The sequence below is a fragment of the Lissotriton helveticus genome, chromosome 2_1 (assembly GCF_964261635.1).
Source record: "Lissotriton helveticus chromosome 2_1, aLisHel1.1, whole genome shotgun sequence".
In the NCBI taxonomy this organism is placed as follows: domain Eukaryota; kingdom Metazoa; phylum Chordata; class Amphibia; order Caudata; family Salamandridae; genus Lissotriton; species Lissotriton helveticus.
The window spans coordinates 542,491,153-542,635,331 of NC_136059.1; the positions used below are offsets into that span (position 1 = coordinate 542,491,153).

General features: G+C 47.7%; 1 protein-coding gene across 1 annotated transcript; it reads right to left on the reverse strand.

The window, feature by feature from the left end:
* Nucleotides 1–54,952: 54,952 nt before the first annotated feature.
* On the reverse strand, nucleotides 54,953–101,502 carry LOC144818122 (betaine--homocysteine S-methyltransferase 1). Its single transcript, XM_078675208.1, has 8 exons — nucleotides 101,352–101,502; nucleotides 90,257–90,389; nucleotides 61,120–61,238; nucleotides 57,828–58,019; nucleotides 57,590–57,737; nucleotides 56,934–57,116; nucleotides 55,471–55,699; nucleotides 54,953–55,230 (listed from the first exon to the last, which is right to left on the reverse strand). Exons 1-8 carry the CDS (start codon nucleotides 101,364–101,366, stop codon nucleotides 55,056–55,058), a joined length of 1,194 nt encoding a protein of 397 aa, XP_078531334.1. The 5' UTR covers nucleotides 101,367–101,502; the 3' UTR covers nucleotides 54,953–55,055.
* Between the last annotated feature and the right edge of the window lie 42,677 nt (nucleotides 101,503–144,179).

The following is a 144,179-nucleotide window of genomic DNA, read 5'->3' on the forward strand; positions in this document are numbered from 1 at the left end:
TACTATCGTTCCAGGAGAGCTTTTGCAATCTCGCTGGTGGATGGTCCGTCCATTGCGAAGCAGGTAAACGACAATCAGGATTCCAGCATTAGCTAGCAGGATCAGAGATAGACCCCCAAAAATGCTTCTAAATATGGAGTGTATAAACTTAGGAATAACTCCGAGGATGGTCTGGAAGGTGTTAAGAAATCCTGACCCTATGGTTTTAAATAGGTGTACAGCACCACTCGTATCTGACATATTTATGATATGACCCATTATTTCAGCGATATGTCGGCGGCAGTTTGTACGGATTAGCGCCTGTATCTCTGTTTAGGTCCTTGCAACTTGAAGTTCAAAGGTTTCTGTGCAGAGGTCAATGGCACGGTTTGCTGTAAAAGCATGGCTTTCAATCTGCTCAAAGCATCAAACTGTATAAAAGAAACCTTCAGTGAAGGCCATACTGGCGCCTCCCTGACTGTATTTGTCAGAGGAAACAATACTTACATACAGCAAGTAACCCTGGTGTTCACGGTGACCAGATATGCAATGCCCGGGAGCATCCCACAACAACTTTGATCGTTCAGCATCAAGTAACTCCCATTCATTGAGGTTTCTAGCCATTCTAGGCACAACTTCCCAACACTGTAGGATGTCACTACCCCTGGATGTTCTCTCTGTACATATCGTGGATCTGGCCTATGCATACTGAGTCCCTTGATGATGTGTAGCAACCTTCGGAGTGTTCAGGTCCTTTATCTTAGCTATTCCAAGATAGGATATCTGTTGCACAGTATCATTTAAAAAGATCATCTGCTGTGGAATGAGGCATGCTCTAAATAGTGCCTCTGTTGGTACAAACTAATAATAACATTAGGCTGGGTCTGTGGTGTTAAACTCTGAAAAGTATGCAAATTTCAGTGCAAACATTTGTGAACTACTTTTTCGATTGTGTAGGGCAATGTTCCCACTGATAGTACTCAAATACATTCCCAGGTGAAATGGATTTGTGCAGGAAATGATGAGCAAAATTTTGGTAACAGTAAAATTTGTCATAGTCTGATGAACCCTCTAATATTTCATTATTAGAAAATGCAGCAGTTTTCTCTAAATCAGACAACATGTTATTTACTGTTTCAGTGTCCCAATCATCAGAAAATGTACTGGAGGCAATTAAATCAGTTAATAAGATTTTAAATACATGATTGATTTTTTTAAGTTCGGTCGATCCGAATATATTGACATCAACCTTGTCCCATACTATAACATCGGGTGTAGGAACAGCTGTAATGTCACTGATTTTTTTTTGCTAATATTTTTTTATTGCAGCAAAATCAGGGAAGCATACAGTATATTCAAACCTCTCTCCTTGGTTCTCAGTTGATGTGCCGCCCCCTCATCCCAGTATCACACAGCCATTCAGCTCACACCCCGGAGGTTGAGCGGCAATATCACGGTGGGAATAGAAATTGCGCTGGAGCATTCTGCATATGTCCATAGCCACCAATCGGGTGAGGAATGGCCGGGCTGCTTTTGGTCCTAACATTCCCTTCTCCCTGTCCCAAGTCCAGGTAAACCAGGATTCACTTTTCACCCATCTTGAACAAACCCCCCCCCTCCCCCGCAACACCCTCATCCCCATCTACCCCTCCACCCTCGTCCAGGACCACCCCTATCCGCCCTCCCGCCCCAGCCCAGGCCCCCCACCCCCCCAGGCGTGCCAGAGTATCACCTAATCAAATTCTCAACCCCACCAACAAGACCAGATCCGGAACATAGCACCAGGATTTACCAGCGACCATTCGTAAGTCCTCACATTGGAACGCAAAGGTAGGGAAGCAGCAAATCGGGTCTAAGCCGTCCCCCCGTCAGGTGGGCGCTCCGCCGGAGCCGGACTATGTACCGGGGAGTCTTCCTCTTCCATGTCCAGGAGCGTGAGACCTAGGACCATCCCCTCCCACACCCTGGCTCTCTCCAGTGCTGTGTCGTTGCCTATCCTGAGCGCGGCCCGCAGGCGAAGCTCACCCTCACATCTAGCCCATTTATGCAGCTCAGCCCCCCAGCGCCCTACCACGGGGCCCCGGGACGCCTTCCATTGGGACGTGATGGCCCGCTTCGCCAGGATGAGCCCCAAGTCCAGAAACTTGCTAGTGACTTTGTTTTTTGATGTGTGTGGGAACCAGTGTAATATGCAATGCGCCATGGTGAGTTGCAGGTCCCTCTCCGTCACCTCCCTTAGAACCTCCACTACTTCCTCCCAAAAGGGCCCCAGCTCAGGACAGGACCAGAACATGTGTTGGAAGTCGGCGGGATCTGCCGGGCAACGCGGACAGGACGCCGGGTGGGCCGGGAAGTACTTATCCAATTTGTCAGGGGTCAGGTAGGCCCTATGCAGGACATAAAAGTGCACCAGCTGGAACCTCGCGTTGCGCGTGCCATTCCGGGTCCCCTCCAGTATGCCCTTCCATGCCTCCTCGGGGATCTCAGTCGCCAAATCAGCCTCCCATTTCGCCTTCAAGGCCATCAGTGGAGCGACGGATTCCGAGACCATGCGACGAGACAGGCACGTGACAGCCCTGACCGTCCCCGTCATCATCACGATGTACTGGCAGCCCAGGGACAATGGTGGCTCCGACATGCCCGTTCCCCAATGTTTGCGGATCGCCGCCGTTAGAGCCGCATGAAGGAGGAAGTCCCCGCCCGCCAGCTCAAAGCGGTCCTGGAGGAGATCGAAGGGCAACATCGCCCCGTTTTCGTACAGATCACCCATGGATGACAGCCCCTGCTGATCCCATCCGTCCAGCCCGCGCCACGAGCCCCCGTGCGGAAGTGCCCCGCAGAGTCTAAGAGGGATCTCAGGTGCGTACGGAATCGCAATACCGCATCTCCGGCGATATCTGTTCCAGCATTTTCGGGCCGTCGCAAACTCCTGAGTGAGGTGGAAATCCCCCATCGGTAGTCCCAGGACGATCCGGGACAACACCTGGACCGGACCCGCCGGTTCTCCCGATCCGTCCGCCCCTCTCCTGGCCCGTGCTATCCACTGCGTCAGCCACTGCAGCTGCGCCGCCAAGTAGTAGAGCTCGTAGTCCGGCACTGCCAGTCCGCCGTCCGCTCTAGGGCGGAGAAGTGTGGCATGGGCCACTCTGCGCCTGCCCGCCCCCCACAGAAAGCCGATGACCATCGATTGCAGCCGCCGAAAGTAGCTCGCCGGGATCCAGATCGGGAGGGTCCCGAAGAAGTAAAGCAGTCGCGGTAGGGTCACCATCTTGAGTAGCGCCACCCTCCCCATGAGTGATAACGGGAGCGTGCCCCAAAAGTCGAAGTTCCCTTTAGTATGCCTGATCGCCGACCCGATATTCCCCTCAAGGATATCGGCCCTGTCATGGAAGATCGAGGTGCCAAGGTATCGTAGGCTTCTCTCTTCCCAAGTCACGCCCTCCGTAGCTTGCGGGCATGCTCTCCGCGGGCGGGCCGGGAATAGGTGGGACTTCGCCCAGTTCACACGGAGGCCCGAGATACTGCTCAGCGCTTGCAGGAGAGTCTTAGCACCATGCAGGGAGTCCGCCGAGTCCGCCAGGAACATCAGCAGATCATCCGCGTATAATGCGATGTGGTGTACTTGGCCATAGACGTCCAGTCCCTGATACGCCCGGCCCATCCGGGCTCGTGCTGCAAGGGGTTCGACAGCCAAGGCAAACAGCAAGGGGGAAAGAGGGCATCCCTGACGGGTGCCCCTGCCCACCCTGCACATCTCAGAGATCACCCTCCCTGTCCTGACTCTCACCGTCGCGTTCTGGTAGAGCAGCCTCGTCCAGTCTACGAAGCCATCACCAAGGCCCATCGTTCGTAAAACATGGAAGAGATAAGGCCATTCCAGGCTGTCAAATGCCTTCTCCATATCGACAGCAAACACCACCGCTTCGTCACCGTCATAGGTGTCGGCCTCCAGAATATGCAAGAGTCGTCGCACATTAAGCGCCGTATTGCGGGCCGGGATGAAACCCGACTGGTCCGCATGTACCAGCATGGGCATGTGAGGGAGCAATCGCGTCACCAAGATCTTGCTCAGAATCTTGTAGTCCAGGTTAAGCATGGACAGTGGGCGGTACGCCGATCTGTCCCATGGTTGCTTGCCCGGCTTCAGTAGGGGGACAATCAGCGCCTCCCTCGTGGTCTCGGGGAGACAGCCCAATCGCTTCGACTCGTTGTACAGCCACGTCAGCCGGGGCGCAAGGAGATCTACGTAGGTGAGATAGAATTCCATAGGGAATCCGTCAGTGCCCGTTGCTTATTCCTTGCCATGCTCTTGATGGCGACCCGCACCTCTCTCTCCGCGATCTTGTCCCCGAGTCGTTTCGCGTCCTCCTCTCACAGTTCCGGCAGGTCAAGATCCTCCATAAAGGTCTGGAATTCCACCAACGAAGGGAGGACCCTGCTGCGGTAGAGTTCCGTGTAGTAGTCGTAGAACAACGCGTTGATCCCCTGCTGATCGAATCTCGCCGCCCCCGCGTGGTCCCTGAGCTCAAGGATGACCGAGCTCCGACGGGCCGGGTTGGCCAGCCAGGCCAGGAGGGCCCCCGATTTATCGCGTTCCGAGTGCGCTCCCGTGAGGTAGGCTTTGTAGTCAAAGCACCGGAGGCGCTCCACCGATGCCGCCACCGCCTCTCGCGCCCCCAGCAGGGCCTCGTGAGTGTCCGGCCGCTCAGGCCTCGCCCTCTCCAGTCTCCGCAGGGTCTCGTCCTCTTTCCCAATTTCTTCCAGTAACGTTCTCCGCACTCCCGATGACGTCGCAATGCACTGGCCTCGTAACACCGATTTGAATGCGTCCCATTCCGTCGCAGCCGAACTCGCCGTGCCCGCATTCACCCGGAAATACTCATCGATGCCCGATGCAATTGTGGTCCGGAAGAGCTGATCGTCCAGTGCCTCAGGGCGTAGTTTCCAAGCCGGAATCCTCGGGCGGATTTGCGACCAGCGCAGCCGCACGAGAAGCGGATTGTGGTCAGAGATCGAGCGCGTGAGATACTCACTGTGGCTCACTTCCGCGTGCACGTCCTGTGAGCACAGGAAGGCGTCAATGCGGACGTGTAACTCGTGGAGAGCGGAGAAGAATGAGTAGTCCCTGTCCGATGGGTGGTTAGCCCTCCAGGAGTCGACCAGTCCCCACTGGCGTTGCCAGGCGGAGCGCGCAAGTGCAAGTCTACCAGCTGGTGCATGCTGTAGGGGGGGGTGGGATCTGTCCAGGGCAACGTCGGCCACACTGTTAAAGTCGCCGCCCAGGAGCAAGGGCTCCACTAAGAACTGGGCTAGTTTTTTGGACAGAAGTGAGAGGAAAGCAGGTTGGTCCACATTCGGAGCGTACAAGCAACCCAGGTTAAGGTCCCTCCCGTCCAGCTTGCCTCGCACCATTATGAATCTCCCCTCTGGGTCAATTACCTGTTGTGTACACTGGAAGGGTACCCCCGCCCGTACCCAGATGGCCACCCCCCTAGCATAGGCAGAGTAGCCAGTGTGAAAGACCTGCCCCCTCCAGCGCCGCTGCAGTGCCCTCCCCTCTTTATCCAGCAGATGCGTTTCCTGAAGGAAGGCGATGTGAATGCCCCGCCTGACCAGATAGGAGTGGATCTTATGACGCCTATGCATCGAGTGCATCCCCCTTACGTTCCATGTGAGACAATTGTAGCCTAAGTCGGATCCCATGGTAGAGTCCACCATACCCTAATCACCCTCTCAGCAACCCCTCCAGCACGCCTAGGCCCCACCCTCGTCCCCCCCCCAACTTGTATGATCAACCTACCCCAACTCCCACACCCCCGGACAGACAACCAACATGGAAACCCCATCCAAACTCAAGTATCAAAAAGCATATCGCTACAAAATAGGGCTGGAGTGGCAGCGATGCCAGCTCCAGACAGGCCCGAAGCCCCCCGCCCCCGCCCCACCTCCCCCAGCAACAAACAGGAGAGGTCCCCCGACTCTCCCCGTCCCCAAGGTCTCAGTAAGAAGTCCCGGGGGGCATCCGCACTCCACCGCATAGCGTCCTGAAGCGGCCCCCCTCCGCCCGCGTATCCCAGTACCTTACTTATGTGATCAGTGTCCCACGAACCATCTCAGCCCAGGATACCATCCGCAGTCTGGGGAGTCACATCCGGCAGGTCTGTCTCTGATAACTCGTGCCCACTGCTGGAGCCAGGGCTGGGAGCGCTGGCCTTCGACTGCTCCGATGCGCTACTGGAGGGGCTGGCGTCTCCCTGGCTGATGGCCGCCACTGCCTGCACCGCCTTGGCTCGTTCCTGTTGCCAGCCCGATGGGGAGCCAGATCGTCTCGTCGGCGGCGTCTCCGTGGAGTGTCTCCTGGGAGGGGTCTGTGGCGCGTGGTCCGTGCCCAACTCCCCTCTTGCATCCAGCCAGCTCCAAGCCTCCTGTGGTGTCAGGAAAAAGTGGGTGCGCTCTCCAGCGACCACCCGCAGCCGCGCCGGGAACATCATAGCGTAGGGCAGTTGTAACGATCTCAGTTTCCTCTTGACCGCCAGGAAGGAGGCCCGTTGCTTTTGCACATCTCTGGTGAAGTCCGGAAAGACCATGATCCTACTGTTGTCGATTCTCAGGTCCGGGATGTCTCTCACCCTCCGCAGGATATGGTCTCTGTCTCTGAAGTGTAGGAGACGCAGTACAATCGGTCGCGGAGGCGCCCCCGGTTTGGGGGGACGCGCCGGGACCCTGTGTGCACGTTCAATGGCAAAGAACGTCGAAAGTCCCTCCGGGGCAACCTCAGATCGCAGCCAGCCCTCCAGGTAGGCGACCGCGTCCCGCCCCTCTGCTTTTTCGGGGACCCCCACGAGGCGGAGGTTATTGCGCCGAGAGCGCCCTTCACTGTCCTCAGCTCGGAGCTCTAGCACCCGTACCTTCTGCGCCATTTCCGCCAGCGATGTCTTTAGCTCCGCCACGTCCCCTGGTAAACTTTTCAGGGTACCCTCGGAAGTCGCCACCCGCTCCTTCAGCTTCCTGTGGTCATCCTTCAGCAGGGTCAGGTCCGACCCAATGGTGTCCATGCGTTTCTCAAGAGCCTCCCGCGACGCCACAATCGCCTGCATTATGTCCCCCAGGGAGGGGTCCCGCGGGTGGGACGGACTCCCGGCCCCCGCCCCCGGCGGGACGTCGTCAACAGGGTGCCCCGGGTCGTCCAGGCTCAGGGCCTCGAAGCCCTTCTTCCTGCTGCCACGTGTCATTCTGGCGGGCAGCTAGTGTCGCGTGCCCCTGCGGCGGACGCCGATGTTCCCGCTCTCTGCCCCTGGTCCGCCTCAAGCCCGTCGCCCACTCCGATCTCTGGGCCTGCGCCTCGTGGGGACCAGTCCGTGAAGTTGTCCAAGTGCCAGGGCTCGCTCCACCAGGGTCGTGGGGCACAAGAGTCCCGGGTCTGGGCACCTGGCGAGGCTCCCGCGTCCAGAAGGCTCAGGCAGGGTGTGCGCCTATGAGCCCCAGTCCCAATGCGGCACGCTGGTCTCGGGCGTCTCCGGGCAGTTAGGAGCTCCCTCCCGCCTGCAGAGTCAGTGCCTCGTGGGGGCGGGCAGCCAGCCCCTCCTCCCCTGCTCTCCTCGTTGTCTTCGCTCGTGCGTCGCCCACCCACCTGTGGCGCAGGCTCCCCGACAGTTCCACCACCAGGAAGGCGGGTCAGGTGCTCCGCGCAGACCCAGAGCTCCACGCGGTCCCAGCGGCTCCGCAATTAGTCGCCAAGGCGGTCACAGTGTCCCAGCCGGCGCCATTTTAAGGTCAGGCAGGGTGGCCGTCTCCCGTCCTTCAGCTCCGTTTGCGAGGGTGCCAGCCAGTACCCCTCACTTCTGCCTGTTCTCCGGGGTCTCCGTCGGCAAGCGGTCAGTCACCACAGCGTCAGGGGGCTCCTCTTCGCCTCCCGAGCTCCGTCGCCAGGCGCGTCAGGGCAGGACGGCGGCCGCCATTTTGGGCGCTCTCTTCCCCGGGTGCCGCGCTCGCCGCTCAAAGTACGGCGGGGGCAGTTACAGGGGCCCCCAGTCTTCCAGAGTCTCCCTGCGTGTCCCCGATGCCCTCTTGAGCACCCTTGGGGGGTCGGAGTGCGAGCCGGGGCACAGGATATGTGGTGGTGTGAGGCGGGCACGGAGGAGCTCCGGAGTCCCGCTTCCACCTACATCGGCGCCTTAACCACGCCCCCAGCTGTAATGTCACTGATGACAAGTCTCTTTGTTCACGATGTGATGATGGATGTGGCTTCAGTAGGATGTTGACCTTTTTGGATGTGGAACCTTGTTGAAGAAAGTGTCCATTGATAAGCATACTAAAAGTCAATACTAAGCCTAGCCAGAAAAGAAGAAACAATATCCCAGAAATTTCCCGGAGTTCAATCCAAGGAATACCAGGCATGTCTTTTGAAGAAAGAGAAAAAAGTTATTTATTTCTTGTTTGAATGGTGGTTTGGCTGGCGTCGTTTCCGGCTCGCTTGGATCCAGAGAAAACGTATCAAAGTTAATGAAATAGCCAGAAGCTGTTCGATCAATTGTAGGATTTGCATCGGGATTAGTTGAAATGTCATTTTCCTCTCAACAAGGCATGTTGATGTAGACGTCTGTATTCGGTCTAATTGCAACTTGTGAATTATTCTGATTTTCATTTTGAACTTGAATGTCTGGTTCAAGTGGAACAAGTTCAATAGCATTGTTGCTTAGGCCTTCATTCCTTACAGGTGGCTCTTCAAATGTGATGAGGCTTTCTGTTTGAACTTCTTGGATTGTAGCTAGAGAGGGCGTCTGCTACCGTGGAGTCCACTAGGCCTATTGTTTCGTATCGGCTACATAGTGTTGTTTGATTAAGTCGATTGAGACAAATCTTTTCTCCTTTTTTCCGGCAAGAGGCGGGAGCAGCACAGTTCTTGTTCCGTGTACTGCAAGGACTGGTACAGGTTTTCTGTAAGAAGATCCAAAATTCTTTTTTGTCCACAATTTTCTCTCTGACCAGATCCCCGACTTTTGGGATCCAGAGAGGTCTTGCAGTGACTACCTTGACTGCCTCAGTGGCAGTCTGCTTTAGATGGACATTGCTTTGTTTTGTCCTGGATTCATTTAGATCCTGTAAAACAGCTAAACGATCACGGATATCAAATGGTTTTTCATCCCCCACTGCGCCTTCACAATCAAGATCATGTACCCACATTCGTGTCCCAAAGAGGACCTCATATGGAGTGACACCCGCTAGAGAGCTTCTTGGCTGGTTGTTTAATGCCTGCTGTGCCCCATAAAGGTGTGTGTCCCAACTACCGCCCTTGCCTAATACCCTAGCTGTTAAAGATTGCTTTAAGCACTGTTTTCTTTTCTCCACAACCGAATTTGCCTCAGGATGGTACGGCGATGAGAACTGCAATGCTACACCCATTCCTTCCATGGCCTCTTTGTAAGCCCGAGAGCTAAACGCAGGGCCGTGGTCAGAGTGTAACGTGCTAACTGCGTATGTACCGATAAAGACTAGCAAATCTTTTATAACAGTTGGAGCGTCAGCAGAACGCTGAGGCCATACCCATAGGAATCTCAAGCATGAATCCACTGCTACCATGACATACCTGTAAACCCCGTCCGTTTGTAAGGGGCCGCAGTGGTCCAAGTACACACATGCAAGAGGTTTGTCAGATTTCAGGAATGGCGTCTGTGCCGGGCGTGCAAAGGTGGAGCCTTTCATCTGCTGGCAGATGTCGCATTTCAAGACATAGGGCTAGATGTAGGTAATGAAAATTTACCGATTCTAAAATACCGAATTTCACCGATTCGGTATTTTAGAATCGGTAAATGCAATTTAGATCAAAATTCGGTAAGTATTACCGAATCGGTACTCCCATTCAATCCTATGGGCCAATGTGAATTACTGAATCGGTAAATACCGATTCGGTAAAATAGGGAAACATTCAAGGGTGGCAGGGTGTCAAATTGACACCCTGTTGCACCCCTGAAAAGTGGTTGTGTGCACATGTGGCACACATACATGCCCTAAGGGCATGTATGTCTGCCATATGGCACTGTTGAAAATGCACAGATTTGCATTTTCAAAGGTATTCATTATTTACCACCAACTGATAGTTGGTGGTAAATAACGAATCCTTAAATGTAAAAAGCACTCACTTGAATGCTCTCTACGTTAAGGATTCGGTAATTTACTGAATCGGTATGTTAAGAATTCGGTAATTTACCGATTCCATAAATTACCGATTCGGTAATTTATCGTATCCTACAATTTGGCCACCTACATCTGAAAAGCCTAATTCCGGTCGGTAACGGCCGTAATTCGGTAGTTTCGGCCGTTACCGACCGGACTTTGGCTCCCTACATCTGGCCCATAGTCTTTAGTTTGCTTAGTTAACCCTGGCCACCAATAGCGCTGTTTCAGTAAAGAAATAGTCGCTGTAACGCCTCTGTGCGCAGAGCCCAAACCCTCGTTTGCAGCTAGCATTAAACCTTGCCTACGATCCATATTTGGTATTACTCCATCCCCCACTCCAGGAATCTGAGCATATGGAATGTTTTGTGCACCTAACTTGTAGGAGTATTTGAGTGGAAACTTTTTAGGTACTGCTGTGCTGCCTTTACGTGATGCGATGACAGCTATAATTATATCTCCGTCTATTCTCATTTTTGAACAAGTCAGCGCAGCTACTGGAAGCCGTGCAGACAGCCCCCTTTGCGGCTTCATCAGCCAATGAACTCCCTTCAACGTGAACCCCATCGCGTGATGACTCAGTGTATGGATCACGAGAGTCCTCGGTAGCTCGAATTTCAATTCCGCTACCTGTTCCCATAGAATTTTGTGTTTAATTGTGCCACCTTTTGCGTCTTTAAACCCGTTTTGTTCCCAAATCTGTAAGTACTCATTGTACAACTGTACACAGTAAAAGGAATCGAACACGATTAGTGTGGGGAATTCTCAATCAGTATTTACAAGTGCCAGTATAAGTGATTTTAATTATGCCAACTGAGCTGTGCAGTCTCCTAGAGATTGCGTTTTTGTGTTATGAGGATGGAACTTGCCATCACGCATGCGACCTTTAACGATAGCACACGCCGAAAAATATTGCTGCTTACTTCCTATGGCCGGTTGCGCAGATCCGTCAGTATAAATAATATATTCATACAGATCCAGAGGCGAGACTTCATTTGGTAGAGGATACTACGCAGACTTATATGCGGGCGCGCCCCCTTCGGCACAAGCCGAGGCTGACTATTTGGACTCGGTCGACCTCCCCTCCCTTGCCCCGGAACAGGCAGAGCACTTGGAACGGGATATTCAGATCGAGAAGGTGATCACGGCTATCTCCCGACTCAAACACGGGAAGGCGCCGGGACCCGATGGATACACCCCACTTTTCTATAAAACGTTTTGCCCAGAATTGGCGCCGCTCCTGACGCGCCTTTTTAACTCGTTCTCTGAGCCGGGAGCTATTCCCCCGGACTTACTCCAAGCTACGGTGTCGGTTATCCCCAAACCGGGAAAGGACCGGACTCAGTGCGGCTCCTACTGGCCGATTTCCCTTTTGAATGTGGATCTCAAGCTGTACACCGGGATTCTAGCGGCTCGCCTAGCACCTCACCTGCCGGGACTGGTGGATCCGGATCAGGCGGGGTTCATCCCCGGTAGACAAACAGTAGACAACACCAAGAGGGTGGTCCATATCCTGGAAAAGGCCTCCCGGATTCCTGGGGAGCGAATGCTTCTTTCGATTGACGCGGAGAAGGCTTTCAACCGGGTACACTGGCCCTACCTGGAGAGGGTTCTGTCCAAAATAGGCATAGGGGAGAAATTTTGCACTCTGGAATTCAACTGCTATAGATTTCCGTCCGCGGTGGTGTGGGTGAATGGTTGTAGCTCCCAAAAATTTGCGATAGAGCGGGGCACCAGACAAAGGTGCCCGTTGTCACCGCTGCTCTTCGCTCTCTATATGGAGCCATTTGCCCAGAGGATTCGCCGGAATCCGGATGCGACTGGCGTTCGGATGGGGAGGTATATCTACACCGTTAGCCTCTACGCGGATGACGTGATCCTGACTCTTGAAGACCCGAGAAAGGCGCTCCCTGCTTGCGTCGCCGAACTGGAGAACTTCGCTGCAGTGGCGGGTTTTAAGATGAATATGGGGAAATCGGCGGCCCTTGACATCTCGCTGACCACCGCCACGAGAACCGAATTGCAGGGCCTCTTCCCCATGCGCTGGTCCAGAGACCTGGTGCCCTACCAGGGCATTCTACTGGCGCCCTCTTTATCTGCCATGGTGACAGCTAATTATGCAGCCTTAGGCAGGAAAATTAAGGAGGAATTGACCCGCTGGAACAAGGGAACACTGTCTTCGCTGGGCAGAATAGCCGCGGTGAAGATGACTCTTTTGCCGCAGGTACTATATCTATTTCGAGCCCTACCACTTCAACCCCCGAAAGGGTGGCTCCGGCAGGCTAAAGCGGATATCGCGCGCTTCGTCTGGCAGGGCCGCAAACCCAGACTCAAGAGAGCCTTGTCCACACTGGCACCTGAGTCCGGGGGACTCGGCATACCGGATCTTCACAAATACTTTCAGGCGGCGCAACTACGGTATCTGGTGGAGTGGAGCAGGTGGGAATCTGATAAACACTGGCTGTTCCAGGACCAGGCAGTGGCAGGCAGAACCCTACAGGAGGTGCCCTTCCTGCGCACAGCTCACCGCCCTCCCAACCTCTACGCGTCCTTCATCACGCGAGTCCCGATGCGAGTCTGGGATGCCGCGAATGCTAAGCATGAGCTCACTACCTTCCCGTCACCGTTTACGCCGCTGGTAGAGAACCCGGACTTTCATCCTGGGATGGAATCCGGAGCCTTCGCGCACTGGCGGATGGCTAGATGCAGTGCGCTGTTTCACATGTACGGCCCGGATGGTGTCATTTCGTTTCAGGATCTCAGGCGGGAATACCACCTGCCTGAGACCGAACGGATGCGGTATATGCAGGTGCGTCACTGGGCGCTTCAGCCGCAGGTACGTGACTCAGCAGACAGGAAGCTCACGCCTTATGAGAAGTGGCTCGCGACGCGCACCTCGGACTCCAAACTTATCTCGGATCTTTATAAGCTCCTGCAGCCCCCCCCCTTTCCACATCTACAATCCCGGACGGGAGCGCTGGGAACGGGAGCTGGGGAGAGCTTTGAGCCACACAGATTGGGACCACATTTCCTACCGGGCACGCCACTCCGCGTTCCATGCCGGGCTCACGGAAACGTTCACTAAGATATCCACCTACTGGTACTACACACCGGAGAGACTACATGAAATGAATCATAACATTGTGAACACCTGTTGGCGAGAGTGTGGGCGGATAGGCACGCTTACGCATGTTCTGTGGGATTGCCCTCTATTGAGTCCCTATTGGAAGGAGGTCTTGGATGAGATTGATCTGTGCTTTGACATTGAACTGCCTCGCTTCCCCGCTTATGTCTTGCTGGGTTTGCCCAACGGACTGATGTATCCTCTGAGGTCTCGGAGGGGTAGGCAGATAGCGATTGCCTTGGGCTCGGCGATCCAGAACATACTCATCTACTGGCGCACCACCACGCTCCCCACCACTACCGGTTGGTTGCATAGGTTGTGGCATGTCCTGGGAATGGAGAAGTTGTCCCTTATGGTGGCGGGGGAGGTGGATAAGTTTGAAGAGCTGTGGCTGCCATTCCATACCTTACTAAAGACGGAATTCAAAGAAATTACCTGTCCCCGATATCTTCGGTTGCTACGACTAACATCCCTGGCGACCCCATCTAACTAATTTGCCTGGGGGGATTGACGGGCGGGAGGGGTGGACACATTGCGGGTGTGGTACGGGAGGGCGTCTTTGGCACAGTACAGGGGGAGGGAGGAAGGGGACCCGGAGGGTGGGATGGGAGGGGGGGAGTTGGGAAAGGAGTTGTTGGTTCTTGAAGTTGTCGTCACCGCATACGCACCCGGCACCGTGCTCTGATGGACGTTATAATTGCAGAGCCTCGCACGCTGGTTGCGCTTCTGTAGCGGAAGCTTTGCACTACCTTTTTCGAGACAACTGTATTCATTTGTTTGTATTGTTTACAATGATGCAATAAAATACTTTAAACCTAAAACCAACGGGCACCAAATTTAGATTATGAAAATTACTCGTGCGGGGATATTATAAAGCAGTTGAAGGGAATAAAAAATGCATATTAGAATAATCAGATAAAGAAAGGCACTTCCTGCTTGAAGAACATATGCAAAGGTTTTCTTGGCTGATTTGAATGTGAATGACATTTTTACTTCCGGCTATTAGGCTGCCTATGTTTTTCCCACCTGGGACCTCAGCCTCAGGGAACTGGATTTTCAGGCCCCTGGTGGCATTATGAACTCTGCATGCACTCTAGCGACTGCTTGTGTTGCCCATAGGTGGCATGGAGCCTTGCAGTGCAAGCGGGCCACGGGAGCCAGCCACCTATGCCATCTGACTTCCATCGGGTAAGAAGACCGTGATGCTGCAGCACAACCCCCACATGGGGAAGGAGTGTTCATCATCCTTGCAGGCGCTGATCATGATAAGAGTTTACTCCGCCTCCACTTGAGATATCTAAGCAGTCTGCAGTCCCCGCTCGGCCTCCTCCTCCAACAGTCTAGGACCAGACTATCCTACAAGCCATTTAGGCATCCCAAAAATCCCCTAGAACCAAAATTAGCAAGTTAGATGTAGCGCTACTGCAACAGGACCCGCGGAAGTTGTGTATTGAGTGTCGAAAGCAGAGGGACAGATCTACACACTTAAAGATACTGTTGCAGAACGATAGTCTGTGGTTCTCTGCCTCTCCATGTGCTCCATGCTCCTGAAAGCAAGTGCCATGGGAACTGAAAACAGGGTGCGGAGGAACAACTTGAGATTTGCGGGCTTTCCAGAGGGAGTGGAAGGACCATCCCCGGAGAAGTTCTTGGAATCCTAGATCATGTCCTAGATACCCACGGATCAACTTTCCTCCTGCTTTGTCCTGGGAAAACGTCACAGTGCTATAGCACAAAAAACCTTCTTCCTGAACCCTCATTTCTAAGAACCTCAATGTACAAAGACAGAGATTCAATTCTTTGGGGGGCTGAGGAATGAAGGCCTCTTCCCTTTCAGTCCAGCTGCATCATTATATTGGTTATCATTATATATCAAGATTATATCGACCAGGTCAAAAAGAGTGGAAGGCCTTCAACGTCATTAAGAAAAACTCACAGTAATGAACCTTACCTACATGCTGATGTTCCCCAGGGTATGGATGATGAAGGAAAGGGAACTCCAACAACCCTTCCCATCTGCTATCTGAGCAGTCGACACATCCCATCTGCCTAGCGGCAAAGGTAAAACAGCCAGTTGCAAAGTCTATTGACTGCTATGTCCTGGAGATCGTGGCCTACTCTGATGCGGAGGTCAGTTGCACCCATGGGAGGTTGAGCAGGGAATGTTCGCCCCCAGTGAGACTTGGCTGCCTCCAGAAACCTTCACCCGGAGGTCACCTCTGTCCTTGCATTGACTGTATGCCCTTTGTGTGCTACTTGTTCCCTTGGACCAAATGTCCTACATGCTCTGTTTTCTAATTCAAAACTACCTTGACAACTCTTTTTAGCCAGCAGCATAGTATCCTTTAACGATAAGTGGGGTTTGGCATGTGTAGTCCCCATTTCATTTTTCCCCCCCATGTTTATGGGATTGGATCAGGCAACAGATGCTTCAGGGGTGGAAGAGAGGAAAGGGCCTGCTGGGGGCTTTGCCAGTTTGTACGTTGTTTGACCAGTTTGTTCATTTTTAGTACACAGTAACTTCTCGTAGCAGGCCACAAGCACTACATTTTCCCTACTCACAAAACACCTGGAAGTCTGCTTGACTTGATGACGGTAATGCACCTCATGCATACACACTCACATCTTTACCATTGCCCAGATGGTTGTGTTTACGGTGATGACGTGAAGCGCCCATGGTCTTAATGACCGCATTCAGAGAGGGGACTGTATTTTGATTTATGAAGCATACAACGTACCTATGGACGAACAGAAGATGAAAAACTCCTCAGCGAGAGATAGACCGAACCTCCGTGCACCAGCTTTGTTTGGAGAAATCCAGGTAATGTTAGGTCACCTCCACAAGATGCGTCTACGAGCATAAATCTGGGAAGCTGCTTTTTTGGCTGGCAACCCAATTATGATTTTGAGATGGATCCCAGAGATTCAGGGTCCATCAGGGGAGGAGCTCCACACCTCCTCCAAGATTGTGTCCGCTTTTGCTTCCTTTTACAAGAATCTGTATGCTCAGCGCCAACCAGCCCAAAATGAATACACTCACCCCCTTATTGCTGAGCTCCCCTTAGCCGTCCTCATTGCAGCAGATAGAGACTCCCTAGATCAATACCTTACTCTGGAGGAGGTCAAGGAGGCCATCAAAAGTATGCAGTAGTATAATACACCTGGACTGGATGGATTAATAACTGAATTCTATTCCAAGTTTAAATCTCCACTCCCTCCCCATATCCCAAACTGTTACCAGGTGGCCATAAACACTGGGCATTTACCAGAAAGCTGGTTATGGCCACTATCATAGTCCTTCACAAAACTAGCAGCCCGCAGAGTATTGTTCATCCTATCGCCTGATCTTGCGCTCATAAATTTAGAGATTAAGATCTACACTAAAATCCTAGCTAACAGGCTGCTGCAAGTGATTGTCTCCCTCGTCCTTCCTGACCAATGTGGCTTTATGCCCACCCGTAGTCACTGCATACAGAGTCAATATCGCTTTAGCACATCATCTTAAACTCAAAGACCCCCTCTGCACTTATGCTTTTAGATTTTGAAAAAGCATTTGAATCTCATCAGTGGATTATTATGTTCCAAGTACTCTCTCAGATAGGGTTTGGTCCTCAATGCCTTTCTTTTATTAGAGCACTTTATGCTCAGCCCTAAGCACAGGTGAGAATGAACACCTTCTCATCACTGTTTCAGCTGGGGCACTAAGCATGGCTGCCCTGTCTCACCACTATTTGCTCTGGCGATAGAGCCCCTGGCAGTCTGGGTTTGGTGTAACGGGGGATCCAATAGAGCAACAGCCTTGAGGACCAGATTGCGCTCTAAGCTGATGACATTACTCTTTATGTACCAACCAAACATCAGTGGCTCCAAATGAGTCATCTCTGTGGCGAAGCATCAGGGCTACGGGTTAATTAGTTTAAGTCACTCTTGGTCCCACTCACAGGAGATAGGGAGACTGTACTCTGGCAGTCATGTCTGTAAACTCAGTTTCCAGTACCTGGGGATTCATTATTTTGACCTGGAGCCTCAATCTCGCCCAGCTACTGGCTAAGGTAGGATGTGCCATGAATAAAGGGGGGGGGGGCTTAATATGCCGGGCAGGGTGGTGTAAATTAAAATTGATTTTTACTCTATCACGCAAACTTGATTTGAGGCTTTAACTGTGAGGGTGCAAGCCTTTCTTTGGGGGGGGATAAAACTCTACAAATGCATACAATCCACCGATTAGGGAGGGATGGATATGGCCAACCAATGCTTCTATTACTGGGCTTCTCAAATTCAAGTGATAAAGAATTAGCTGTTTGGGGCTCATGTAGACCCTGCATTCTACCTGGAGGTGTCCCTCATTGGATGGCAGCATATTATGGGCCTACAATATGGCAACCCCCCCAACCCCAAAGGTTGCTCCCAGTAGTCACAAGGATGCCTCTCGTGTTGGCAGTTAGCCTTTCGATGGATCTAGTGGGACCAGAAACATTATTTTCCATACTGCCCATTAAGAGGAATTTGACCATCGGAACCTTATTGGTTTCAAGGATGGGTGATGTCTGGAGTGACTCACAGATTTAATCATTTCAGGAGCTTCAGATGGAATTCGAACTCCATATAACCTAGTTATATCACATTCTACAACTATGCCAGGCCTGGATAGTATATCAGCCAGCTCTGGTTGACCTACAGAAATACAACTTATTGGAACCCAAAGTTACCCTGAGCAAGGGCTCCATATCAATCCTCTATAGGTCCCCTTGTGATAAATACTTTGGATCGCTTTGATGCTTTACGAGAGAAGTGGGTGCACTTGATGGGCTAAACGGATGAGAGCAACTGGAGGGAGACAAGGATGGCCCACATGAACTGGTCATAGCCTCCCGTCTGGGCCTCATACAGCTGGAATACATATATACATCTCCTTTCTCACTCCTCAGCACCTGTGGAGGATGGGTGCGCTTCCCATGCTAGTCTGCCTCAGATGTGCTAGTGATGACAAACGTCTTTGATAGGGGAGTTTCCCAGTGTAGGATTTTATGTTCTAAGATTTATTTCTACTCTTTCCGGAGTACTAGAGAAGCTGCTTGAGTGCTTTCCGTATCACTCTGCTGGGTATCCTGGAAAACATGGGCAGCCTTCGAGGGGAGCAGACCAAATTGGGCAACAGTACAATTAATGACAAGCGTAATATTGCCAGGCATTAGACGTCTGCTAAGCCACCGCCCTTTGCTGCCTTGAAGTCAGCAATGGATTGGTGTCCTAAGTTGTAGGAACAAAGCTCAGGATTGCAAACAGACGCACACACCTCCCCTACCCCCTGAGAGTTCAGGGGACCTGTCAGTAAACAATAGCAAATTGTAATCCAGGGAGCATGTCAGAGTTAAGGCAAGGTGTTCAGTGAACTCAGAAGGGAAACAAAAGTGAGGAGTGCAATAAAGGTGAATGAGCAGAAGTAATAGCAAAGGAGTCAATAAAATATGGAAAGTTGCCAGACACCATCCTAAGCGAAGTGGGCTGCTAATAAAGCCCAACCACCACTTATGACCTGGATTTCCCACCCCTTGACCTTCACCAGGGATGATCCAGACTCCCCTGCCTCCAAAAAACAGTGATCCATAACCTTCCAGGCTATTCTATGGTGACAAGTCCCAAAGGCATATTAAGTCCACATAGCTCCCTTATTCCTTAAAGCTGTCTACACTGAAGTCATGAGCAGAGCATATACCCACCAGTGTGCAGAGACTCATATCTTGAATTGGAGGTAAACATTCCCATTTTCCAAAAGCAGGTTCAAGACAACAGGCCAGTTCCTTCCACATTCCTCTGGTGGTAACCACAGTTAAACAATACAAAAGACTGCATCTAACAAGAGACTGTCCTGATCTTGCAAACCCCTGTTACAGAGAAACATAAAGAAAAGGAGAATGTTATGTTAAAAGTGCACAAGGTAGAAAAGCATTAACTGCTTCTTTAAGAAGCTAGCAGCTGTCTGATGGAGATATGCAGAATTTTAAAGCAATAGAAAGGTCATTTGAGGCTTGATAATTAACAACCAAGAAGGAGGGATGGCTGTTTATGGCTTCAGTGAAAATGCCTATGATGCAAAAATAAGATTACAAGTAACATTTCCTTCTGCACCTTCGGATCTTCACCAATAGTCAAACGTAGATCAGAATAGCAAGAGTTTCACAAAAACATGCAACTGTCAAACAGAACTTGGAAGTTAACTAACAAAAACCTTTTCTGAAGAGATTCAAAGTAACTTGGCCAATGAAAGTGACAGGTCTGGAGTCCACAACCGAACAGCAGGATTTTTCAAAGTGTATAGACTTCTTGAACTTACAAATCTGCTTTTGGGACATTGAAGGTTTGCCAAGAAGAGGGTTGTGGGCTAACTGATAAAAGGGTAATGCACAATATATTCATCTGGCAATGGACCGTTTGTAGGAAGCCATGCCAGTAGAGAGGAAACCTTAAATCACAGAGTTGGTTAGTTTTACCAATGACTTGGGGCCGGTCTACATACAATCTCAAGAATGACATCAAGAGAGTGAAGGGACCTCTGCCAGGAGAAGACTGATTCCTGAAGAAAACCAGTAGAGATAGTTTTACTGACATGAAAGCCGGAATAAACTTTCGCAAGGAAAGTAAGATGGGTCTTTAAACCACTCTGTGTGAAGAAATGGGTTATTGTATCTCAGAATGAGATTAAAGCCCCCAAACCTTACTGGGCAATGTAATAGCCACTAAGAAAAGAACCTTCCAAATAACCTGCTGTAATGAAGCCTTGGGTATGGTTTCAGAAGGGGAAGCCATCAATTTAGAAAGTATCAAGTTAGGCTCCCAAGAGAGGGAAAGGCTTCTATCTGAGTAAATGCCATTTGAGTCTCACCAAAACAACATTCAAAGAAACAGGAATTGTGAAGGATCTTATGGGTAGTCTTTTGATAAATGCCGCAAAGGCAGCCAAAGGAACTTTTATAAATAAAAACTGAAGGTTTGGCTTTGATAAAGGAAAGAGTTAAGGAAGGACTACTGTTGTATTCAAAGATACGCCGATCCAATGGTGTGTAGAAGGATACACTTTATTTCAAGCACAGTTGTCTGCTGGCTGGAGAAGGATCACCAATGCAGTATCTTCTGACTGGTCAGCAATGCACCTATGTCATTCAGCATGACAACGCCAGAACCTAGGTGCTGGAATGGTTCTCTTAAAGGACTAAGCACACACGAAGATACAACACATCTTCTCTCCTTTAACAACAACAAAAAAATATTGCCTGAATTTAGACATTTAGTGTGAAATAGCCAGTAATAACGAATACATGAATTTCACTTCAAGTCGCCACACACAATCTTGAAGGTATCTGGGTGGACACCAGAGTCTTTGAGAAAGCACCCTGTTACTGACTCTCCCAAGACCGTCACCACAGTCTCCTGAAACATCACTTGGCAATCTACCCATTACATCGTCATCACTTATCAACATATAAGGATTGTAAGTACTATTGAACTCACTAAATGGCTGGTTCTCTCCACAACTTGCATTTTTTTTGTACAGAGCAACTCTCCTCATATTTCAGTTTTCAACAATATGCAAGGTAACATACCCATCATCTACACTCTTTACCTTATATGGACCACGAAACTTTGTGAGACCACTGCTTATGTGCCCAGGCTTGACGTTTACCCAATCATACACTTTTATGACACTTCTCTGTACTGACGCCCCATCTTGGTTCCTTTTCTCTTCTTCTAAGTTGGCCTGGCCTAACAGTGCTTTCAGTCAAGCTGGCACCAACTTAGTGCTAGCATTCCGTCCTCTCATCATGTAAAAGGGTATTTATTTTTAGTAACAGTATTTTCCGTGGTTCGGTAAGCCCAAATTAGATCAAACAGGTCTCGTACATTTCTCTTGTTCACAACTATTATCTATATGACACCTTTAACCATGTGGTTTACCCTCTCTACAACACCATTGCCTTGTGGGTTGTACAAAGATGTCCTTGTTTGCAAGATCCCACAAGTTTTTAAGTACCTGGCCATCTCTGCTGATGTAAGTTGTGCACCATTGTCAGTAATTAACTTGACCGGATAGCCTTCTTTAAAAATTTCATCCAACACACAGTTAGTGTTACTCGTGGTAACTTCACACAGGATCCTCTTTCACACCCATTTCGGCCTGGCTCCCAATCTTCAATCTTTTTTCGCTCTCACTACAGTCAATGCAGCTCTCCACCCACTCAGATATTTGTTGGTCCATAGCAGGCCACCAGAAATGTTCACGTACCCTTTTCTTAATAAGGGATTGGCCCAGGTGACATTTATGAGCTAATTTAAACAATGTAAATCTTAACTCTTGTGGCGGAACAAATTTGTCATCTTTCATTATTACATCCCCATTGGATATTGACAGATTGTCTAGAATTTTCCCAATTGGCCTCACAGTGGCAGGAACAGTGCTCTCACACCCACCTCTTTTGACAATCAAACTCATAACTAGTTGTAAAGCTCCATCCTTTGACATACATTCTTACCATAGTTGCTTATTAATTTATCCATTACATACCTCAACCAACTCTTCAACAAAAGCCACAGCATCGTCACACTCAAAGGATTTGACTTGCAATTTGCCCCAACCTTGGTACGAAGTGGACAATCTGGATGGATGCATGACGGTATAACGCATACTGTTACAACGCATGCTTTTACAACGCAACTTTTACAACGCAGGATCCATTACAACGAATACCATTACAACGCATTTTTTTACAACGCATATACCTTTACAACGCATACCATTACAACGTAAGTATAGGTAAGTATATAATTAAAAAAAAAATGTAAGTTACTAAATTTAGTATAATTTAATTTTAATTCTGTAATTTTTTAGTAATTTTAATTTTTTTGTAATTTAATTTAATTTTTAAAAAGTACCCCTTTACCCAAAAACCCAAACCTAGCCCTGAACCCTAAAAATACCCCTTTACCCAAAAACCCATACCTAGCCCTGAACCCTAAAAATACCCCTTTACCCAAAAACCCAAACCTAGCCCTGAACCCTAAAAATACCCCTTTACCCAAAAACCCATACCTAGCCCTGAACCCTAAAAATACCCCTTTACCCAAAAACCCAAACCTAGCCCTGAACCCTAAAAATACCCCTTTACCCAAAAACCCAAACCTAGCCCTGAACCCTAAAAATACCCCTTTACCCAAAAACCCATACCTAGCCCTGAACCCTAAAAATACCCCTTTACCCAAAAACCCAAACCTAGCCCTGAACCCTAAAAATACCCCTTTACCCAAAAACCCATACCTAGCCCTGAACCCTAAAAATACCCCTTTACCCAAAAACCCAAACCTAGCCCTGAACCCTAAAAATACCCCTTTCCCCAAAAACCCAAACCTAGCCCTGAACCCTAAAAATACCCCTTTACCCAAAAACCCATACCTAGCCCTGAACCCTAAAAATACCCCTTTACCCAAAAACCCAAACCTAGCCCTGAACCCTAAAAATACCCCTTTACCCAAAAACCCAAACCTAGCCCTGAACCCTAAAAATATCCCTTTACCCAAAAACCCAAACCTAGCCCTGAACCCTAAAAAAACCCCTTTACCCAAAAACCATACTTACCTATACTTACGTTGTAATGGTATGTGTTGTAAATGTATATGCATTGTAAAAAAATGCGTTGTAATGGTATTCGTTGTAATGGATCATGCGTTGTAAAAATTTCGTTGTAAAAGTCATGCGTTGTAAAAGTTGCGTTGTAATGGGTGTATACCAATCTGGATAAACCATCGGCCTGACAGTTTTTCCATCCAGCAATGTACTCAATTCTATACCAATACTCTTGCCTTGCAAACGAGCTGCTAATCTTGCAGATTCTTTACCCGCACCACCAAGAGACAATATCTTAATTAAGGGCTTCGAATCTGTACGTAAGACAAATTGGATAGATATTATTGGTTATATGTTAACAGAGATTGCTTTCCACAATCGGTGTGTAAAAAGTAAAGTATATGTAGCACGCAGTGGACCATCAATTTTAGGGTGGGCACACCAATACGAGTTACACATTATTATAAACCCAAGAGCATCAAATCAAGTTATGGTGGTTGAAGAAGTCAGTGCTGAAGTTATTGTGGAAAGCATGAATAATTTATTCTCAGAAGGGATTGGTGAATTAAAAGGATATCTGCATAAGATCATGCTCAAACCTGATGCAGTTCCCATGCAACATAAGGTGCAAAAGGTTCCTATAATTGCGAGGCAAGAGATAAAACGCATGTTAGATGAAATGGGAGAGCAAGGCATTATTAATGTTCAAAAGTTTTTTATTGGTTGTTTCCAGAGAAAAAAAAACCTGAAATAAAAGGCTACAGACATTAAAAACATAAAGGAGTAAGGCATATGATTGATACATATAAGCTCAAAATATCGGCTGTAAAAGTGATAATTGAATGGACGATAATGCACATCAAGTAATCCAGAAAATAACAAAAGAAAAGACATAACAATGATCATACATGTCACGTAAGTTGTATCTGTGCCTTGGCCCACATATGATGACAACCGCTGTCAAGGCAAGAAGGTTAACCAGAGAAATAAAGTGGGGAGCTCGTGCAATGCCAAGATGGCCGGGATCTTAGTGTAGTGAAAGGGGTTCAAGGTGGCTTGTGAGCACTAAAATAGTTGTCAAGAGTGTCCCACATTCGTCTGTGGGGAGGACGCCACGGCGAGTGTTGGAGTGATATGTTGTCAGCTCCTCGTAAGTTAGTTACCCAATTTAACCAGCAGGCAAAGGAGGCCTTGCGGGTGTCTTTCCAATTATTGAGGACCACTTAAACTGCAGCCATGAGGAGTAGATCTAGTAAGGCTCTATCTTTGTCAGTAAGGGACACAATATATTATTTCTCGGGGGGGGGAGGGGTAGTATTAGAAAACATTAGTGAGGAAAGCGAATACTTTATCCCAAAAGGGTATCACACATACGCAATGTTCTAGATCTCCGTCCCTATCCTTACAATTCCCACAGAATGCGTAGTCTCTAATGTTGTGGGCGAAAAGACGGGTTGGAGTTCAGAAAGCTCTATGGAGCAGCCACAATTTTGTCTGGGAGAGATTAGGGCTGATTTTGTGTCTCATGGTTGATTCCCAGGTTTTGGCCCAATCCACGTCAGATATTGGGAGAGAGGAGTGTGATTCCTAGAACTGTGTGAGGTGTTTATTGAGGTTGGAGTAAGTAGTTTATAAATCCTGGTGGCCGAGTCTGTTTAGTTTAGAGAGGTAGTTTGGTAGGGAGGGCAGGCTTGAAGAGAGTTTTGCTTCGGTGATCGCCGACTTTACTTTAAAAAAGTTATAGAATTCAAGCGGAGCAAGGCTGTATCTGGTTTGGAGTTCCCTGAAGGAGAGAGGGTAAGAGTCTTGATACAATTGGTGCGGAAAGCAAATACCTTTTTCGACCCATAAGTCGTTGTGTAGTGTTTACCCTTATAAAGTAAGATATGGTTATGCCAGATCGATTCCCATCCAGAGCTTCGTATACTGGTGTCTAGAAATGTGTTGATTTTCAGCAAAGCGATTTTTGTGTTTCGTAAGGAGGATTTTGAACTAGTGACCCTGTTAAGATTCACAGTCAAGGCGGCCGCTGGGGCGAGATTTTTAAAAAGGGCTTTTTCTATGTCTAGCCAAACAGGGGTGTAGTTGGCAGGAGGTGTTAGCCAGTAAGAGCCTTGTTTGGCGAGGAAGGCCGTTTGGTACAGCTTGAAATCCGCTAAGTTGACCCCTCCCAAAGACTTATCCAGGCGGAGTTTCTTTATGCTAATCCTTGCTCTTTTCCCTTTCCAGAGAAATTTAGTAATTAAGGCATCTAATTTGTGATGGAAATCCGGAGTTAAAATGAGGGGCAGCTTTGTGATAAGATAGTTCACCAGAGGAGATACCATCATCTTGATGGTCTCAACCCTCCCCCGCCATGTTATGAAGCAAGGGGACCAACCGTCCAGTTGTGATTTAATTTTTTCTAGGGTGATTTTCTCGTTGCACTGGAGTGTTTCAAGAAGGGTGCTGCCAAATTCAATCCAGAGGTATTTAATGAAGTCGATCTGCCATGAAAGGCGGGAGTTACCTAGCATGTCTCTGGGGCCGTAGATGTTCAGGGGTTTAAACTCTGATTTGTCGCAGTTCAGTTTGTAACTAGAGCGAGCAGAGTATCTTTCAATGGAGGACATGAGAGCCTCGATGGTAGTATCTGGATGTTCAGAAACTACCAGGATATCATCCGCATAGGCGGCCAGTTTCACCCATGTCTCACCGAATTCCACACCCATGATATCTTCATTCTGTTTTATATCTGTGATGAGGTGTTCAAGGGCCAGAAGAAACAGTGCTGGCGAGAGAGGCAGCCTTGTTCTAAGCGAAATGGTTCAGACAGGGAGCCGTTTATGGCTATCCTGGCGGTCAGAGAGGAGTAGAGGGCCATTACCATGTCTATATAACTCTTTCCCAGGTTAAAGAGAAGCATGCATTGTTCCAAAAAGGTCCAAGACACCCTGTTGAACGCTTTTTCCGCGTCCAGGGTGATGGCAACAGAAGAGAGGCTGTTTTTTTGGCCTTTTCCAAGACATGGCACAGCAGCCTTGGACATGCGGTATTTAAGAAACCCCACTTGAGAATTGCTAATGAGTTTTGGGAGGATTGTATTGAGTCTGTTGGCTAAGATTTTTGCATATATTTTGCAATTTAGATTGATGAGCGAGATTGGACGGTAGTTTTTTGTTAAAAGGGGATCTTTACCTTCTTTTGGGATCACAATTATAGTGGCTTCACCCATAGATTTAGAGACGTCCCCCTCTGCAGCAAAAGAGTTAAATAATTTTAGTAAGGAAGGGCTAAGAGGTTTCTCAAACACTTTGCAGAAACCGGCCGAGAAGCCATCTGGGCCTGGTGCTTTGTTACTTTTAAGGGATTTAATAGAGGAAGAGAGTTCTTTGTCGGTGAATGGGGATCCTAATTTAGAGCTATCGTCCTCCGAGAGTCTAGGGAGGTGTAGAGATTGTAGGTAGTTGGAGCATGTCTCTGGGCTAAATGTCATCTTGTTTTTGTAAAGGTCTTCATAGAAAGACTGGAAGGTGTCACGAATTTTATTTTGATTGGTATGGATGTTGTTGTTGGGATCTTTAATCGATGCTATATTGAATTGCTTTTGTCTGTGTTTGAGATAAGACACAAGTAGTCTCCCTGCCTTATTCCCCTCGCATAATTTGAGTGCTTTGAATTTATTTATCCATATCCCAGCGCGCTTGCTCACAATAGTCTTGTACTCGTATTTCTTTTTCATAAGTTGGTCCAGAGCAGAATTATTATCTAAGTTAGCTGAGTGTGCAATTTCTAGTGACTTGATGTCTTTCTCAAGTGCATCAATATCCGAGTTGTTTTGTTGGACTGTGCTCTAATACCTATAATGATGCCCCTAATCATGGCTTTGAGTGCATCCCAAACAACAGAAGTGCTCGTATCTGGGAGATCGTTCAGTGCAATATATTCACGAATAGCGTTCTCTATTCGTTGTTTCTTCTCTGGGTCTGAAAGTATGTCTTCATTAAAGCGCCAGTGCTTCGGGGGTAGGATAGAATGTGAACCTGCGAGTTTAGTGTTGATGCAAGCGTGGTCGGATACAAGTTTGGGTGCTATGTCCGTTTCTTCTATAAGATGTGTGAAAGGGCTAGAGATTAGAATTCTAGACTAAGAATTCTAGAATAAGAGTTATGTGGTACCGAGTAGAATGTATAATCCCTCCCATCAGGGTGTTGTAGACGCCAGGAGTCTCTTAAGTTAAATTTGGAGCAGATACGTTTAAGTGTTTCATGGGAGTGGGAAGATTGGTATGTGGATTTGGATTGGCGATCTAGAAGAGGGTCTAACGGGAGATTGAAGTCTCCACCCACTATCAAGAGTTAATCTTGAGGGTTATCCTCAATGGAGGTTGAGACAGATTCCCAGAAGTCAGGGTCGTCAGCGTTAGGCCCATATGTGTTTACTACATGGATGGGGTCTTCATCTCTCATAAGGGGAGTATCTAATAATCTTCCATCTTTGTCTTGGGAGTGTGAGATTACGGAAATGTTTGATTTTTTTGAAAGTAGAGTGATCACCCCTCTTTTCGTATTGATGGCCGGGGAGCATAGGGTATGTGAGATCCAGTGATGTTTTATAAATCCAATATCATCTTCTGAAAGTTTTGTCTCCTGAAGTAGGATGACGTCACCCTTGGACTTAGCTAAATAATCAAAGACTTTTCTACGTTTTACTGGGTGATTAAGTCCTTTCACGTTTAGAGAAACGATATTAAGGTTTTCTGCCAGGGTTTTAGTCTGAGCCATCTAAAGGCTAATGGTCGCTAGAGAAGTGATCGGCTCTGTGATAAGTGCAGTTGTGGAGGCGGAGTTTGCAACTTAAACCACAGCAGTGACCTCTACAACATGGAATGGGTCCAATTATAAGTTGGGGTCTTCCTCGTGATGGGAAACATGTGATGTCTGGATTTGAGCCTGTGTGTGTGATGTCCGATTATGAGTCTGCAAGTTGAATGGGACCAATGAGCTACTACATGTGTGCTTAGCAGAACAGTTAGTACAAAAAAAATGAACAAAAAGGAAACAGCCAAACTTACGTTTACCCCTATACCCTGCAACCCCCCCCTCCCTACCCCCTCTCCCCTCTCACCCACCCCTCCCAGCCCCCCCCTCCCTGAAAAACTCGAAGACAGGAGCTGCGACGGCAGCACCGTCTAAAGGCAACACAGGGAGACATAATGGAACAGGTGTCTGATCAGGAGAAATGTAAGTTATAGAACTACGCCACACCATAAGTTAAAGCGGGTGGCAATAAAAGTGAAGCAAAAAGGTCATGAGGGCACCCTTAAGAGTAAGGCTCATAGGGGCCCGTGCTTGTGATAACAGTCAACGTAAACTTGGTATGTGTATGAACATATAGATCCAAGGTGCCTATATGAATTAAAGTACAATTATCACACAATGTCCTTAGCCACTCACTGTAGATAATTTGCACCTCACACACAGTGCGCCGACCACGCTGTTTTCTCTCCTTCCACTTGCGTCGCCACTTGCACTATTTATTCACGTTTGTTGTTGCACTAAGTTTCTTGTGGTTGTCAATACATTCAAAGCAGTGCTGTTTCTAACTGTATATTTCTAACTGTATATTTCCAACCATGAAATGAATGCTATTACATAAAGATGAATAACTATCTTTTGACCTAAAAAATGAATAATCTCCTTCTTGTCTACTACAGCAATGCTATGTGCATGCTATACATAACTGTCTACTGACTTTTACCTTTCAGGACATTGTGTGATAATTGTACCTTCCTACCCAGTCCTGACCTGGTCCATGGGTTATACTCCTGTCTTATCTACAAGTATATGAATTAAAGGGCACAACAGTATCTAGTGAGCTACATCATATAGCAGACAATTTGGTCAGGTGGCGACTTGGATGGAAGGTCCAACAATTGTCAACCACAAGGGATAAGCGTTTGTGAGACAACAACTTATACAATAATATTGGGCACCTGATGGTGAATAACAGCGTGATAGTATTAAACAACATGTGAAAGCATTTTGCAGAAGGATGGCGAGAGGACAGAGTTACAGAAGAACCAGCGGGTCATGCAAGACATGCAATTCACGGAACAGTAGCGTAGTTGATATCGGGTTTCCTCTTGTTGGATGAGCCGCTAGATAGGTCCATACACTGTGAGGGAGAGTCTTCCAGATGGCGTATAAGGTCTTGAGGATTAGTAAAGAAATGCGTTTTGCCATTGTCTGTGATCTTGAATTTCGAAGGGCCTGCAAAGGAGGATTGAATGTTTTTCTCTTTCAGTTTGTCTCTCAGCTGGAGGAATCCTTTCCTCACAGACATATTCTTTGGAGTAATCCTGCGTGAGTATTATGCGTTGACCTTCCCAGGTGACGCGGTGATTTTTCCTGGCAAATTGAAAGATCGCATCTGCGTGCTGGTAGCGGAGCGGTTTACATATCATAGGTCTGGGACCTTTCCTCCCTGGAGATTTGAATGTTGGTATTCTGTGCGCCCTGTCCATGTTGGAAATTAATCCCTGTGATTATTGGAATCCACGCCTCAAGAAAGGCTATGCAGGAGCCTGCATCTTTCTCTGAGTCCTCCGGAATGCCAAAGATACATACATTCCCTCTCCTGTGACGATCCTCCAACTCTGCGTTTTGTCTCTTGAGTTCATTTGTGGTGTTCAGGAGGCAATTAATGGCTTTGGAGGATTGGGAGGTCCTGTCTTCTACGTCGCTTATGCGTTGTTCCGCCTCACAAATGCTTTTGTTCATAGTACTCATGTCGGAGCGGATTGCTGTGAGTTCCAGCTGCATGGAGTCAGTGTTATTTTTTGTCGATTTCGCTAAATCATGGACCTCAGCTAGTCTATTCAAGATCAAGTCCATTGTGCTGGTCAGGTCTGAATTGGCCTTAATTGGGGATTCTGATAGTGCTGGTTCCGGACGGACTTTTTTGTTGTTGGTTCTACTGTCTCTGTCCGCTATTGTCGGGCAGGATGGAGTGATTTCAGTGGAGACTGGTAGTAGGTAACCTTCCTTCAGTTTCTTATGATGGCAGCCTCTCAGTGACTGGTAAATAACCGGTAGAATAGCCTCCCGCTTGCCAGAGGGCGAGCGCGACCACTGATGGAAAGGCCTATGCTGAGATGATTCGCTACAAAACGGGTGTTTGAATCGTGGTGAACACAAGAACAATCAGGGATGAAACTGTATTACGCTGCGTGAGGTTTATTACTGCCAGCACTGAAAGAGAGGCTATTGCGGGGCAACTTCCCACAATGTGAAGGCGTTATATGTGGAGCTGTTGAAAACGGTGCAGGTGAGGCAGTTCACCAATACTTGCTGGAGCAGACGCTTGCTGTGCTCAATGGGCGGTTGCAGGCTGGCACAAAAGCCGGCATAGAAGCATTTGCGTCACCCTTCTAACAAACAGCCCTTCACTAGCGGCAAAACAGAACCAGCGCAGGAAAATCTACTCACTCCCTCTCTTGCTCACAAGTAGCATGGACGGTGCAGGCCAGGGCACACTGGAAAGCAGATTTCTGGGCACAGCAAATGTTGCATGGCTAGCACATGATGTGACACGAGTAGGGAGAGATGTTCGGTATGGCTACAGGGCGGTTGCAGGCTGCAGGCTGTCACAAAAGCTGGTGAGAAGCTGGCAGAGAAGCATTCACTGCCAAGAAAAGCTGGCTCAAAAATATGGCATTCACCACACTTTACCTCACGAGCAGCTCTTCATCACCGGTGCGGATCAGTGCACTCTAATTACCGGTCTAATCATCGGTGGGGATCAGTGCACTTCAATTAGCGAGTCGCTGGTTAATAAGCGGTCTCTAATTAGCGGGTCGCTGAGCCCTGCAGGTGGGTGTAGAGACTGAAATCTGTTCCCCGGGCTGAGAATCAAATTAGCATCAATGCCGCCCCTGCTGCCATTACGGAGCACCGCTCTGAAGTGTAGGAGTCATCCTTGCCGCCAATGTCTCCGATGCCGCCATTGCTGAGTTAGGCATCGCGGAGACTATAAATACTTTTCGTAAACCCTGGTGACGGTTGCTGGAGCGCTGGGTTTAGCAGGTAGCATGGGTAGCCATACGCACGCTCAGAGGTTGGGGATGAATGGAGCAGCGCGCACCTCAGGACCTGGCTCAGACTGTATATACCGCCATTGCTGCGTCAGGCGACTCAGTGCGGGGATTGTTAAATGCGATCCGCCGATTTTCCTGAAAGTGGCACATCAACTACTTGAAGTGGAGACAGTGAAGGGCGACATTTGTGTGGAGCACATCGAAGCAGCACTTACTCAGAGAGTGGATCAAACGCAGACAACACCGCCATTTTAGCTCTCCCGAATAGCAGACATGCAGCGGACCATCTGATTGTAAGTTCAGTATGTTGAAGGGTTTCAAGCCAGAATATCTTAGTTTTGACTGCTTCTGCAGGTCCTAACAAGGTGAAGGACTGGCTGAGTGGGCATCATCTTGATGTTTAACTCCCGATTGCGGCATTGAGAGTTCTCCTGTGTGCAGAGTGATGGATTTAGGCAGCCATTTCCGGAGTCGTCCAAGCCACGCCCCCCATAGAACAAGGCATTATTGAACGGATTGAAACATCTAGTTCGATTTCACCAGTTGGGATCACGGGCAAAGCGGATGGCACTTACAGGTTCTGTGTGGAGTTGCGCATGTTTGTTGCAAAGTCATCCTGTGCCCTTGGCACCCCCCAACTTTTTGCTGACTGGAACTGGTGGTAACTGACTTAGATTGACCCCGGGCTCTGTTTAGCCAGGGCCAAGCTAAAAGGAACACATTAGAATACAGTTAAGACACCCAGCATATACTAGGGTACACTATGGTATGGTGGGGTTCCCCTGTAATTGGCATGACCTACCCATAAGCCCCTAGCATATAATAGGGCAGGGGATAGAAACTACCTAGAAGTACCCAGCATCCTGGGGCATGGCATTTTAGAGGCCAGCAGATTTTCTGAGCCAGCATGTGCGCAGTGCTGAAGCCTGAGGTCAGTTTAAAAGCAGCACTGGTTGCCAGGACTGCTTTTAAACCTTAAATTGTGCCCAAACTCGACTTTGGTGGTAGGGACACTTTAAAATGAAAAAAACTACAATGTTTTGGCATATTAAGGCCCCTCAGAGTCTCCCCTCGGTATCCCAGGGGTGGGGGGTCAGTTATCTATAAGGTACACCCTTATAAAATGAGTTTTTATATGCCTGGGTAAAGTAAAATATCACATTTCACATCCAACATTGTTTTAAAGTGCTGCTCAAATTCGACTTTGATGCTAGGATTACTGGGTAAGGAGGATCTGCAATATTTCTGCAGATTCAGAACCCCTTAAGTCTCCCCTAGTTGCACAGGGGGTGGGGGTCCGGTAGAAATTAGATTAGGGACATACTTATAAAATATGTTTTTATAAGCCCTGGTGCTAGAAAACTGGCCCGTCATTTTCCCTATTGCAAACCCCATGGCCCATAGGTTAACATGGTAGGAAGTTCTTGGTTAATAAATATTGATAGGAGAGGACTAGCCAGACCGTTCAAATACTTCCCAGAATGGTAGTATTAAATCCAACAATATTATATTGTTGAATTTCTCCTAAAGTGTACATACAAGAAGTTATAAGACTTTCTTGTTTATGAGTCCAAATTCAGTTTTCCAGTGGTCTGCCCTGATTGGTCAGAGTTAAGTGGATTAGCCAGGCTGCTTTGAAGAGGTGATAAGGAACCCTAGGGTTAAGAACTCTGCTGGGAGGGCAGTATGATGGTCTATAGGATTGCCAGGCCAGGCGGTGGAGTCATAAACCATCCTCTTCAAAGGCAGAGGGGAGGCCTGGGTTTCAGTTTCACTCTTACACTCTTGACCCAGAGTCAGGGCTAGGCTTAAGGAAGGTATGTGCAGATGGTAGGGGGAGAGGTCATGGAAATAAGCCCTCCCAGGTGGTGTGTTTAGTAGCGCAAACCTCCTTTCTGGAAAATCAGCCATTATGGATTTGGAAGAAGGAGGCACTCTGGGACAAAATACTGCCACACTCTACAGGATGTGGTCATAATTATGAGGAGTTGCCCTGTTCTCATTGGTCAGAAGTGACCTGGTGATTGACCCAGAAAATTTTGAATAAGTATCTGAGTGGGGCAGAGCCCTCTAGATCTGCTGCTTGAAACTTACTGAAGCAAGAAGTGCCCTGCTGAGAAGTTTTGCTGTGCAAAGATTTCTAAGGCCTGATCTCTGAAGACTGCACCAAGTGAAACTGCAGCCCTGAGGATTACCTTGCTGCCAAAGGACTCAAAATTGGAACTCCCTGCAAGCTACAGGTTAACAGAGCTCACCTGGACAGCCCCACAAAGAATTCCCAGCCTGGAGTACCAGTGGATTTGTAAGGGTGTTGTTCAGATGGATTGCGGCATTGAAGTTTCACACTTTAAAGGACCCTCTTGGAGATTCCAGAACCTTGGATTCTGTGTTGGATACTTTGGGACCCGCAAGCAGAACTTCAGGAAGGAGTTCTAACAAGACCCACGTGCTGGAGAAGGCAGCACAACACAGAGGTGAGATAGTCGCCAGAACAGTTTCTAAAGGTGTGTCCCTGTCAGAGAACACGAAATGACTAAAAGGGGCACTGTTGGATTCTAAGCACTGGAAAGTGACTAATCTTTAAAAATTCATATCTCTGGTTCCCTACAGTTGATGTTTTTCATTTCGGTGTCATTTAAAAGATAAAAATATTACCTATTTTTTTCAAATTGGTGTCTGATTTTTATTTTGTGTTGTGTCTTAATTATTTATTGAAATGGTGTTTTACATGCTTTACATACCGGTCAAGGGTTGAGCATAGGAATAATTTTCTAAGACCTATGCTGGGTCCTATAATGTGTTAGTGGCCTTATTGCCAGTGGTAGACCTACATTTGCCCCTACCAATAACCCATTTTACAACAACGTTAAATCAAAATATTGTGGTAGATAAGTTCATTTATGTTCGGCAGGGGATAATTGTTTTATCCTTGAAAGGTGGGAGTTTTTTTTCCAAATTAGACCTACGTAGTGCCTACCACCAGATTATATTGCATAAAGAATCCAAACCTTTAACAGCATTTATTACCACAGAATATTAGCCTCCGGAAGCCACCGCCAGCCCGGAGGATGCGGATTAACCGCTGCGGACTGAAAAAAGACCCGCCGCCAGATTAGGATGGCTGGGGGATCTTTTTTCTGTCTGCCGCTTTTCCGCCGCGGTCTCCTTCCGTCCGCGGCGGAAAAGCACTAACATGACTGGCGGTGTCTATCAGACACCGCCAGCCATATTAGGATGCCAGCGGTGCTATGCCTTTACACGGCGGCATTTCCGCCGTGCAAAGGCATACAGACTTTTCTTTGGGGGCCCGTTGCTGGCCCCCAGGGATGAAGGGGGGTGGGGGGTACCTATGGTACCCCCCTGCCTTTGCGTGCACGAAGCGGCAGGCACCACGCGGTGCCTGCAGCTTCATGCCCGCAAAGGAACACATGCTTTTTTAACATTACGGCGTGTGCTGCTTCAAGCAGCACCCGCCGCAATGTTAAAAATACAGGATGTGACCGCCAGGGTGGCGGTCACATCCTAATTAGCACGGAGGGACCGCCGCTGCCCCTGCGGACGGTCCCTCCTCCTCTGGGGTGGCGGACGGACGAAGGTCCGTCCGCCATCCTAATGAGCACCTTAGTCTTGAAGGAGGTTTTGAACAAAATGGCTAACGCAGGATTGACTCTCAAAAAAGAAAAATGCTAATTCTGTGTAGAGGAAGTAGAGTACCTAGGATATACCTGATCCGCTGGTGGTATCAAACCTAACAGGGATCTGTTGGAAGCTACAAGAAAAGCCCCCAGCACCCATAGATAAGGACAAGCTGAGGTCCTTCCTCGGTCTCATAGAATACTACTCCAAATTTGTCAAGAACTTTGCAGAAAAGACTGAGCAAATTAAGAAACTACGTAGCAGAGGCAGTAAATATGTATTGTCTGAAGAACAACAAAAGGCTTTTGAAAGAATCAAAAATGAGATATGTGAAGCGAAAGTGTTAACCCCGTTTGATACTAAGTTAATGTCCATTCTTACCGTGGATGCCAGAGCTGTAGGTGTGGGAGCTGTACTTGCACAAATTCTTAACTCTGATGTGGAAGCAATAGCCTTCGCCTCTAGATCCTTTACATGATTCCAAAAGGAATCAGTCATGGATCTCCAGCTACTCCACGCGGCAGCGCTTGCTCCCTCGTCAACGGCTCCACGCCCTGCCAACAGTCAAAAGTCAACCACTGGGCCCCGTAATTCCAATATTATTACTATTTAACACTTCTCCCTCAGACCGGTACACACATAGCCAGTACCGCCGACAAATCTCTTACTGTGAAGGTTGTTGTCGTTTTGAGTATCACGCACGGGTTCTTCCACCAACGCAGATATTGTGGGTATTCTGTGCGCTGCTGGTCAATCGTCGTCATCTGTTGTATTCAATCCAATGGGGTGTATAAGGATACACTTTATTTCAAGCACAGAAGATACTGCATTGGTGATCACTCTCCAGCCAGCAGAGAACTAACTGGTCAGGAATACACCTGTGTCATTCAGCATGACAATGCTAGAACGTAGGAGCTGGAATGCTTCTCTTAAAGGACTAAGAACACAAGAAGATACAACTACATCCTCTTCACAGGATACTGGGTCATGATTTCAAATGGCACCAGGTCAAACATTTTCTATTTGAAAGCATATGATTTTCTTGTAGATGGTAGTTTTGTTTCCTTGAGAATAGTCATACAATCCTGTGTTGATTCACATCACAGTTTTGACGACCACAGGAGCCACGCTGTCTAACTCAAAAGATACAACATTGGAGTAAGGATGCTTTCAGAGTTGCAGCCTTATTCCTCACCCTTTGCATCTCATCTGTATGAGAACTGAAGAGGACCAGCCCCATGGAGGATATATTCATAAAGGTGTGTTAGGCTTCCAAGAAGTCAATTGCTGAGCTCAAGGACATCTGAGGGAGGGAGGCGACAAAGTGGAACAATTCAGTAATTGATATATCCACAAAATCAATAGAAGCATTGATCACTGAATGAGATACTAGATGTCCCACTTTTACTATTTCCATGAAATTACATCTCCACTGTTAGGAGCTCCTATGCAAAAGTGGCCAAGGGTTCTCATAGGGCTCGGTTAGGCCACCCTTGTAGGGCTGTGGCCCTAACGGCCATGAAAACCATTGCTGCAATTCCACCACAGTTTTGGCCTGCTGCATCAACCGGTTTGCTTCATCAGGCAGCATTGAAGTCTCAGATGCAAGCATCTTCAGGAAAATTGAGCTTCACAGTTTGGTTTAGGTTTTAGTGTAACTGTACTATACCCTGATCAGATGCATTTTAGGACCACTCATTCTGGGTGGGTACAGCAACTTCTCTGCAAGTTCCGTAAAGCAGAGTATCGGGGCCCTTTGATCAAGGCTGCAAGATCTCCATAATTACACTTTGGACGGAGTCACTTCCACCTTTACGTTGAGCATCGCTGCATTCTTTAGGTGCAACTCATGGAAGGTGATGCAGTCTGTAGGTGATGAAGTTGTTGAGCAAGCTAGTGATGTGGTAGTATGAGAACAAACCAGACTAATGAGGAAGGAGCAATATTTGAGACCACCGTTTAGATGAGGATGCAATATTAGCAGGACAGTTAATGGTCCAACTGGGGATAATGGCTGTGCTGGAATATAGGGGATCCTCCATATGGGTACCTCAAGGATTCTTTGCTAGCCTAGGCAGAAGATCCAAGGGAGCATGAGGTACCTGGAGCAGATCTATGTAGGATGTTGCTCATTTGGATAGTTACACCCTCCCCAGCCCCCACTTGTTGCTCCAATGCAGATGGTTAGTACTCTGAAACTGCACTGGAGCCTACTGCCCCTGTATCTCCCTAGAACTCATGTAAATTGGCATCCCCAATTGACAAGGGCTTTTCCCTATTCCACTCCCTATTATATGGTACCCAGGGCATTAGTGGGAAATAGACTCCTAAGGGCTTGCAGCACTGTTTGTGCCACCCCGAGTGACCCCAGTAAACTGACAGCAGGCCTGCATTTGCAGACTGCAGGAATAGTGCAAATTGCTCGAACTAGACCCTGCCCTAACCATGTGTGGCAAAGTCCATGCACTCTCTCTGGTATATATCAGTCACCCCTACGGAAGACCTCCTAAAGACCAAGAGGCAAGGTGCTTTATATTAAAGGTGTTAGCATGTAAGCACAAGCTTATGGCCCTATAGTGCCAATTGCCATTAAAGGACACTAAGTGATATATGGACCATAGGATAACATGGTTGGCACCCAGGCAAACCAGCGGTAGCCAGCTACATTAAGATACTGCCTAAATGGGTCATGTGTTTGGGATTAAACTTGCTTTCTCACCCATGACAAATTTCATGTCAGGAGCAATGTGCCATGCACTGAGGTGGTTACCTTAGAGGTTACCCACCTGGTTGCCTCAGCTTTCCTGTGCTCGGTCTGCCAGGCCCGCACCTGATACCACCAAGAAAGGATTCTGACCGGTCAGGTGGTGTGATCACTACTGGAAGTCAGGTTCAAAGGTTTGGGCAGGAAGGAGGCTATGCCTCCTCCCTCCCAGGCTGGCTACTAAAGTGCCCATCAGCAGTGAGCTTCAAAGACTACACCACCTGATAGGCACCCAGAATGTATCCCTACACCCCAGGCACATTTGTACTGAAACAGTTGGGAAATTTAAAATATTTAGGAGTACAGCCCAAGAAGGGTAGAAACACCTCTACAGTGGGGTGCCTGGTCTGTACAGCCTTGAAAGACTTCTGCAATCTTTGAATGTGGTAGAAATAGGGGGTTGGGTAGAAAAGGGGACCTACACCCCCAGATGTGGTCATCTGGGGGGGGCAGATTAGCTGCTGGGGTTAATAGCACCCAGACCCCCAATAGAACTAAAACTAGGATTTAAGGGATAACCCAGACATCAGAATCACAGTTCTGAACCTGCATCCAAGAGGAAACAATCAGGGAACCATTCTTGCGACAATAGGACTTGCACAAAGCAATAGAGGAATACTGTCCCTGTGGCAACACTCCTGGAACTGGCTGATCGCAACTCTTCCTAGCCGATCGCAGCTCCCCAGACAGAGGGACCCCTGTGGAAGCCTGACGCACCCTCAGACTACCCTGGAATAAATGCAGGTAAAAACATTGGATCCGAAGAATCACTGGCTGCCAACGCTCTGAGGGAATTGCCCAAATCCAGATTGTGTAGTGCATTGTGGGAACTGTAGTCCTGCCTTCCGCAAAGTTACAGGCAGCTGCCACGTTCCCCAGGACCACTGTACATCAAAGTTACTCTGCTACACTTGCGGGTACCAAAGCTTGTTGGTCCGGCAACAAACCCCTGCATTCAACGCTGTGAAGGGAACTTCAGACAGCAGAATCAGCGGCTCAGTTGTGTTTTTGAATTTTTTCCCCTGCAGCACTATTCCAGCAGTAAAAGCAGCATTCCTGCAGCTCCCGTTTAGCACCAGAGACAGCCAGTACAACATTGCTCCACAAGCCAGGTAATATGTAAACTACTTGTGGCTTAGTCCTGCATCACCTTTACCATGCAACTCGAACTGCAAGTGACAGAATGACACTAGTGATTGTTCCACATTGACAATGATTAAGCTTCACTGTATTGTGCACAGAATTTAAATTGCTACTAAAATGTATTACTTCAACTATCTGCAGGCTATTCAATTAGTTTTGGGGTTTAAACTAAGATTCAAATCTGCTTTATTTTTATAAACTGGTGTCTGATTCCTTTTGAGTTGTCAATTACTTATAGATGTTGGTACTCAGAAATGCTTAACACCTGTTTAGTAAAGCCAGACTGCTATTTGCCACACTACCAGGACTGTGCTAAGGATTTATTAGTATGAATCCAAAAACCATCTTTGGGGTTTGTGATAGCATTACATGGTGAAGATGGAGTAGTTTCTGTCCTGTAACTCCAGTTCTGTAGTAGGGGTATCTCTGTTATAGTCATAATCTAGTGAATAGTCCCGCTCATGTGTGTGGACCCCGGCAATCAAAAATAATCTGCAGTTTTTTGACAATTTAAGAGAACTGCAAAGACACTTAAGAGAGAATTTAAAGACAAATAATGCAGCCTATATCCACAGGCTACACTGTCCAGTACTTCAACTAGAAATTCCACCAAAAAACACACAAATAGCACAGCCTGCCCAGTTTCCTCCATAGAGAAACTTGCCTCTACCAGAAAAAGCCTCTGGAAGGATAGAGAGGAAGGCATGGACAGCCAAGCCCCATATGCTGCCATTATGTGGCTTAAATAGGATACTGTGCCTTTAAGAGAACTTTCCAGAACTTCTCCCAGTATCCCAGAATGCACAGCAGGTCCCTCTTACTTTCAGTTCTTTTTGAAGGCGTAAAACGCCAGACCTGTAGCATTCCGTACATGAATATCTCTCTCCACCGGGGAGGCGGGAGGGCGCTTATTACTATAACAGAGATACCCCTACTACAGAACTGGAGTTACAGGACAGAAACTACTCCTTCTGTAGTAGGGGATCTCTGTGTATAGTCATAATCTAGTGAATAGAATGGCAAGCCCATCCCCACACCAAAGCGGCGGTGGAGAGAAGAGAAATAACACCACTACCGTGCGAACAAATTTCGCAGCAAAGCCTGCCCAACCTGAGCGTCTGCCCCTGCATCAGTGTCCAGGCAGTAATGCTTAGCAAAGGTATGGACCGACTTCCAAGTGGCCACCTTGCAGATTTCTGCAATTGGAACATTACGGAACAAAGCTTTCGTGGCAGCTTTGCCCCTGGTGGAATGTAAATGTCATGGTACTTATAGAGCGCACTGTCACCAGACGGCCACCTTGCGGCGTCGCCTATGCGGCTTCCTGGCGCTGATACACATACCGCTGTGGAACCCCTCCTGGCTTTCCCTGTGAAGTGTCTACTCCTGGGCACTCCCAGGGTTTAGCCAGGCATCCTTAGCGCTGTTCGGGCCGGTGTGGAGGCTAAGCAAGCTATTGCCCAGAGTTGCAGCGTGGGGCCCGTGATTAGAAAAGGCACCGAGGCGAGAATTAACAGGTCCGAGGAAATTGAGCCCGAGAACCCGCCGAGGCGGGAATCGAACCCTGGTCCCTGGCCAGAACTCTGCATCAGGGTCTGCCGCTCTAACCATTGAGCCACACTCCTCCACATTCAATCAGAAATAACCTTGGGAAGAAATTTAGGGTGAGTACGCATAACAACCTTAGCAGCATGAAATACAGTATAAGGTTCTTGGCAACACAACGCCTGAATTTCACTCACCCTGCGGGCCGATGTAATGGCCACGAGGAACGCCGCCTTCCAGGACAGGTGCTGCAACGAAGCCTAATGAATAGGTTCAAAAGGCTCCTTCATCAATCTGGACAGCACTACATTCAATTCCCATGAAGGCGAAGGAAGCCTGACAGGAGGGAACACTTTCTTCAAGCCTTCCAGAAAATCTTTGATCACCGGGATCTGAAAGAAGGAAGTCTGTGAAGGGCATCTGTAGGAAGTCAATGCAGCGAGATGAACCTTAATGGAATGGACATTAAGGCCAGACTGCGCCAAATGTAGCACGTAAGGAAGGATGACATCTTCCTTGCACGTCGTCGGATCATAGTTCTTGGACTTGCACCAGATACAGAACCTCTTCCACTTGTAAGCATACGAAGTCAGAGTGGAAGGTCGCTTAGATTCCTTCAGTATGTCCATACAATCTTCGGGCAGATTCAAATGGCCATATTGTACTATCTCAGCAGCCATGCCGCCAAACTCAAAGACGAGAGGTTGGGGTGCAACATCTGTCCCCCGAACTTCGTGAGAAGGTCCGGCCTGCATGGCAGCCGTATGTGAGGAAGGAGAGACCGGTGAAGCAGGTCCGTGAACCACCACTGTCTGGGCCATTCCAGGGCAATCAGGATCATCCGCGTCCTGGACTGGGACAACTTGATGAGCACCGCCGGAATCAGGGGAATGGGTGGAAAAGCGTACAGAAAGCTGTTTGACCAGTTGATCCATAGCGCATTCCCCAGCGTCCCCTGCTGGTAGTACCTGGAGGCGAAGTCTTGGCATTTGCTGTTTTCGGCGGTGGCGAACCGATCTACGTCTGGAGTTCCCCACCTTGCGAAGACCTCTCCTAGTACTTCATCTTTTATGACCCATTCGTCGTTGTCCTGAATCAGTCTGCTCAGTGCGTCCGCCTGAACATTCTGCACACCTGGCAGATGGGTAGCCGTTATCGTCAGTCCTCGGGCCAGAAGCCAATGCCAGATCGCCTGCGACAGAGTGCGCGATCTCGAACCCCCCTGCTTGTTGAGGTAATACATCGTGGTCGTATTGTCCGTCTGTACAAGCAGAGAGCTGGTCTGAAAGGACGGATGAAAGGCCTTCAGTGCCAAGTGAACAGCTCTGAGTTCCAGGAAATTGATGTGGTACGTGGACTCCGTCGGGGACCACGTCCCCTGAATCTGTAGGTCTCCGGAGTGCGCCCCCCCCAGCCCTGGAGAGACGCATCCGTCACTATAGTCTGCTTGGGAATGTCCTTGTGGAAGGGAACCCCTCTGAGGAGGTTCTCCGCTGAACACCACCACTTCAGAGACTGAAGAGCATGCAGAGACAGTCGTATCTTGTCGTCCCAAGATCCTTTCCTCTGATCCCACTGGTCCTCCAAGCACTCTTGCAATGGTCTCATGTGCAGTCGTGCGTGTGGCGTTAGGAAGATACACGAGGCCATCGATCCCAGTAGAGAAGACACCGTCCTCACTGTCGTAGATGGAGTGGTCATTAGAGCCTGAGACTTCCGAAGGAGTGATAATCGTCGCTCCTCCGAAGGAGACACGCTTGCTGACAGCGTATTGATGGAGGCTCCCAAGTACTGTATGCACTGGACCGAAGTCGGGACAGACTTGGACATGTTGATGTGCAACCCCAGCTTGTTCAAGAGAACGCACGTCTTCTGGAAGTGTGCTTGTGCTTCCGAGAAGGAGGCCTTGATCCACCCATCGTCCAGGTACGGGTAGACTAACACCTTGTTCTTTCTCAGGTGTGCTGCTACCACCGCCATGCACTTCGAGAATGTTCTTGGCGCCGACTTCAGTCCGAATGGCAGTACTGCGTATTGATAATGATTGGCACCGACTTGGAATCGCAGGAACTTCCTGTGTTGGTGTGCAATGGGCACATGGAAGTACGCATCCTGTAGGTCTATGGCACACAGCCAGTCTCCCCGTTGCAGCGGAGGATAAATCTGATGCAACAATAGCATGCTAAACTTTTCTCTGCAAATCCACTGGTTTGCCTGTCGCAAATCCAGAATGGGCCTGAACTCGTTCTTGTCCTTTTTGCGAACCAGGAAGAACCGGGAGTACAGACCTCTTCCTCTTTGAGACAGAGGTACGTCTTCTATCGCCCTTTTCCTTAACAGGGTATCGGCCTCCGCCTGGAGCTCGTGCAACTGAAACTGCGAGCTGACCGGAGGGATTGATGGAGGCGGGCTGGTGAACCGAAGACTGTATCCATTGCAAACAATATTCAGCACCCACTTGTCCTGAGTAATTTTTCTCCACTCTGCCAGAAAAAATTGAACGCTTCCCCCCACCGGAGTGGGTAACGGATGTAGGGGAAGTAAGCGCTCAGGGCCTAGACCCGGCCAGGCCTTTAGTCGCTGTTGCCGACTGGTGGCTGCCTCTGCCTTTCTGGCGCTTCTGGAACGGTCTTCGGAACTGCTGCTGTTGCTGCTGCTGTCCTGGAGACTGGCCACGCCCTCTGCCCTGTCCACTGAACCGTTTCTGGAACGGGCGGTACGACTTGTTCTCCTTGGGTTTTTTCAAACCCACAGCCGTGAGCGTTTCGGCCTCCGCCTTCATGCGGGCCATTTCGTCATCCTCATGTTTTCCAAATAGGGTTTCGCCAGAGAATGGTAGATTGGCAACCCTTTGTTGTGCGTCAGGTTTTAGCAACGTGAGGTGGAGCCAGGCGTGTCTTCGCTGGTTAATCCCATGGCAGAAACCATGCGCCGCCAGCAGGGAAGAGTCGGCTGCGGCACTGATGACCTGATTCGCCAGCAACATCCCCTCATTCAACACCTCTTGGAAATCTTCTCTCTTATCACGCGGCAGATGTTCCACAAACTGCTGCAGGGATTCCCAGAGGGCCATGTCATACCGCCTCAACAAGGCCGTGGCACTCGCAGCCTTCATGGAAGTCGCCGACGTCCCACAAACCTTTCTCCCAGACGAATCCAGCCACCTAGATTCCTTATCTGGCAGAACTGTGGATGACAGAGTGGTGGCATGCTGTTTACGAGCTGCCGTCACAATCAGAGTCAGGAGGGGGTTCCACCCTTAGAAAAGCCGGATCAGAGTCAGGAGCCCATTATTTTTTCTGTAGTCTCGAGGGGGCCGCCTTAGTCACCGCCGGGGTGAGAAAAAGGTCCATGGACGGATCTTTCAGGTACCAGCGGTAGCAATGGCCGAGACAGATGTTTCTGGTGCAGCGTCTCAAAGATCACCAATGTCTTGGGCGCGGGCACCGTCAACGAAATGCCCAATTTTGCTGCACCTCGTAAAAGGACATCATGGAAGGACACCAGATCATCAATTGGTGAAACCCTTGTTTCCGGTGAGCCCGACAAAGTCGGAGAATAGTCCCTGGTCCCTGAGGACCTTGTCTGTGAACGAGACCTGTGCATCCTGTGGCGCTGTCTCGACCGTGTGGACGACCTGTTGCGCGATCGTTCCCTCCTCCTGGAACGTGAACGCGATCTCCCACGTGGACGCTCCGTAGGTTTCCGTGGAGCCGTCTTCCGTGGCCTATCCTGAAGTGTAGGTTTTGGGGTCCCCTTAGGCGGTGTAGGGAGCGGAGGTAGGGACACCGACCTCGGCGGAAGGACAGGAGGTATCTCCGACCGAGCGGGCCCATGAGAAGGTACCGGTGGCGGTGGTTGTCCCGCTGGAGGAAGTGGTGGTAGCGGAGGATTGACGGGAGGATCCTCTTTAGGTAGAGGCGACTTAGGCCAAGGTGGTGTATAAACCACCGAGCACACAGAGCCCCGTGACTTCTTCGGGGGAGGGGACTGCAAACCAGCCCCTCCAGTATGTGAGTGCCGCCTCCGGCGTCCTTCACCAGACCCAGCATGACTTCTGGCGCCAGAACTCCTTCTGCGCCACTTAGGAGAGGAGGAAAGTCTCAGAGACGCCAATCTCTTCCTTCTCGACGTCGAGCATCGCTTTCCGGCATCGAACGTCTACCCCGCGACTCCGGCGTCGAACGCAGTCTCCTCGACGTCGAGGGTTTCTTCCTCGACGCCGTACGCCGCCACCGCGACGAACGGTCAGTTCGACGATGAGCGTCGACTTCTCCTTGCCGAACGCTTCTTCGCAGTCCTCGACGTCGAGGATTTCCTCGACGCCGACCGTCTGCTCGACGGCGTCGCTTCAACGGCGAGCGCCTATGCCTGCCAGTCCTTCTTCGACATCTATGGCGACGCGGACGACGACGAAGACGCCGTCAGCGGTGACCTAGACGGCGGCCTACCCAGGCCTTTCGACATCGATCTTCCACGCTGTCTCGACCCGGAGCCCCGTGGAGATAAACACACCTTCGTCATCCCTCTCGACGTCGTCGTCGATGCAATCGACGTCGACGGAGACCGGGACGGTTTGCTGGACTTCCTGCCTCTGGGGAGCCCCCCAGAGGCCTCAGCAGAGGGAGCCTTCCCAGCCTGCCCAGACCCACCTGCAGCCTGCAGTCGTCTCTCCTCCAGGCCCTGAAGCCTAATCTTCAGCCTGTCCCTCAGGGTCCTTGTTGTAAAGGTCTGGCAGATGTCACAGTCTTCAGGGACATGTGCTTCAGGGAGGCAGAGTATGCAGACGTTGTGTGGATCAGACTTGGCCTTTCTTCCACATGCTGGGCTGGGCACTTGTCGAATAGAGCAGGCATTTTAGAGCCCTAAAAAGCCTGAACAAATACACAGGAGAGAAGAGAAACACCAAGTATATCAACTGAGAACACTTTTAAAGCAAAAAGTGCACACAATTCCAATAAACCCTTGAAAAAGGGAGAGCTCAATGCACCAGGGTCCTGTTAGCAGGAGCCGGAAAAAAGAACTGAAAGTAAGAGGGACCTGCTGTGCATTCTGGGAGAAGTTCTGGAAAGTTCTCTTAAAGGCACAGTATCCTATTTAAGCCACATAATGGCAGCCTATGGGGCTTGTCGGTCCATGCCTTCCTCTATCATTCCAGAGGCTTTTTCTGGTAGAGGCAAGTTTTTCTATGGAGAAAACTGGGCAGGCTGTGCTATTTGTGTGTTTTTTGGTGGAATTTCTAGTTGAAGTACTGGACAGTGTAGCCTGTGGATAGGCTGCATTATTTGTCTTTAAATTCTCGCTTAAGTGTCTTTGCAGTTCTGCAATTTTTTGACAATTGAAGAGATTATTTTTGATTGCCGGGGTCCACGCACATGAGCGGGACTATTCACTAGATTATGACTATACACAGAGATCCCCTACTACAGAATAACCAGCATCACCACAATACTCCACCATCCAACAGCAATTACTATCCTGGGTGGTTCAGAAACAGTCAGTACACCGTGGTCTGAACCACACGTTATTACACAAGCTTGCCACGCTTGCTGTAACCACACATGCATGGTTAAGGCAGTGCGCGGTCTAGCTGCTGGAAGACAGAAGCAGGGCAACGCCATGGTGAGGTAAGTGAGGCTGGTGAGTAGTTTTTAGGGCAGGGGGGATTGGCATAGGTTTTAGGACAGTGGAAGGGGTAGTTTAAGGGACAGTGCGGGGGAGGCCACACATACCACTTTATCATTCACTAGCAGCCCATCCCGACATTGTCTGGGTATGAAATAGAATGTGTGTATTTGGCAAGGGCTATTTATTTTAAAATCTCGCGGTAGACAACATTTTTTGTTTCATTAGAATAGGACGGAGAAGGCCCAGCTGCAGCCCTGGTTGATGTTAGCAGGCGCATGTAATTGGTGTAGTGATCCGCCGGCTGAGCCCGGCTACAGCCCTGGTTGATGTTAGCAGGCGCGTGTAATGTCGTTGAAAGAGAGTTCAGCCGCGGGTAAATCAGTTTAATGATAGTTGAGTGACAGAGTAGGAGAGGCTGCAGTAATTGTCTCCGCAGACACGCTCATTTGCATGTTCCCCCGCTTGAGGCCCAGATGCAGGCCTATTTGATATTAGCAGGCACATGTTTCCCCCGCTTGAGGCCCAGCTGCAGCCCTGGTTGATATTATCAGGCGCAAGTAATTAGTGTACTGATCCGCCGCCTGAGCCCGGCTAGAGCCCTGGTTGACGGTAGCAGGCGTGTTTAATTTAGTTGAATGAGAGAGTTCAGTAACAGCGCAGGAGAGGCTGCAGTAACGTTACTTACCAGGCCTCCAGGTGAACAAGTTTGTCACACCCCCAGCACACGGCCACAGCAGACTATCTTCTGATTAATGTACGACCCACATGGCATGAAGGGCGGAACATAGCCCCCCAGCGTGCCCCTTGATGCTGCGCAGCAACGTAATTGGCGTTTCTATGTACGACTCACATGGCATGAAGGGCAGACACGCCCCCAGCATTTGTCACACCCCCAGCACACACCCACGATGTGATGGCCGTACCACACGCCCCCAGCATTAGTTGCACCCCCAGCCCACAACACACATGCCCACAAGGGACTACTTTGCTGGCACGGTTCTTTTACCTTTTAAATGTATAGAGGAGTTGGCCTAACAGCTAAGGCGCTCGACCTCAGACCTGGGGATTACTTAATCTCCCCGTGCCAAACAAAAATGAATGTGTGTCCTCATGTAACGTAACTGGTGCTATGTAAAGCGCTCTGATACCGGATTCAGTTCGGGTCAAGTTCGCACTATATAAAACTGCACAAAAAAATAAAAATAAAAATATGGTGGCAGTCTGCATAGCCTATGTCCTTCTGCTGCAACTGCCCTTTCCAACACTGTATGGGGTGTTGTGATTGGTGCTGTGGTTACTGAGATTACCCGCCTCAAAAGTTTGGGCTCTTTATATTAGTATGGATGCCTGTACCAAAAAATTGTGGAAAAGGAATGCATGGTTAAGACTCATTCGTGGTTTGGGTTGCATGGTAGAGGAACGTGTGGTTTAACCATGCGTGCTTCTATCATACGACCGGTTCAGAATGAAGAAAAAGAAATACTAGGGGGAAGGGGGGAACCAATTACTTTAACAGCTAACAGAAGTTTCATCTTAGGGGCGTGTCAAGGTGGACTGCTTGGATGTCATGATCTTTACATCTAGTGGGCAGAGAAAGGGTGCCTAAAGAGATTGCTTGGACACCAGAAGTACTTTTCGTGGATGTTTCCTTTTGGTGTTCAAGTCATACCTGCAGCAACACTGGTCTTTAACAAACAGCATGTGTCAAGCTATGCACGGACTGGTGATTCCCCTGGTCTCTCTCATTCTGTAGTCCTTTCCTGGAGCATGCATAAGCTTCCCAGCTTACAATGTTTCCTAGTCTCCCCAGAGATCTTTTAGCTACCCTCAGCCAAATCCCCTCCAAAGTACTTTAAACTTCTTGGTCATCTTATGACAAAATGTGCTCTCCTTTTCCAAATGAAAGATTAATCAGACCATAGCATGCATTAGAAGCAGCTTTCTTCCTTCCATAGAACTTAAATTACATGTTGAAGTCAAATAAAGTATACTCAAATTCAATACAGAGGACTGTACCCCAAAAACAGGGGTAAAAACTTGTGTTCCGAGAACCGCTCAGAACAAGCCACAATGTATCATTTGTCAAGCAAACAGATTGTACAGTGCATGAGATTGAAGACACCCAACTGGCATAAAATGGCTAACTTTAGTTCTAGCTTATGCTATTTAGCACTGGAAGGAAAGTAGGATCTACTTCTATGGTTACCCCCACTTTTTGCCTGGTGCCAAGCTGTACGTTTGCTAGTCAGCCTGGGGTCCTGATTAGCAGGATCCCAGTCAATCTTTCTCCCTGAATTATTGTGTCGTACTTCAGTACAATCCAGATTGGATACTTGGGTACCCTTATCAGTCCCTAGTATATGGTACCAAGCTGCCCACAGGATCGGTACCCCAGAGGTCTGCCATGGGCAAAAGCATGCATTATGCCACCCATGCAAAATGGTTTTACAGGCCTGCCATTGCAGCCTGTGTAAGTTGGTTCTTGCACCACTTAAGGGGAGAGGAGTTGGCCTAACGCTAGGGCGCTCGACCTCAGACCTCGGGATCTGGGTTCGAGTCTCGGTAACGACGCCAATACCTCCTGTGATTCTGGGCAAATCACTTAATCTCCCCGTGCCTAAAAGGAATGTGTGTCCGTCCTCATGTAACGTAACTGGTGCTATGTAAATCGCTCTTATACCAGATTCGGTTCAGGTCTAGTTCGCACTATATAAAAACTCTGCAAAAAAAATATGAAGGGTCACTGCACTTAGAACCAAGCACCCTGCCTTCAGGATTGCCATGGCCTGCCTTATAGGTTTTAAGTGAGATGATGCCTCTGCACGAGCAGTACCTCCCTGCAGCCTACAGAGTCCATTCTCCTGGGTTGCCAGTGAAGCAGCCATATACTATATAGAGAGGACTGCATAATCAAGCAATGAGCATCTCGAAAACTGCTGCAACAAATCCTATCATGTGTAGTATCAAACATGTTGGAATCATACCCCCCTCACTGTAAACTGTGTGGGTGGTAGGATTCCAAGCACTGGAATAGCCCTCGGTTAGGCTGTGTGTTCCTAGTACCAGTGTTTGAGACCGACAGCGCAAAATGGTTGCTGCAGATCACACACATTTCTGCCCTCCTGCTGCTGAGCCAAGCTCAAGCAGAGGAAGGTGGAATTGGCATCATGTCACAGGGAGATGCAACCACCTCCCAGACAAGATTTAGGTTATTGGGACCGGCAGTATCAGAAAGTCTGCATGAGGGGCACACTGTGTCCCTGTGCATAGTCAAGTTCAAATCAGTACTGGGAAACGTTGATCGTCACGCTGGTGCAAAACAGTACTAAGGACATGGGAGTACCCTCTCCTGTATCTTCCCAACCCTTTCCCTAGTCTACTTAAGGGCTGAAGGTCCCTAGATTAGTCGTGGGATAAGAGTCAGCTCAGCCACTACTGCAGTTCTAGTCTGGGTACGTTGGACACCGACTTAGTCTTTTCCACAGCTCCAGAGGACTGCCCTCTCACCAAATTGAGGCCAGTATCCCTTGTGGGAGTTGCAATAACTGAACACCTGTGCACTGCATCCAACTTACAGTTGTAAAGGCTTGTTGGCTTCTCTGAAAGATCTCCAGGCTCCAAGTAGCCCCAACCTGAAGCACCTCCAATTGACCAGAACCTTCAGCCACACCATTGCGTCCTGCATCTTTTGGTGATCTGCTGGAGATCCTCTTGCGACACCAGCGCCTGTGGGTCACTTTTACTTTTGGGCTTCCAATTGCTCAGGCATGCCCTGACTCTGGCAAGTCCCCTGGACCTTGCTTGTCCCAATGTTGCTCCTTCAATTACTATGTGGCTTACCTTTGCCAAGGCTTGTTGGTGCTCCTGCCAGACACTAACTCCTCAGCACTCTACATCCTTCACAGTACCCGAGTCCTGGTCTTCCTCAGCATCGACTTGACCTCACAGCTGCATAGTCAAGGTAATCCCCTCCCCTGAAGCATCTGACAGAGCATTCGTCTTCCAAGTCTCCTGGTCACTCCTAAGTGGCCTAGACACGGTCTCCTCTGCTTTCAGGTACTCCTCTTCAAGAACCCACGTTTGGATTCCCACCACGGACACTTTGTACTCTTCCAGCAGCACTTTCCTGAAGTCCTCCATTGGGTTGGACGGTGGTTTCCGACACCACTTCACATATATGCACCCAGCTTCCCTGGTGTAGGTAACTTGGGTATAGGGGTATACACGGGTGGAGTGGCTCTCCAACCTTCTGTCTTCCAAGGGGTTTTTTCCCAGAGTCCATTAGGAAGGGTCCTTCATCAAAAAAGAATCCAACCGCAACTTGCACATAGTTGCAGAGCACGCAGTCATGTTTCCACACTGCACACGCCCTCCGTGGGGTCCCTATTTACTCACCTCAGATGGTTGCTTGGGGTCTCAGCAGTTCTAAGTCCTCAACACGGTCTTGACTCAAGTGGTGTTTCGAATCACTTAATATATGGTTTGGTCTCTCTTCCCCCCCACCCTCTGTATTTGGTGCTATTTACTGTGCATCTTTGCTAAAGTAAAGTGCATTGTGTATCTCCATGTAGGAGATATTTGAACGTATTAGAGAGCATTATATAATAAATACACAGTTTTATAAATACTTGGGGTGGTGCTGTTCCACTTAATCTATAAGATTGCATTCTGGTAAAACAAGCGAGTTTACACTCCTTCTGGACTAAGCCTGAAGGCTGCTCTCCAAATCTACCACTTGCAGAGCTTTATAAGGTTGTCTAAGACCTCTATCACCATAAGGGTTGTCTGGACTGGTGCAAGGTGCCCACTACATTGGTGGACATCACATACCATGCCCACTTCTCACAGCACTATTTAGTACACTAAATGTCACCACCTAAAAGTGACAAAATCGTTAGACACTGAATCGATTTTTTTAAAGCAACAAAGCTGGTCTGTGGGAACCATAGTCTACTTGAAGTCTATGCTAGGAACGGAATGTTAAATGTACTATGGGCTTCCTAATTTCACCCACTGGCTTTGCAGGTTATGGTTTTCATTGATGGTTAATCAGAAAGCAGTAGCTAGTGAAACCTAGGACCTCATATCAGTCAGATCCTTGATAGCCTGTCGGTTGCGGTCCGACTGACATCTGGTACTGCATTCCACCTGCCTCATTAAGATGCGCAGAAGTTGGAGGCAGCATGCTGAGGGACTGTTCAACAATTCGGATAGGCTTTCAATGGCATTCCAACCATCATTGAAAGGCTATTGGAAACAGACTTTGGGTGTCCCCTAGCAGGGCCCCCCATTCCTCCACTATGAGGCACAAGGGGCACTGCAGGTTGCCCCCCCCCCCCCCCAAACATACCCCCACGTGCCAGCCACCACATGGTACCTGGCACAGTGCATGGAGGTTTGACCTTTACTGGCTGCCGCAGTAGAAAAACTGATGTTTCCGACCACTACCTGGGCAGTAGCATACCAATTAGTGAAATGGAACCACTGACTACTAGTCTGCCAGTTTCCATCCAGACATGCCAGCTGGAAGCTCGTCCGACCGGCATCGTAATCAGGGCCTCAGTCTGTAGCAGCATGATTGAGGCAGACTTTGGAGTACGGTCTGAAGAAAACTCAAGTTAGTTGTATCACTGTGGATCATACATAGAACATTGGTAATGCTACAGAGAACGGAGTTTGATGTACAACAGCAACAAACATTACAGTGGCTATCTTGACAGGGTAAAAACTTAACATCCACAGGACCATTAAAACATCCCATTTTAAGAATTCACTCGTTCATTCCCCTACCAAGTAAGATTTTAGAAATATTTCATTTTTGGACCTGGAAAGAAAACAAACTGTTGTAAGTATTATACTGCTCACCAAGTAGAGTGCCATGTCTTTATTCAAGGAAACAAGCAGCATTGATCAAGGGCATTCTCCGCAGACATAAAGGAATCAATATTGTAGGGTATATGGTGGGAGAGTCCAATGCAACAAAAAGGGGAAGTAAGAGCTAGAACTACTTTGAGGGGGGGGTTGGGGAGTGGACAAAACTTCGTACTTTACAACACATCTCCCCTCCGAGAGAGAAAAAAAATCCTTTTTAAAACAATACCTGGAGTATGTCTGAATGAAATTAAGAAACATTACCACCTCCCATGCGGAAAGGATCTGAAAGGCTTACAGGATTACATACAAAGTGATACAAAATCTTAAAACTAACAATGGCTCTCGGTTTGATAGACTTACTGATCCTTGACTTCCATTCAATCTCATTACCACCTCCTCCAAATGGGCAATTGCAATTCTCCTGGTTTGCTTCCAATCAATTTACGGTCCTACCAAGTAAGTGCCAATTTGTTACCCAGGTGCCTTTTTAGGAGATTGGAAAGATGAAACCGAATGAGGGGTTGTGAAATACGCCCACATATCTAACTTATTATGGATATTGCAACGTCACAATTTAGGATTCACTGTCTCAACCAATTGGGTAATATAGGGCAGTTTTAGGGTGAATAGACAATTCATGGAGGAATTTCTTAACGAGAAAAGGGCACTTCACTCCATGATCCGTCCCTTCCTCAAGGAAGGCATTCTTTTGGATTTCCACAAGGAAATTTGTCGGAATAGGATTTTCAATTGGAATGTTAAAATCGAAAAAGAACCTCCTTTCACTGCCACTCTTCACAGATCCTATATCTAATTAAGTTTCTCACTAGCTGTGGAGAAACTGGCAACTGGGCTTAAAGGAATTTTGTTGGTGATCTTAATCTGGACACTAAATGCACCAAAAACACTCATGTACTGGTTGACAACCAGAGTCAAACCCTGGACACCAATAACTACCATGGTTGGTTCCTTCACAACTGGTCCTCGTAGGTCAATCCTGCTATAATCTCCCCAAGTAACATAGGAAAAGGGAGTTTACTAATTTCAGATCTGTTAGTTTGCCCTACAGGACAACTCATCCTTTACTTCGCAGAATGCTTTAAGAGCCTCGCTTAAAACTCTAAAATGCCTCAGAGGCGGTACATCTGGGGTGGCCAAGTAATCAGTGTTCCATTCTATTCATCTTGTTCAATCCCGACGCCGCTACCCCTCCCCCCACCGCCAACATACCCTGCACAGAAGCTTCCAAAACCACTTGTGATCAACTTTAATTGCACTACTGCAGGATAAACAGGCAGCTGCTAGGTTGCTTACCCCCAACGAAGATGCCCCAGGGTGAAATTACATTCCTAAACCCAGCAGCCACCTATTAATTCTGTGGCAGATACATATTGAAACTTTGGTAGTAAAGGCAGCATGAAGTAGGGGCTTCTGATCAGTAAGAAAGGTAAATCCCACAGGTAAAACCTGAAATTATAGCCCACTAATCAGACAATGCTTCTCTTTTAACTATAGAGCACGTTCCCAGGCCCTTCTGAAGATTGAGAAGCAATAAAAGTTTTCCTGGTTGTCAATGGTGTGGGATAATGTAGCCCCAAGTAATGGCAAGCGTAGCGAGACTATTATTCCTTTTCAAATCAAAACACCCTAGGGTAGGCGCTTTGGCAAGCTCACTTTTCCTGGTAAATGGCTCTACAATCAGTTTGATTGTTATTGGGTGAAGAATTTTGTCAAACCCCCTACAAACTTGAATAGTATTCGGCAAGTCCAATAAAATAACTTGATACAACCTTCTACAAAGGAGCGGCATTCTTCACCAAGTGTACTAAATCACTTTTTGGAACCACTCCATCTTTAAATATAAGCCCCAGATAGGCAAGGAGTGCACTCCATTGTACAGTTCTACGTTCTCTTAACGAGTCAAGCATCTGACAATCTATGTAAAACAGTTCAATTGTTAGGTTCGCTACCACCTTGTCCATATATAATCACCTCACCATGAAAGCAGGCTACTACTCCAGTGCCTTTCAGAACGTTGAATCGCTGAAAAGCTGTAGAATGGTCAAAAGGCTTGCAAGAGAATCTTAATGCAGCAAAAGGAGTAAAGGATGTAAGGGGTTTAGAGTCAGAAAGAAGGTCGGTTTACTGGTAAGCAGGAGACAAAATCAATGATGCTGAAACAAAGTCTCCTCCAAAAAACTGAAATCGCTTCAATATTAGCTAGCAATCCCCACAAATGGCAGAATTCAGGTCCCATAGGTCAATGCAAATGAAAACCACAACCCTACCACACGCAAACTTTCATAAAACAAATAAAAATTGTAAAAGGATTTTCACAACATTTATCACGTTTAACAAAATTCTTACAGTAGATTTGCAGTGGCTCATCCCCATCCTTCCACATCTTGGTCAGATTGGTTATACCTTTCCTTGCCCTCTGTGGGTGAATTGTGCAACATATAGCTGTTTCTCAAGTGCATATTGTTCCCCAATAGCAAGCATGCAAACAAACACTGGGGACTACAATCCAATTATGGTTTGACGAGCGAAGATCTCTTGTTGGAATGTACCATTTAAACATGGTTTTTAATTCCATCAGAGGACTGTACAGGGCTTCATGAACGACAGTGTCTTAAACACATTTCACCGGCAGATATTGGAGTTCTCGAAATCCTTTCGAAACTGACATTTAAGGATATCCAGGGTGAGTCTTGCCACAGCATTCTGCACTATTTGCAGCTTTGAGTCGTCTTGTTGGTCTCAAGGTATTGTGCCTTGCACTAGTCAATCATAGAGGAAACCAAGGCTACTTGTTTGCGTGTGGGGAGGGAAATGGATTTTGCGTCAATCAGCTCGAGACTACGGTGCATATCATTAGCTTGTCAGGAGAGATGACAAGCTGGCACAGCAGCTCTTAAGCGGCATATTGGATATGAACTAACAACTGCTTAAGAAATGTTGAGGCACACGAGGTTCTATTTCCGAAGGAGAAACAAACCAGTACTTTTGCGTGTTTCCTGGAATTGGTTCTCCTCTGAAGAGAACAGTAAAGCCTTGGTCTCAAGGCATAAAGGTGCTGCAGCTGCCCCTCCAGCTTGGAGTACTCGTCGCCAATGTGAAGTATTACACTGCATTCCAAGTGAAGGTGCCAAGTATGTCGAGAAAACAAGCCCCACCACATTTTCAACTGACAGCAATCATTTTCTTGCAGTGGAATCGCCCACTTAAGAATATTAAGGGGTGAAGAACGATGCTACATGCCAGAACTATTATATGGGGTAGGGATGGACGACAAGAGCAGTACTGTACACCAGATGGTTTGTGAGGTGATCTGGTATCACTACACAGAAAGTCGCATCAAGAGAACTTTAATAAAAAAAGTAAACACCTTAAGACAGATATTTCAGATGTTTTATTTTTTCAATTACTAACAAACAGGAAAGTCAATTAAGGAACATGTGGAACGTGTGAACCTTCACAGGATAAGTGAGACACTTCACAGTTTCTGTTTTGCGAACAGCTCCTTGAGTTGGTCCTCTGTGGTGGCCTCCTTCTGCTGCATCAGCTCAGCTGCTCCTTTGGTCACTCCCCAGGCATCAGGCATGGACATTGAAGGACAATATGGTCTGCCAGATGCAGGGGCTATTTTCTCCCAGTAATCCCTTCGTGCTCTGTGGGGAGAAACAGAGCGCAAGAGATAAATGCCACACCAAAACAAACTTCCAGGGAAAGACTATTCAATTATATGCAAAGCTCCATACCACCGAGACCCCTATGCCAACAATGCTAAGAAAAGGGAAGCATGAGGTATCTGTGCCATCAATGCTAAGGGAAGGATGAGGTGTGCCTACAAGACATTTAAGCTACGCTACTGGAGGCATAGTAAGGGCGAAAAAAGAATCACACTGTACCTTGCTCTAACCCAGGGTTTCGTGTGCATGTCCAGACCACTGCCCCAGCTACCATGTTTTTCAGATCCTATTGGCAAAAATCCTCTTTCTGGAGCAAGCTCCTCCGCTATTGCTCGGATGTGGTAAGGTTCAAATCCGCAGCAACCGCCGATGTACCGGATGCCAAGATTGTAGGCGTCCCTCGCATACTTCTGAATATCCCACCTGGTGACTATCCTTGGCTCCAAAGCTGCAAGAAAATGATCCCACAAGGGTCATAATGTTAAGCTACTGAATTATGATCACATTTTGTTTTTAAATCAGGTATATCAACGATTTACTGCTTAATCAGATGGTACCTATGCCCGGTTCAGTAAGCAGTATCCAGCTTTGTAGTATGCTTAATGTATAAAAACACTACACAATCTCCCAGGCATTTTAGGTCTGAGTCTGACAGCAGAGGTGTCCGACTGAGTACTTAATGTACAGTGCGCTCATTGGGTTCACCCCTTCCAACCACTGGCTTACTTTGGCCATCCTTTTGTTTGATACGGTCACTCATTGGCTCAGCAAAGTGTTAATCTCATTCTACTGGCTGTTTGACTGCATCCTTCCACCTTCACTCTAATGCTTGCAGTGAACTGTACAAGGGACTATTTTACAATTGTAGCCCCATCCTGATGGATGTTGTGTTTAAATCTCATGGTTCGCACTTAAAACCTACATTTTCCTTCCATCAGTTGGGAGCAGAGTTTGGAATGCCATGCTCCGCGAGGAGAATTGTGTTCAGACCCAAGTCCTAGCTCTCAATTGACCTGCTATCACAGTCCAATGTCATGGAATTAATACGCTGCAGTGTTTATGTACCAGTCATACAACATCTAAAGAATTTGATGTGGCTCAACTTCATGCAAGCTCTGGCAATGTGTTTACCTGCATCTTCACAGAGCAAGTGTAACCCATTGAGGCGGAATAGCTCCTTCCTCTACAGTCGGTTAGGATTCGAATCTGCCAATCCTAGCCTCGTGCACTCAGTCTTGCAGTTTAAATAACCCATGATCCAGCAGACCCCTAGTCATATTTTCCTAGGTATTCGTCCCACCAATCCTTGTCATACTGGCAACATATAGCATTTAACAAGCATATCCTCAGATCATAAAGTGTATACTGTATCCTTTATGGCAACCTGGTACCTATAAATCACAACCTACTCATGCTAGCATTGCCAACTGTCAATTGCAGCCTGGGGTCCAGCCAAAGGCTGGAGACAAATGTTACACATATTCTTCCATATCATAGCTACAAAGCAATGTGATATGCTAAAATAAAGTAGAACTGTAGGCAGCAAAACACCCCGCTAGAGCAATAGCTGTAATTATAATTCGGAAACGCTCAGCAACATAATCAGGTAAACAATTTGGCATGCAAGAAAACCATTTAGTTTTTCCACTAAGTGTTCTGCCTGGCATTTGATCACAACTTACCAAAAGGAAACTCTGGAAGATCAATGAATCCCTGTTTGCCACAGTCGGGGGTGTGGTAGGCGAGTGGTTGGACCATCAGATGTGCTTTGAGGTTTGCGGCTTCCAGGCCCTCTTTCATGAGTTTCATGGTTTTCAGAGAAAACGTTGGGTCAAAATGGCAATTCACGCCGACAATTGCTGCACCTAAAACAACAAAGCCAGACAATACGTGTAAATATGAAACCAATGTAACTGGACTGCTTCAAATAGAAAGGGGTTGTGCCAGATTAAGGGGATACACGGAAGTGTAATCCACACCTGTTCTTCCAAAACCAACACAGAAACTTCACTGGGCAAGAGTTTGGTGCAAAAATATGAAATTAAAAAACACACCAGTCCCCCCCCCCTCATTTTGCCACATTAATTCAGCAGTTTGCTAGATTGAGAAATAAGGCCGAAATACCAAATCCAGATTTTTTTTAAACCAGGGCATTTGTATGGATTAGCACATATACCAATATACAAAGCGCTCAATGAGAAGACAAAAAACCACCCAGACACACTAGTGTTCATCTTCACTTCAAGGGAGCAGGCTCAGAGCCAGGGCTGGCAAGACTGCATAAAGGCAATGGAGGGGCTCAGGAGGGGAACTCCACGCAGAAGCAGATCAAACTCACCAGCCTTGACTAGTCTAACTGCACATTCGCCAGGCGACACCCCATTCATGTCCCCCTCCGGACCGATGCACATGGTAGCAGCAACGGGCAGCCCCGACTCCTTCAGGACCTCGACAGCCCAGGCGGCTTCTTCCACGTGTTCAAAGTACTGAGTGAGGTAAGAAGAACCGCGTATTAAGCGAACTCAAAATTTAAAGACATGGTTTTACTAGTTTGATAATTTAAAGCGTTCGTCTACCTCTGCAATTAAGAAATCCACTTTTTTACAAGTGAAGACTCCCAGCTGCTGTCGGAAGATGCCCTTCACCTCCGTCTCGCTCTTGTTGCTGAGGTAAGAGGGGGTCTGGCTGACCCCGCCGGCCACTAGAGCATCGCCCTCAGCGGCCACCTCTCTCGCAATGTCACAGGCCGCTTCGTTCACCTTCCGCCCCTGCAGACAAAACAAAGGTGATCTGGTTACACTCCTATTCCCAAGAGGTGGGAGAAGGCCGCTGCCTACGAGTGTAGCTGAGAAAATCGATGGCAGTTGTAATCTTCCACATCGTGCACTTCTAGGATAGTTAGTCTTCCTGTCCATTGGTACAGACAACTGTACAGTCATCAATAAATAACCCCCCCCCCCCCAATTTACTAAATTACGCTTCGATTTGTGCAAGGACGTGAATGCTTTAAACGGATTGTGGCAGGACACATTTTCTATAGAGTAACTCATAAGATTGGGCAATTTGGAGCACACCCAATTCAGTGGCTATGTAGGTGCGAGGCAGTGACCTCAAGGAAGGATTCTACTCCCTCTGTATGTCAAGGAAAATAATAATCATGCCACATTCCGCAACACATGCCTAATGGGTTCAGGCAGCATCACTACACTGGTAGATGCAGGGATGCCTTTTACTCTCCACTTTGACCTGAACTGGAAGTTGAGTAGTGTTAATAGTTTCTCCATGAAATGGGCAGCGACTTCTTCCGGTGACAGTTACATTAAACTGGACTATAGCATGGAGTAAAAGGTCTATGTAATTGATGACTACAAAGTAGCTAGTCACAGCAGTGCACCGCTTTAATACCAGGCTAAAGTCTGCAACATTGGTGCCACGTACATGGGGGTGGGCAAAGGTCAAATAGCTTGGAAATCGTTTTGCCATCTGTGCCGCCTATTTTACTTTCCCAAATGGTAACGGACTGGACCAAAAGCCTGGAAACCATCCATCATGCAGCTTCAGAGGATGAAAAGGAACGTCCCAAGTCATAACTCACTCGTCAGACAAGTAAAAAAGGCCAATCAAAATCGATATCCTTATTCCTGTAAACTTGCACACCCCCCAGCGGACATTCGACATCCCAGGTAACTGCTCACTGAAATTTTAACACGTCAAGGAGAGGCAGAGCGACTTGGATACAGGGCTCCAGCCACAGACCAACCCTCAACCGTGTCAAAGTCCTGTTCTATGAGCGGCAAACCGTGGGCAGACAAATTTGTTGGAGGCGTGGTTAGTCAGTCACCAAACAGTGTTTGCACCGAAGGGGTGCATAAACACAACATGCAATCTTAGGCCAAGTATTCAGCATCTTTGAAAACTAGGCCAGGAACTACAGAGAACTTAGCCAGTGGTGGGCCAGCCAATGCTGCACTGTAGAAACCAAATGATGGAAGGAATGCTGAACATGGACAAACATTTACCCCTAGGCAATCTGGGTTGAAACCCTAGTTTTGTGCTAGCCATGCCACCCCAGTTTGTACCCAGACATTGATGCAAATCAGTTTTGACCTTGTTCCCCCATGGGCACTGTCCAGCCCGAAATGCCAGGCCAGGTCCCCCCAGGACCTGAAACAAGCATCTTGGGACCAGTTTTAGGGTATCCCATCAGTCACACTAGCTTGAATCCAGTGGCATAGCGAGTGCAGGGCCCACCCGCTGCACTGTAGCCTGGAAGCAGATGTAGCCAGACATTCGGTCAAGAACACAGTTGTGGCATGTCAAACCAAGTGGAAGCAAAGCTGCAGCCGCCGACATGCAAATTATCCAGCTGCCTGCATGTAGGATCATGAATGATCCGAGGAAAAAAAAAAAAAGGAACACAAAGCAGATGTTACTGTGTTCTGGGAGGCAAAACATCTACTAAAGGCAGCACTGGAAACACCGCTGATCGTGCACGAATGGCCTATTCTGTGATGTGCGCATGAAGAGCACAGAGCAGCTACCCAGAGTCCCGACCTAATGAAAGCAATAGAGCAGCAAGCGCTCGAAATTGATACAGAGAGTGCAGGTACTATACCCAGAGTACCTGGGTGTTGCCGAGATGTGTCAGTACTTGTCCATTAAAAGCTTTGGGCACTGCTGAGACGCGCAGGTACTGAGAAGCTGAAAGTACCTGCTCATTGAAAGCAGAGCGCTGCGCACTGCTACACCTGAACCACAATTTAGAAGCAAACTTGATCAAGTGATGAAAAGTCAAGACTTCAGGGAGGCAGCCTCCACTGAACTTGCAGCAATACAAGTACACCCCACACTATCACGAGAGGGGTCGTAGCAAATTCAGGAACACACTACTCACTTGTTCCATTAATTTGGAACACGCTTTTTTACCCTTCTTACAACAGTTCAGTGCCATGATGCCCGAATGTTGGCATTTGGGCCCTTCTGCTTCATGCAATTTTTTAAGTCTATTTTCTCATTTGGAAGACTTCAGCATCCAGATTGTTCCTTCACCTTCCTAGTCCTGATAAAGACCTGTGTTAGAGGCATTCAGTGGCCCCCTTCACAGGTGTCGGGTCGAAACGTCAAGTCTGGATCATTTGGATATCTGCAGAGTGGCAATGGTAACTGGACCACTTCTAGACACGACATGTTATATAGCAATTTTATACTAGACGACAATATTTGTGAAAGGTCTAAACTAGGGGGGTTCCTTTAGAGTCTAAATGAACCCCCCCTTACTCATTATCCACAAGCACATTCTCCGAGCAATCACCCTTATCGTTTTATGTATTTGTGGAGCTAAGAGTTTGATACAATGCATGAATAAGAATGTTTGCATCGGACTTAAGTGATTTAACTAAACTTTAAGACATGCAATAGTGTATCTTAATCTTCTGTTTTAGAAATCTGGTCTGCTGCCCTAACCTTGTAACTGGATTGAATCTACAGGATTGTTTTCAAAATAGAGGTAGGAGATCTTTTGATACATTTAGTTCCTTTGACTCTTGTTTTTCCGATCTGACCATTGTTTATCACAAAACTTGCTGTGGTGCGTGCTCCTCAGAAAAGCACAGGGTTTTGTGGGGTTACTGGGCTTGGGAGCACGGACATAACTAGCCCCCCCCCCCACAGCTTTATTTTGAGTTGTGTTAGAACAGTGAGGCATGCCCTCAATCACTCCTATACCTTGCAAGAGGTTATTCACACATTCACGCCATAACTCAGTTATTGGGAGCCAGCCCCTGCTTTAAGAAACTTAAATGTAGAATGAAGATCCAACTGACAGGCACCAGTCACAACTTCTGCAATGCTAGCACGGTCTATACTCACAGAAATTTTAGACGCTACGTAGTTGCCTCTGTTTTCCAGCTTGTCCTCGCTCGCATAGAAAGTGAATGTCTGCATGACATTTGATCCAGCACGAAGAAACTCTCGATGAAGCTGTCGGACTGAAACAACATTTGCAATTATTCGAGGGAGGAGCTACGCTCAGATGAAATTAAAAGTAAGTATTTGTACCTTCAAGGCAGATCAGGTTACCAGCAGTGACCAACTATTCTTCCCCATACCCGAATTTAAACCCCACAGTAAACTGCCATAGACAAGCCAGTCTCCATAACTGGTAGAACACACCGTATAACAATTTAGCTTTGAATAAAGCAGAATTGAATATTAAAGCATAGTTTACAAACCTAAATAACTAGAAAACATCTAATATTGGATGGTCTGAAATTCGTAGTTTGCATTAGGAGCGCACAAACGTGGTGTTTTTAACATTTCTTGGACTGTTACTTATGCTTGATCCAACTTAAGTTCCTACTTTAGCCTCTCGAATATCTCACTCCAATTCCTACAGCTAGGGGGGGGATCTGTTACCTGTGGGGCTATTTATCCACAGCTGTTCTTGCTAATCTTAACCTGTGGCTTGATGCCATATAGATTGCATTTCCAATGTTCTACTACTCATGGAAGCCTTCTCAGGATGATTTGAAATCAAGATACCTATAAAGCGCACTACATACCCGTAAGGGTCTCAAGGTGCGGGGGTGGGGGGGGGATGGGTGTAGAAGTTGAGTCATCTGTTGAGGTATGCTGGGCCGGTCTTGTGGAGAGCTTGGTGTGCGTGGATGAGGAGTTTGAAGGTTAACCTCTTGTTGACAGGGACCCAGTGCAGGTCTCAGTTGGGGTGTGACGTGGCTGCGGCAGGGGATGGTGAGGATTAGACACACAGACGCGTTCTGGATACGTTGCAGTCGCCTCAGGAGCTTGGCCGACGTTCCTGCATAGCGGTCATTTCCGTAGTCCAGCCTGCTGGTGACTAGGGCCTTGGTGACAGTTCTTCTCGTCTCAGTGGGGATCCACTTGAAGATCCTGCAGAGCATTAGGAGGGTGTTGAAGCAGGATGAGGAGACAGCGTTGACCTGCTTAGTCATGAGAGGGTGGAGTAGGAGGACCCCTAGGTTGCATGCGTGGTTGGTGTGTGTCAAGGCTGTTCCGAGAGATGTCGGCCACCATGAGTTGTCTCGGGCTGAAGGTGTTGGAGCCAAGGAGGAGGACCTCCGTCTGGTCAGAGTTCAGCTTCAGTCAGCTGTTCCTCATCCATTCGGTGACAGCCTTCATTCCTTCGTGGAGGTTGGTCTTTGCGGTGTGAGGGTCTTTGGTGAAGGAGAGGATTAACTGCGTGTCGTCAGCGTAGGATATTGTTGTGGTTGTGCTGTCAGGCGACATGGGCGAGGGGTGCCATGTAGATGTTGAACAGAGTCAGGCTGAGGGAAGAGCCCTGGGGTATGCTGCAGATGATTTTGGTGGCAGTGGAGCAGAAGGAGGAGAAAAAAAAAGGCGCTAAACAGCAGACCTGGACACAACAGTGCAAAGAACAGTGGAACCAGCACAGATATCGCAGCCTCAGCGAGCAGAGCCTGCGTCTGGTTTAGAACCCTGGTCCCAGTGGCAGTGGCTGGGCTGTGGGAGCTGGCGCAGACGGGTGGTGCTGCGTGGGGAGCGACCAGGCAGGCTGAAGGGAGGGTAAGGTCGCTCAAACACTTTATCTTTTTAACCAACACATAGCGCAGGTTGATAATCCAATGTGATCAGACCACTACCAGACTCTGCTCAACATCCTTCAGAATGGAGTAGAATTGTATACCATTTCAGTTCTTAACCAACTGAAAATTTGTGACCCATACAAGCGCTCTGAAGTAGCAAAATGACAGTCTACACAAAACTCCCACAATAAAATACACAAATATTCTCCCAGTTAGGATGCCATCAGTTAGCCTAGGTCCGGGCTAGTAAGACCATCCTTTGAGCAAAGTGGCTGTGGGGAGGGCTAGGAATCTTGCATGCTCTGGTACTCATTCCTTTTCCGACATTGTTGGCAGCCTTTGTGCTCCTACTCTCTCCCGATTGTGTTCCAGCAGTCCCCGAGACCAGTACAGGATCTCATCCCAATCCTGGCACTGTGCTCAATTGCATGAGAGCTGCACCAGGATTGGTCTGAGCAGCTTGGTTTGCCGCAGACAGTGCCTGGGAGTCTGCAGTTTCTCCAACCCAGCTGTGTTGCACAGCTGGGTTGGAGAAACTGCACATGACTGTTTAACCGGCATCTTAGGCCAGCCAAACAGTCAGTGGTGCAGACACTGATCAGGGCGAGAGAAGCTACCCGCTCCCACCCTGGTCTTCCAGAGAATAATGGCAAAAAAGTAAGCAGCCAAAGGGACCTGTAGGAGAGCGGCTGTGCAAGGCAGCAAACTTTAATGGCCCGGTGATTCCTGGACAAATACTCAGGGAGACTAGCTGATCCCTGTACGCCAGATTGATTTGACGCAGGACCATAGCTTTGGGGGACACTGAGGGCCATGCCAGCCTTTTTTAATCCACCCACAACTCACCCCTCCCCCCCAAAAAAAAAAATTACCGTGGCAGACTTTCAGGGTTAAATACCCATTTCCATGTTAGATGTTCAGCTTCATTTCTTATCGGTTTCTCCTAGCAGCAGAGGATGAATTATACTCACAGGTCTAGTTTGTGTCACATTTGACTAAGGAAAGCAGAAAGGTAAGGGAGCTATAGGTATTGGTACAAATATAGTCTTGACAAATAGATCGGAGTATCTAACAAAAAATAGTAAGATGCATTTTGTGTATAGTTTTGTATTACTACATGCTTTAAGGATACAAGCACGTTGCAGTATTTAGGTTGACTGAGTTGTAACACTAGCTTCTCCATTACACTTCATGGTTTGTTACTCGGTCGAATGTTAATGACCTTTTTCAACATACACAAACGTACATGTTTGTGGGTAGTCCATCCAGTTTCAGCTAATTTTCTATCCTGGGGAGATTTACTCCTGTCAACAGCAGAAAATAATTCCTTACCAGGGTGTGAGGTTAGAATGGTGTTTACACTTGCTAGTTTACTACATGTGAAAGATACAAGACTATATTCATGCATGCAAAACATTAATTCACAAACGTTCTACAAGAGTACTTTCGGAAAGCTGTTTATAAAGTCATAAATCTGTATTAATGTCAGTTGTTAAACCTGAAAACATAGGTTTGCCTTTTAAGTCTCTGCTCATTCAGAGAGAAAGATTAACATGTAGTGCTATTAACATATTGGACTATGTTACTTGATGGCAATCTAAACTGGAGAGGCCAAGTATTGCAAGTTTGTGCTATTTCCACCACCACACCTTCCCCCGTCTTTTCTTCCTTAGTAGATCTTGGCACACGGATAGGCAGCGTGGGATGCTAACTTGACTTCTCAGCAGGACTATTTAGTCTTCAAGGAACAGTACTCGTGCTTCTACACAGGGCTTGAATATTAGTATGTCAGCACATCATAACTTATTTATACTTTCATTGGTACAAAATCCATACTTCTTAGATTGCAGAGTAATGGTAAACTCCTTTCATTTGGTGCTGCAATGCCTTTAATAGCACTTCCTCTGTGCTTTAAATGGGCAGGTACCATAAAGTACTCAGTACCTGCACTTTAACACTTGAGCAGTGCTCAGTAGTGCCAGTACTATCCCTTCAATCATTTTAATGGGAGAATACCTGCACTCCCAAGCAGAAAACGTACTATGGGACAAGGAGGGCCTGCACTTCTAAGTTTTCATTTAAAGCACCGACTTCTCCAGGAAGGTTTGCAGTCCTGTAAGTGTACCAACACTAACTGGCATTTCCAGCTGAAAGGCTTCAAATTGAATTTGCACAGTATTGCCCTCATCTTTCAGATCAAGCATGATAAACACGTGTTTCAGTGTCAGACTATAATACTGTGGGATATTTAGTCCGTGCTAAAAAAAATACACCTTATGACATTTCCAGTGGCATACATACTTTGTGTGGCTTCCATGGTCCGGAGCCTACCATCTTTTAGAGGCCATGTCCAATGAGAACATCTACCTATTGCCTCACTGTTTAATTCCTTTGCTAATCAATTCCAGCCAGCCAGCCAGGAATCGGTCTCATTTGGCTTGCGATGCTCTAGACTACAGCCTTTCCAAAAGTAACCAGACTTGAAATATAGCTGTTAGATTAATATGCCTGCTACCAAATCATTACATGGGGCCTTCATTACGAGTGGCTCACTTAATTAGGATATGTGCATAACCCTTGTTAAGGCAATTAGCACTATTACGAGTTTTGTGATGAATATTAGCAAGTCACAGTGATAATCAGGGGGGGATGCCTGCTTGGTATTTACAGGAACATGCAGAGTTTTGTGCACTTAACACCAAAATCCGCATATTACCATTAACTCAGAACTGAGGTAAATGTTATTAAATGTATATATTGCAATTTAAAGTCTATGAAGTAGGATTATGCATCCACTGCTTTGTAGCCTAAGCCTACCAGACAGTGCAAGCTGTTTAGTTGTGAAAGACATTATGGGCTTACCAGGAACATACAGGGTTAGTCTGTCACTTGCTTACAATTGGGTGGCTTTCCCATCACTCATTTGGCTACTTTAATGTTGGTGCCTTTGATCCATCTTGGGTTTGGCCCGCCCATAAAAAATTGCCTCTTTCCCATTTCTTGGATTGGCTGGCTTCATTTTTAGAGAGACTTTTCCTTTTTGTTTAAGCACTCAATGACAGTATGTATTGTCCATATGTCTGTGTGCTTTTCTCTCCCATGCTTGCAGTCTATGCCCATGTTCTCTCCCAATACTTGTGTTGCTTTCCCACACGTGCTTCGGTCTGTCCACCCTCCACATTGCTATCTTTGGCCTGTGTTCTCTTGCGGCTTCTCCCCTGCCCTCGTATTGCATTGCTTCTCCTTGATCCAACTAGTTGCTTCACCTCCCTTCCCAAACTGCTCATCCATTTGAAGTCTTTTAAAAGTGCTTTAGCTCCATTTTTTAGAACGGTTATCGGGAATCATTTGTATGCGCATGCATGTGTGTTGAACATATTCTATTCAAAAACAAGAAAAGAGAGGTCAGATCAAACACTTGATCAGTCTAAGCGTAAACTATACAGACCACAGTTCAAGGAGTCAACACAAGATTAGATTATCATATCCGATTTGGGTGATAAAGAAAGCCCTCACACACTGACCTAGTCAGTGTCATGCTTCATCATCGGGCCCCACCGACAGAGGCCGAATGCCTCTGCGGTGTGCTACGACGCCAGAAAGACTGCGGAGCAGGTTTGTGTATGGAGGGCGTGCTCTTGTTTACAGTGAAATATTAAAAGTGCCTAACAAAAGGGTATCGAAAAAATATATTTAATAAATGATCCCTGAGGCACAAAATAAAGAGTATTACGTGTCTGTATTTATATGCCAAGGTTCAAGGTTGGTAAAATACAGAATATACTCAATTCCTTCCAGTCAACATGTTTCAGCCATAAGGGTGGTATATTACCGTGGCATTCATCAGGACTATACCCCGGCGGTATGGGCTCTCTAATCACCCACCCTGACCTGGGGACGTGAAAGTGAAAAAATAAGTGAAAAAAGTGCATAAAAATTAGTGGAAGGGGGCGTGGCTTGCCGGGCGATGATGGCGGTCGCAGCGTTGTAGAGCTCCCGCCTGCCCTGACACAATCCTACCATTTATCCTGACCCCCGAGCCCGCTACCTGCCCTACCTGAGTGGCGATTGTCCCTGGCAGCATCTGGACCTGTCCGGTGAGGCGCGCTGTCCCCCCGGCTGCTCTGGTGAGCCGACATCGGATGTGGAGTGGTGCGGCCTGGGGCCGGCAGGTGGAGCCGGGACCTCAATTTTCGAGGCGTCGGCTGGCGGCCGCTGGTCGGACCGGTGGGAAGCCTTCCTGATTGGTGCCTGCGACACCGGAGGTGAAAGGAGCTGCGGCGGTGACCAGTGGAGCGGACTCCCACGCCGGGGTGGCCCCTGGAAGCTCCAGTACCACTGCGGCCTATGCTGACCCAGAGAAGCCGGGGCCTCGATTTTGGAGACGCTGAGCTGACCCGCGCCTGGGAGGTGGTGAGTCGGCGCTGGGTGCCCCTGGGGTTGGTGGACCGAGCTCTTGCCACAGGACGCCATTCGTCGTGAGGAGGGGGTGCCACGGGAGACCCCCCGTGACTGCGGCCCATCTGCACTGTGGGTTGGCCCCCCTTTTGGTGGCGTGGGTCCGGAGGTACAATTCCCTTGCCTGGGACTGAGGCTGCCTGGTTCCCGGGGACGTGACGGAGGGCTCCCCGGACTGCCTTTGCTGTGACGACTGGGGGACCTGGCCCCCGGGGACACCGGAGTGGTGCTGTGCTCTGCTGGGCCTCTGGACGCCGGGACCTTGAGGTTGGCGGTCCCCGCCTGGCGCAACCGTCTTTGGCTCTCTGTCGGGGGAGCCGACGCTGTGGTCAGTGGCGCGTGGGGTCGAGGGCCCCTCTGCGACTGGACTGTTACGGATCCTGCGGCTGTGCTGGCTGGGCAGTGGATCGGTGGCAGGCAGTGTCCAGTGCAACCTATCCCCGCCAGCCTGGGGATTGCGCCTGCTGCCCAGGAGTGGACTGTGGCCTGATCCGACTGCGACACGCAGAGAACTGTGAGTGCCCCCTGATTTGGTGTGTCCACCTGCGGTGTGCAGCTAAGCCCCCGAGTGCATTCTACGTCTACTTTACTGCGGGTGCGGAGGGGTTCGCCCGACTTCCCCTGATCATGACAAGAGGTGGGGGCGGCGCTGGACCCAACAAGCAAGGTCCAATCGACAAGTTTACCGGACCCAGCGGGGGGTCAGGAGCCTCGGGTGGCAGCCAGAACGCGGGACCTGACAACGCGGCCCTGATGGCGGCCATCACGCAATCCAGGGACTCACTGGACGCCAAGATCGGGGCCGTTGGGGCTGATGTCATGCTTCTGCGCCAGGACCTTCGAAACGCGGTTGCTCGCATCACGGAGGCTGAAACCAGGATCACGGGAGTGGAAGATGATGTTGGTGCCCTAAAGAAGAAAGTGGCGGAGATGGACAAGATTCAGAGGGGTCTGGCACTCCGAGTTGAGGATGCAGAAGGGCGAGCGCGCAGGAATAATCTACGCTTCATTGGCTTTCCGGAGGATTGCGAGAAGGGGCCCATAGATGCGTTCTTGACGCGTTGGCTAGAAGGTTGGCTCCCCCCGGATGTCCTCTCGAGCTGTTTTGTGATCGAACGGGCCCACAGAGCCCTGATGCAGAAACCGCCTGTGGGAGAACGACCGCGCCCAATCATCGCAAAAATCCTCAACTTTCACGATAGGGATACCATACTTCGAGAAGCAAGGGCCACGGACGCGTTGCTGTTCGATAATCATAAGATCATGATTTTCCCGGACTATACCAGACAAGTGCAGCAGCAGCGTCGCTCCTTCCAAGATGCGAAAGCCAAGCTCCGGGGTTTGAAGATTCCTTATTCACTGCTCTACCCGGCCCGTCTACGCGTCGTTTTCCAGTCCAAGACTCACTTTTTCGATACTCCAGAGGCAGTGTATGGTTGGACGGATGAGACTATCCGGCTCCGGCCGAACGCCCAACCGGGCCTGAACCCAGGGCCATCACGTGGATCGTCGCAGGAGAGGAGTGACTCCTCCACTAGGGGTAAAAGACGCGGGAAATCTCGGTCGCGGAGACGCTCCCATTCCGGGAGCGCCCCGCGGGATGGTGTACAGTCCGACACTGATCAGTCCGGGAAAGGGCTTTGATGATCATGAGACCTCCATTTCCTAAGTCAGTTCTCTTTTCATCAGTGGACTATCCGAGAGGCCCGGAGCAACTGCCGCGATGGCCGAGGAACTAACGCCAGGGGTGGTGAGACCCAGACATTGGTTTGTCTCAGGTGGGGCGCTGTTGGTGAGGCCTGATTGCCTCGCCCTGACCGTGTTACAGGTCACTAGTGGTTCATTGGGGCTCGGGGTGTTGACATATGGGCAGCCTTGTCCTCTCACGTTGGGAGGCGGCCCCGAAGGGTAGTTCCCGTTAGTTTGGGGGGTGTAGTGGGATCCATTGGTATGGGTGGTTTTGGGTACTATGTTTTGGGCCCGAAGCTCCCCATGCCGCGACAGGTACTTCAAGGTTTCATGAGGTATAGGGGTGGGGGGAGGCGGAGTATTGGGTGTTGGGTGGTTTGTGGGGTTGTGTCAGTTGGGGGAGCTGGGAGGGCTGGGGGGGTGTTGGATGGGATGCACGTGATTTTGGCTACAGTGATTTGCATGCTACAGGGTGCCTGGGCTGGGTCCTGGGGCTTTCTGAGACTTTTTCGTCAGGACAATGGCTGATCCCGCACAATTGACACCTACTAGTGGATCTATGAGAATTTTAAGCTGGAATGTGAGGGGGATGTTGGACAAAATTAAGCGTGGGGCAGTGTTGCGCTGGGGCAAGAGAGACTCAGCTGATGTCATGCTATTGCAGGAGACACATATGTTGGGAACAAAGGTGCTAAGCTTACAGCGCTTTGGCTACACTCAAGTGTTTCATGCGGGATTTTCTAGAGGTTCGAGAGGGGTGGCCATCCTTATACACAGGAGACTGTCCTATACCCACGAGCGTCATTGGCTGGATCCCCAGGGTCGATATGTCTTTGTCAAAGGGGTGATAGGCGCGGAGCCGGTGGTGTTTGGCTGTGTGTATGCCCCTCCTCCTCTACAATGGTCCCTGGCTGAGCGCCTCTTTGCGTTGTGGGCTGAGATTCCGGACTCTTTGGCTGTGATAGGTGGTGACTGGAACGATGTGGTAGATGTGTGCCTGGATCGGCGAAGGCTGCAGGAAACTGCGGTGGCCACCTCCCCTACTCGCTTGAAGGCGATGGTTGATGGGCTGGGCTGGGTGGATGTCTGGAGGCATTTGCATGCCAGGTCGCGTGAGTACACATATGTCTCTGCTGTGCATGGCTCCTTCTCCCGACTAGACTGTGTGTTTGTGCCGGGGGCCTTTCTTGACAGAGTGAAGCAGGCCGTGATTCAGCCTCGTGGGCTGTCGGACCACTCCCCAGTCGTAGTACAGATCACGCTGCACAGGTCGCCCCAGCCGTTTCGGTGGCGGATGTCCTCGTGGCATCTCCAGCAACCAGACTATACTACTCACATGCGCGGAGCGATTGCCCACTACTGGCACGAGAACCTGACTGAGGAGATTGATGGGGTGATGGTCTGGGAGGCCATGAAGCCCACGTTGCGAGGCGTCGACATAGCTTGGTGTGCTGCAGCCCGTCGACGTCGTCGTGAGGCTATAGTGGCGGCGTCAGATAGAGTAGGGGTGTTGGAAGCTCGGTGTCGGACTGACGGTAATGGGGTAGCTCTCAGGCTGCTCCTGCAAGCGCAGCAATCTTACGCCTCAGTTTTACTTGACGAGGCGCGACTGGCCTGGCTGGCTACGAGGAGCAGGGTCTACCAATGGGGCGACAAATCTTGCACCATGCTCCATAGATTGTGCCAACAAACACTGCAGCCGGTTACTGTGCCGGGCCTCGTGGACGAAGACGGGTTGGCCATGACGGATCCGGCTGCCATTGCGGCGAGCTTCGCTCGCTATTATGCGATACAATATGCCCCTCGGGACAGTCTCCCGCCGGAGGCTATTGACAAGTTCATCGCTGACCTTCCCCCTCGCGCGATTACAGACGAAGCCAAGACCGCCCTTGATCTCCCCTTGACGGCGGAGGAACTAGGCGATGCATTGGGTCAACTCAACACTGGCAAGGCGCCCGGACCGAGCGGATTTCCCAGCGAATTTTATAAGAAATTCCACTTGCAGCTGGGGCCGCATTATAGGCGGGCCCTAGAGGCAGCGCGGGAATGTGGTAGCCTGCCGATTGACTGGCGTCAGGCAGAAATTGTGGTTTTTCAGAAACCAGGCAGACCACCCGACAGACACGAGTCATATCGTCCCATATCCTTGATCAACTTTGAGGCCAAATTGTTGGCCAAGGCGTTGGCGAACCGCCTCCTCCCGTATATGGCGGATTTAGTCCACCCGGATCAAGCGGGCTTTATGCCCGGTAGGGCGACGCGTCACAATATCAGGCGCGCGCAGGTGGCCGTCGATGCGATGGGAGCGACGGGAGAACAAGCGGCGCTTCTACTAGCGGACATCGATAGGGCATTCGATTCAGTCAGTTGGACTTATCTCTTCGCTCTTTTGCCGCGACTCAACCTCGGTCCAATTTTTGTCTCGTATGTCCGGCTTCTATACACAGACATCACCGCCTCGGTGCGTGTTTCGGGGGCTGTGTCGGAGAAGTTCCCAGTTGCCAGGGGGACTCGCCAGGGGTGCCCCCTCTCCCCGTACCTTTTTGCCTTGGTCATGGAACCATTGGCCGCGTGGGTGCGCATTGATGCACAACTTCGGGGCTTTGTGTGGGGAGCTGGACTCTCGGACAGGATTGCGTTATACGCAGACGATGTCCTCTTCTTTCTGACAGACCTTCACCGTTCTGGCCCGCGGATCCTAGACATAATGCGTATTTTTGGTGAAGTGTCGGGACTCTTCCTTAACCCGCGTAAATCGACTTTATGGGTGCTGGGCGGGAGATCGGAGGTGTTCCCCTGGGCCTCGGCCTTGCAAGTCGCGGTTGGTGGTCTAAAATACCTGGGAGTTTTCCTGTCTGAATCTGCCGCGGTTGCATGGGAGCGCAATGTGTTGCCGGTGTGGGACAGAGTTCAGTCGGACGTCAAGACCTGGTCTCGCATGCCCCTTAACATCTATGGCAGGTCGGCGATTTTTAAGATGGTCGCCCTCCCTAGACTCCTTTACCAGCTTCAGAACTTCCCATATAGGGTTGACCCACAATGGTTCCGTCGCGTGAATTCGGTACTGGGACGTTTCCTGTGGGCAGGGGGTGCCTCCAGAGTGGCACTGCGGACTTGTTTCCAGTCCACGTACTGTGGCGGTCTCGCTACATCAGACATACTATCCTACTACCAAGCCTCTCATCTGCTGGTTCTGAATGAGTGGTGGTACGGTGGGCGTGATGACCCGGCATACGCCCTGGAACGCTTTCTTATGGGGGATGCCACGCTCCACACGCTGTTATACTCGGCCAGCCGGCGGCGGAAGCTGCCGCAGGCTACTCAGGTGGTTTTCATGCTTTGGAGACAGGTGCTACGTCGTATGGGCTGGTGGGGTCGCCTAACAGCGGAAACGCCACTCTGGAACAATGGCCGGCTCCCTGCACTTGCCTCACTGTCGGGGTTTAGTGGATGGGACTCTATTGGGATCTCGACGCTAGGCCATGTCCTTACTGGGACTACTCTTAAAACCTTTCAAGCCCTTAGCGCCGAATTCGACATGCCCAAGACCCAATTTTTTCAATACTTACAACTGCGTCACGCTCTCGCGCCGAGTCTAGTGGGGTTAGACCAACTCCCAGAATTTAGCCCCGTTGAAGCCAAGCTCTTCATGGGGGATCTGGGGGATAAAAAAGTCTCAAAAATTTATCAAACCTTAATTACTCACTGCTCCTCTTCCCTCTTGTCGTTGAAGGCCTCCTGGGAAGTAGATGTTGGCCCCTTGGATGAGGATGATTGGAGGGAGGCACTGGAGTCCCCCCGTGGGGCAGCCATCGCTGTGAGACTCCGATTTATACAGTTCAAGTACCTGCATCGGGCCTATTACACCAGAGAGAGACTGTGGAAGGCTGGCCTCATTGCCACCCCTGTATGCCTGCGTTGTGGGACGGAGAGCGGTACGCTGCTGCATACTGTGTGGTCGTGTGTGGGTCTGACTCGATTCTGGAGTGGGGTTTGGTCTTGCTTGTCAGAGGTGCTGCAATGGGACCTTCCTCGCACGCCCAGACTAGGTCTTTTACATATCATGGATCAAGTAGGGGGTAACATCTATAAGCGTCACCTCCTTCTGTTGGGCCTGACGGTCGCCAAACGGGATTTGGCAAAGGCGTGGAAGAGTGACCGCGCCCCCCCACTCAGCGCATGGAGGGCGGGACTAGATTTTCTCATGGGACTGGAATTGCCTGTGTTTGAGGCCAGGGGCTGCCCCCGCAAACATTACAAGATCTGGAAGCAGTGGGCAGAATACAGAGACTTGCCATTGGATCCTCCCGTTGACCTGGATGATGGACTGCCTACCGGCAGTGACCTCGGGGCCTAGGTGGCTCCAGGACGCCTATTGTGCTTTACACTATATGCTGCAGCTGATGGTGATCACGTGCACTGGGTTAGGGTGGGATAAGGGGTGGTTAGTCGGGTTTTTTTTTTTTCTTTTTGGGGTTGTTGGCTGGGGGCGGGACGGTGGGTGGGGGGTTAGTTGAATGTCTAGGCTGTTCATGCATTCTATTATGTGTTTTCCACTGGCAGTGTCCTCCTGGCTATGGAGTACTGTATGTATGATTTGCCTGAAACCCTTAATAAACACAGTTGTGAAAAAAAAAAAAAATTAGTGGAAGAGTAAAATACTCGATTCCAAAAAATACTCCGTAAATTTGGAGTGTCACTGCACCTGTAAAGTGAGAAAAACACATAGACAGACAGAAGACAAACATAAACATTATTAATATGAGCCTTACTGAGTAGTCATAGTGCTCCATGAAGTGTGGCTCAAGTGGTATTTCCCAAGATAAACATAGATTTTATGCACCATCCAGATAGCCCCTAGAGGATGATAGCAGATATCTCTGGGAAGTGATGTGCTAGAGGTGTGCTATTTACAAGAAAAACGATTAAAATGGGGGATTTAAAAACGCAATTGCGTGTACTCCTTATGAAGGGATCAATGGACCTAAAAGGTCTGTGCCCCTTCAAATAGGTATTAAATGGTACATGTCTCACTTTCAAAAGGGGCGCTACTAGCACCATGGATCTCGGGAGGGGGTCGGAGCGACCTGGCACATCCTAAGGACAGAAAAAATATGGTACATTGGCAAAGCCTATACAGGTACTTAGCTCTGGTGACAGAAGGAGCAGCAGCAAGCGTGTCGTCGTTACTCACGCCCTCAGCGCTCCCGACCCGCTGGTCAACCTAGTTGTGACCTCCAAACCGGACCCCGAAGATAGAAAAACGGGGCCGGTAGACTTGTTTTTAAGCAGAGCGGTCGCGTGTGCGCCCTGTTTCCGGGTGGGCGTGTCAAGCCGATAGAGAGGCTAGGAACGCACACGCCCACCTCGGATTGCCCCGTCTTGCTCAAAGCGAGGCTTGGGCACTTCAACGCACTCACCAGCATGTTAGTTCGAGGCTTGGGAGTCGGCTTGGTCCCAAAAGACGGGTAGCGCAGTAGCGCTAATGTTGATTAAAATGCATTACAACACGTAGTGCAAAGCATGCTTACCATTATTACTGTGTACATAAATTTAAGTGTGTACCTAAATTACAGGGAAAGTAATATGTGATGGAAGCAATAGGTTGCACATGGGAGCGTAAGTGTTTAATCAACCATTTGCACACGCAGTGCAAATACTACCTATCGATATTACTGTGTAAATGAAATTAAATACATCTATATTGGAGGCAATACATTGTACATGGGAGCATACCCTATAGGTAGGGACTAATCTGTATGTGCAAGGTTAGTCAATGGGGTGAATCATAATGGCTATTTACAAGTAGGCAGAAAAGAACCGGTTTGGTTGTGATAGGTGTATAGGGAATACTCTTTTCAAGATAATACTGAGCTCCATGGAATGTCATCGTTGAGCCCATTGACATGGGTGCCCAGACGATACACCCAACGTTGCTCCTTTTCAAAAAGTCTGCTGGTAATGTTAGTTGTGCCCTTCACTTCCTCGATTACCGTCCACCTCATGTCGTTAGTAGTATGGTTGCTGTCCAAGAAGTGGCGGCTCAGCTTGGTAGTTAGTTTTTTTACATCGGACGTTGCTCCGATGTTCGCAGATGCGTTGTTTTATTCTGCGCGTTGTCATCCCAACATACCGTAGCTGGCACGGGCACGTGATCAAATATACCACATTCATGGTGTTGCAGTTAATATGTTCCCTTTCGGTCCATACCTTGCCCGCTTCAAGTGAAAGGGTTTTGGTTGCCTCTGTCAAATGACAGACACTACAATTGGAACACGGAAAATGCCCTACAACTTTGGGCATCCCCCATGAGCTGGTGACTGTAGGTGTGGGTTCAGAGACTATCTCTTTAGGACGGGTGTGCACCAGAGAGTCCGAGGCTGCGACCCCTTTTAAAAGAAAATAGCGGTTTCTCCCAATTCTCTCTAAAAGAGGTCAGAATACTCCAATGTTTGTTGATGGTTTTCTTCATCATGTTAGACAAACTGTTGTATGTTGTCACACACGTGAGGGGTATTGTATTCTGGTTGTTGACTTTCTCCTCTAGTAGTGCCTCCCTTGGTTGGTTCCTCGCTCTCTTGAAACCTTTGTTCAGGATTGGTGTCGGATACCCTCTGTCTTTTAATTTCTCAGTGAGGCTCAGGGACTGTTCTTTAAAGTCCGAGATGGAGGTGCAATTACGCCTAAGTCTCAGAAATTGCCCATAGGGGAGGTTTTCCTTCAAAGGGCGTGGGTGGAAGCTACTGAACTCGAGGAGGTTGTTTTTTGCGGTAGGCTTGTGATGTGTCTTAGTCACAAGGCCAGTTCCTTGCACAGAAATCTCAACATCCAGGAAGACGATCTCAGACCTACTCTTGGTGTTTGTGAACCGCAAATTCCGGTCTAGGGTGTTGATCCAGTTGAGAAATAGGTCGAGATCAGTGTCATTCCCAGTCCATAGTAACAGAATGTCATCTATGTAGCGCTTCCACAGAAGCATTGAAGATGAAAAGGGTTGGGAGGTGGGTAGGATGTGTCTAGCTTCAAAATCAGCTACATACAACCCCGCCACGCTTGGAGCAAAAATGCTGCCCATGCTGGTACCTGAGCATTGAAGGTAGAGTTTGTCTTTGAAGGAGAAGTAATTCTCTTTCAGGGCAATTGTTGCACATTCAATGATGAAGGTTTTCGGAGTTTGAAAATCCCATTCGGTGGAGTCTAGTGATTCACCCAGGACTCTGATCGTATCGTCCTGGGGGATGCTGGTATACAGACTTTCGACGTCCAGTGTAACGAGAGTGACTGAGTTTTCAGGGAAGGTGACATCAGATAGTAGACGTAGGAGACTTTTTGTATCCTTCAGGTAAGTTGGAGTCGACTGCACCAAGGGTTTTAGGAAGTAGTCACAGAATTCGGATAAGGGCTCAAGGAGGGAACCGATACCAGAGACAATGGGGCGCCCAGGAGGTGGAAGTCTGTTTTTGTGCATTTTTGGTAGTGTGTAAAAATAAGGAATTGCATGTTTAGAATTCGTCAAAAATGCCGCCTCGTTTTTTGACACATGACCCTCCTCCTCTGCACGATGGACAAGGTTTTTGATCCTGCTCGTAAGGGCTGCGGTGGGGTCTATTGTTAGTGGGGTATAGTTCCGGATGTCCCCAAGTAGTTCGTAGCATGTTTTTTCGTAGTCAACTGTGTTTTGGATCACAATACCCCCACCTTTATCAGCTGGCTTAATGGTGATCGTACTGTCATTCTGCAATTGTTGCAACGATTGGTATTCAGCAGTGCTGAAGTTACCGAAAACCACGGGGTTTTCACAGGCCTCAAGGTCTTTAAACACAGCCTGCTCGAAAGTGGTAATCGCTGCGGGTGTGGTATGAGGAGGAGGGGTAAAGGTTGAACTTGGTCTCAAACCTGTATCCCCTTTTCTTATAGCCTCGTTCGGGTCATCCTTGCCTTCGAAAAAAGCTTTGAGTTTCAGTTTTCTGAAAAAACTAGCGAGTTCGCAGTGAAGCTTAAATTTATCAGGTCTGGCTTTTGGAACAAAACCCAGGCCTCTCTCAAGCACCTGTACTTCAGTGGGTGTTAGTACTCTGGTGGAGAGGTTGGTCACTAGGCTTACACCCCGCTTGTTCCTGGTTGTTGGTTGCTGCGGGTGTGACTCGCTACAGGGTCGTCCTCCTCCCAGGTGACTCAGCTGTTGCCTCTCCGCTTCCCTCTCCCTCTCCGGCCGCTCTCTAAAAAAGGCTGCCTTTGTTGTTTCTGGAAGTTAGGTGGGGGCATAAACCCTGGATTCCAGCCCATAAAAGGGAACTGGGTTGGGGGAAGGCAAAAGGGTTATGGCCCATCATCATTTGGGGTGGTTGCCATTGCTGATGTTGGCCCTGGTATCCTTGTCTACCCCTTGCATTTCTATTACCACGATTCCCTCTCCCCTTTGTTTGCTTGAATGAGCTATTACTTGATCCACTACTGTTAGAGGATTCATCGTCAGATTGGTCAGATTTGTTGTTGTTACGAGTAGGAGGAGTAAACGTTGGGGCTGAATAAGGATACACCTTTTCAAATTCAAATTTCGTTTGATCTTTCTGTAATTTGGTTGCTTTCGACTGCATCAAATTATCTCTGTACTCGTTCAGTTCCTTGTTAAGTTCGTCCAACCGTTTCTTAAAACCCGTGATTGTAGTTTTAAAGTTTCTTTCAGTTTCTGTAATCTCCACCATCAGTGCTTCAGAGAGTCTCAGCGCTGTTTTTATGATTAGGACTAGCCAGTCGCGAGTACAGTGCCAAGCGATCATGGCCCAATCTTTACGGAAGGTGGCATCATTGAGGAAGATGCGAGGGGCATTCGTCACTAGCAACCCTTTGGGTGCAGAGTTTGACATCAGGTATTGTTTCAGAATAGTCCCATGGAGAATAGTGCGGATATGCTCTCTTTTTCTCTGTGAGATTTTCCCATTCAGTGGTGTTAGCTATTGCCTGTGATATTTGGGGATCTGCAAATATCGATGTGTCCGACATCAATTCCTCTATCTCAGATTCGGAATATGTCAGGCCCATGTTTGCCGCCACTTCTTGGACAGCAACCATACTACTAACGACATGAGGTGGATGGTAATCGAGGAAGTGAAGGGCACAACGAACATTACCAGCAGACTTTTTGAAAAGGAGCAACGTTGGGTGTATCGTCTGGGCACCCATGTCAATGGGCTCAACGATGACATTCCATGGAGCTCAGTATTATCTTGAAAAGAGTATTCCCTATACACCTATCACAACCAAACCGGTTCTTTTCTGCCTACTTGTAAATAGCCATTATGATTCACCCCATTGACTAACCTTGCACATACAGATTAGTCCCTACCTATAGGGTATGCTCCCATGTACAATGTATTGCCTCCAATATAGATGTATTTAATTTCATTTACACAGTAATATCGATAGGTAGTATTTGCACTGCGTGTGCAAATGGTTGATTAAACACTTACGCTCCCATGTGCAACCTATTGCTTCCATCACATATTACTTTCCCTGAAATTAAGGTACACACTTAAATTTATGTACACAGTAATAATGGTAAGCATGCTTTGCACTACGTGTTGTAATGCATTTTAATCAACATTAGCGCTACTGCGCTACCCGTCTTTTGGGACCAAGCCGACTCCCAAGCCTCGAACTAACATGCTGGTGAGGGCGTTGAAGTGCCCAAGCCTCGCTTTGAGCAAGACGGGGCAATCCGAGGTGGGCGTGTGCGTTCCTAGCCTCTCTATCGGCTTGACACGCCCACCCGGAAACAGGGCGCACACGCGACCGCTCTGCTTAAAAACAAGTCTACCGGCCCCGTTTTTCTATCTTCGGGGTCCGGTTTGGAGGTCACAACTAGGTTGACCAGCGGGTCGGGAGCGCTGAGGGCGTGAGTAACGACGACACGCTTGCTGCTGCTCCTTCTGTCACCAGAGCTAAGTACCTGTATAGGCTTTGCCAATGTACCATATTTTTTCTGTCCTTAGGATGTGCCAGGTCGCTCCGACCCCCTCCCGAGATCCATGGTGCTAGTAGCGCCCCTTTTGAAAGTGAGACATGTACCATTTAATACCTATTTGAAGGGGCACAGACCTTTTAGGTCCATTGATCCCTTCATAAGGAGTACACGCAATCGCGTTTTTAAATCCCCCATTTTAATCGTTTTTCTTGTAAATAGCACACCTCTAGCACATCACTTCCCAGAGATATCTGCTATCATCCTCTAGGGGCTATCTGGATGGTGCATAAAATCTATGTTTATCTTGGGAAATACCACTTGAGCCACACTTCATGGAGCACTATGACTACTCAGTAAGGCTCATATTAATAATGTTTATGTTTGTCTTCTGTCTGTCTATGTTTTTCTCACTTTACAGGTGCAGTGACACTCCAAATTTACGGAGTATTTTTTGGAATCGAGTATTTTACTCTTCCACTAATTTTTATGCACTTTTTTCACTTCTTATTTTTTCACTTTCACGTCCCCAGGTCAGGGTGGGTGATTAGAGAGCCCATACCGCCGGGGTATAGTCCTGATGAATGCCACGGTAATATACCACCCTTATGGCTGAAACATGTTGACTGGAAGGAATTGAGTATATTCTGTATTTTACCAACCTTGAACCTTGGCATATAAATACAGACACGTAATACTCTTTATTTTGTGCCTCAGGGATCATTTATTAAATATATTTTTTCGATACCCTTTTGTTAGGCACTTTTAATATTTCACTGTAAACAAGAGCACGCCCTCCATACACAAAAACCTGCTCCGCAGTCTTTCTGGCGTCGTAGCACACCGCAGAGGCATTCGGCCTCTGTCGGTGGGGCCCGATGATGAAGCATGACACTGACTAGGTCAGTGTGTGAGGGCTTTCTTCATCACCCAAATCGGATATGATAATCTAATCTTGTGTTGACTCCTTGAACTGTGGTCTGTATAGTTTACGCTTAGACTGATCAAGTGTTTGATCTGACCTCTCTTTTCTTGTTTTTGTATAACTAACCGGGGACTAAGAGAGTGCCTCATTCTCCCTACCTCTCCTATTGTTATTGAACATATTCTATTGCCTACCAAAATGACCAAGTAGTTCGCAATAGATAAAATTCCAAACTGGGCATAGGAACTTCTCAAAAGTGCACCAATATCAACACTTCTCAGAGACCACAGAGCTTTTAATTCATTTTTACCAGCACTCAGTAGCATGCCTACTATATTTTTAATTGGATACTATAAACACCTCAACGGGGTTGCTATACCTTCCATTAAATAGTACTGGCATTTCAGCAGGGTTGGCAAATCTCAATTAGGCAATGCAATACTTACCGAAACTGCTACTATATTTTTGTAGTGTCATTACTGGGGGCCTGGCCCCCAAAACATTCCTGGCTACAGGCCCGGTTGGACAAAGACCGAGTCGCCAAGTCCATTTCTGTCTAGACACGTTCCATTGATCAGTGGGGTCCATGATGCTGTGCAAAATGTTGAATATCTGGCCAGTATGATCTCTAAGCTCTGGTATTGCTCTCCTTGAAATGAGAGGTTGCGTGCCCCAGTATCCAAGACTGGCAGTAGAGAATGGAGACACTGGAAGATCCAGTATTCTGTCAGACCACTGGCGAAGACCTGCTGTGAGGAGAGCACAACCATTGCTGAACCACCACTGACCAAGTGGGATGCTTTTAAAAACTATAATCAGAGGGCGCTGCGTTACACAAGTGCGGCACACACTGTTGAGGGAAGTTGCGTACCAGGAGAAGCTGCAGAGGGCTGTTGAAAAGGCTAGACCACAAAACCCAGCTCTGCAGCAATCACTGGAAGCCAAAGAGACCAGCAGCAAATGCAGAAATGCTTAAGGCAACACCAATGTACTACCAGGAGGCCCAGTTTTACACAGTAAGGGGATTCACCCAAAGCTGCATTTAGGGCTCTTATTTCCATTTTATATCAATTCATTAGATGCTTTTTTCAAAGCTAGTTACCCACCAACATTCCAAGTTTGTAACACTTTGGTCCCTGTACTTTACATGGATGATTTAATATGTTATTGCACACCGGAATCTGAAAGCAAATTGTTGGATGAGTTTTAGTCTTTGATGGGAGATTGAAGCTCAATGTTAGCCACAAGAAATCATTCATTCTAACGAGCAGTCTGAAAACCTGTTTTAGGAAGTGCTTTGTAGGAGGCAAATAATGAAAATGTTGACTGTTATTTGGGTATTTTATTTTCGGCGAATTGACTTGGGATAGACTGGCAAACCAGAGGTCACAACTCACTGTGGTAGTATGTGAAGCGCTTTATAGATTTGACCCAAACATTGGGCCGCAAATCCGAAAGAACTAGTGATTCTATATAAAAGTAAGTGTCAGTGGCCATGCATGAGTTGGTGTGGGGCTATGCCCCAGTGACATCTTTACAAACATCACACATTTGTCTAGACCTAGGGCTCCCGAGATCCACTATGAACCTGCACAGTAAAAAAGGGGGCTAGGTTTCCTGGGGCTAGCTCCTATCACGCTACGGGTTAAAATATGGCACTCAGGATTTGAAATCATGCGCAATATTTATGAAGATCGTCTGAAACAAAGTAATGCGCAGGCCATTCCGTGGTTATGGTAGGTTAAGATATCCTTGCAAGATCTGGGATGGGTAGATACAAATGACATTAGCATTTTATGAGCTGATCAAGTTTCAGTTTAGAACCTAAAGAGTCAAGATCGGAAAAAGCTAATGATCAGTCCAACATGACATAGATTTTTAGGTTTCGCCTGGCCGTAGCACGCAGTGCTCCGCCCAGGCGAAAACTTTTGTTAACAGTATGGATGTTCGTCCCGCCTCCGTTTCCCATTGGCTAGATCCATAAATGGACGCTAGCCATTGGCAAACAGAGGCGTCCGTCATCCTGCGAGGCGACTCATGGGCGTTTGAGAATTTTTCTCATCTGGCCCCTTTGGACACGTCAGTGCGGCGGTGGGCGGGGTTTATTTTTGTGTTCGTCGAGGTTTCTTTTCGTCATTCCGCGGCCGACCGCCGCCGGAAGTCCAGGTCCAAGTGAGTGCTTTCCGTGTGCCCGTTCATTCCCGCACCCCCCTCCCGCTGTCAGTCTTCCCGTTCCTGCCCCCCCTCCCGCTGTTCGTGTCTCCGTTCCCGCCCCCCTCCCGCTGTCCGTGTGCCTGTATTGGCGGATTCACACTAAACAAAAACAAAAAGTTAACAGATACTATCTATGAGTACCATTTGCGTATATTCGGCCTACTCTTAAAGTCTGACAATCCGTATTTGTACCTTAGAGTCTGCACTATAGTAAAGAACCCTGAAGCTGAAGCATGCGCTACTGCAAAAATGAATTTAAGAAATATAGGCTCAGTATATCTCCACGGAGATCCCAGCGCATACTCTGACAAAACCTTGTGACACGGCATTTAATAAGAGAAGCACTTCCGACATCCATAGTTCTCCTTCATTAAAAATGCATAGTAAATAGCCTATGAAGAGATCCAGCCTGGCAAGACAGCTCAGAAGGTAGACTGCCTGCTGCCGATATCTGTGCGAGTCCTGAGGGCAACCAACTCAGCGTTTCTTCTTCTAGAGCAGATAAAAGCCTTGAGAATGCCTTGCCTAACAGTAGCCCCCTTCCTAAGAGCACAAATTAATCATTTTGTGTCTTTCGCTTTTATAGTGGGAAACATTTTCTATACACTGAAGACCAGAGGTGACCTGTCCTATAGTATAATATGCATATTATGCCAGGACGATGCATCTGAGAGGCCCACAGACGTGGGGCATACGTGTGGGTGACCGGTCAGAGGCGTAAGGAAACCTTGGAGGCCTCCCTGCAAGGGATGGTGCCCCTGGCAATACCTATACACTCAAGCTGACAAGTTGAGGAGGCCTCCCTCAATGCATAGAAGTCTGCCACCCTTGCCTCGGCTCCGTTACGCCCCCGTCACTGAATGTACCCCACCCCTAACTATTGGCCTTATAAAAGCACCGTCCTATCGCGATACAACTCGATATTTGTTCACGGAGCACAGTCTAGCACTGGTCGTGACCACAGGCGTGCGTCCATCCCTCTGTGGTTTCTTCCCCCCAGTAAAACCCCCCACCTGAATTCTCTGGCCCGGGCCGCGGGCCGTGTTGACACAGCCTGGCTCCTCTCGGTGGGGGCCCTGGGCAGTGCCTGGAGAGGGCCCCGTGCCCGTCTCCCGCCTGAGGCCGAGTGCTCTGGGCTGCAAAACGCATGGACAGGCTTGGCATCTCCTTCCGGCGCTTCGAGACTGGACATGCGACACTGAGCGCTATGCCAGCAAACATGCGTGCTCAACCCTATGGTAGTTAAACTGGGCTTGTTGTAATATTAATCCAGCATACTACTAACAATTCTAAATCACGCTAGTGATTAATTGTTAATATTAACGCCAACAATATTACTGGTTAATAACGAAAAGGATAATGAACTGAAGCTTTGATGAAGTTACATGCGATTTGTGGAGAGCCTTGTTTTTCCCTCACGCACTTCACACACTGTGCCCGTTCGTTCCCGCACCCCCCTCCCGCTGTCAGTGTGCCTGCCCGCCCCTCTCCCGCTGTCCATGTGCCTCCCGCGGTCGTGTGCCTGCCCGCCCCCCTCCCGCTGTCCGTGTGCCTGTAGTACAGAATGAGACAGAAGAGTTTTGTAGCTCTAACTTTTCCAAAGGCGAAACCATTGCATTGTAAATGCTTGTTCAACGTGCACTGGCATGGATGGAGCCCCATCTTTTAGGCATCAAAAGATCTCAGATTTAACATTTCAGTTTCACAGCAATTCCTTCTTTATGGGCCTTCCAAGTCACAGGATCGTGGTTCGCTTCTTTGCCTCCTTGCCACTGTGACGGGACCTCCAGCCAAACTACATAGCTCTTGGTATATTGCCCACTGTATGCAGTCTATAGATCCAAATGTGTTTACCCACTTAAAGATCTTTTAGTTAGCACCAACAGGGCTTGGTTCTCTTTCAGTGCCATGAGTCTCCAGCAATTTGTTTCGTAGTGTTAAACTTTGTTATGCATCATGAATTTAAAGTGCTGATGTTATACTGCATGATTAGTCTTTCTGAAACGTAAATTTCACTCCTTCGGTCTTAATTATACATTGCTGTATATAAACTGGTATCTTATGAGCTTGGATGGTCATACATCTAACCGAAGAAAGATGGATATTGACGGATATGAAAACAGGCTACAAATCATGTAGTCTGTAGCCAGACAAACAGGGTAAAACTAGTCCAAGTAAATAACTTACTGTGCATCAAAAATAGCTCCACATAGTGCATATATGTTATGACAACAAGGTTCATGCTTGTAACTGCAGCGCCCTGAATGGTGTTTAGATTATGGAAATGGGCAATTTCAGCACTTGAGTAATTGCACGACACCCTTGGAAACAGCAAGTTTTGTAAGCTACAATAGCTTCCCAGCTGCTTTTCCCAGCACATTTTTAGAACAGCTCTCCAATTTTGAAACCTATATGTGCTCCAACCATGTATTCCCCAGATTACCATTACATTATTCCATAAGGTATGAACAGTCACTGATTGAAAAAGACGGAGAATGATTAATATTATGAATTGGTGCCGTAGACTAATTTATATAACACCATTAGTGGTCACTGCATGGTCCATTGTAGATACACATTTGTCTCTGGTTGTGCAATCATGCTCGAGCAACCAGCAAATCAATGGCTACAGAGCTATCTGGAATGTAAATAAAATTGATTATGAACTGCCACTTCAAAAGAAGGCTTCCATTTCTTAGATTACCTCCCTCACAGGTAACGTAATGGCCTGGCTATTCTATAAACAGTCCTAAACTATCCTATAGCCAATTTGTTTATTTACATACTTTGCGTTTTATGGTGTCCTTGTTCATTTAACAAAATTAGCCCGATCCAGATCATCCATTGTATTATGAATGTTAGTTCTAGAGGACATCTGTACACTTCCCCTTAGGCTGTTTAAGCCCTCTTGAGCCTAGGAGAGAGTTCATCCAGGCTTGCTTTTGTAGCCATCTTGGAATCTGCGTGTTGTCAGCTTGCCAGTGAGTATTTAAGACCTGCTGCTAATGAATGGTCTCAAAGAAGGGCAGGTTGCTGGACATACTCACAAAGCAGACGTCCATTCCAATGAGTTACATTCAAAATGGACCTTCGGGCAGATGTATAGTCATGCACTTCTAAGTGAAGCGTGATCCAGAAACATTTTTGGAAGGAATTAAGGAACAGGCACAATTGGGAGCAAAGTCTAAAACTGGAAACAGAATTAAATACTTCACTGATCTGTCTATTAAAGAAGGGGGTCATGGGTTCAAGTAATCTTAAAGCAATTTCTGTGGTTAGTTGCTCGAAGACTGGTCTGTAGAAAATAAGTAGCTATGCCACGTGCAGCCTGTAGTACACGCCATGGAAGTGTTACACATACACAGCTTTAAGAGCAGCCAAAAGTAATCAGTGACATGCAAACGAAGCCAACTGAGACAGGCAGCAACTTTATGGTCCTACTGGAGTTGGCTGGCATGTTAATGCACGAGTATCGGGAAAGAGTAACTGAAAAATCAGTGAAGAAGCAATCATTGAATATATTTACCTTGTTGGGAAATGCACAATCTCACAAAAAGGTGGAATGTGAAGCCATCACATTTAACTTGTGCAAGAACATGTTCTGCTTTGAAATGCAGAACAGGATTAGACCTAGAATCAACATCCAACTGCTCCCCTGCCAGTCGAGATCCCCACTTTGAGTGTTTTAGTCTGTCAGATCCAAGAGGCCTTTTCTTGACATCACATCATACATGTAGAATTTAAAGAGCAGCTGAGCCAGAGGCTTAACTGGTAGAGAAAGGAGCCATTCAGGTTACCAGGTGTCAAAAGGTCTAGGTAGAACAGTGGTTCTTAACCTTTTGGCTTCTGTGGACCCTCCCAACACTTTTAATTGTGCAAGATCCCCCCCCACCATTTTACTTTGTAATATGTACATTAACAGGTTTTTACATTTTGCCTCTTTATACAAGTTTAATTCATCCATTTGTTGCCTCTTTATACAAGTTTAATTCATCCATTTAATTTTCTGAGCAGTCATGGACCTACTGAGTAGTCATTACAGACCTCCTGGGGACCCCGGGGCACAGGTAAAGAACTACCAACATAGACAATGCAAAGGCTCCATGAGGGTAGACAACTCTTCACAGGATAAAATTCAGACAGCAGGCAAAAGCAACTAATGCCAGCAAATCAACTCAACTCCCACTAGGGAGCAACCCAATTTCAGGCATCCAAGAATCCAACTACAGCATTCAAGCTTTTGCATCAAGCCACTGAATGATCTGGTTACAGTGACATCACACTGGACCTGCTGGGTTTACAAGTAATATACCACCAGGCACTCAATTAGCCACATAGCTATGGTGATCATTGGGGTGCACAAGTGTGTTAGTGTGACATAGGTGCGCCCACCTGCTTCTGATTTTATTATTTAATCTGGCTTGGAGTCATCTTGACACTCCTCCCAGTAACACTAATAACTCAAGTGAAGTTGTTAAGTTTCCACCTTCAAACACCTTTTAAGTAAAGAGGCTGACTGCGTACACCAGCAGGTCATGCTACATTAAGGAGTCATGCTAGAGAACAGTATGTACACTTTGGTACTCAATGTAGTACTAGTCTTTCCCGGCGCTTTAAAAAAGCTCCTCATGAAGCTCAAAATCTGCCTAGAAGAAGGTTCTAGCACCCCCGAGAGACCAGGAGAGCCAGGGTAAGGCTGGAGGTGGGACTCGTCTGCCCAGATATAATTTGCTATGGGGACATATTAACTTTGTGTGCCTCAGCAACCTCAGTGAAAGCTCAAAACAATCTTTGAATTCGAAATAGAAGCCCAAAACATGCACAACTTTGGTATCCCAGCCATAGCCTGGAAAAAGACAGTGAACACAGGTCAAGAGAATCTTTCGAAAGGGACCTGGAAAGTCTACACTTCCTACCCAATCTCTCCACACTGGACGCCTCCGACATCCTGGGAAAATCTCAGCCATACTTTGAGCAAGCTTTGATAGTCCTGGCTTGGTAGAGAACCACCTACACAAGACTGCTCGCACTGCCCAGTTTTAAAATTTCAATCCATCCTGGGCCCGTCAAGAGACAACTCAATCGCCTGTTGTCTTTGTAGTTACCATTGTGAATCTTTGCTTCATCTGTTGTGTTGCTGCCCAAAGTTGGCAAGAGAGCAGCACTGATTGGTACTCCCAATTTGTAGGTCTCATGGCTTCAGACGATGCAGAGAAGTCTCAGACCTGTGCTTCTTTGCCCAACGGCACAAATTGTGGCCCGACTAGGGAAATTCATAGCTGAAATTAGGGCTGCACTGACACAAACCATTAAAGTCACAAGATGTAACCAGTCGGCCAACAAGCAAGAGTGACTACGATTAATCAGTCATCAAAATAGGAGTCCTGTGTTTACAACGTATACAGAGTCCTGCCTCGGAATACATTCATTATCATACATTCATTATCATACATGCGTACCTGGAGATCAGCTCCCTCGGCAATGCACCTAAAAAATCTGAAGAAAAAGAGAAACGCCTACTTCAGGAAAATAAAACGCTCAAAATCAGACTTCAGCCTCCAGCTCGACCAAGCAAAAAACTGTCCGAGAAAACTGTTTGAGCTAATCAGATCACAATCCAAGGATCAACCCCAACCACTCATCACTGCGCGTGAGGCACCATCATGTGAAGACTTCGCTGCTTTCTTTACCCAAAAAACTGACAACATAAAGAGCGATCTCCTCATTGACGCAAGCCTCTACTCCAAACCCCAGTGCCTAGCAGCCACTGAACCAAAAAACAATGCCACATGGTCAACCTTTGGCACATACTCAGAAGAAGAAATTGGCAAACTGCTCAGCACCCTGAAACCATCCAATCACCTCACGGACCCCCTTCCTGCTGCAGCAGTAAAAGACTTTACCCCTTTCTTATCCCTCTCTGGACTAAAATCATCAACAGCTCTCTCCAACAAGGAAGCATACCTGACTCCCTAAAAGTTGGTCAGGTCACACCTCTCCTAAAGAAACCTACAGCCGACCCCTCTGATCTCAACAATTACCGTCCCATTACCAATATTCCCACGCTCGCCAAACTGCTGGAAAAATGCGCACAACTACAATTGTCTAAACACATTGAACAATTTGATCTCCTCAACCCGCACCAGTCAGGCTTCCGAGCAGGGCACAGTACAGAAACGGCTATGACTCACATAATTGACGACGCACTTCAAATGCTAGACCATAACGACACCTGCCTCCTCATCCTCCTTGATCTCTCCTCAGCATTTGATACCGTTAAACATGAGAATCTACTTGAGCTCCTAAACACAAGAATGGGCTTATCTGGAACTGTTCTCAAGTGGTTCACCTCCTTTCTTCACAACAGGTCGCAGAAATTCAAGAGCAACAACCTGATGTCTGCGCCAATACCCGTAACGCTAGGTGTCCCCCCAAGGATCCTCTCTATCCCCAACTCTGTTCAACCTAGTCATGGAACCGCTCACCACCTTGCTACAAGCATCCAATGTACACTTTCACATGTACGCAGATGATACCCAACTTTATCTCAAATTACAGTCCCAAGGACATCTTGCTCCTGAACTCAACGATCAGATGCACCCAATCCTGGCTGGCAGATAATCATCTCAAACTCAATGCCCTGAAAACAGAGTTCCTTCTGATCTCACCTCCAGCGAAGGTCTCCACCACTCAAATTTGGCTTAAAGACCTAACCGCACTCAATGTCCAACCCACCATCGTGGACTCAGCAAAATCCCTAGGCATAACACTCGACACCAATTTGAACATGCAGCAACATATCAGCAAGGCAACAAAGGGAGCAAACTTCCAGATCAACACTCTGAGGAAACTTAAACCCTACCTCCCAGCCAAAGACTTCCAAACCGCAGTACAAGCACTAGTCATCCCTCGAATTGAATACGGCAGCATCGCCCTCTGTGGTCTCCCCCTAACTACAACCGCACCCCTAAGAGCTTCTCTAAACGCTGCAGCGAGACTCATCACTGGGTCAAAAAAACACTCCCATATTACCCCTGACTTGAAATCCCTGAACTGGCTGCCATTTGAAGCAAGAATACATCTGAAAATCGCCTGCATGACACAAGGCGGTACATCTAAACTCACCCGGATACCTCGCTCAGAAACTGACAATCTCTGGAGGAGCTAGAAACACCAGAGGCACAAACAATCTTCTGTTGAAACCTCGAAGATTCCGGAAGGAAAAAACATATAAGCGCTCCTTCTCGGGAATGGCGCCTAGAATCTGGAACTCTCTCCCGCCCGAAACCAGGCTTATCTCTTCCACCACACTCTTTAAAAATGAAGTAAAAGCTATCCTCATGGCTAAATACACCTGAACTATTATCTTGACCACTGTTAGTACTCTGCACCGATCTATCCTACATGTTTGACCCTTTTGATTATTTGTATGAACTGTCTTATTACTCACATGTTTGGCTTTGTAGCCACCTATTTGTACCATTTTGTACTCATGTCATGTTGGGATTAGTTGCCACCTATTTGTATTAATTGACCTATTGATTTATCTGTTAACCATGCTCCCTCATGTACTTCTCTTTGTAAAGCGCTCTGATATCTGCAAGGATCTTGTCCGCGCTATATAAAACTTTCAAAATAAATTCATTACAAATCCCAGGCACACAAGGGAACAAAAAAAGACCAAGACTAGAGGAACAATCTAATCCAGGTACTGGCACACAAACAAGGAAAATTATGTTTTACATGACTAGTCACCATAAAATAAACATTTTATTGGGCATAGGGTCCTTTTAATAAGACGTGCAAACCAGGCCACCAGACACAGGAGTAACCCCTTCACACCAGCACTTTAGTTCTACCACGGACAATTGCTTAGATTATTTTTTAGCTAGTAGCAAATTCAGTCTTAACTTTCTTTATACATGGCAAATGTAGTATGTTGTAACTATTTAAATTAATTGAACAATAAAATGCAACCTTTCAACCTACTCATTGTAGCTTTGGAGAAATGTATGTGGTCACAAGTTTGCATGTGACAGTCCATAGCCTACAAATGATGGAAAGGCTAGTCTGAATGAACTTTACAGTCTGGATGCTGATTCGATACCTCAAGTGTGCAAACCCTCGTTTGCAGTCCATTGCAATTGCTAGTGTAACAACTCATAGGATCCTAACCTGCTTCTGGGTGCTCCACTGCAGCTTCTGGGGTCCATGGTCCAGCTTTCACGTAACCCCTCTTCTCCAATGCAAACACAAAACCACCATCTCCAATTACTATTTCGCCAGCATCCAGACGGGCCAGAATACCCTGCGTAAAAGAGTAACATTGTGAAAGTTAAAGCAACCAACAAAACATTTGCACCAACAACGGTTTAAAATTTACAACTGCAGTGCTACACAACCAAGTAGGCATAGAATTAACACTGAAAAATCCGTTAGAGCAACTAGCCTGGGAAATATTTTAGGTTTGGCCTTATCCTAAGAAATGCCCCTTTCCTAGAGCACCATCCATGCAAGACTAGCTATTTGAGGGCAAGGAGACTATACCCAAATTCTAAATAAAAAGCTAACCAACTTTTGCTACTGAAAGAATTAAAATCAATTCGGAGGACAGAGCTAGTCTCTGGAATGCAGACAGTTTCCATAGTTCTGTCAACATTGCCCGATGCTCCACAACTACTCAGAGGAGTAGTTTAAACCAACCTTTAGCTGCAGGAGGACACATCTACGTCACAGTGATGAAATAGAGATGCAGATATTCATCTTGTTGGGCACCTGCCTGCATACTATTGTTTACATTTAAACACCTTACATTCCACATCGGTTCAAAACTTTGCGCCCTGGTAAGATAGTCTAGATCTGTGGTATCTCACTAGGATTTCCCCCGTTTTACAAAAGGAGATGCTGAAATTGAAAGCTTGATTTAGCATACACAATGTCCACTCAGCCTTTATGGCCAAATCTATGCCTTTAACAGCAGCAATAAACTCCGTGCTCTTCAATTTAGGCAGATACATATTTTGAGGGGAGCTCCGTAACGTCCATTTGCTGGCCACGAATATTTACAAAGGACCCTACACCTGCTGCTGTGGGAACTGACATCTTCTGCCTGCCATTTGCGCTTTTGTCCTGGGCTGAGGGCTGTGCTTCCTGGTCTCCCCCGCCGCCGCATCCTCCATCACCGCGGCCGTTGAGGGGGAGGGGGGGGGAAACAACAGCCCCCAGAACGCACCACGGACATCAGCCCGCCCACCAACGGCCATTACCGCGCCGGGAGGCGCTTAAAGCATCCGGAGCTCCCTCGCGTCCAGGGACGCGCGCGTCACCGGGCAGAGGTCTGTGGCCGGCAAGAGGAGGCTGGGCTGGGCCTATACAACACGTTACAAAGGACTATTTGTATGTACATTTTGCTAGCTTACCATGGCTTTGAATCCTGAAAAACATACCCGTAAAGGTAGGGGGAACTAGTAAAGGTATACTAGATAGCTACTTTACTAAGGTTGCTCCAGATATAGAAAGGGAGAGCGCCGGGCTGAGTGACGGCGCTCTGTTGGATGTATGAAAAATAGACCTCCCTTGGATTCTTTGCAACAAACCACTCCACTTGATGTAAGCTCCCATATTGAAAATGAGGACCCTTTATCTATAGATAGCGTTCCTATGCTCTTGCGAGATATGTCCCCTCTGCTTGATATGTCCAATGACATGTATACGAACATTATATCTCTCCCTGGTAATTCTACCATAGGAGTAGATGTGATAGTTGAGCCACCTTTACCAGTAGTTGAGACTATCAAAAAGAAGGCTAAGATATTAGCGATGCCCAAAGTTCATGGTCCACCACCAAGTAAAAGAAGAAAGAGGGGTGGTGATCCGCAAAGCAGCAAGATCAGTCATTCTGACTTTGGTAAAACCACAAAGGCTACTGTAACAACTGGGCCAATTTCAAAGGCCTCTATAACAACTGAGCCAACTTTAACGACCCCTACAGCAACTGTACCAACTCCAAAAGGCCCTATAATAGCTGTACTAACTCACCCAGGCTTGGTCACTCCTCTATATTGTCCGCCAAAGGAAGCACTGTCTGCTGTTCCTTTGGAAAGTATGGAACATTGAATTAGGTCATTTATACTACCTATAATAGAGAGGTTGAATAGGGTGGAGCAACGGCTGGGGAATTTGGAGCTGGCTATTAGTAACAATGCTGGGTTAATCAAGGACCTTGCGAAGCCGGCGCTGCCCCCCGCAATCATAGTGTTATCTCCCATTCCTGTTGCTCATAAGGGTGTAAACAAAATTAACAAGCCCACAAACCCTAAACACCACAGGGCAATACCCCCTAATTTAGTTCAACATTCGGCACTGCTTGTTGCCAGTGAAGTCCAGCAGGGAGGAAAAAAAAAAAGTATAAAGGACATATGCGAGATGAGAGGGGAGGTACCAGCCCCGTTAGGGCAGTGAACCATAGGGGGCGTCAAGTTGAATTACCTCTAAAAGCAGTTCCTTTTGTAGTTGTTCTTACGGGAGTCACTATACTAGCAGATGGTAAGAGGGGTTCTCAGTTAAAAAATAAAACCATGCTCAGACAAAATCGACCACTTCCTTATAATATTAATGGCGATATCCTGCATGTCCGGCTACTCCCGTGGTTGGGAATCAGAGCAAAAGACATAAAGGGGGACCTAATTGTTATCAATTTCAGAGATCCTGGAGCTGTTAGATACTTTCTAAATTGGTCTCCAGGGAATCTCGGTAACTCCATCGTTCCCTGTGAATTGACTTCTTTTTATCCGAGATCTCTAATGACCCCTATAATGTACCCTGGGGCTTTAGCTTGCCTGCAGACTAACCCTTCTATACCTTTTAATAATCGGTTTATGACGCATGCTTCTAACCCTATGACTTTTGAAAATGTACCTGGGTGGGACACTACCATTTAGGAGCTATAGAAACAGAAACAGGAGGATGGACCACCTGTTACCGTTCACCCCGCTGGAAGTTGCAAATAGATTCGATGCCCTTTCAGGCTTTGATTATTGGGTTTGACAGACGGGGCCGCCTATCAATATGCTACCCACTACTGACAATCTAGATGCAAAAGCAAAATTAAGCCCCTTAGTAAAAAATCTTGGTACCAGAACAAATCACTCAGTCCGCAAGTGTCTCCTATCCTGAAGATCGACATCTACTGAATTGTGAGCCTGAGCAAGGGGTAGATGCAAGCTCTTCTGTTACTAATTATCTTCCTGGTTCTTTGGACTGTGAACCGACCAAGCAAGATTTGTTTGTTGCCCAAGTTAAAATCCTCTCCTGGAATGTGGCGGGACTCGAGAGTAAATTGCCCATTCCAGAGTGGGGTTCCTTTATGGCTACACATGATATTTGCATGTTGCAAGAAACTTGGCGTTAAAAGAAAGTATAGCCCAGGGCTTTGCAACATACGATATCTTGGCAAGCATGGGTGACAGGGGTAGGCCCTCGGGTGGGTTGTCTATATGGGTTGGCACGCACCTGGGAGTGAAGGCATCCCTAATCTTAACTAACTCATTGGATGTCCAGTGTGTATTGCTGACCTTGCCAAATATTGCTTTGATTAATGTATACTCAAGGCCAGTTAGGCGGGGCCTTGAGTCCGAGGCTATCGAAACTGTTAACCTTCAGTCGATTGACCCCTCCACCGTGTTAATTCTGGGTGGAGACTTTAATTGTCACTTTGAGCCCCTCATGGACCCGAAATTTGGTGAACCGGATGATGTTGACTCGCTTTGGGCCATTCCAGAGCCATTGACTCCTCAGGTCAAGGTATGGACCCCCCTTGTTTTGCAATTGCAGTCATTTGCGTTAACTACATCACTACGAGCATGTAATGGGAGGGTGGAGCCCGATAGACCAGGGAGATATATACTTTTAATCGATTAAACCACACCTCAGTAATCAATTATATCTTCATTGAGGCTAGGCACTGGGATAGGCTGTATGAGTTTAGAGTCATTGAAAGATCTGACAGCGACCATAATGCCTTAGTTTTGTCCCTTAAACCGGGGAGCTTTGGGTTGAAAGGCTCAACTCCGGTTGAACACTGCGCTACTGTGCCATTAATAATAAAACTGTAGGCGAAGGGTTAAATGGCCAGACTTACAAGCGTCCACTAGTAAACTTGCTGAATTATAGGAGACCATTATTCCGCACATTGAAGAGATGGGGAAATCCGGCCATTTGGGTAGGGCAACTGAAATACATAATCAATTGTTTGCCATATTAAAAGATATTTTGTACCCTGTGAGAAGGGCAAACCAGCCACGGACCACGATCCTTCGATGGTTTAATACCTCCTGTCGGATGGCCAAAAAGGCAAAGGCCTTGCTTACAGTAATAAAAACCAATGACAGTGAGGCCATCAGGGTGCATCGCATTATGTATAAAAAGGCAATTTGTGTTGCTAAGAAGGAATGGGAGGCCACAATGTGGGAGGAGTTGGCACCTGCACTTAGTTGTAAGGATTCCAAATTATTCTGGTCCATTGTTGCAACTGGACAGTGGGCTTGCCCCCAATATTGCCCCTTCGATCTGGGAAAGCCACTTTGGTGCTCTATATGGCACCTATGAGTTTGATGGTTTGCCTGTTAGTACTCTTGTACCTCAGCAATCTCAAAGCGTCAACGGGGCTGAAGAGCGTGGATGGTTGACGGTAGTCCCTACATGCCTCGCCCCAGTTGAACCCTTTACTTTGATTGAGGTTGAGACAGCTATAGGTAAATTGCTCCCTAATAAGGCTCCAGGATTGGATAAATTGCCGGGGGATTTGTTTAGGGCACAACCTAAAATCTGGGCCCCTTACTTGGTCGTTCTATTTAATGGCATTTTGCAGGGAGACGACCTGCCCCCTACTTTGTTAGGAGCAGAAATTGTGCCTATTTTAAAAAAGGGCGGCCCATTAACCCCCTCCAATTATAGACCCATCAGCTTAATTGATACATCACAAAAGCTGATGGGGAGGGTCATCCTTGACCGGATTCTCGGGTGGATTGATGAGAATGGGATCTTTTCTACACTCCAGGCAGGCTTTAGGTCTGGCACCTCTACCTTAGATCAGATATTCCGCCTGCAGGTCCTGTATTGGAAAACAGCAAAGGTGGAGGGTGGAAGCCTCTATCTTGTGTTTGTGGACCTGCGGGCGGCATTTGATCTAGTCCTGCGTGAAAAATTGTGGAAGGTGCTAGCAGACCTGGGACTTCCACCCTATTTATTAGCCGTTTTATCTAGGCTTCATGTAAACAACTTCGCCCAGGTCAGGTGTGGCAGGCATGGCGAACTCACAGACCAATTCCCTGTCCAAAAAGGAGTTCGCCAAGGGTGCGTGTTGGCACCCACACAATTCAACCTCTACATTAATGGCCTTGTGGAACATTTGAATGGCGTGGTAAACAATGATGCCCCTAAATTGGTTACGGGTAGAGTGCCCGCTCTGATGTTCGCAGACGACACCCTGTTGTCTAGATCGGGCATTCAAAAAACACTTGATGGATTTGTGGAGTTTTGCGAGCTTTGGGGATTAGAAATCAATCTGGGAAAAACTAAGTTTGATTTTTAACCCCCCTAAGCGGGTACGCCCAAACCCGGTTTTACATGGTATCCCCCTTGAAAGGGTTAAAACATTTGTTTATCTGGGTGTTACTCTGAGAATTTTGACTGGAACACGTAGATTGCTAAGTGCACACTTAAGTTATCCCAGCTTGCGGGGGGTATAAGTAAAGTTTAGGGATTCAACCTTTAGGCCGGTGTCCCCAGCTCTGGAGATATATTGTCGCCAGGCTAGAACGGCAGCAATTTACGGGGCTGAACTTGGGGGCACAAGCAGATAATGAACCTTAAAAAGGTAGAGCAGTCTTTTGTGAGAAACCTAGTTGGGTTACCGCCTAGTACACCTTTGATCCCCCTTAGACTTGATCTTGGCATGGTGCCAATAGAGGAGATCATAAGTGCAAGACCAATTATGTACCGGAAGAGGTTGTTGTCAGTCCCCGAACTGGCCGCTTAGAGCGGAATTTTCTGAGATTTGGTCTCTTCTCATATATAAAACGATCCCTTGGCTCCAGCACATTAGTGCTGTTAGTACCTGGTTAGGTCTTTTGGAACTGTGGGAAACCCCCGAGACTTATTGCCCAGGGATATCGAAGAATGAATTCCTTTCTCAGATACGTATGTAGAACTTCCAAACGCGATCGAGCTCTGCAACATTGGGTATGTTGACATCCGAGTTCCTCTTACTTAAACCAGAATCTAAAGCGGAGGAATTTATGGATCTAATTGAACCCCCACTTGCTAGAAAGCTATATCTCCAGTTAAGGCATGGCACTTTACCCATTAGGTCTTTTACATCTAAATGGCTAAAACCTAATAACGAAGTTTGCCCTGCATGTAGTTATAAAAGTGAGAATGTAACTCATGTATTTTTTTTTTGCCCTGCCTATTCTGCAATTAGAAAATGTTGGCCGATTCCTATTTGTAAGAATTTGGGACTCTTGCATTTTACACAGGCCTGTAGGATACTGATCTATGATACCCATCCTCCCATTGTGTTAGCAGTTTCTCGTTATTTACTCAGTATGTGGTTGGGGGAGACAAACCGTTCTAACTTAATTATTGTACTTATTGCTTTTTATTTCTTGTATTCTGATAACTTAGTTTAATTCTTTAACATTTTATGACTATTCTTTTATTGTTCGTGCTGATGTATTTTATGTTCACTTTTATGGTCATTTGACCGAAATAGTTATTAACAACAATTTTTCGAACAGGATCAGTTTTCCTAAGGCTGATGCCAGTTACTATAACCATGAGTACTGTACTTTCAAGATCTATCAAGTAACAAAAAATGTTTAGTACGGAGTACGAAGGAACTTGTGGAATATTCACTATGAATTTGCATTACAAAGTAACATTTATCACAAGAAAATCTGCATGGAATCACTGAGACGGAAAAAAGGCTGGTGCAGGCAATAAGAACCTCAGCTGCTCCCAAGAATAAAATGACAATTGATATTTCCAGGAAAGTTTGTTATTTAGGGTAGATTTTCAAGATGGCTATAATTAGGAAAGAAGGCTGTTAATATGAAATCTGTATGAACGCCAGTCCTGCATTTATGAATGAAAATGTAGTGAATTAATTTAAGTCATAAAAAAAAGTTTGTAAAGATGAACAAACTCCTCCTGGGTGGTACTGAGTGTAAGGCCTTAAAGAAATATACATCTGGCAGTCACGGGACGTATAAGTTGGGAACACAAGTTTGAAAGATTAACTTTTAAGGATGAGTAGTTCGAATTCAGCAGTCAAAGACAGCCGAAAAATTAAGTTATCAGTATCAAGTTGTTGCGTGGCTAACCGACATAGCAACCACGATAATAGACCCAGCATCAGTAATGTTGCTGCTAAGGCACATTAGTGAGCGTGTACAAAGAGGGTGCTAGTTGCTAAAGAAACTACACTAGGCAGAACAAAAAAATCAGTTTGTTAACATCAACGAGATTGTAAGACGGTAGAAGTGAGGGATTTTAGTCATACCTTTGACTGACAGGAGGGAAGATTGTAGAATTAAAGGTTTGATTCCAAGGGAAGGTAGGAATCATTCGTGAAGGATGATGTGAAGTAGGAAGACAAAAGCATGTGTATGAAAGGGGCAGAGACGGCTAGTCAAGATGTGCGTGAAAAGGAGGACGGTTGGCGGGGAGGGGGAAATTGGCAAAGGATAAATGGTTTGAAAAAATGAAAAAAATGAGCCAATGGAAATTGAATGCTTGGGTACGAGTGGCAGACTTGGTTAGTTTAGTCTGCAATACAAGAAACAGTACTATGTACAGCAAGAGTGCTAGAACATAGGGGCCTTCTAAGTTGAAGGCTTCTATTGGTGAATAAGAATGTGGTACCTTAAGTTCTATTTGGTGTTTTAGTACCCAGTTTGTGTCGTTTTTGATAAACTGTAATGCCTCTTCAAGGAATGGAATGTGTTTAGCATGTTCTGCTGTTTGTGCAATCTGTAGTCACATTGGAGTTCTACTGGACATCTTAAGATGGCAGTTTCCCCAAAGTAAAACGCTTTATAATGTACTATGAAAGTATTCTTGGAAGCTCTTTATTTACAAACCATCTCCCCTTGACCCCCCAGCAGGATCAACTAGAGCTGTAGCCTCTTGAGCTCGAAAGGGACACAACAGATTGCACTAAAACAGCAGAGCACTACACTCATTCCCTGCCTTGAGGGACATTACACAATGTGTTACACAAAACAAGTACTGGCATAGTCAACAGGTCTCACATTTCAAGGCATCCCCTGACATTTGGGACTTGCCAATGATTTTTTACGGTAATCTCGTACGATAAGGAGGAGGCAAAGAGTAATACAGTTGCCTAGGATCATAATTTGGTTATATAGGAAAGCCTGGTTTAATCCCAGGTTTCAAATTGTGCCATTCAACCACTTGATGAGCATCTCAATTATATTTTACAAGAAAGCTAATACTTTGTTTGGCCAGTTTCAGACCCAATGATCTAAGCCCTTTGAGCTGAGCCAACCATCTGGCTCTAGCTTAGTTAAAGCCTTCAGTTGCTCACCCACCTTCATCACTCTGACAATTTAGGGTGCTTAAGAAAGATTTACTATCAATATAGTTAAGCGGGAGTACAAACAGTGCATGACTCCTCGTTTTAAAATAAATAGGACAGACCTACCAATGTGTTCAGAAAGGGATTACCCAAGAACACACAGGGTGCCACAAAGGAAGGCAGAGATTAATTAAAAAGCATGCCTCATGGTTTATAGTTTAGGTCTTGCTCATTGCACAACTGGGGGTTTAGTAGTTCCTATGGGGAGACTTTAATTGCTCAGGACCTACTCCATCAGAGACAGTTGACAGCCTAGACTTTGAATACAGATTTACCAACCAATATATATTTTGTTAAAGCCAGGATTAAATGGCAAGTCTCCGTGCCAAGGTCATACCATTCTCACTGTCCAATGTCTAGTGATTGAGGTTGCATGTTTGCGTCTAACCACCTCCGTGAAGTGCAACCTTGCTTGGGGGTCCTTTGTCATGGATTGTTTTAAGACACTTGCTACTTTCACAGAACACAATTCAAAGCGGTCCCGTGGTTTACAGCAAAGAGACTAAAGGCATAAAGAGATTTAAGGCCTAAGATTCTATTTCATTCCATTAACCAAGTTACTGCCTTTGTGCACTGACACGCCAAAGGGTGCTGCAGTAAATAGAGAGGGCTTACTTAACCCATGGTGTTGCAGAATTACAGCAACTCAGATACAGGATAACAGTATAGTCACATGTATTACTTCTATCTAGAAGTATCTCACTCTAGATGGCAGTAAGGAATGAAACCCTTCAAAATAAATCCACGACCTGTTGTGCATGTACATGCTTTGTTTACCTTTTGCCCCCTCTGCCAAAACTCCGTGGCCCTGTTACCAAACAGATCATACTTTTTGGCCTCAGGAGAAAGCCTGCGAGTAACCAGGTCTTAAGAGCTAAAAACTATACTCGAACGAACTATAACTTAGGGTAACATTACTGTGCACAAATACTTTAACACCAACTTGAAAGTCGTGCCAGGTCTCGGTAAAGCTGGAGGTCAAGTGAGGAGGGTTTGTGAATAAAGGGCTTCCAAGAATACCGCCATAGTGCATTCCACAAGGGTCAATTTACCTCCGGAAACTGCCATCTGTCCAATAGAGGAACTGCAAATATGTGCTTACCTAGTGATTAAATACCAAACAGATTTTGTTCAGAAAAATGAGGGGCAGTGCGCCTTGTTGGTAACCCGGGTTCAACGCCAAAGGATCAATTACATACAAATGGATAACTTTACTAAAGTAAAAAAAACTGAAAGGGTGTCCTCATTGCATATAATCCCTTTTCTGCCGACCAATCATGGAGATGGTGATTGAAATTCAATATTGCAGAAATTGAAGCAGACCCGGCGGGACGCAGCATTCTAGACCCGTTTGGCCGTTTTTCAAGACTGTAATAATGCAAAAGATTATAAACGCCAGGGCGAGTAGATAATCGTGGCATGAACCTTATTAAACTTTAAACCTGCATTAATTTACAAAAAAAACGATAAGAATTCAGAGAAGCAATACTCTGTAGTTTTAGTAGCGTTGCCGCTAAAGTTTAAGGGCCCCGTTCAATTTTAAAGTGATTTGAGAGTCTTCGTTCGTTATCCGCGGGAGGGGGCCCAGTGACCGACGGTCCCCTCCTGCCATCAGCAGACGTAGGGCTGGAGCACAGATTGCCTTCCTGAGAATGGCACATTCTCCCCAAATCATACAAGTGGAACAGGCATATGGACACGAGTCAACATGCATGCCAACATTTTAATAGGAAAACAAAAGTTTTTAAAAAATCCACTCAGGAGAAAGTATTTATTTACTCCACTGACTTCTGTAGAAGCAATGCCAATTTCAGGCGGGAGATAACCAAAATAAAGCAGTTTTTTAGCTTTAAAAATCAGGTCTACACGTATGGGTGAAATTCGCGGTAATGGATTAGCCCGAGGTTAGGAAGAAACCGCAGCAAATTGGCGTCTGTTAACCAGTTTATCGCATTCCCCTTCCTCCCCCCTCTAGGCAGAGAGCTCCGCAGTATGCAGGGTCGCAGGAATGCGCCCCGACTATCCAGTGCCACGCGGAGGTAAAATCAAACGAAATGCTTTGCGCCGTCACAGAGACGCACGCAAAATACGTACGCCATTAGTAAATGAACTTTAGACAAAAAGATAATTGAGACCGTCAACAGGTAGAACCATAAATTATAAAATACGGTTTGCATCCGATTCTTCATTTACAAGCAAGAATAGTACGAGTGGTTACCGACGATATTTTCTACTACAGAACCGCGTGGACAGCCACAATAGAGTTTAATATAACAGTTACCAAGAACAAACCCCAGGCTAACTGGTAAGGTTTTGAACAGGCACGTTTTTTTCCTCTTTAGAATACCATGAACCGAAGTACGCATATCAAGAGCGCGCACTCACGCACTTTATTTACCAGCGAGCAATGACGCACTTTTTTTTGCACCTCTCACAAACACTACTCGCGAATTACTAGCTTTGCGCACTTTCAAACCACCTCCCCACCCCGATCTGCGCAAACCGCCCAGATTTGCTGCCCTGCGCATTTGTAAACGGCTCCAGTGCTCCCACCACGCTAAACAATCGCGGGCAGGGCAGCCGCTCCGCTCAAGTCCCGGACTCGCTTACTTTCTTCGCTGCCATCCTGCACGCCCGCTGTCAGCCTCGTAACCCCGACGTCCCAGTGTACAAACAGGAGAGAAAGAGTGCGCTTTTGGACCCTCCCTTTATACCGAGCGGGGCGGATCCCGGCGGACTCAGCTCGCGATTGGAAGGGATCCTCCACCCCCAATGAACAGGCAACAGCAACGGAGCCCCTCTCTCGTGAGGGTAATACTATATAATGTGGGCTCCCCGGGGTTGGCTTCCTACAGGGGGTCCACGTTTTTCGGGCGAATGGTGTACTGTAGACCATGACCCTGGGGATGTTTGATAGGTTAATTTAAGTGCAGAGAAGGGGTCGTAGCGTTATTAGGGCTCACTCCGCAGGGAAAGGCAATGTAAGGCATACTGTGGTGCTGAGGTAGTGTAGTGTAGGGTAGGTTGTCATTTGTTCTGTACTTCTAGGTACAAAACATTGGCTTGGTTTACATTTGGTTGGGTTTCGAGATAAGGATGTAAATAAACCTTTGCTTTAGAGCTGGGGTTTGTGGAGTGGGGCTAATATGGCAGGCAAGAGCATCTATGTGAGGGAGGTGTTGAGGGCTTTGTGTGCGACAGGAAGGGATGACTTGATAAGGCCTGGATTGCTTGATCAGATGTGGGGTGGCATTTCACGGCGGTAGCGGGAACCAGCTAGTGGGGTAGTAGCCATGGTTTTGGCCAGCTCACCACCACATGCAAAAGTGAGGGGAACAGATCCACAGCTCTCTCAGGTTGGGGCGGCCTGACTGACAAGGCACGGTTGAACCTGATAGAAGAGACCAGGCGAGGTGAACAGTAGTGACCTACATCAGGCCAAAGAGAATGTGAGGTTTGGTACAGTCATCCTGTCCAGAGGAGGTATCTCGCCTTGTGGAACCCTTGATTGCTACAGCCTCCAGCTGTGTCTTCCTGGAGATTTTTAACTTCCAAAACAGAGACTAAATCAGAACGTGGAAATCTGCGCTGTGACTTTGTGCAGCAGTTTTCTGACAACGCCTCCTCATTCTTGGATACTGCTTGTAGCCGTGTCCTGCTGAACTTACCTTTCGAAACATTTTTTGCTGACTCTTCTAAGACCAAAGATAAGCTCCAACCAGGCCTAATCCACTTCTTGTATCCTACCGGCACTCCATGGAAGTCTTGTCATATTTTCCGACTTTGACGCGGTCTTGCACGACTATATGTCCGCGGTTGATGCTTTGATCTTTTAGGCACTAGTTTTTACCTTAAACTTTAAAAAATCATAACTCTGGTTCTACTGATTGGATTTTTGTTGTTTTAGTGTCAAATAATTTATTAAAAGGTACTTTATTGTTCTAACTTGGTATTTTTTTCTGTGTTGTGTATTCACTTTATTATTCCTGTTTGTGTGCTGCATAAATACTTTACACATTGCCTCTAAGTTAAGCCTGGCTGCTTTTGTGGCAAGCTACCAGAGGATTAAGAAAAAGTTAATTTAGTGACTTTTGTGGTTCACCCTGGCAGCTATTGGGGCTGTTGCTTGAGCAGGCTTAACATCCCACTCAATCAACATCCTAATTTCTCATATTATGTTCTGAGGTGATGCAGCTCTGTTACGTTACATTTCAAATGTCTTTCCAGACTACTCACCTGACAGAGCCTTTGTGTAGTGATACCCCTCACAGCAGGGCTATCTCCAGTCTGGATCACCCACAACAGAGGCACTGAAGTGTGGTCAACGTAGACAAAGACTCAACCTCACCTAAATGGTCCCCTTCAACCTGCAGCTCCACTCCTACTCACCCATAGCATCTACAACAAGCATTGGCATAGCCAATAGGTCTCGCCTTTGGGGTCTTATAAGGGTTTAGCCAGAGCTATTGGCTTTGCTAATGTGTATAAGCTATGTTGTAGAGTAGCGTGACTTGTGTGCAGCATGTTGCAACTTGATAATAAAAGAGTGTTATAAACATTTTTGTTACCTTATCTATAATTAAAATGATATCATGTATAACAGAACAACTTATTAAAAAAAGAATGTTTAGTGATATTTTTTGTGTGGAATGTTGGTAACTTTTGCTCGAAATCGGTCCCAGGATGCTTGTTTCCAGTCCAAGGAGGACCAGCCCTGGAAGTTAGGCTGGACTGTTCCCATAAGGAGCAAGGTCAAGACTGATTTGCATATGGCTGGGCCCAAACTGGGGTGGCATGTTGAGAAAAAGAATGATGGATTAAATCCAGATCTGTAACTGAGAGTGAGTGGTTGAAAAGTTTCAGCACTCCATCCATCATCTTGTTGTGTTGGCAACTTTTTACTGCCTGTACTAATGGTTGTTTCTTATAGGTTTTTGTTTTAATTTCTAAACAACAGAGAATAGAGGTGGGGAAATAGTATGTGAATTATAATAAGAGTAGCAGAGGGATATTTTGGGAGAAATAACGGAGGCCAGCTTTTGAGGGTACTATGGAGCTATAGCAATGGCTAAAGTATGGAGCAGACAAATGACACAACACTTAGGGCCTCATTACGATGTCGGTCGGAAAGTCACCGAACGGTATTTCAGTTTGTCTGAATCGGTGTCAGAACACAAGTTTCCGACCGACTCAGAAACATTTCCGACCAACCGATTACGATGGAAAGGTAACCGTTCAGTCTTTCCAACTCTGTTCTGACTGGCATTCGGAGACTCCGAGTCGGTCGGAGCTGAATCGTACAGCTCTACGGAACGCATTTCCGAGCGAGCGATTACGATGTTGGATTTGGACAGCCTTTACGACTCGGTTTGTCCGACACACAACGGTTGTCAGAAGCTGATATTGGGTGCCCTTAGCAGGCCCCCCCTTCACCCAAAGGCCTCTAGTTGGGGCCTGTGGGGGTACCCATGGGACCCCTCTTTTCAACCATGCACAGTGGGGCAAGCACCATGGGGTGGCCGCCACAGGGTGCAAGGTTTTCTGTAACCACCCCTTTTTTCAATGGGAGCCTGTGTTGTCGGGCGGAACACAGGCTCCCATTAAAGTCAATGGTAGTCCGACCGAATGGTGTTCGGAACCATCGTAATCGGTCGGTCGTACTCCCCGAAACCAAGTAGATCGGAAACGATTCAGACACGAAGTCGGTCGGAATGGTTTCCGACCGACATCGTAATGAGGCCCTCAATCAATCAATCAATCAGTGCATTTATAGAGCGCGCTACTCACCCGTGAGGGTCTCAAGGCGCTGAAGGGAGGGGGGGGGGGTCGCTACTGCTCGAAAAGCCAGGTCTTAAGGTGTTTTCTGAAGGTGAGATGGTCCTGGGTCAGTCTTAGGTGCGTGGGGAGGGAGTTCCATGTTTTGGCTGCCAGGTAGGAGAAGGATCTTCCTCCGGTGGTGGTTCTGCGGATTCGTGGGACGGTGGCGAGGGCGAGGCTGGCGGAGCGGAACTGGCGGGTGGGGATGTAGAACGAGAGGCGGTTGTTGAGGTATTCGGGGCCCTTATTGTGTAGCGCTTTGTGTGCGTGGGTGAGGAGCCTGAACGTGATCCTCTTGCAGACGGGGAGCCAGTGTAGATTTCTCAGGTGGGCGCATATGTGGCTGTGGCGACGGATGTTGAGGATGAGTCGTGCGGAGGCGTTCTGTATGCGTTGGAGTCGAGTCTGAAGTTTGGCTGTGTATAGGGCGTTTCCGTAGTCCAGACAGCCGGTGACGAGGGCCTGGGTGACGGTTTTCCTGGTTTCGGTGGGGATCCATCTGAAGATTTTTTGGAGCATGCGCAGGGTGTTGAAGCACGATGAGGAGACGGCGTTGACTTGCTTGGTCATCGTGAGGGAGGAGTCCAGGATGAATCCCAGGTTGCGTGCGTGGTCCGTGGGTGTTGGCGCGGAGCCCAGTGCCGTGGGCCACCAGGAGTCGTCCCAGGCGGATGGGGATTGTCCGAGGATGAGGACCTCCATTTTGTCTAAGTTCAGCTTTAGGCGACTAAGCTTCATCCATTCTGCAACGTCTTTCATTCCTTCCTGGAGGTTGGTTCTGGCGGTGTCTGGGTCTTTGGTTAGGGAGAGTATCAGTTGGGTGTCGTTGGCGTAGGAGATGATGTTGATGTGTTTGCGTGCGATGGCGGCGAGGGGGCTCTTGTAGATATTGAAGAGGGTCGGGCTGAGCCAGGAGCCTTGGGGTACTCCGCAGATGATCTCGGTGGCTGCTGAGCGGAAGGGAGGGAGGCGGACTCTCTGGGTTCTGTCGGAGAGGAACGAGGTGGTCCAGTCTAGGGCCTTTCCTTGGATCCCAGTGTTGAGGAGGCGGGTTGTTAGGGTGCGGTGGCATACGGTGTCAAAGGCTGCCGAGAGGTCTAGGAGGATGAGGGCGGTTGTTTCTCCGTTGTCCATCAGGGTCCTGATGTCGTTGGTGGCTGCCATGAGGGCGGTCTCGGTGCTGTGGTTGGCTCGAAATCCGGACTGGGACGGGTCGAGCGAGTTGTTTGCCTCGAGGAAAGCGGTCAGCTGTTTGTTGACGGTCTTCTCGATGACTTTAGCCATGAAGGGAAGGAGAGAGATGGGACGGAAGTTCTTAAGGTCTTCGGGGTCTGCTGTGAGTTTCTTCAGAAGAGCGCTGATTTCTGCGTGCTTCCAGCTCTCAGGGAAGGTGGCTGACGTGAGGGAGTTGTTTATGACGTTCCGGAGGTGGGGTGCGATGATGGTGTCGGCTTTGTTGAAGATATGATGGGGGCAGGGGTCCAAGGGGGAGCCGGAGTGGATGGTGTTCATGACGTGGGTGGTGTCTTCCGTGCTGATGGGGGTCCAGGCGCTGAGGGTGGTGGTGGGGGTTGGTGTTTCGGTGGCTGGAGGCGGGTTCTGGGGTCCGAAACTGTCGTGTATATCTGTGATCTTGCGGTGGAAGAACGTGGCGATGGAGTTGCAGGGGTCTTGCAATGGGGTGATGTTGTTGCTGGCGCTGGGGTTGGAGAGCTCTTTGACGATGCTGAAGAGTTCCTTGCTGTTGTGGGTGTTGTTTTCTAGCCGCTCTTTGAACGATGCCCTTTTGGTGGTGCGGATCAGCTGGTGGTGTTCGCGGGTGGCGTTCTTGAGGGCTGTCAGGTTTTCTGTTGTCCGTTTGTGGCGCCAGGTTTTTTCGAAGGTTCGGCAGGATTGCCTTGAGTCTTTGAGGGCGTCTGTGAACCATGAGGTTTTCCTGTTGCCGGTCTTGCCTGGGGGTTCTTCAGTGGGGGGAGGTCGTTGGCGCAGTTGGTTATCTACTGTGCGAGGTTGTGGGCTGCGTCGTTGGCGTCGGCGGTGTCGGCTGGCGGGCTCTGGCTTAGTGATGAGAGGAGCTGGTCTGTGGTGATTTTGCTCCAGCATCTACGGGGGATTTGTTGCGTACGGTGATGTGCTGTATTCTTTTTAAAGGTGAAGTGGATGCAGCTGTGGTCTGTCCAGTGTAGTCCGGTGGAGTGGCTGAAGGATACGTGGTTGTTGGCGGAGAAGATGGGGTCGAGCGTGTGGCCAGCGAGGTGGGTGGGGGTGTTTTCCAGTTGTTTGAGTCCGAAGTTGACGAGGTTGTCGAGCAGGGTGGTGGTGTTGTTGTCCTTGTTTTTCTCCAGGTGGAAGTTCAGGTCTCCTAGGAGGATGTATTCTGGTGAGGCCAGGGCGTAAGGGCTGATGAAGTCGGCGATGGTTTCGCTGAATTGTGTGCGCAGGCCCGGGGGTCTGTAGATGAGCGTTCCTCTGAGGGTGGTCTTGGGGTCGGTGTGAATCTGGAAGTGTAGGTGTTCGGCGGTGGAGAGTGTGTCTTCGGCGTTGGTCGTGATGTTGATGTTGATGGTGTCCCTGTAGATGATGGCGATTCCTCCTCTAGTTTGATTGATGCCGGTCCTTCCGGGTGATCTGGCGCTGGGCGCGGACGGGCGCAGACGGGCTTCCATATGAGGGGCTGTGGGAGGGAGGAGCAGCTGGGAGGCGGGAGTGGGGCGGCGAATGGGTACGGCAGGGGGGCGGGTCCGCAGGGACGCAGCGGCGGGGAGAAGGCACAGAGGGGATCGGGGGAAGAACGGGGGACAATGCAGGGGAACGAGGGGTCACAGAAGGCAAAGGGGGTACAAGGCACAACAAGGGGAACAAGAATCACAAAATATGATAAACCAGGGCAACACAATTACAGTGCAGCGTTCACCTGAGGGGGCTCACGCGGCACCAGGCAGCGGCAGGGGCAAGGCGACAGCAGGGGCAGCGTCACGGGAGGACCGTGTGGCGGCTGGGGGGCGACCTACTTGAGAACAGGGTCAAAGGTCGTTCTAAATGTTCCTAAATGTTCCTTGTCTCCCCCCTGGTGCTTTTAAATGGGTCAATGAATTATTTAAACACTATCCTACCAATATGATATAATATTTGTATAAAAAAAGAGGCAGTAGTTTCTAGTGCTACCAGGACATAACAGTCACAGAAGTGAGTTATGCAAAAATTGAGTAACAAAGCAATCAGTGCACTTTCACCCCATCTCTACTCCCTTAGTACCATTAGCATTCTAAGCACTACACAAACAACATGACAATTAAATAAAGCCAGGACAAAATCTGAGGTCACCCCAGTGGAAGAAGTCTGCTATGTAAAAACCGAAACAACATAACAAGCAGTGTAGTGTCATCCCTTTATCAGCGCCTCGAATAGGACTATGGGCATTCTAAGCGCTATGATATGCTGCTATCACATGGCAGACGTGCCCTATACAGGCAGCAAGTAGCACCACGCAGGAAGCCCAGTGCACGACAGACTTAGCAGCACAGCTCAGCAGCACTGAAGGCATCAGGACAAGCCAAGTTTCCTTCTCCAAGTCTGTGTGCTTCGAGTGAAACACTCTGTAGCTCCTCCTGATGAAGCACCAATTGTCTGCCGAGCACATCTGCTCCCCCCGAACTGGCTGCAGGTGCTGGGGCCTACATTTATTCATTCCGAGGGGAAGTTGAGGTAGCTGGTGTCGAAGAACAGAGGAAAGCACCTCTTTCCGAACACCAGGCCTGACCCCTCAAGGCTGCCGGGTATTTCCAAAGGAGGTTTTCTGCTATCAGAAGATATTTTCTGTGAGGGCACAACAAATGCTCCGTACCTGTTTGAGTTGAGGGGGGTGTGGGCTTGGAAGTGCTCAAGTAGAAGCAGCCACTGAAAGGGAGGGACCAGGATGTGGGGGGGGCAGAGGTGGTTTAAAAAACAGGGCCCTGACTGAGATGACCAGACAGAGGGTGAGAGAAGATAAGCACCACAGATACACACACACACAAATCACACTTTTGCACATATAAACACAAGCACCACAGATATATACACTCACAAATCATACTTGTGCATATACAAACACCCCTGATATACACACAGTATTTATCACCTTTGTGCACATACAAACAGAAGCAAATACATATATATATATATATATATATACACTCTGAAATCAAACACAATCAATCACAAGCACAGATTAGGGTGACCAGACATCTCTGATTTCCCTGGACAGTTCCTGTTTTTGGACGACTGTCCCGGTGTCCCAACACTTTACTTAATTTTAAATAAATGTCCCATTTTTCATTCCAAGTGTCAGCTTATCCTACAAAACAGAACTTTAACATGCGCTCAGCGCCTCTGATGAGTGAATTAACTCTAGTAGTTTATCTTTTTGATTCAGGCAACACAGGAGGAGGTCAGCTAAATACGCCAAGCAAGAGGACGCAAAGTGGGGAGGGGGCTCTAAGGGGCAAGGTCCTGCCATGACTATTCTTTTGTAAACATAGCCTTGTTAATGTATGCCTAATTATATATATATATATATATATATATATATATATATTTGTATATATATAGATTGTCAAATAGCGCAGGAAAGCAGTAAACAGAGATTTTATCAAGAGGATATGCTCCAGTGGTTATTGATAGAGCTATCAATAAAACAAGACTAATGACTAGGGATCAGGCTTTAGTAAAAAAAAGATGGCAAGCAATTAATCTCTAAGAAATTGGAGCCGTCATGCAGGGTCATACTAACTTACAATAAACAACATAGAGCCATCAGGAAAATACTAAATAAGAATTAGAACCGGGTATTAAATGATCCTGTAATAGGTGCAAACCTATCCAAAAAAAACCAATTGACATTTAGACATGCTAGGTCTATGGGAAACTGCCTTGTTAAGAGTAGCCCGGAAATTAGGGCACCTACTAACTGGTTGTCGGCACACAAGGGCTTTACAAAGTGTATATCGTGTAAGACATGCACATTTGCAAAAAATAAGATAAACTACACACCACCCTTTAAAAAAACGGATCATGCTGTGTATGTGTTGGAGTGTCCTTGTGCATTGAGGTACATTGGGAGTGCTAAAACTCCCTGTACCCAAAAGGATACTCCAGCACATACGAGCCATCACAAATAAAGATCAAGCCTACCTGGTGGCAAGGCACTTTGAGATGGTTCACAACAGTAACCCAATACATCTGAGTTACTTTGTAATAGACTGTGTTTCCCCACTCAGAAGAGGGGGAAACTGTGAAGGCATTCTCCGTCTTTTGGAAACACGTTACATACTGGAGCTTAATACAAAGTCCCCAATGGGGCTTAATGCCAGTGAGGACTTATACCCTTGCCTCTGATAATGCCTTACACTGTGACTCCATAAGTTAATGATATCCATGTACTGTAATAACTTTTTCAACATAACGCTCTTAAATATAACTAGGATTCTGCTATTTTTAGGGTTTTCGTGCAATAATGAGATAATGTAATTTACAATGATCTTTTTTTAATGCATTGATTATTGTATTGCTTTTTATGGTGTTTATACAAATTTTGTAGCACAATTTTTTACGCACGGTAGCACTTATCTTGAACCGACTGGTTCAAGGGATTAATAACAAGTTCTGTTTCTTTCAAACATAATGGCTATGTATCGTAGGAAGGTGATAATGATATGCCCACTAGGGCTGAATTTTCTTTATGATCATGTTCATGCATTTTTATACCCAACTTCATCTATCAGGATTGATAGAACATGTATATTGATTAATACTGATAGCTTTGCTTCAGTCAAATTTATTCATTAACTTTTTTGGGAAGAAAGTAAAATATTTATACTATTACAGTATATATTTTGGCATTTTTAGCTTTTTAACATTTTTTAATGTTTTTATAGATTTTAAATGCCATCAGTATTATGTGTATTTTTTGTATAGTATTATATACATGTGTCCTGTACTTGCATTTAAGCAGTTCGGAGATTGTTGGGATTATTGTGTTACATATTTAGACACAGTATTGCTGATAAGAATTTGCATTATGAAATGCTCATGACTCGGATAGTTTTTTTTCACTATTTATTACGGAAGCAGCTGTTTACAATTTGGAACTTGCACTGTCACTTTAAATGTGGGGTTAAGCATACGCAACACATCACGTGATCAAGGCCCAGGTGTGGAAAGACAGCCAATCTTTAACGAATAACAAGACTGTTTGGCGCATGACGCCTCTAATTCCCAATTTCAATAGTTACCAAAATGAAGAGACAGGCGCTGGATATTGGACGGCAAAGAACAGGTTTATTCACTCCAGAGGAGAACACAACAGGCCTGACACAAGTCAATGTCTTCAGGAGGTGTTCTAACAACTTCTCCGCTGCTCAGTCTTTTATACACATTTCAGTCAGTTTATTGGTGGTCAAACATCCTAGGAATTCCTGCCTCCAGCCGGTTCCCACACAGACCCACCAGCTGTCGTTCCCCCTCCCAAATCTAACAGATGATTGCCATCTTGCAGCTGGACATTCCAGCAGGACACAAAAGTGTGTGGGATCGATCGGATCTAAAGGTTGTGCAAGTGATAAGATCACGCATTTCTGTTTGTGCAACAATGTCTTGCTGTGTGGGGGCAATAAAGTACGTCCGTAAGGCTTGGTTTACAGCCTGGGACCGGATCAAGTGGCCAGGTGCAGTTGGGGGTTATCAGAAGGGCATGCCCGAGCGGGGAGGATGAAAGGACGAATGTGTTTTAGGGTGGGAAGTGGCTCCGGGGCTTTGTCAGGCTGACAAGGTTTTATGACCTTAGTGCATTTGGTCATGCTGAATCAGGGCACCGGGGATGGTTGCAGAATCAGGGTGAATCATGGGTGACTTGCAAAGCGCGTGATGGCAGCGGCACTTAAAATGGATGCCGTTTACATGTGGGCGATGGCTTCTTGTTAGGCAAGATGGCGCCGGTGATGTTCACGTTTGTCGATTCTATTTTCAACAGTCGCCCCTTTGAACATTCCCAAGACATCTTGCTAGTCTATTTAGGTCAGTGTCTACAGTCTTAGGTGCACAAAGGGTTTAGACATAGGGAACACAAGGGCGGTGTGCAATTGGGTTGTCTATTGCGGTCTTTTGGTGGCCTATTTGTATTACGAGCAGATGAAAACAATCCTGATAATCTTATACAATCAATATGACAGGCGAGGAGGCAGTGCATACAAAATGACATTTGTCGTATCATACATTTAGACCTGGAGATGGACATATTTCTTAGATGATGCAGAGAGTTCATTTTAAATACATACATGTTACCATACAAATCGTTCTGTCAGGATAAGGGCCATTAAGTGCATTATTTGAGGCCTAGACTCCATGGGGGTCCAAACTAGAGGGAATATTCATGAGGACAACTGGTGTTCTACACTTATCATTATATAATGCTAACTCTTTCGTTGTCATTCATATACATACAGTAAAAGTGACTGATGCAAGGTTTAAAGGGAAAATCTTTTTCTTGTCCAATTGGGGCATAATCAATACGAAGTGGGTGGGAGAGAAATTCAACTTAATACAAGCGATAGTCAGGTAGTGATAATGTTCAAAGGCTTTTTCTTTCCAGTGTCTTTCGGGCTTCCATTGTTCTTCTTCTTTCGTTGGCGCTGTTGAACACCGGCGGTGGAGCTATGCGTCCAGCTCTGATCCACATTCTTTACTCTCGGACCACAGTCCTTTTTGCCCTGTTCCCTAACTAATCTATCATAGGTACCTTAGACAGGGTACCCGCACTCTTATTCTTTATCCATGAAGTCCATCCCTATTACCCTATTCTATCTGTGCGCCGTGTTTCTTCATCAAGTAAATTTCAAAACTCCCTATGAAAAAGGGGGCGTGCTTTGGAAGGTCGAGGGAAGAGAGGGCGGAGTGGGGTCAGATCTGAAATGGACCAAGGGAGGCAGAAATTTCACGCAAGTTGGCCCATCAATTAGGCTCAATGGGCTGGGACTTCTGGCACATGTTTTAATCAACAGGTTGGGGCTTCTGGACAGCCCTTCTTTCTTTCATTTTCCATGTTGGGAATGGTGCCTCGTCCATCATCTCTTTGCTCTGCGGCTCCACCTTGGTCAAGGTCATAGGTGTTCCACGATCTGCAGCCAGGCTGTGCGTCACGTCCGGCCCCTCTCCTCCGACGACTGCATGACATCTTTAAATAAGTACAAAACAATTTTTAGAGATCTGACAGGGGAAGACGTTTACACCATTCAATTTCTCTCCCAACCCCTAAGTAGCTGGGGAAACGTTTATCGGCTACTCAAAATGACGATAGGGTGGGTACTTTTTAATCCTCGCATCGGCGTCTACTAACTCCTAAATCATTACTGTGGTGCAGGTCTGCAAGCATTTCTTACGAATTTCCACCATCATTTTTATCCTTGGTTTTCATTCCTTTTTCATTCACAATTGTGGCAAGAAATCTAATATCTATCAATTACATGGTCTGTCAAATTCAAACCGGCTCCTCCGGCAGAGACTCGTCGTTCTAAACTAAATCCTGTTGAGCTATATTTTTCTTCAAGGTCTGCTAATTACAAAAAGTGTGATGTGCTATTATCTTGGGCATAGAGGTACCCTTCCTAGCTATTGTTTACCATAGAGTACACAGGCTAAGCATTGTTCCATCCTATCGATGCTCCCTTCTTTCAGCTAAACGTTTTGGTTTCAGTACTCATTCAGCAGGGCTTACTACAACATTCCTTTGGTTCGAATCATTTTCATAAACATTATTCTAATTTTCGGCCTCATCCTTTACTACCTAGCTACTTCAACAGTTAATGAGGGACTTGCGATGTCCATACAACTTATATCTAGGGTGACCGGAATCTTAAAGTAAAAACAACTAGGGACATTTCACAAAATTGGGAGAAGGACTACGATCTTACTTCAAGCTACGAGTGCGTTCCTTAGCAGAGAGCTACAGAACGGTCAGTAAGAATTTACATAAATTGCGAATTTTAAACCTGGCAGCTTGCTTGTCAATTAAATCTTTTCTGGAAACAACGACTAATTTATATCAGCCTTAGTCAATTTATCTTTTTAAAAACCGGGACATGAGCTACATTTCTTAAAATTTTCTGGGACAGCTGGTACAAAACTGGGACCATTCTGGAAAAACTGGGACGTTTTGGTCACTCTACTTATGTGCAATGGGCAGAATAATATGAACGATGAAGGTTGTGTCACTAAGGCACTAAAACAAAAAGCCACTGACATTTAGTTCCCTTATAAAGGCCAGATTAGGGGACATCAGTCGTCTCACCTGTCCTTTCTTTCTCAGCCAATTAAGTTCCATCAATTTACAGAAAGGAGAGGTAGTAATATGGCAAAATATGATATTTTGTTTCTGTCAATTTGTTCAAACACTATCGTGTTTAAAGCCAAGTGGGCGAGAACCGGTGAAGTACAGTGTCATCATTTATTCAAAAGTGAGCTCTCAGAGAGAGAGAGCGTCGTGCACAACAATAGGCCATTCAGTACACACATAACATAGAGAGAGAGAGAGAGAGAGAGAGAGAGAGCGTGTACAGTAATAGGCTATTCAGTACATATGCAACATAGAACAGTACAGGTCGGTTTACATATAAAACACACAAGCCGAGGGAGAACATAAATGCATAGTTTACGTACACACAAATAGCGAATAGGGCGTGACAGTGCATGCATCAAGTACAAAAACCGAAGACAAAACACAGAGTCGTTTTGGACAAAAAGGACTTTTTCATGCATATTGTGTATTCTCAGTACTCTACTTAATTTATTCTTGGGTCAGGCTCCTTCTTTCCTAATAGTCGCCACTTTTTAGCTGGTGGCCTATTTTGAAAATACTTACTCCCTTTTACTTGGTCGGACACTAGCCGAGTCGTACTTATACTCACGGTGGGGTCCCCCAACATCTAGCAACGATGATTCAAGCTGAGGTAAAGGAGGGATGTCAGTCGGACTTGTGACGGTACATTTCTTATTTTTCTATGTGGTTGGAAGAAGAAGGGGTAAATCTAAAACATGACAATATCTCTAACTTCTGAGTGAAGGAGGATTTGGATGAGCCCCAACTCGGGGGACTCTTCATTTCTCTATTTGGTCAGCTCACAGGTGCGCATTACTTTGGTTGCACACTTGTGATATCGGTTGGAGTCAGGTTCAATGTACTGCAACAATCCTTCAAGCTCCTGATGTAGGCTACCCTCCCATTCGCTAGCTTTAGAGAATGACTCATTTCTAAGCAAGAATGTGCTATATTTAACCCCTTCGCTGCTAGGCCTTTTCCCCTCCTGTGCTAAGGCTTTTTTTGGCGTTTTGGAGTAGTGCGCGCTTAGGCCCTTGTAACTTTTTGACCACATAAGGTATCCACGCCAAATTTGCGTCCTTTTCTTCCAACATCATGTGGATTCTAAAGGCGCCCAGGGTTTGTGGATTCCCTTGGAGGGGTCCCAGAAATTAACCAAAATATAGTGATTTTTTTGTTTTTTTTCAGAAAAATGGGAAAAACGGGCTGCAAATGAAGGCCTCTGGGTTTTTCCCTGAAAATGGTATCAAAAAAGGGTTTGTGGGGCTGAAATCTCCATTTTCTCAGCTTTTAGGGAATGACAGTCTTTTGTCAGAGAACCGAAATTTTTCACTCAGTTTTGGCATTTTTCTGGGACACAGCCTATTTTTGCTATTTTTAGAGCTTTCCACCTCCTTCCAGTTAATGGTAGAAATGAGTTTAAAAGCAATAATGGATCCTGGAAAGCTTTACATCTTCGAAAAGTAGACAAAATTCTGAATTCAGAAAGGGGTCATTTGTCTAAATCCATGAAGGTTACGTTATAGAAACTAACAGTTAGATATTGGAATAATTGAAAATTTGTTGAAAAAAACAGCCTTTTGTCTCAACGTTTTCACCTATAACTTTTTCTAATTTTGACAACTCTTGGAAAGCAATATACCGTTACATCCGTTAGACCTTCCTAGTTGTGGGGATATATAGGACTTGCAGTTTCACCAAGAACCCGACGAACCCAGATCCAAAAACTGAGCAGCAACTTGCAATGGTATTTTTTCATTTACTGGGTATAGAGCACTTTGTCTTGGAAAATGTATACATGGAATAATCTGTATGAAAGACACCTATGTATTTCTGAATTGGGTACAAATTATAGAGTTCAGAAACAGTATATAATTGCACATTTTCAAAATTGGGAATACTCATACTAGCATGAGAATTATTGGTCATTTTTCAAAAAGATTTTTTTTTACACAATGTCTTTCATTGAAGGGAGAAATGCATGAAAGCTCAATTGGTAATAACAGTTGATTTACAGATCTGAATTACCCCAAGTGTCCCAAAAAAACAGTACCTCATTTGTGTGGGTCGGTCTTGTGCCTGCGACAGGAAACGGCGCAAAATGCAACGTGGTCACACCTAAATTTTGCAGTTACAAATTGACCCCTTTTTGGCAAAGTGCCTACCTGTAGTTTTTGCACCCTAGCTCTGCCGGCACCTAGGGAAACCTAGCAAACCTATACATTTTTGAAAAGTAGACACTCAGGGGAATTCAGGATGGGGTGACTCGACTGCCTACCACCAGGTTTTGTTAACCAGAATCCCTTGCAAAGCTAAGATTTTGACAAAAAAAACAAATTTTCCTCACATTTCTGTGGTGGAAAGTTCTGGAATCTGCGTGGATCAACAAATTTCCACCCACCCAGCGTGCCCCCAGGTCTCCCGATAAAAACGGTACCTCACTTGTGTTGGTCGGCCTTGTGCCTACGACAGGAAACGGCACAAAATGCAACGTGGTCGCACCTCAATTTCCCAGTGAAATCTTGCGCTCTTTGGACAAAGAGACTACCTTTTGTTTTTGAGCCCTAGCTCAGCCGGCACCTAGGGAAACCTAGCAAACCTATATATTTTTGAAGACTAGACACCCAGGGGAATTCAGGATGGGGTGACTCGACTGCCTATTACCAGGGTTTGTTACCCAGAATCCCTTGCAAAGCTAGGAATTTGACAAAAAAAACACATTTTCCTCACATTTCTGTGGTGGAAAGTTCTGGAATCTGCGTGGATCAACAAATTTCTACCCATCCATCGTTCCCCCAGGTCTCCCGATAAAAACGGTACCTCACTTGCGTGGGTAGGCATAGTGGCTGCGACACGAAACAACGCAAAATGCAACATGGTTGCACCTCAATTTCCCAGTGAAATTTAGCACGTTTTGGACAAAAAGACTACCTTTTGTTTTTGCGCCGTAGCTCTGCCAGCACCTAGGGAAACCTAGCAAACCTATACATTTTTGAAAACTAGACACCCAGGACAATTCAGGATGGGGTGACTTGTCTGCCCCCCCCCCCCAGGTTTTGTTACCCAGAATCCCTTGCAAACCTAAAAATTTGACAAAAAAAAACACATTTTCCTCACATTTCTGTGGTGGAAAGTTCTGGAATCTGCGTGGATCAACAAATTTCCACCCACCCGGCGTGCCCCCTGGTCTCCCGAAAAAAATGGTACCTCACTTGCGTGGGTAGGCATAGTGGCTACGACATGAAACAGCGCAAAACGCAGCATGGTCGCGCCTCAATTTCCCAGTGAAATTTAGCACGTTTTGGACAAAAAGACTACCTTTTGTTTTTGCGCCGTAGCTCTGCCAGCACCTAGGGAAACCTAGCAAACCTATAAATTTTTGAAAACTAGACACCCAGGGGAATTTAGGATGGGGTGACTCGTCTGCCTACCTCCAGGTTTTGTTACCCAGAATCCCTTGCAAACATAAAAATTTGACCAAAAAAAACACATTTTCCTCACATTTCTGTGGTGGAAAGTTCTGGAATCTGTGTGGATCAACAAATTTCCACCCACCCAGCGTGCCCCCAGGTCTCCCGAAAAAAATGGTACCTCACTTGCGTGGGTAGGCATAGTGGCTGCGACATGAAACAGCGCAAAACGCAGCATGGTCGCACCTCAATTTCCCAGTGAAATTTAGCACGTTTTGGACAAAAAGACTACCTTTTCTTTTTGCGCCGTAGCTCTGCCAGCACCTAGGGAAACCTAGCAAACCTATACATTTTTGAAAACTAGACACCCAGGGGAATTCAGGATGGGGTGACTCGTCTGCCTACCTCCAGGTTTTGTTACCCAGAATCCCTTGCAAACATAAAAATTTGACAAAAAAAACACATTTTCCTCACATTTCTGTGGTGGAAAGTTCTTCTGGAATCTGTGTGGATCAACAAATTTCCACCCACCCAGCGTGCCCCCAGGTCTCCCGAAAAAAATAGTACCTCACTTGCGTGGGTAGGCATAGTGGCTGCGACATGAAACAGCGCAAAACGCAGCATGGTCGCACCTCAATTTCCCAGTGAAATTTAGCACGTTTTGGACAAAAAGATTACCTTTTGTTTTTGCGCCGTAGCTCTGCCAGCACCTAGGGAAACCTAGCAAACCTATACATTTTTGAAAACTAGAAACCCAGGGGAATTCAGGATGGGGTGACTCGTCTGCCTACCCCCAGGTTTTGTTACCCAGAATCCCTTGCAAACATAAAAATTTGACCAAAAAAACACATTTTCCTCACATTTCTGTGGTGGAAAGTTCTGGAATCTGCGTGGATCCACAAATTTCCACCCACCCAGCGTGCCCCCAGGTCTCCTGAAAAAAATGGTACCTCACTTGCGTGGATAGACATAGTGGCTGCAACAGGAAACGGTTCAAATCGTACGGTGGTGAATTTACATTACCTTATTGCAAAACTACCTTGATTTTGGGGGGGGGCACCTGAGTTTGTGGCCCGGGGCTCGGTGGTATTCTTTGCAAAGTAGCAAACCCAAACAGTTCTGAAAACTAGACACCCGGGGGAGTCCAGGGAGGTATGGCATGCGTGGGTCCCCCAATGTTTTCTTACCCAGAACTCCTTGCAAACCTTAAAATTAGGTAAAAATAGCACTTTTCCAAACTTTTTGGCGTGGGATCGCCGTGCCGGCAAAAAAGTCCTACCACCCTGCGTTACCCTTGTTCTCCCGAGTAAAAGGATACCTCACTTGTGTGGGTGCTCCAAAGCAGAACACGCCAAAAATGAATTTTGAAAAAAGTAGTTTTTAGTCATATTTAAGTTTTACAAATTAAGCCCCCCAGCCTGAGTCACATGCCTTTGGCCCACCCAAACAAGTGAGTTATCATTTTACTCGGGAGAACAAGGGAAACGCTGGGTGGTAGGACATTTGTGCCGGCAGCGAGATCCCACCCAAAAAAGTACGGAAAAGTGGGTTTTTTGACCAAAATTTAAGGTTTGCAGGGGTTTCTGGGTAGGAAAACATTGGGGGACCCACGCATATCATACCTCCCTGGACTCCCCCGGGTGTCTAGTTCTCAGAACTGTTTGGGTTTGGTAGTTTCCAAAGATGCCCGCCAAGCCCCGGGCCAAAAGCTCAGGTGACCCCCTCAAAAAATAAGATTATTTGGCTAAAGGTAATTTTTTGGTCTCCACAGTATGAATTGGGCCTTTTCCTAAAGCAGCCACTATGCCTACCCACGCAAGTGAGGTACCATTTTTATCGGGAGACCTTGGGGAACGCTGGGTGGGAGGTAATTTGTGTGAGCCCAGTGATGCCACGCTTTCCCACGCTAAAACGTGTGAAAAAACGGATTTTTTCCAAGCAAAAAATGAGGTTTGCAAGGGATTCTGGGTAAAGGAACGTTGGAGGATCCACGCAAGCCATACCTCCTTGGAAGCCCCCGGGTGTCTACTTTTCAGAAATGTGTGGGTTTGGTAGGTTTCCCTAGATGGCTGTCTCGCACGGGGCCAAAAACCCAGGTAACCCCTCTTGCAAAAGCTGGTGGACTTGACATTTTCACCATTGTTAAATTCACCAGCTTTTGCAAGAGGGGTTACCTGGGTTTCCGGACCCGTGCGAGACAGCCATCTATGGAAACCTACCGAACCCACACATTTCTGAAAAGTAGACACCCGGGGGCTTCCAAGGAGGTATGGCTTGCGTGGATCCTCCAACGTTCCTTTACCCAGAATCCCTTGCAAACCTCAATTTTAGCAGAAAAAACATCAATTTTTTCACACGTTGTAGTCTGGGAAAGCGTGGCATCACTGGGCTCACACAAATTACCTCCCACCCAGCGTTCCCCCAGGTCTCCCGATCAAAACGGTACCTCACTTGCTTGGGTAGCCATAGTGGCTGCAACAGGAAAAGGTCCAAATCGTACGGTGGTGAATTTAAAATACCCTGAAGCAATATAACTTTGATTTGGGGGGGGGGTACCTGCGTTGTTGGCCCGGGGCTGGGTGGTATTCTTTGGAAAGTAGCAAACCCAAACAGTTCTGAAAACTAGACACCCGGGAGAGTCCAGGGAGGTATGGCATGCGTGGGTCCCCCAATGTTTTCCTACCCAGAACTCCTTGCAAACCTTAAAAATAGGTAAAAATAGCACTTTTCCAAACTTTTTGGCATGGGATCGCTGTGCCGGCAAAAATGTCCTACCACCCTGCGTTCCCCTTGTTCTCCCGAGTAAAAGAATACCACACCTTAACAGAGTTACTCAAAAGTCAAACATTCAAGCACGGCTATCTATTCCTCAAAGACACACACATACAGGTTGGATTTGGCACGAGGGCGAGTGATGGTTCAGTACATAAAATTTTATTAACAAGATATTTCAAAAAAATGAAATGCTCTGTCAATAAATAAATGCATAAAAACCGAACCAGTGACTCGCAACTCGTGAGCTGTATAGCCACAACAAGGCACCAACCGTTTTACAGGCCATTCACGCACCTTTCATACCTGATACAAACCAGACCATTGACACCATCCGAATGGAAAAGCAACACATAACAACAATCACTATAAGGGACAAGGTACACCCTACTGCAGAAAGAGAAAAAAAACAATTATTACTGCACACCCATCTAATCCGCAAGCACACACACATACTGGTTGGATTTGGCACGAGGGTGAGTGATGATTCAGTACATACAATTGGATACGCAAGTAACTTCATCAAAAATGAAATACACTGCGTATAATTGAAAGTATGATAAACTGAACCACTGACTCACAGCTCGTGAGCTGTAAAGCCACGTCAAGGCACCAACCTCTTTACAGGCCATTCATACACCTTTCGTACGCGTGACACATACAAAACATTCACACCGCCAGCCGCGGACCCATCACATTTCAACACTCACACCAGCAAACAGCGCCATTCAAGGGCCCATCACTTTCACACGCCCACATTTCTGACACTGCAACTACACAAAATGATGGACTGTGTGGAGTGTCACTCAACTAGCAGTGTGTGTAGTGACCAACAGAAAGTAACTACTCACACACCACCTGCCGAGCGCCAGTCCACCCACACCACCATCCAAGCACCAGACCATGCACACCGCCAGCCAAACACCACTCAGCGCACACCGACAGCCAAGTACCACTCCACACACACCACCAGCCAAGCATTACTACACGCACACCACCAGCCAAGCGCCACTCCACAAACACAACACCAGCCAAGCACCACTCCACACACACCGCCAGCCAAGCACCACTCCACACACACCGCCAGCCAAGCACCACTCCACACACACCGCCAGCCAAGCACCACTCCGTGCACAGACAGCCAAGTACCACTCCATGCACACCACCAGCCAAGCGCCCCTCCACACACACCACCAGCCAAGCGCCACTCCACAAACACAACACCAGCCAAGCAACACTCCGTGCACAGACAGCCAAGTACCACTCCACGCACACCACCAGCCAAGCGCCACTCCACACACACGACCAGCCAAGCGCCACTCAACACACACCACCAGCCAAGCACAACTCCACACACACCGCCAGCCAAGCACCACTCCGCGAACACCACCAGCCAAAGACAAATCCAAACACAACACCAGGCAAGCGCAAGAGCACGCACACCGCCAACCAAACACCAGACCACGCACACCGCCAGTCAAGCACCAGTCCGCAGACACCGCCAGACAAGCACCAGTCCACAGACACCTGCAGCCAAGCGCCAAACCATGCACACAGTCAGACAATGGACACTACACGCAAACCAACATCATACTTTATTTATTTTTTTTAAATAAAAGAGAAACAAAAACAAATTGCAAATTGATACAAATCTACTAACTCGACAACTAAATCTAAAAAGACTACACAAATACAAACTTTGAAACTGAACAATAAGTTTTACAGAATAAAGACCAACCAGTTCACTTTACCACTCATTGATACTCCCAAAAATTATTTTGCGTGTGGTACAATCTAAAACAAGCAGGTACACACAGCCCGGGGTTTGAAGGGCAGTCGGGGCAGTACATGCGAACCTCCTTCCGCAAACCTCTTCGCCAACAGACTCTACATCTCCGACTGGGAAAGTCTTTTGAGGTTGTAGGAGGAATTGTATCAGGAAAGTGGCGATCTTTCAATCTGGCAATATCCTCCACCACTCCAACTCTAGGAACACTTGCCTGTTCCACTAAAACAAGGCTGCCTATTACAGACTCCTGAAACTTTACAAAAGTCATCTTTGACTGGGGACAAGATTTCTGGAACACAATAAAAGCATTAAAGGTTGCCAAGTGGAAAAGATGGATAGCCAACTTCTTGTACCAAATGTAAGCCTTACGAAGAGCAGCATACAGTTCCAACCTCTGATCAACTCTGTCAACACCACCCATGTGCCTATGATAGTCTAAAATGCACACAGGTTTGCGCACTTCTGCAACCTGACCCCAAACAGTCACCGGTTCAGTGCTTTCATCATGTATGGAAGTCAACAGGTAGACATCTCTCCTGTCTGAAAACTTCACAGCTAGAAGCTCCTCACAACGCAATGCACTGCACTGTCCCCGAGCAAGCTTTCGACAAACAAGTTCTTTTGGGAAACCTTTACGGTTTGAGCGGATTGTGCCACAAGCAACAGTGTCCACTTTGGCCAATTCCCTGAACAACCGCACACCAGTGTAGAAGTTATCGACATACAAATGATGGCCTTTGTTAAACAATCCACGACCAAGTTCCCACACAATTTTCTCAGTCACTCCAAAAGTCGACGGACAACCAGGGGGGTTAATCCTGGATTCCTTACCAGTGTACACCCTGAAATTAGAGACATATCCAGTCTCACTGTCACACAGCATATACAGTTTGATTCCATAGCGTGCCCTCTTACTAGGAATGTATTGCCGAAATACCAAGCGGCCCTTGAACAACAGCAAAGACTCATCCACTGCAATTTCTTTCCCAGGATAAAAGATCTCAGAAAATCGATCAACCAAATGATCAATGACAGGCCGAATCTTGAAAAGACGGTCACAATCAGGGTGATCTCGTGGCAAAGCAAGACTATTGTCAACAAAATGCATCATCCGCAGCAGAAGCAAATACCTATCACGACTCATGACTGCCAGAAATATAGCTGTTGCCATCAAGGGACTAGTAGACCAATATGAAGCCATTGATGGTTTCCTAAGCAAGCCCATCAAAAAAGTTAAACCCAAAAACTTTTTCATCTCCTCCAAATTTGTGGGAGTCCACCGGGTAGCTCTAGCGTGGGGCTTAAGGCTGGCACTGTTCACCCCAAAAAAATTTTCAGCATACAAATTAGTCTGCTCTACAATCTCTGCCAAAAACACATCATCCATAAACAACTTGAAAAAATCAATAGGCAAAAAGTTTTCAGTGTTCACCCTACACCCTGGAACACCAGTAAATTCAGGCAATGCCGGCTGCACCATGCCTGGTGCAACCCAGAGGTCAGAACTTTCATCGTCAAGTCTTGCAGCCGCAGGCCGCCGCCCAGCTGCCTCTTGTCTCACTACACCAACTGGAAGTCTAGCAGCCCCAGGCTGCAGCCCAGATGTCTCTTGCCGCACTATTGGCACAGCAATGTCCTCCCCAACCACAGGCACATCATCCACACCAAAAGTAGCTTCATCAGCACTCAAAGTGTCTTCATCATCAGATGAAGCCATGTGTAGAGAAAACTCACTACCTGAATCTTCACCTCCCACCTCTGGCTCAGAATCAGAGTCAGACTCTGGACCATGGTCAGATGAAGAATCAAAAAGCATTCCAACAACTTGCTGAGCAGTAATCCGGCGGCTAGCCATTATCCTTACAAATAAAGGAGTCTGCACAAACAACTCAACAACCCCAACACTGCGCAAAGTAAGATAAAAAATGTAAGACTTTTTCACAAAAAACTATATTAGAAAAAATATACAACTCACTTACAAAACACAACTACACTCACCAGCACCTACTCTGCAAAGACACAGCAAATAGGCAACGATATCCCACTAGAAAGAAGAAAAAAAAACTTACATCTACAGAAGGACACATCAAAAACAAATGCAAAACATGTTTTACAATCACAACAAACAGAAACAAAACATACTCGTATTACTACACACTTTGCAAAATAAACAATTACATTACAATTGAACAAAAAAAAGGTCTCTTACCAAACACATGCAACTACAGAAACAGCAGAACAACAGAACCACCAGTAACAGAACCGCACACTGCAACAATCTAAAGAGAAAAAAAAAACAATACACATTAGAAGAAACACAAACAACACACATTACAACAGGCTATGTCACAGGGTATGTCACAAATGGGGTGTCTGTCCCCAAGGGGGGAAGATTATAAATCATTATAAACGTGGGGGGGGCAGAATAGTCTACAATATTTATAATGCCCCCTGGAAGCGACCCTTGCCCAAGGGGTCGCTTCCTTTATAAATATAATAAAATCCCTGGTGTCTAGTGGGCTTTTCTACCCCCCCTGGGTCCAGATGTGGCCCAAAAACGGCTGATCTGCCCCCAGGGGGGGCAGACAAGTCTAAAAAAACTTATAGGCCACTAGGAAGCGACCCTTCCCCAAGGGGTCGCTTCCTTTACAATTATAAATAAATCCCTGGTGTCTAGTGGGCTTTTCTGCCCCCCCCCTGGGTCCAGATCACGCGCTAACATGGGCGATCTGCCCCCGGGGGGGGCAGAAAAGTCTGGATTGCAAAATTATGGCCCTAGGAAACGACCCTTGCCCAAGGGGTCGCTTCCTTTTATGTAAATAAACATCCCTGGTGTCTAGTGGGCTTTTCTGCCCCCCCTGGGTCGAGATCGCTCGCTAAAACGAGTGATGTCGACCCAGGGGGGGGCAGAAAAGTCTGAATTACAAAATATTAGCCCCTGGAAGCGACCCTTGCCCAAGGGGTCGCTTCCTTTTCAGACAAAAACAATCCCTGGGGCGTGGCCAAGATGGCGGCGGAGTAGGACGTGTTTCAGGTCCCCTCCGGCCCCAGGCCCTACAGAAGCTTTGTTTAGCGTAGCTCCAGAGTTATTTCTGGCACCTGGCCGCTCGGACGTTGCTGCAGAGTGGTGGCCGACGGCGGAGAGCGAACCGGAGACGCGGGAGTCGTCCGCGCGGCCCCGGTGTCGGAGGAGGTTCCCGGGACCGGAGCGGTGCGGTGAGGAGTGCGCACGAGGGAGACCCAGGTCCTCCTGGCCAGCAGAAGTTGGCGAGCCCACCTGGACACTGAGGTGGGGGCCGCCGGAACCGGGCTGCAGCGAGAGGACGCCGGATCGGCGCTGGTTCCCCGAGCCTCCCCGGCGGGGGAGGAGCCTCTTGCCGGCGAGCGCCCGAAGCTGAGGGCGGATACCTTTCCACTCGAGGCCGTGGTCTGAGGCCTAGTTGGGGGAGCGCTCGGCGCTGCTCCCTGGGCCCATACACCGAGACGGAGCTCTGGACTGAGCGCTAACACTTCACGGGGGGCGAGAGCCCCGGCCCCACTGGTGAGAGTGCTCCTGATCGGTGGCGGTGAATGCGGCGGACATGGGCTGGGATCAGGCCACGTGGCGGCAATAGCGAGAAACGGCACCTGGGCACGTGAAGGCAGGCAGATCCAGACCCCAGGGCACTACGAGGGAGAGCTAGATTGGGCAGTGGAGGACGGCGACTGCAGACTCGGCTATCTGGAGGTCCGGTGAGGAGTACCTAACGTGCATTGCTGTGACGGGCCCAAACAGTCACCACTTGAGAGGCCCCCGTCATTGCTGGTTCTCCGCCCCATCCCCCCTAGGCGCGGGACCTGGGGCGCTGGTGCACCGGGGGAGCGAGCAAGGTCGGGTTGCAGGCTGGGTTGGGTAGCCCCCGAGGATTGTGACTTGGATCGCCGTGGCCCTTACCAGCATCGCGGACTGTGGGGCTCCTGCCCGCTTGTCTTCCTCTGCGCAATATCTGCAACGCTGCGTTCTCCCTGGCTGTAGGGGCTGAGCTGGGGCGACTGCGGCAGCCTCTACTGGATTTGACTGCCTCTGCCTGTGCTACGACCTGAGACTGTACCGGGTACCCTGGGCCACCGGTGTGGGTACCCTGCTGAGCCCTTGTGTGGATCTGGCTGGTGGCGGAGGGGTACAGTTCGTGGTGCCCTACAAGACACTCGGAGGGGGCCACGATGTCTAACGCTCTACGCAAGGGGAAGAATGGGAGGGATGGACAGTCAAAGAACACCCAGCAACCAGCTTCCCCTGGCCCAAGCTCTTCTCCTAAATGCTCTGATGACGAGGCGCCGGCCACTAAAGCATTTATGACCGACCTCTTCAAGTCCATCAAAGAAGACATCTTAGACCTCCGAGCGCAATTGACTTCTGATCTCCGGGAGGTGCGGAGGGTCGTGGACGCTGTGGGAGAAAGAGTGGCCACACTTGAGGACCACGATCTCAGCATGGCAAATGACGTCCACCAGTTGCAACAGGACGTGCTGAGACTCACGGAACAGAACCTGGACCTGCAGGCCCATGCGGAGGACTTAGAGAACCGCTCTAGGAGAAACAACATTCGCATACGAGCGGTACCATGCGATGGAGAAGCAGGGGACCTCCGCGGCTACGTCCAGGACCTCTTCCGTCAGATTTTGGACGACGAGGAGGTACTTGAGATTCGGATGGATCGGGTCCACAGAGTTGGTCTGCCACGTAGGGGAGGAGGTCCGCCACTGGACATCCTGGTCTGTGTCCATGATTTTCAGCTCAAGGAGAGAATCCTTAGGAAGGCACGTGACGCTCCCTCTTTGCAGTTCCGTGACCATCGTCCACAGCTTTATCAAGATTTAGCAGCGACGACTCTTCAGAAGCGGCGGGAGTTCAGGCCAGTCACGGCGTTCCTGCGAGACCACAACATCTCCTACTCGTGGGGCCATCCATTCCGCATAGTCTTCCGTTGGCAGAATAAGCTAGCGCAGATACGCTTGCTGCAAGTGGCAAAAGAACTGCTGGGCATCGGGGATGATTCTCCAGCGTCGAGGGTAGGCAGCCCTTCACCAAGACGGCGACATCGATCCTCCTCTTGGCACAGAGTGGGGTCGGCACCAGATCGTGGGCGACCTGATCGAGCGACCAGCCTGCAGGAAAGAGGAGAGGCAGTGGCCTCCGTGGCCTCGGCAACGTTGACGTCTTCGCAGCAGAGCTCTGGAGCGGCCTGACTTGAGGGTTGCAGGCCTTAAGGCGCCGGAGGGGCCCACGTTCTTTGGTTCCGTGGGTATGCAAGTACTTTGTGAGAAGACGCCCCGGACCGAGGCCCTGGAGACCCTCCTGAGGTCTTCCACCCCCCTACCAGTGACTTCACGGTGCGCTGCACTGTTCTGGGACGCTTCGTTGAGTCTGTTAAGTATCTCTGTTTGTTTTTGGTCTGGGGATTGGGATGGGAGGGGGGTCGCGGGAACTGTTGGGGGGGTCTGGTTGGGAAGGGGTTGGGGGTGTGGGGGGTGGTGGCGTCTGGTGTGATTGTATGTTGTGCTTTTTCGTCTATGTGGCTGACCTCTTAGGGTTCCTAACTGGAATGTGTAGCCGGGATTTGGTCACCTGGGTGGCGTATACTCCTGCGGTCGAATTGATGCCCTCTAACAAGATTTCACAGTTCTATGGAGCCACGGTGGTGGGGGTCAGTTGGACCGAGAGGATGAGCTTCTTGGAGGGAGGTGGGGCAAGGAGATGTTCGCAATGGTTGGCTGGTGGTGGGTGATGGTATCCCAGTATGCTGCTTAGTATAAGGACATGGAACGTCAAAGGTCTTAACTCCCCACAGAAATGCCAAAAGATTTGGAAATACATTACTGATCACAATTTGGATGTTGTGGGGCTCCAAGAAACTCACCTGGCACGTAAGGATGAGCTTAGGCTGCGTCATAGGCACTTCCCACTGATTTATAGGGCTTCTGCCTCCACCAAACATAGGGGAGTAGCACTTCTCTTTCGAGCTTCGTTACACTTTCAGCCTTTAGGGATTAGCGGTGACAAGGACGGGAGGTGGCTTATGGTTAAGGGGGTGCTTGGTGGGGTGAAGTGTACCTTTGTGGTGGTGTATGTCCCCAATTCGGGGCAAAATGCCTTTCTCCGAGACCTGTTGGATAGAGCAGGGGACTTTGTTGAAGGGTTGGTAGTGCTGATGGGTGACTTTAATATGGTGTGGGATGGGGCCATGGATAGCTCGCGGGTGCAGAGGGCGGGAGCGGGAGTGTTTTCCTTGGAGACTCAGGAATTGATTAGTGACCTTGGCTTGGTTGACAGCTGGAGAGCCCTGCATCCCCATTCCCGCGACTACACGTTTTTCTCACATGTCCATCACTCCTACTCTAGACTTGACCATATTTTTGCGAGCCAGGCACTTCGAGGGGATATTCGAGCAGCTAGTGTTTTCCCCCTTTCTGTCTCGGATCACAGCTTATTGGTCCTGACGCTTCTCTGGCCATCCGGGGGAGATGGCGTGAAGAATTGGTATTTCCCGCCGGCACTCGTACGGGATGATGCCTCCTGTAGGGAACTGCGTAAGGCTCTGAGGGAGTTTCACACCCTCAATCCGGTCTCAGATACCTCCCTCTTTAATACCTGGGATGCATGTAAGGCCTCCATAAGGGGCACGTGCCTGCATCTTAACGCCAACCTTAATCGGTTGCGGAGGAAGGAACGGGAAGACCTTGAAGCGGAGCTGACCACATTGGAGCAGGCCCACAAGGCCAACCCATCTAGGCTTACTCTGAGACCATTGACAGCGGTTAAGGGTAAATTGAAGGCGCACTATGCTAACCGTGCTGAGCTTACGCTGCTCCGGCTGCGACGCATTTCCTATTCTCAGGGTAATAAGATAGGTAGCCATCTGGCACGCCAATTGAGTGATAAACGGTAAAAGGAATATGTGGGAGGCATTAGGGACCCCTCCGGTGCACTTCACCATAGCGATACTGACAAGGCACGCCTTTTTGGACGGTTCTATGAGGTGCTGTACAGGGGTGACTCCCTGGACCAGGCGGCGCAGGATCGGTTCTTAACGGACCTCCCCATACCAAAGGTGTCGAAAGAATGGAACGAGTTACTGGCAGCCCCTATCTCTAGAGAGGAGGTGCTGGAGGCCATCGGGGAACTTAAGCTTCACAAGGCTCCTGGGCCGGATGGCTACACGGCGCTATTTTATAAATCTTTCGCTACGGAGCTTTGCGAGTTTTTAGTACCCCTCTTTAACGAAATGGCTACCTCGGGACGATCTTCGGAATCTATGGCCGAGGCCAAGATCTCGGTAATCCCTAAACCAGGGAAGGACCCGTCCTGCTGCTCGTCCTATCGCCCGATAGCGCTTCTCAACGTGGATGCCAAGTTATATTCCGCAATCCTTGCGCGCAGGCTTCGAGATCTGATGCCGGCCATTATCCACCCGGACCAATCTGGGTTTATCAAAGGACGTCAAACACACGATAATTTGCGGAGGTTGATTCACCTCATTGAGAAAGCCACGAGGTTTCGCCTCCCGGCGGTGCTGGTGGGGTTGGATGCGGAGAAGGCCTTCGATCGAGTGGACTGGTCTTTCCTGTTCCGCACTTTGGAGGCCTTTGTTTTTTCGCGCCAATTTCTCACCATGATACGCGCGAATTATAGCAACCCTTGCTCCAGGGTGATGGTAAACGGTCATCGATCCGCTAGTTTTGCTCACACCAGGGGTACAAGACAAGGTTGCCCCCTCTCTCCGCTGCTCTTTGCCTTAAGTATCGAGCCTCTTGCCATCGCGCTGCGAGAACAGGAACAAATACAGGGTCTCCCCTTTTCGGGGGAACAACATAAAATCTCCCTTTTCGCAGATGACGTGCTCCTCTCAGTTGGGGACCCGGCACACTCCCTGCCGCACATACAAACTCTGCTATATGAATATGAAGCTGTGGCTGGCTTGAAAGTCAATTTTGATAAGTCCTATATCTTAAACCTGACGCTCCCGCCGGCTGAGGCCGAGGGCCTGCGGTCACTTACGCCATTGTTGTGGGCGACGACCTCTCTGCTATATTTGGGGGTTCGCCTGACACCTTCTGTAGGCTCCCTTTTCGCAGCGAACTTTCGGCCCATGTTACAAGCTGTGCGGGGGGAATTGAACAAATGGAAGCCGAAATACATAACTTGGCTCGGTCGGAGCCACGCCATCAAAATGGTCCTCCTTCCGCGATTCCTGTACCTTTTCCAGGCCCTCCCAATACCGATGGAGGTGGATTTCTTCCAACGACTGAAGACCCTCCTCCTGAAATTCATATGGCAAGGCGGGCGAGCGCGCCTCTCTTACGCGATTCTGCGGCGCCCGAGAGAGAAAGGGGGTGTGGGCCTCCCGGACCTGCAACTGTACTATAAAGCAGCGCAGCTAAGGGTCTTGGTGGAGTGGTCACAGCAAGAATCTGAAAAACACTGGCTGCACATGGACAGAAGTGTGGCAGGACGGGCGATTTGGGACCTGGCATGGAAGCCCAAACCCGATAGGCCTAGAAATGCATACATCAGCACCCCCACGAGCACAGTCCTAAAAGTATGGGACACGGTAACGGGGGACGACCGCTGGACGACGTTCCCCTCCCCCTTCACTCCTTTGCACTTCAATCCGGCTTTACCGCCGGCGCTCCAGGAGGGACCCTTCCGGCCATGGAGGGAGGGAGGCTGTAGGGCCCTTACGCATCTCTTTCATGGCATGGAGCCCCTCACCTTTGCAAATTGCATGCGGGATTACGGCCTACCACCCGAGGAACGATATCGGTATGCCCAACTGATCCACTGGCCAACTTCACCTGGGCTGAGAGAGGCTGCGACGAGACCTCCTTCGCAGTTCGAAGCCTTCTTACTGCGGACTACCACAATGAAGGGAACGATCTCCTTCTTATATAAACTTTTGCTTGACACTATGACCTCTCCTCGTCCTCGCTATATGGACCACTGGGAGAATCAGTTGGGTAGGGACATAGCGGAGACGGAATGGAGGGCTCTCTGGCGCGACATTCAGTCTCACAACCACTCGGCGGACTTGCGAGATGCCCATTTCAAAACCATGTTTGACTGGTATCTCTACCCCTCAAAACTTCATCGCATATTTCCGGCGACCACGGATCGCTGCTGGAGGGGCTGCGGTCTTCTGGGTGACTTTCGTCACATCTGGTGGGACTGTCCGATTATTAGACCGTTCTGGGCCGAAATCCTATCTCACATCAAGGATATGTTGGGGTATCCGATCCCGGATTCGCTATCCTTTGTGGTACTGGGTCTTCGAGACCCACTGTTGGACCACCAGAGGACCGCAGATAAACGAATTATGTGGCTGTGCTTAGGGGCAGCTAAATTAACGCTAGCTGCGGCTTGGAAGAAACCGACGGCTCCGGCAATATCATTATGGCATGCAAAGTTATAGAGGCTGATGAGCATGGAGAGAATGGCGGACATCTTTATGGGCAACTTTAAGAACTTTATGTTCCGCTGGGGACCCTTGGTTAGATTTTTGTCGAAGGGTCTGCCGTCGGCTGTCTGTCCACCGGCCCTGAGGGCACTTCACCTCTTCCAAGTCTAACCGCACGAATGCTGAGTATGTAATGTGTGATGTGATACAGGTTGGTGCTACCACCCGGGGGGGGGAGGGGGGGGCCTTGGGGGCGGGAGGATGGGGGGGGAGTTGGGGGGCTTTTGGGTTCTTTATTGCGGCACTGCGGCGCGGAGGATGGACTTTATACGCCGTTCTGCTTCCAGCGGACTCGGACGCTCCCTACGCTGCTCCCTGACTCACCTGCTTCCCTGCTGGGTATCGTTAAGCAGCTCCGCTGCTCGCTTTGGCTGCCATTACATTGCTGCCTGAATAATTAGCATCGCGCTAACTCCGCATACCTTCGCCAATTTAAAATTACCGATTTGCATTTTCTTTATTAATTTGCGCCGCTCCGCTGCTTGCCCTTGCCGCTGCTGCCTGCCTGGCACCACATTTCCCACTGCCGCTCTGCGCTGCGTGTTACTGTGTTCAAAAGTGCAGCTGATCGACCCTACGAGGCCACCGGCCATTTTGTTGTTGTTGTTGTTGGTCGCCCTGCCCTAGTCTCCACCCCGCTCCCGCCTTCCCAGCTGACCCGCCCTCCCACTAAGCTCTACCTACGCACTCTGACCCTAACGCGCTGTGACCGTTCTGCTTCCAGCGGACTCGGACGCTCCCTACGCTGCTCCCTGACTCACCTGCTTCCCTGCTGGGTATCGTTAAGCAGCTCCGCTGCTCGCTTTGGCTGCCATTACATTGCTGCCTGAATAATTAGCATCGCGCTAACTCCGCATACCTTCGCCAATTTAAAATTACCGATTTGCATTTTCTTTATTAATTTGCGCCGCTCCGCTGCTTGCCCTTGCCGCTGCTGCCTGCCTGGCACCACATTTCCCACTGCCGCTCTGCGCTGCGTGTTACTGTGTTCAAAAGTGCAGCTGATCGACCCTACGAGGCCACCGGCCATTTTGTTGTTGTTGTTGTTGGTCGCCCTGCCCTAGTCTCCACCCCGCTCCCGCCTTCCCAGCTGACCCGCCCTCGCCCCTCTCCCCTCGCCACCATATATGACAGTAGTTCCCGCGCGCAGCGTTCACGCGCAGCGACCGCGCCCAACCCGCGCCGAAGGTGCGCCAAAGGTAAGCCCGTCTGCGCCCGTCCGCGCCTGGACCGCGCCCAGCGCCAGACCCCCTGGCCCTCGCACTGCCCCGCTCCCCCGCGTTACCTACGATGCCGCCACCCTTTCAGCCCTCAACCCCGGCCGCTCCCTCAACTGCTTCCAAGCCGCTCCTGGACACACCCATGGACCATTCTCCTGCTACTCCTGCAAATTCAGCTGCACCGACATCATCTCCGCTACGACCACACCACAGATTCCTGACCCCAACCACCTACAATGCATCCTACTCAACACCCGCTCGATCCACAGACACGCCATCGACCTATGGAATCTATTAGACACCATCGCTCCAGACGTCGCCTTCCTAACGGAAACATGGATGAACGCTTCCTCCACCCCAGACATCACCATCGCTATCCCTGATGACTATAAGATCACACACAAAGACCGCACCGACCACACAGGAGGAGGAATCGCTATCGTCCATAAGAAATCCATCCGCATCTCTACCAGCTCTGACGCCAACCTCGTTAACTCAGAACACCTTCACTTCCAGATCCACATCGACCCCAAGACTACTCTCAGAGGCACCCTCCTCTACAGACCACCAGGACCCCGCGCAAAATTCAGTGAAGACATCACAGACTTCATCACCCCACACGCGCTCCCCTCCAAAGACTACATCCTTCTGGGAGACCTCAACTTTCACCTCGAAAAGATCAACGACCGCAACTCCGCAACCCTCTTAGACAACCTCGCCAACCTCGGACTTAAACAACTTGTCACTACCCCCACCCACATCGCAGGTCACACACTCGACCCCATCTTCACCTCCAGCAACCATGTCTCCTTCAGCCACACTACGGATCTCCTCTGGACTGACCACAGCTGCGTTCACTTCACCTACAACAAGCCGAAACCCATCATCCACCTCCAACCAACTCTACAGAGAAACTGGAACAAAATCACCACGGATCAGATCTCCGCATCACTCCTTCGAACCTCCCCAGCCCTCTCTTCTAACGCCAACGAAGCCGCCTCCAACCTCACCCTTTGGTTATCTAACACCGCCGACTCCTTAGCACCGCTTAAAAAACGTCAACACAAACTTGGAAACAAGAAGGCCTCATGGTTCAACGATGATCTCAAGAAGTCCAAGAAACTATGCCGCTCCCTTGAAAAGGCATGGAAAAAAGACCCATCCACCAGCAACAAGGACGCCTTCAAAAGCGCCACCCGCACTCACCACCAACTGATCCGAAAAGCCAAGAAATCAGCATTCAAGGATCGACTTGACAACAACGCCCACAACAGCAAGGAACTTTTCAACATCGTCAAGGAATTCTCCAACCCATCGGCCAACTCCAACGACATCACCCCCTCTCAAACCCTCTGCGACTCCCTAGCCTCTTTTTTCCACAACAAGATTGCTGACATCCACAACAGCTTTGACAACCAACCCGGAAGTCATCCCACCCTACCATCTGCTGACCATCCTCCCCCCGTGAACACCCTTAACGCCTGGAACCCAGTCTCCACTGAGGACACCATCCGCCTGATGAACTCCATCCACTCTGGATCCCCCACAGACCCATGCCCCCACCACATCTTCAACAAAGCTGACTCCATCATAGCACCGCACCTCCGAGACGTCATCAACGGCTCCCTCAACTCCGCCACCTTCCCTGAAGACTGGAAACATGCTGAACTCACCGCCCTTCTGAAAAAACCAACAGCAGACCCCACCGAACTCAAAAACTACCGCCCCATCTCGCTTCTTCCATTCCCGGCCAAAGTCATCGAGAAAGCCGTCAACAACCAGCTCACCGCCTTCCTCGAAACCAACAAATCCCTTGACCCATCACAATCTGGCTTCCGAGCCAAACACAGCACTGAGACCGCCCTCATCGCAGCAACAGACGACATTCGAACTCTACTGGACAATGGAGACACAGTCGCCCTCATCCTCCTTGACCTCTCTGCAGCATTCGACACAGTCTGCCACAACACCCTTCTACAACGCCTCAATAACATCGGAATCCAAGGAAAAGCACTTGAATGGATCACCTCGTTCCTCACCGGAAGAACCCAAAGAGTCCGCCTCCCACCATTCAAATCCGAGGCCTCTGAAGTCATCTGCGGCGTACCTCAAGGTTCCTCACTCAGTCCCACCCTCTTCAACGTATACATGAGCCCCCTCGCAGCCATCGCCCGCCAACACAACCTCAACATCATCTCTTACGCGGATGACACTCAACTGATCCTTTCTCTCACCAAGGACCCCAGCACCGCCAAAACTAACCTACACGAAGGAATGAAAGAAGTCGCCGAATGGATGAAACAAAGCCGTCTGAAACTGAACTCAGACAAAACAGAAGTCCTCATCTTAGGTACATCCCCCTCTGCATGGGACGACTCCTGGTGTCCGGAAGCCCTCGGAAAAGCACCCATCCCAACAGACCACGCACGGAACCTTGGCGTCATCCTAGATTCTTCACTCTCAATGAACAGACAAGTCAGCGCCGTATCCTCTTCCTGCTTTAACATTCTTCGCATGCTCAGAAAAACATTTCGCTGGATCCCCCCCGAAACAAGGAAAACAGTCACCCACGCTCTAGTCACGAGCCGACTGGACTACGGAAACACCCTCTACGCAGGTACCACCGCTAAACTCCAGAAGAAACTACAACGAATCCAAAATGCCTCAGCCAGGTTGATATTAGACATCCCACGCAACGAACACATCTCTGGTCACCTTAAAGACCTCCACTGGCTTCCCGTCAATAAGAGGATCACTTTCCGACTGCTTACCCACGCACACAAATCACTCTACGACATCGGACCAGATTGCCTCAACTCTCGACTGTCCTTCTACACCCCCCCCCGCCAACTTCGCTCTTCCAGCCAAGCCTTCGCCACTGTTCCTCGCATCAACAAGACCACCATGGGAGGCAGATCCTTTTCATACCTGGCTGCTAAAACATGGAACTCACTCCCCGCCTACCTTCGCCTCACCCAGAACCACCTAGCGTTCAGAAAGCAGCTTAAAACATGGATATTCGACAAATAACCCCCCTCCCCTTCCTAAGCGCCTTGAAACCCTCTGGGTATGTAGTGCGCTATACAAATTTTATGACTTGACTTATGACTTGACATATACTTTGTGATACTTTGTAGGCAGCTTCACCTCCTCGAGGAACATGCGACAGGAACATTAAGTGGCGCCTGCTGGTTGGAACTCTCCCAGCGACGTCATTACAGACTTTTTGCTTCCTGGGATTTGCTGCTATGAGAGGCTTCCAAGGTTGCTCCTGAGGCTCTTAAGAGCTCCTGTCTATATTGCTGTAACATTGCCGCTTCTTTGTATGTCTTACTCTTATTCTTCTTTGCAAAACTAATAAAATCTACTTTTACAAAAAAAAAAACAATCCCTGGTGTCTAGTGGGCTTTTCTGCCCCCCCTGGGTCGAGATCGCTTGCTAAAACGAGCGATGTCGACCCAGGGGGGGGGGGCAGAAAAGTCTGAATTACAAAAAATTAGCCCCTGGAAGCGACCCTTGCCCAAGGGGTCGCTTCCTTTTCAAACAAAAACATCCCTGGTGTCTAGTGGGGGCATTACTGGTGCAGGATCGCGACGCTGTGCGCGATCCTGAACCAGGAATGCCCTGCATTGGGACATCAGGGGAAAGGAAACAGTGTTTCCTCCCCCCCGATGCCTCAAGGCACCGAGAAATGGCCCCCCCGCCCCACCGGAGACCAAAAACCTACCTTGTAGCTGGACGCGCTGGAAAGAAATGGCTTCCAGCGCGTCCAGCACTTCCTGATGATGTCGGCGTGCGCGACAGCGCGCTGACGTCACCAGGAAGTGCGGGGGGGGCAGGGGGAGCAGCGCGAAGTCTTCCGCTGCCACCCCCCAAAAAACTAACACGATCGGAGCCCCAGGGGGGGAGCGACAGCGCTCCCCCCGAGGGCTGTACTGATGACGGAGCGGTTCCGTCATCAGCACAGCCCAACCGATGCTGATGACGGAACCGCTCCGTCATCAGCATCGAAGGGGTTAAGAAAATCGTTAATCGTTTTTCGCATGTAGGTACCATGTTTAGGCCTATTTTTCTCATTCCATTAACCGTTCGATCAGTACCTCAGTCATACAAAAAGCATTCTCTTATCGACCCAGGCGTACACGACACATACGCATTCACATCATTCAAATCAGGGCGTGCACACGCATTCATACCCAGGCGTGCGCGACACATACGCATTCATACCATACAAATCAGGACACACACACATTCATACCATACAATTTTTCACGTTCCCAGAGATAGCCTCTGCATACAACATACCATCTCACAGTACTGGCCTATTTTCCGCGTGGAACACAGTGCGTTTAGGCCTTTTCCATTCTTCAGCTGAAACTTCGATGTAACCTACAGAAAAAGAAAGAGGGGAGGGGGCAGCATTCAAAGCACATCAGCACGCATTATAACGAAAATATTTTTACTTACCATATACCTGATTTATCTCTTGGGATGCAGTCCTTGGCATCTCGGCATTGAAGCTCAGAAGAACTGTTAGTGCGGCAAAGATAACCAATGATAGGATGCTCACTACATAGATCGTCCAAGTGCGATATTACAGACCGCGTGTAGGAAAGGGTCAGAGGCCAGAGGTGCTCAGTATAAGGTGAGGGGAGGGTGATGGATCAATGTTCTCATTGAAGAAAATTATCTACAGTGGCCTGGGGCCATTCCTATTCGTTGAGCAGGGAAACTATAGGAGGTAGCGAGTTTAGCTGGGTGCAGTCGCGCTTTCAATAGTATGCATTTTTGCTACACGCTAAGACCACTAACAGACTTGTCTAATGTCTGCATGGAGATCAGTTTTGCGGGCGGGTGGAGGACACAGCGCAGTTCTAGTCCGATAACGCGGGAGCACAGTTGTGCCAGAAAATCGCAGATTCGTAATTGCCGAGGCTGGCAAACCTATTCATGGGGTCCATAAACACGGACTAGGCCATGCTTGAAATGTTTGTGCAAGGCATACCAATCTATAACACACAAAAGAAACTGTGCCTTTCTAAAAAACGATAATATGCATTTGTGCCCGACTGCTAAAATACAGTGCCTAGAAATGCCTTTCATATATAATCTAAACAGATGGCCGCTGCTTTTAGGAGGTTACGAGAGGTTAAAACACAGCGGGACTTTTCTAAAAATGTTCATTCTAATCATATGTCTTGTGCAAGGACATCAAACGCTAACATTTAAAACAAGCTTTCTTGCAATGTTTTTCGAGCCCTGGCTTTGGCCATGAAGGCAAATAGGTTCTAAGGAAGATTTTTCTCTCCTTTTTACTTAATACATTTATAACTTACTCCTGCCTAATGTTAGACTAGATGGCATTCCTTTGGTGAGGCTTAGGAGCATTTGAAAAACTCCTCTGAAACACGTGGTGTGTAAAACAAAGATTACGATGTTTAGGACTCCAAGGACCATAATGCACTTGGGGTTCATAGTTAACAAATTTCGAGCTAATGTACTTCTTTTCTTTGTAAGGTTCTTTGGGAACCTTACAACAAAAAATTCCTAATTTGAAAAAGGCGCGCTTTTGCTCCTCCGAGGGAGCTGCTAAGAAAAAGAGGTTCGATCTACTGTCTACTCTTCATTGATATATCTAAATATCAGGATCTTTACTAATTGCTTACGTTGTAAGAGTGTAAAATACAACAGATCTTGACCATTGTTTTTACATTGCTTCTGTGTACTGTATCCTTTTTAACTTTTTATAATCGAGTTATTTCATTTTACTGGCCATTTAAATTCGAGTTCCTTCTTTGCGTATTTGTTCCTCAATGAGTCATACATTATGAGACAAATACCATACTTTTTCGTTCAACATTTCGTTTAACAAACAATTTGAGCTAAAACAACCATTTTCCAATAGCTTCAGAAAAGACAGGCATGATGGATATCGGTCAAAAGAATCTCTCAAATAATCCTAAATTCAGACAGAGAGTCTGCATTACCTGTCCTTTACTATTTGCAAATAGTAAGCATTATTCTAAAACTACCAAACAATCAATATTTATGTTGCTAATTCCATATTTCTCGTGAAGGGCTATTCCTGGCATTTCCATTTTAGCGGGGTCAAACGATCCCATCAGTGGCCTACTGATTCACTCGATTTTTCCTAGTTAGTTTTATGCCATAGTTTGCTAAAAGCTACAGCGGCTAATCCATATTTCATATTCATGTCCTTTTTATTAATGGGTGCCCTCCGGTGGAGCCGGATGACTGACCTCCAATAAACGGTCCAGGTTGAACCAATTACCAATCAGTGGGGAGAAGATAGGCATGACGTATAATCGGACAAGTGAAAATCTCAAACAATTGTGGACAAAGGTCCGCACTACCTATCCTTCGCTGTCTGCAAAGAGAGAGAATATTCCTATTCTTCGTTGTTTGCAAGCAGGGAATATCTCAAAGAGAACCACCATACCAAATAGCTAACGAGCTAAACAAACTAATAAAGCGCAATAGTAGTATTTCAATCCAAACAATTCCAATACAATCAAACAATCAGATGGATAAACCATCCTACCAATCAGACGTATAAACGTCCTACTTAATCTTACCCGGACCACGTGGACAGTTCTTCGCCTTCCCTTTCCAGCGCCCGATCGTTCTCTTACTCCAATTTTACTGCAGCACTCCTGTGGGATCCCAGTCAGGACCGCAGGTCACTTGAGAGAGGTCCGTTCGGAACCGGTAAAGTTCAGGTTTGGTTGGCAGCCAGACGAGGGTCCTCTCAAGGCAGGATAACTTCCAACCGTTTAGATGTTCACTCCGTCGTTAGGACCTCTCTACCTGGACCCGCATGTCTCTGATGGGCGCCACGTTGGGACGCCAATTGTGGAAAAACAGCCAATCTTTAACAAATAACAAGCCTGTTTGGCGCATGACGCCTCTATTCCCAATATCAATAGTTACCAAAATGAAGAGACAGGCGCTGGATATTGGACGGCAAAGAACAGGTTTATTCACTCCAGAGGAGAACACAACAGAACTGACACAAGTCAATGTCTTCTGGAGGTGTTCTAACAACTTCTCCGCTGCTCAGTCTTTTATACTCATTTCAGTCAGTTTATTGGTGGTCAAACATCCTAGGAATTCCTGCCTCCAGCCGGTTCCCACACAGACCCACCAGCTGTCGTTCCCCCTCCCAAATCTAACAGATGATTGCCATCTTGCAGCTGGACATTCCAGCAGGACATAAAAGTGTGTGGGATCGATCAGATCTAAAGGTTGTGCAAGTGATAAGATCACGCATTTCTTTTTGTGCAACAATTTCTTGCTGTGTGGGGGCAATAAAGTACGTCCGTAAGGCTTGGTTTACAGCCTGGGACCAGATCAAGTGGCCAGGTGCAGTCGGGGGTTATCAGAAGGGCCTGCCCGAGCGGGGAGGATGAAAGGACGAATGTGTTTTAGGGTGTGTGACGGAGCGGGTCGGACACCAATGAGACAAAACGAAATAAGCGAATGATGGTCCGCCGTTCCCCTCTCACCAACCTCTGTCCCCTTTCAACAGACACCACAACCTTTTGCCAATGAGGAATGGTTTGCAGACGATCGTCCCCTATGGAGTCAGGAAGAAGAATTAGAACGCGGCTCCTTTAACTGGGGTTTCCAGCAAGACGGGACTCCTCTTCGTGATGACGACGGCTCGCAGGTTCCAGTAAAAGAAGGCGGAACCAGGAAGACGACGGACGGCGTTTCCCAGGAGGTGGAAGGCGAGCGTGAGAGAAGGAGAAGAGCTAACCCGGAGGAAGGAGACGAGACGAACCAGAGGTGCCCAGACCTGAGCACGGAGAGTCTCCACGGCAAGCCAGGAGGCCAACGTTTCCACGAGTCGCCCCGCCACGTTCCCACAGGAGGAGCGTGGCTCCAACAGGTACAGGACGGGGCAAGGTAGCGGGCTGGGTGGGACGAAGCAACCCTCCTGCACCTCATTAAACGTCCCATAGGTCATATATGTACAAAGCTTGTACATAGTTGTAATTAGTGTAAATATTCCTTCCCCCCCCCCTCACGAGCACTTGAACCAAAGTCCTGGGGCACATGAGCACTCGGTTTCCTTCACTCCCGGCCCTGAACGTTAGAAGAAGAGGACGGTTGTCCTAATACCTTGGTTTCTTTCTTTTCCTTTTTGGTACCACCGACCAAGGGGAGCTCCGGATCGTGGCGTCCTGTGTGCAGTATCCCACAGACTGGATTCCTTAAGAAACCCCCACTCAGACCCGGCGGCGTTCGCCAGAGAGAGACTCACTAGCAAGAGAAGAGTTTTTGGAAAAATAAAGCCTTCCCTCAAAAGCACGAGCAAAGCCTCTGTCTCAGTTCCTCTCACCCCACTTTCCCCGCAACAGGGTGGGAAGTGGCTCCGGGGCTTTGTCAGGCTGACCAGGTTTTATGACCTTAGTGCATTTGGTCATGCTGAATCATGGTGGGATAGTTGCAGGATCAGGGTGAATCATGGGTGACTTGCAAAACACGAGATGGCTGCGGCACCTAAAATGGATGCCGTTTACGTCTGGGCGATGGCTTCTTGTTAGGCAAGATGGCGCCGGTGATGTTCACGTTTGTCGATTCTATTTTCAACACAGGTGGGGCTGAAACGCGTTGTGGCGGCGATGCAGGGTGATTAAAATAAAGAAAATACCTGGCACGAAGAACTTTGGATCGGCATGCATCTTTCCGGAGTGAGAGTGAAGTTACGGATGAAAACTGCAATATATATATATATATATATATATATATATATATATATTGCAGTTTTGTGAACAAGCTCTCTTGTAGAGTGAAACGCGTCACCCTAAATAAAAATTACGTCTTCCCTGTTTCCACTTGCGGATTTATTTCCTTGAGGCTGGATTGACTGCTGATTGCGAGGCATTTTGAGGTCCCGACCGCTGATTCCGACATCTATTCGGAATCTGGACTGCTTTTTTCATATATATATATATATATATATATATATATATATTCTTCTGCTCTTCGAGGAAGAAAGGATTCGCACTCCCGGGTACTTTTCCGAATATTTTGCATTTATTTAATTATTTCAGAGAAACATTGCACAACCATTGCACAACCAACGCGTTTCGGTGATTGCTGCCACCTTGGTCACGGTCGGAGGTTATCTCTTCTGTTTCCACATATATACAAGTTTAAAATTAGTAATCACATGACTTCCTGTTTCCTCACAGGTAGGATTCTGGTTTATGTAGTTAAAGGGACTTATTGCGTTTCTGCCCGTTTTTCATTACATTTGAACCATTTCTTACTGAGACTTTACATTGCATTTCACCTTATTTAACCCTTTCTTTTTTACATTTCTACCACCTCATGTTAAAGCCAATCAAATTACATTTTAAACATGATTTTCCAAATATACAATCCTCTTTGGTGATTCTAAATTTAGTTAAATAAACTTCCTGATTAAGCCCTCCAGTGGGCTTACAAACTTATAACGGTAGAGGTGGTGATTCCAGTAATTGAAAAATTAGATAATAGTCTTATTCAGAATGTCAATATTTCATAAGAGGTCCCTTTCTTAGTTTTTTTAAAAAAAACTAAAGAATTTATCCCGAAAGTCTGTTTCAATGCAGTTTTGATTCCTTAGGAAATCAAGCCAGATGATTATGGGTATGGATAAAATTATATTGTTTCTGCGAAGCTATTTACATGTGCTGTCTATAGGAGATGAACATACATCTCTTCATCCTGGTTCAGGCCATATGGAGTAAATGTTCTCAATGCTAAAATCCATCGTGACTCGCATTGTCGTTGTCTTGTTTCACAATTACCACCCCTTGCATGCTTGTTAACACTTTCAATTCCATAGAATTTTAAAGCCTTCCAATCACTGTTGTGTTTTTCTTCCATGTGTTTTGCCACTGCATTGCTCCTGTCCTTATTTGTGGTTGCTCTCACATGTTCAAGAATTCGAAGTTTTGTTTCTTTTATAGTACTGCCCATGTACTTCAGAGGGCAAGGACATTCGATAATATATACCACATATGATGTCTTACAATTTATTAGCTGTCGGATGTTCCATTTTCTTTGATTATAGCCTGTGAATGTTTTGGTATTTTTTGCAATTTGACATGCCTTGCAGCTTGAGCATTTTACAAAACCAGATGGCTTGAGCCAGTGTTTCTTCTTGCTTTGATTTTTCCAATAATGGCTTTGTACTAACTTGTCCTTTAAATTGCCTGCTCGTCTGTAAGTTATTTTGGGGTGAGTTCCTACAATCTCTGCCACCGTGGGGTCAATTTTTAAGAGTTTCCAGTTTTTTCTCAGAATTTTCGTTATTTCCCCCTATTCTTGTGAGTAAGTCGTTATGAATCTTATTTTTCTTTCTTCAGGTGGAGGTATTTTTTCTTTTAGGATTTCATCCCTTGTTTTTTCTTTTGATTTTTCCAGGCCTTTTTCAATTACTGTTTTTTGGTATCCTCAACGCTCAAAATGTTTTGCTGTTTTTTGGCTATGTTTCTGCCATTCATTGTCCTCTGAACAGATTCTACAAATTCTTAAGAATTCCCCATAGGGGATGCTGCGAATTAGTGAGTTTTGATGGAAACTATTTGCATGCAAGACCGAATTGGTCGTGGTTATTTTGCGGTGTAGTGTGGTTTGGATTTTTCCTTCATTGATATAGATCTCTGTATCCAAAAAGGTTACACATTCTTTGCTCATTGTATGAGTGAATTTGAAGCCAGCTTCTGTTGTGTTCAAAATGGAAAAATAGTCTTTGAAATCTTTTTCTTCTCCGTCCCATATGATTAGCAGATCGTCTATATATCGTAACCAGGCGATGGTTTTATCTGTATATATATCATTGTCCACGTGCCAAGCGAGGTGTTGCTCCCACCACCCCATCGCTAGGCACCCGTAACTGGGACTTGAAGAAAAACCCATAGCAGTTCCGCTTGTCTAGTTATATATTTCCTCACCAAAGAGGAAAACGTTATGGGTAAGGCATAGTTCAATCATTTTTAACACCATTTCATTGTGTCTTGTGTATTTGATGTTACGTTTTTGGAGGAAATATTCACAGGCTTTAAGACCTATATTGTTTTTAATGTTCGTGTATAATGCAACAACATCCATCGTTATTAAGTAGTAGGAATCCTGCCATGGTAGATCTGTCAGATGTCTCAAAAGGTCACTCGTATCTTTTATGTATGATGTCAAGTTAAGAACAAAGGGCATCAAAAATTAATTTACATAGTTTGCCATTGGTTCATACAGGGACCCATTTGCCGAGACAATCGGTCTTCCAGGTAGTTTGGTCTGATGTTTATGGACCTTGGGTAAAAAATATATCGTCGCCATTACTGGATGATCTGTTTTTAGATATTTCACTTCGTCGTCATTTAGTAAGTTCATATCTTTCCATTTCCCAAGATATGTGTCAAGTTCTCTATTGTAAGATTCTGTGGGATTGTCCTTTAGTTTAGTGTAGTATTCTGTGTTATATAGTTGTCTGTGAGCTTCCCTCTCATATTCCATTCTTTCCAATACCACTACGTTTCCACCTTTATCTGCTATTTTCAAGACTATTTGATTA

Excerpts from the sequence above, each read along its gene's own strand:
- LOC144818122 (XM_078675208.1), bottom strand. Across the intron at positions 58,020-61,119 it reads ACGTAGCGTCTAAAATTTCT|GGGCGGAAGGTGAACGAAGC; the intron begins GTGAGTATAGAC and ends TTTTGTCTGCAG. Across the intron at positions 55,231-55,470 it reads AAACCCTGGGTTAGAGCAAG|AGCACGAAGGGATTACTGGG; the intron begins GTACAGTGTGAT and ends TTCTCCCCACAG.